The sequence below is a fragment of the Melospiza georgiana genome, chromosome Z (genome assembly GCF_028018845.1).
Source record: "Melospiza georgiana isolate bMelGeo1 chromosome Z, bMelGeo1.pri, whole genome shotgun sequence".
NCBI lineage: Eukaryota > Metazoa > Chordata > Aves > Passeriformes > Passerellidae > Melospiza > Melospiza georgiana.
Genome location: NC_080465.1, coordinates 12,418,411 through 12,562,589, shown reverse-complemented (window position 1 = coordinate 12,562,589; position 144,179 = coordinate 12,418,411). Strand labels below are relative to the sequence as shown.

The 144,179-nt window shown below is 41.5% G+C and overlaps 3 protein-coding genes across 5 annotated transcripts; 1 reads left to right on the top strand and 2 right to left on the bottom strand.

Annotated features, from left to right (window-relative positions):
• Positions 1–25,500: 25,500 nt before the first annotated feature.
• Positions 25,501–43,065, bottom strand: FEM1C (fem-1 homolog C). The gene is made up of 3 exons (XM_058043920.1): positions 42,970–43,065; positions 41,700–42,428; positions 25,501–31,677 (listed from the first exon to the last, which is right to left on the bottom strand). The coding sequence occupies exons 2-3, from the start codon at positions 42,241–42,243 to the stop codon at positions 30,368–30,370; spliced, it is 1,854 nt and encodes a 617-aa protein (XP_057899903.1). The 5' UTR covers positions 42,244–42,428; positions 42,970–43,065; the 3' UTR covers positions 25,501–30,367.
• A 40,237-nt stretch (positions 43,066–83,302) lies between these two features.
• Positions 83,303–99,137, top strand: ALDH7A1 (aldehyde dehydrogenase 7 family member A1). Of its 2 annotated transcripts, XM_058043947.1 has the most exons (18): positions 83,303–83,468; positions 83,572–83,625; positions 84,629–84,694; positions 86,279–86,359; positions 88,665–88,788; positions 89,394–89,526; positions 90,104–90,148; positions 90,481–90,558; positions 91,429–91,526; positions 92,513–92,554; positions 94,086–94,180; positions 95,034–95,118; positions 95,398–95,504; positions 96,199–96,315; positions 96,752–96,849; positions 97,011–97,084; positions 97,831–97,906; positions 98,646–99,137. In XM_058043947.1, the coding sequence occupies exons 1-18, from the start codon at positions 83,361–83,363 to the stop codon at positions 98,698–98,700; spliced, it is 1,536 nt and encodes a 511-aa protein (XP_057899930.1). In that variant the 5' UTR covers positions 83,303–83,360; the 3' UTR covers positions 98,701–99,137. The 2 variants fall into 2 exon arrangements, with proteins under 2 accessions (XP_057899930.1, XP_057899931.1); XM_058043948.1 differs by lacking the exon at positions 92,513–92,554 and having other exon boundaries at positions 83,304–83,468.
• Positions 99,138–112,492: 13,355 nt separating this feature from the next.
• Positions 112,493–142,361, bottom strand: GRAMD2B (GRAM domain containing 2B). 2 transcript variants are annotated; one of them, XM_058044450.1, is made up of 14 exons: positions 142,307–142,361; positions 128,822–128,944; positions 126,698–126,779; positions 126,318–126,384; positions 125,272–125,375; positions 121,767–121,862; positions 121,009–121,080; positions 120,812–120,892; positions 120,068–120,179; positions 118,311–118,433; positions 118,035–118,122; positions 117,434–117,535; positions 115,846–115,939; positions 112,696–112,814 (listed from the first exon to the last, which is right to left on the bottom strand). In XM_058044450.1, the coding sequence occupies exons 2-14, from the start codon at positions 128,860–128,862 to the stop codon at positions 112,773–112,775; spliced, it is 1,104 nt and encodes a 367-aa protein (XP_057900433.1). In that variant the 5' UTR covers positions 128,863–128,944; positions 142,307–142,361; the 3' UTR covers positions 112,696–112,772. The 2 variants fall into 2 exon arrangements, with proteins under 2 accessions (XP_057900435.1, XP_057900433.1); XM_058044452.1 differs by lacking the exons at positions 115,846–115,939; positions 142,307–142,361 and adding an exon at positions 142,193–142,272 and having other exon boundaries at positions 112,493–112,814.
• Positions 142,362–144,179: the final 1,818 nt, after the last annotated feature.

Genomic DNA, 144,179 nt, shown 5'->3' with positions numbered 1-144,179 from the left:
TGGCCTGAAGGGTTTTTTTATTTTTTATTAATGGTCTTTTACCATTGCTTGCCAGGAAGAACCTGCTTCCATGCTATTTTGTGAAATGATAGAGTGAAACATGCTCCTTTCTAAACTTTTTACTTTTTTTTTTGTCTCCTTGCTTACAAGCCCCTTTGTAAAAAATAAAGTCTCCTTCTTGTGGTAAGTCACTCTCTGTGGCAGCTTCCAGCAGCACAACCAACCTTCCTGAGCTGCAGTTCCCAGCACAACTGCTGTTACACACAAAGCGAAATTCACCTTTTTCATGTTCAGTGACTTTCCTGATGCTAAAAGTCATTTTCTTCCACAGTGATGAAGTGCTGCCTCGTACGTGTGCACGCACATCTGTCTGTCTAGATATGTTCTGTGCTATACCCACATGCCCTCAATGTGACTGCACGACAGCTCAGATTTCCCATTCCATACCTCTGAGATGAGAGGCTCGTTCAGACCACGATCAGAAAAGAGACACTGCATGCACCCAGGACGCTGCACCCCGCGGGTGACACAAACCAAAGCCACCCTATGGATTCCACACCTTGTCTGTCCCCTGGGCAGCAAAACAGAGGGGACAATCAGTCTCCTCTCCCCGCAAAAACTGCTGAAATGCATACAATATAAATTGGCTTCAGGTGATGAGGAACCAGAGGAAAAATCAACTATAAGGCAACAACAGGTATAAAAATGTCCCTAGCTAGTCCCTAGTGGGAGAACAGGGAGGAAACAATACACTTCCAGACTTGCATCCCTTGCTTTAGAAGTTAGAGTTTAAAAGGGAAAAGAGGATTTGTAAATGGCTTTCTTGGGCAGAGGATGGTGTGGCAACATCACTGACTATGGCTGGAGGAAGTTTAGATCTTCACACAAGGCCCAGACTGTCCTCGGTGGCAGGGAACAACCAGCAGCAGCGCTCTGAAGGTGACAGTGCTGTCACAGAAACACACCACCACTCCAGCTGTAGCCCAGGGGCAATATCCCTTGGGACCACTCTTGCTAGTGCCTGTTGCACCACAACAAATACACAAAAGTATGGCACTTTGAAGGAATGACACCCTCAAGCTGGCGTTTTATCTCTGGTTAGTTTAAAGAGATTCTCTTTTGAGTTTCAACAGTCTCTAAGAGAGGAACAGTGGATAGGGGAGAGTTAAGTTAATCAAAACATAACAAATCCCAGCAGTACTGCTGGAATAGCTCTTGCATGTGTGTGTATCAACTGTACTTGATCCCCTCCCTGCAAGTATAATCATGCTAGTTATGAAATTATACATGAGGGTCAATAACAGATGCAATTCTATGCTCAGGAGTATTTTGAATACTACACAGATTATTAACATCTCATGGACAGGCAGGTGAGGAATGACATTTTTCCTTTTCTTTTTATCCAAAGTGTAATTGACGTTTAGGTAGGAAAAATTCTCCCTTAGGTAGGAACAGCACTTGGGAGATGGCCCTGATGAAGCTGTTGACCTTCCACTTCGAGAAAGTTTCAATTTGGATAAGAACTAGCCTGCTTTAAGCACTACCAACATCAAATTTCACTCTGAACTTAAACACAGATGTACTGTTTGCAAAGGAATAGTACAGGCATGCCACTTGAAGTGCATGAAGTAACTCTAGGGCAGAAAAATGCCAGTCACAAAGGTGAGCAATTAGTTCAGTGGAGCTGAGAAGGGTGGCCCAGACAGCACTGTGGGAGGCTCACAAGAAGGCTAGGGTGATTTGCAGGGTTTCTCATGGAGGTAGCTTCACTAGGGGCCTTGTTAGAGTAGATTTTACACCGAGCACATCTCTCTGAAAACTGCTGAATTAAAATTATGGTAATTTCAATGAGAGAGATGGGGAAAATGCAAGCTTTTAATATACAGGAGAGTCAACATGACATTGCTTACTTGTTTATTTATTTAGAGGCAACTGTATTTGTGATGTCAAGAGCACTCAAGAGGCTCATTCTGGGATCTGGCAATATGTTTACTTGATAACTGTGAGATATTTTTAAGCACAGCAGAAGAAACTGTGCAGTGACCTTGCCTCACAAAGGCACCACATTTACAGAAGGTTAGAGAATTATTTTCACCCCTGGTAATATACATGCATATTTTAGCCATTAGTTCCTATATTATAAATCATCTTTTCCTGTAGAAGGGCTTTGAAGAAATAAAAAGCAGAAATATTATCTTTTGGTCAAGCTTGGTTTACAGCACACTGCCTAAGACCCCAAGAGACCCCAAGCCTCCTTTCTCCCTCTGCTACAAGTTTCCTGTGTTGTCTTATCTTGTGGACTGTTTCTTTGCCTAGTAATAACATGAAAGTGCATCTCTTGGGAGTGTTTTGTGGCTTAATTTATTTGCCCTAGGCCCTAGGATGACAGGTTCCATAAAAGATCAGTTATAAATACAATCAAGATTCCAATTTAATTCAAGTCTTCCAATTATTTAGGGAAGAAAAAATATAAAGCAGAAACTCCCAGATGTTCTTTGCAGTCTTTTTGAAATTTCTCTGTCAATAAATTATCAAGATTTTGTGCTACTGAGATGTTTTTTCAGCTCTCAATCTCCTCTTACATCCCCTTGTGGAAAGAAATCCATAATAGCTGTATTTAACAGCTGTGTGAATTATTTTCTTCAGACCTGTGGCTTTATAAAAAAGATATTGACACAAACCAAAAAAGCCACCAAACTTACTGATGTTTACTCTGGAATATATATCACCATTCACTTGTTATTCAGCCTATGGAAAGATGCATTTTAAACACCTCCTTTGAAATACAATCTAGGCATGGAGAAGAGGGTGCGTCATAGGGACAGAAGGGAAAAACACAGAATCACAGAATGGTTTGGGTTGGAAGGCACCTTAGAGCTCTCCTCGTTGCAGTCCTCCTGCCGTGGGCAGGGACACCTTCCACTAGACCAGGCTGCTCAGATCTCCCTCCATCCTGGCCTTGGACACTTCCAGTGGTGGAGCATCTATAGCACCTCTGGGCAACCTGCTCCAGTGCTCTACTCGCAGCAAAGAATTCTAGTATCCAATCTAAATATTTCCTCTTTCAGTTTAAAGCCATCATCCCTTGTCCTATCACTACATGCCCTGATAAAAAGGCCTTCTCCATCTCTCTTGTAGGTCCACTTTAAGTACTGATGGAATCATCTCTCCCTGGAGCCTTCTCCTCTTCAGGCTGAACAATTCCCAACTCTTTCAGCTTGTTTTCCTAGGGGAGGTGCTCCATCCTCTATGGTCCTCCTCCCAACTTGCTCCAACAAATCCATGTGTTTCTTGTGATGGAGACCACAGGACTGGATGCAGAACTGTTGTGCCCCTCACTAGAGCAGAGGGGAACAAAAGCCTCACTCAGCATGCTGGCCACACTGCTTTTGATTTTAGAAGATATTACACCCAAGTTGTAAAGATTAAAATAACTGCCTTGAATATAGTTCTGTGCTCAGTATTATATATATGGTCCTAAATGTGTTTTACAGTGTGACTTTCTCTAGAATTATAACTGAGAAGACTGTGATAAGGTGCAGCACTGGTCTCAGTTCAGGGCAAAGCTGTGTCCACACATCCTGTGATGCACCTTTTACACATTGCACTGGCACTACTAGTGCGGGGACAAGGAGTGGCTTTTGGCTCATGGCAAATCCATGCCACCGCGACTCATCTGGCATTTATTGGCTTCACATCTGACTTGATGAAAAATGAGAAAAAAAGGGTTGAGTTCAGCAGTTGTACCCCCAGACCAACAAGCAGGCCACGCAGCCTGGATCGCCAAGAACAGCTGCTGTGCTCTGCCTGCCTGCTGCTCCTGGGAGATGATTATGTCTGAGATTAGGAAGGAATGGCCAACATTCCCCACAGTGACCTCCCTTCAAAGACAGCCCCATTAAATGCTGGGTTACATAAAAAGAATGGCTGGTTCTTTCCTCAGGAAAGAATGGTTTTTTTCAAGAGTAGCAAAGGCACACAGTGCAGAGACAGCCATGCTTCACTTTGAGAGGTCTTTCTAGTTAACTTAGATGTTATAGATAAGAACCAAGAGGCTGGGAATAGACTAGGGAGCACACAAATCTTTGATTACAAACAATTTTCTGCCTGCTAATGGTAGTTTAATTAATTTTGATGAGGCTATTGGTTTTTGTTTGGGATGTTCTAAATATTTACAGCAGGCCTCTGAAGTGCTCTGAAGTGCATAAACTGCTGGTCCAAGGATGTGTGCAATGTGAGAACAAGGCTCTACCCACACCAGAAGCTGTTGATTTCAAGCTTAGAAACACAGATAGTAGTAGAGTTTCTTTCCTCTTGAAATCAACTGGTGTCAATGTGTTCATCACATTGTTACATGCTACATAAAACCCTTCCATATTCACACACATCACCCTGTTATTTTTCAGTTTTCGTACATTCATATCTTTTACAGCAACTAACCTTCTAGCAGGACTCTACATCATTCAGGTTTCACATGTGGAGACAGTCCCATCACTCTAAATCACTTCTGGTCTGCAGAGTCCTATAACCTACTAATTCACTTCACAAAATCAATCAACGTCTTCAACTGCAAAGCTCCTAAGGGATTAAGACACGGTGTACTGCTTGGGCCACAGCTCATCTCTTCATAGCAGCCCTTGCCAGCCACAATTCACACTAAACATCCACATCTAAGTTTCTGTTCTCAAAGGCTGGAGAAGAAACACCTGAGAACAGAACTCAAATTTTGCATTTCCTTTCAAGGAGATGTGCTTATGTCCCAGTGTGACTGCCATCATGTCAAAATGCATCAAATGCCAAGTGATACAAAGAAAAACCCACGCATGCATTACTAAGGGGAGCACATTAAACCCCCTCTATTTCCCCACAGATACCTCCTTCATGATTACCAGTGGTACATGAGTTGGCAGAGAAAAACACTTTGAAGTGGGGGGCAGGGGAGAACTTCTTAATTGTTACCAGTAGAGGATGACTTCCTCCTGTACTTTTACAGTCAAATTTTTAAAGGCAGGCATAGTCCCTGCATGTATCAACTTGAAATTTCACACACATGGTTCAGATACATCAATTTCCAAACGTTTACCCATTAACTTGCTTGCTCTGAAAAAGTACAGCTGAAGGTGACCCCACACAGGTCACCATAATTTTCTTTTCTTACTGCCTAGTAGCTCTTACACTGAATTTTATCAGTACCGACTAAGTCAATACACATAATCTAAGTAGGTCATTCTGAATTTAGTTACTGACCTCCTTCTGTACAAGCCCAACCTTGTTAAGTGTCAGTGGCTACAATGAGTGCACTCACCAAGGGAGAACTGCTGTAGGGTCTAAACCTTCCCCCCAAGATCACTGTCAGCCCAAGGAGGGTGAGATCAATCTCACTGACCTCTCAGCAAGCTACAGCCACTGTCACAAAGGCCTCAACGCAGCCACAAACAGCATGTAAAAGAAAGGTGGTCTGCATTGCACAAAATGAGAAGGAGAGAATGCATCCTTCCCAAGCCTGTGGCTGAGGACAAACAGTACACCAGGTCTGCTCTGGCACTGTATTGCTTTACCATTTATCCGCAAGTATCATCTTCTAACAAAGATTTTGATTTCCCAGCAAATCTCCAGCTGGAAAATTGGTACTTGAAATTTAGTTGCTCCCACTGTGCAGAATTATTGCAGGTCTCTCTCTGGGCTTTTGCAGGCGGTCATAAGTTTGACAGATTAGTTGGTCTGACCTCCTGCTCTGCTGGTGACATGCAACAAATTCATCCCAGCCAAACTGGTGATTACACCACCATTTGTACAGACTCCAGGTGGGACTGAAAATTATATGGCAGGAAGTCTTGAAATACCTGTGTAGATGACGATCAGGAAAATGACAGCCCTGGTGGGGCTGAATGATTTGGAGAGGAAAACCAGACTAGATCTTCATGGAACAGAAGAGTCTGCAGATGTCAGCTTTCTGAGATGCCTTGAAAAGCCTGTGGCCTTCAAATTTTTTTGGTTGCTCTCCCCTCTTAGTAAAAAAATCTTTGAGCTAAATAGTACATAAATTATAAAACCTAAATAAAAATAGAAATTTAAAAAGAATTTTAAAGCAGTAAACACTGCTGTCTCACACACCACCTAGGGTTCGTGCCCCTCCTCTTTGGAGACCACTGCCTGACCAGGATGGGGTGGGGGTTCCACACAGCAAAAGGTGGCAGGCTGAAAGGGAGAGGGACAAAAATAGCACTGTGCAATGAACATCGTGCTCATGTACTGCATGTCTCTGGCTATTCTAGAGCTGAGAAAAGCACAGTTTCTGAAACAAGATCTTCATTAACTGCTCTTCTCAGGCTCATTATCCACAGATGTTATCATCACTTTTCAGTGCCAGCCCAGAGCTGCAAACTGCGCTGCAAGAGGTACAGCAGGAACAAAATGCACAAGCCCAGGAAGGGATTTTGCTGGTCCTGGTTTTACAGAAAGGAATACAGGGTGGAAAAGGCCATTCTTAGGCCCTTAAGCAAGCAGTATGTAGAGTGACACAGGTCAGACCCTCCAGCTCTCCGCTGGCAGGTAGAAGGACACCCAGGTGGCAGAGTCTGGATCCTGGGTGCAAAAGGCAGAGCTGCAGAATGGCAGCCTGCACTCAGCAGTACAAGACAAGATGAAGCAAAACAGGAACAGCTCAGTAGCATGAGATCAGTCTGGTCCCACATTTCAGTCAGACATCAACCAGCATTGATTGCTTACAGCAGGAGCACAATAGAAAAATATAAAGCAGTCCTTCCCCTACCAAGCAATCTGGAAAATCAACAGATTTCCCCCACCTAGTTGAGGAGTTCAGGTGCATGCAGGCATGTGTTTCTTTGAAATGCCAGTTTAACAATCTAATCCCTTTCTACACCTACTGGTACTTTTAGTCACTTCTGTCCTGTGGCAAAGTTGCAGGGAAAAGTGCAAACTGCAGGCAAAATAGCCCAGCTAGGCAGCAGCCAGCGCTGGTACTGGTGCAGTGAGACCTCACTGGTCTCCTCCTAGGGATGGTGCAGCTCCAGCCACAGCTTCACATCCCCCTTCCCTGACAGTGCTCCAGTTTGATCTGACTTTCAGCAAGTGCATTCTGCTCTTCAATACAGCAGAAGCATGCACTTTCCTGGCAGGTTTCCAACACTCAGCTCTTCTGAAATGGGTACTTTTTTCACACCGAACCAGTGTACATAAACAAACATCTTTCAATAATGTAGCCCTCAGTCTCAATTCAATTTGTTTATTCTGAGACTCCTAAACACATTAATTGCTTAATTTAGTTGAGGTAATTCTTTTGGGTTACTGTAAATTGATGTTAAATAGTAAAGCAAAGAATATTCCAACTAACAGTTTCTTTGAGAGTTCTTGGTTAGATTGTTTAGATTGTTGGTTTGTTTTCTTTTTCAGCAAGATGTTAAATTAATTTCTAAAAGCTGACTAAGCAGTGCCATACTTGGTAGTACTGTGTGCTGAGCTGCTGTTATTTCACTATCCAGTAGCTGTACTCTAAATCTTCATTGGTAGAAATGTAACAACAACTCTTAGCAATATTTCCTCTGTTTTTATATATCAGTTAACTTCTGTGCCTGGCCTAAAATCAAGAGTCTGCTACCAAAGCCACCTTCCTTTGTGTTAAAACCACTTGTTTCCACCTTCAAAGAGAGTGAGAAATTTCAACCTGAAAAACAAAACCTTTAGTTTCTATAAGATTACACCTTGCTGTAAGATCCTTTTTGGCTTAAAGTTCAAGAAATGTTAGGAGTTAGGAAAGGTTTTTACAATGCTGTATTTTATCCACTTAAACAAGAAATTAGATAATTCCCTGGTATACTTCTTTAGGAAAAGTAATTGAGCTCCTCTGGAATGAATTTGCAGGGGCAAAAACCTCTACATTGCAAAGTAATAGTAGTACAGAGAAAACAGGACTGACCTCCAGATATGCACTATGCACAGTTCCTTCTGGTTTACTTTCAGAATTTTTTTCTGTAGCAACCTTGAACACACAGTACACAAGAGCAGTAACTAGATTTTCTTTCTGTCAAGACACCACGCTCAAGGCAACTGGAACCCAACAGTCAGAATTATATTAGTATTTCCCTCCGTCAAAAGCTCAGCCCCTGCTTTGGGGGGCTGCCATGGATCCCCACATTCTAACAGCTGCTCCTGTTCTGCCCTGCCAGGTGCTGCCATCCCACTCCTTGCCCTCCCTGGCACACCTTACACAGAGCAGGTGCTTCTTCATTTGAGACTCCGGAGCTGATTTGAGACACCCAACAACCCAGGAGCAGCCTCCTGGGGATCTCAGGGGCTGCAGCTGGTCCCTAAAGCGACGCCAGGGGTGCAGTGAGGCCTCACTCACATCCCCCAGGGCCAGGGCCAGGTGAGGTCTGGCTGCTGCTGCCCCCGGCAGAGCAGAGCACGCAGGGGAGTGAGGGATGGGGCAAGGCCACCAACCCTCCCACAGCAGCACCCACCTCGCACAAGCAGGAGGAGGCACAGGCTTGAAAACTCTGGGGATCTGCAGCAGTTGAGTATTTTGCTGTATTTTGCCTGAGTGTAGCAATCCACACAGTTCAGCACCTGCTACAAATAGGTAATAGCGGTTCTACATAAACTATTAAAGCCACACAGCTATAGGTATGCTCCTAAGCCCTTGTAATATTTCACTAACTAATCTTTGCTCCTTTGCTGCGCTTAGAAGAAAACCAAATGTGCTTTAATGGTGGGATTTTTCCTTTAGAGGGAAACTTATATATGTTGAAGGTAATAAAATGTTTTCTCATTTGGTTGTAAGCATTATTCCTTGCAAGAAAATCTCATGAACACTTCTATTAAAGAAATGCAAACAGGTGTGCAAGGAACTGTGAAGAAAAGATCATGTCAAATTTTAAAAATACTGTTTTGATTCCTTCAGCAAATGAACCTTGACTCACATTTATTTTAAAAGTCAGCAATTTTATTTCTGTTTATGAAGAACGATGACACCAAGGATTATTGACCCTTAGCACTATTAATCAAAGAATAGCATCAAGAGTAAGAAAAGTGAACATTAGAATTTTTTTAACCAATAATATCTTTGAGTTTTTTCAAGGCATCAACTCAGTTTATCATTCTCAAGGATTTCTTTTTTTCCTTTGCCCAGCCTGCAATGTCTGAGACCCTCCTTCCACAGCTGATGAACAACCTGAGATCCCACTGCCGCCTCCTGAGAGCTTCACTTTTCCAACCTGGGGATGCAGAAACTGAAACATTAAAAATAACTCGATGAATTTGAAACTAATAGACTTGAGTAACTTCTTAGAAGCTGATGGATCGCGGTGCTAGCAAGAGAGCCACTTTGCCTCTCAGGTATTGCAGTAAAGATAAACATACTTTCAGAAGGTGGGTGGTCCCCTCCCGGGGCTCAGACTCCAGGTCATATAAATCAGCTCAGACTGCAGCCCTCTGAGAAGCGTCCAGGAGGGCAGCTGGGACCACCTTTGCCTCTAGAGGCGAGAGACCATGAATTGCACAAGTGCTGCCAGCATCCATTTGCACATTGCTCAGCCAAATCCTCACAGCTGAGCTGCTGCTGCTACTATGGAGCATCCCTCTTCATCCCTCTTTATTATCAGGTGGTGAAGGAGCCCTGACATCTCCCCAGCCACTTCAGCAGGCACCAGAGGGGACACACATGTGGTGCTCCTGCTGCCACTTGGCATGTCCCTCTACAGCTCAGTTGCCAGAGGAGCACACCAGCAGTTTTTTCCACCAACATCTCCCCAAAGTAAACAATCTCCCTCAAAATAGCCCCAGCTGAGCAGCCTGGTCCACTAGACCTGTCTGCTGAGCAGGTGGCAGGCAAGAGGCATCCAGAACTCTCATCAAGTCACTTCAGTCACTGCTGCTGCTCAGCCAGCAGTCTGTAGTGCTAGAAAGCCTGGGACATAAGTTTCCTTTACACATCATGTTATAAGCAGCGTGTTCCTGTCCCAGAGCAAAAGGGGGGGCTCTGCTTCCTCCCTACCCATGGTGAGTCCTCATTCCCAAACCCTTTTAAAGGAAATTCAGAAAGGGGAGAGATACAGGGAAAAGAGAAGGGGACAAAGAGAAAACCTCTTGTGTTCTGTATTTGTTGCAGTTAGTTGCATTTCTCTTCTCCTGAGGATGAGTACCAGTCATGACCAGACAAATGATCAGCAGCACAACCCATGGGATTAGAATCAAGTGGGCTGTTGGCAATATTAAGATATTTGGTATTAACAAATAAACCAGAGAGCTCATATAAATGTAATCATGGTAGAAGGGAGAGGCAGGTGACATAATCAAGGAGCTGCACTGTCATAAGAAGTTATTTGATCTAATAATCTTTGATCCCTTGTATCATCCCAAAAATGTTAGTCTTTCTCATGAAGTTGTCACTGTGATGCTAGGAGACAATGTGAGCAGTAAGAAATACATTTTAGGAACTGGTCTTAAAACAATATTGAAATGCAGTGAATGCAAGATAAACAGCTGTCTAACAAATTCATCCTTCTGGAGTCTTCTTATAAAACACCAGAGTCATTCCAGTTAATAATTGATTTTAACCTCCTTTTAAAATGAAACATTTCTTTGGAAATGAAACTGGTATTGCTTCCTCACAAGCCTTTGGACAGGATTAGCATCACACTCATTTCACATCAGTTTAAACACTTCACAGGGGGCTCATGTCCTGCCATTGTCCAAAGGGACCAGAGAGCATCAAGTAAATCTTTCCCCTTTAAATGTCTCAATGCTTGTGCAAATTCCATTTTAGTACATGCAGACAGCAACACTGAAATGGTGACATAGAGGAAGTAAAATAGTAAATTCAGCATGAGTGATTACATACAGGCCACTCCTCCTGTTACAAAAGATAATCATGAGGCCATGACTGGGCATACCATCAGTCCCAACACACAGGTTTCCCACTCATGCCAGTTCATTTTCCTGTGTAAGTGCTATTTACTCGCTGTGTAATGCTTTGTCACCTGGCTTCCCAGGATAATTTTCAGTGTTATGGTTCACTCCCTCCCTCCATCTCTCATGCAGCTTTGAACAAGATCGGACCCTGAGGCAGCTCACTCTCATGAGCAAAGGAGAGCTAGAAATTTGTATTACACACACCTCACACTTCTCACTACTTTGCTTTTTAGAAGCATTGACTGGTTTTGTATCAACAAAAGTAAGGGCATGCCCCAGTCTGCATTACAGCTGCCAGGGCGCTCTGTAGCTGCTGGTTTCCCACAAAGGTGGCTCCTCTATGGACAGCAAAGAGCTCCCATGTCTCCTCCTGTGGTCTGGCACTAAGCCGTGCTACAGATTAGCTAGCGACAAGTTTCACTGATCATAAAGGTGTTGGTGAGATATAGGCAAGCTGTAACTATATCCTCTGTCCCAATTTACAGACAGCCCTCTCTAATGTCTAGGGCAGTGGCTTTGGAGATTTTTATTTTAGGGGACAGGCCACACAAGAAATTGAAAAAAGATGTCCATTTTCAATGACAATAACCCACTTGTTTGCTTCTCTAAACGAAATTTCATGTGACTGACTGCCATGGTTAGGTATGACAGGTGAGGATGACGAGTCTTCTAGGGAACAACTGGGTGGGGCCATCTAATTTGTCTGGGTTTCAGTCACAGAAGTATGCACTACTGTATTTCACATACACCCAGCCTCTAAAAGATTTTGTCCCTTTTTCCCTCTCCAACACTCTTTCAGCCTATTTAGTTGCCACCAATTTTTCCAACAAAAATTTGTGCTTTGACAGTGTTCAGATAAGAGTAATCTTTATGCTCAAAGCATCACATTTGATTATGGAATTTGTAACTATTAATCCACTTTTATACCACCTAGAAGAACTGGCAATACTGTATAATATTTAAACACCAACCACTACTTTACTCTAAGCAGCATACCTGCTTTTTAATTTGTACTTGAAATCACTGGCGTAGCTGGGTGTCTGCCCCCAGTATTTTGCTGTGGACAAGGCCCTGCAGCTACTGTCAGTGCTAATTCATGGTATGGTGATCCAACGCCAAAGATGCCAACTGTGCTGAGAAGCACTGCTGAGATTGTGTTTTCTTGGCGCAGTGCACGTTGCTTAGTGACCTGCCACCAAAACAAACGCATTCACTTGTGTATTTAAAGAGCAGCCTTTCCTGAAGGGTCCAGCATTTTGTGGGGACACCTGTTTCTTGCATGCTTGAGATTTCTGTCCTGAAATGACAGGCTTGATGTTGTACTCCAGCTGGTTAACGCTTTTTTGTAAGGAAGTCGTGCAACATATGTGTAATCCTCTCTGACTCATCTCACACTGGTTAAATCACACTTCAGCGTACAAGCCGTCAGACTGACTGCAGAAGCAGGAGTCAATAAAAAAGCGCTGCCTTTCCCAGAAACGCGGCAGCTGATACATTTGTTTCTTATTCATCCATCCCTGCCGAAAGCTGAATGTATATCGCAGGCTTCCTATCAAAATACACCACCCAGCTGCATGTGCACCAGGACACGGGGCAGTGTCAGAGCGAGGATGCTCCCCACAGCAAGCTGCCCTGCACTGTCAGACCAGCCCAGAGAGCCACAGCAGGGCTGGGCACGGAGCCCTGCTTGCACAGAGGAAGGGCTCTGGCCTGGAAAGGTGGTGCTTCCCACTCTGAGGCTGGCTCTGGCCTGGAAAGGTCGTGCTTCCTACTCTGAGGCTGGCTCTGGCCTGGAAAGGTCGTGCTTCCCACTCTGAGGCTGGCTCTGGCCTGGAAAGGTCGTGCTTCCCACTCTGAGGCTGACTCTGGCCTGGAAAGGTCGTGCTTCCCACTCTGAGGCTGGCTCTGGCCTGGAAAGGTGGTGCTTCCCACTCTGAGGCTGGCTCTGGCCTGGAAACGTCGTGCTTCCCACTGTGAGGCTGGCTCTGGCCTGGAAAGGTCGTGCTTCCCACTCTGAGGCTGCAGCTTACGTGGGGCACTCAAGGGCTCTGTGTGAGGATGGGGGTCTGTGGCAGACAGTGGGCTAGACAAAGGGTCCAAGTATACTGGCTTATTTCTCCTTACACTCAACTCCAAAATTAGCTGAAGTGTTAGTAAATACTAAATGAGTAATAGATTTATGTAATAAGGCTTCAAGTCTATGTAATAACAGAGTGAGTGACACCATAAAGATGGAAACTCAAGAGTCAACGATATCCATGGTCATATCTGGTCCTCACCTCAGCTTGTCACTCACAAATGTAAAAAGCCCCAAGCCTAACAAAATGAAAATTAATAGAGAACCTATAATTTGCATTAGCATGCCTATCATATCTGATTGTGGTCTTTTAATTTAGAGCTTGAGAAACATTTCTAATGCTGTCTTAAACTAGCTGTGAAGCACTTTCTTTTAAGCTTTTAATTTTGTATCTGAAATGTGAGGAAGATGATTTTTTGAGAATACAGAAAATTTTTAACAGAAAATATATTTCTTTATACCTTAAAAGGAAATCTTTCCTATTTACTTCTATTATATCTGTGAAGAGAGAGAGAGTTTCCAACAGCAGGTATCAAGCAGGTAAGCACCTGGAAAGTGTGAAATGCCTGCTGTCACTGCCTTTGAAAATTCAGGTAGAAGTCACTTGCTTTGCATCACCAAAATCCTGGACCAGAGTCATCCAAGTGGCCAGGGCAGGGGTCGGTCTCCTTAAACATACAGCTATCCATTTGCTTTTCCTACAATTGGGAAAATTGTAGGAAATTGTTGGGCCCTTTTGGTACAAATCAGCTGCTGCAACAGAAAACAGCTTCCTTCAATGCACAGCCCTGACTCACACCCAGAAACACATCCTGTCCAAAGAACAAGGAAGGGTTTTGGGAATAAAATAACTTGATCATATAATTGCCAGCATCTTGATCAGCCATGTGCATGTGGGCATAGAGAATGAGACTGCTGCCAGTCCTTACTGTATTTTTAATTATTTGACTTTGTCACCGTATTTTTCTGTTAACTTTGCTCTTCTGCATAATTATATACACCCTTGTCTATCCACATGGAAAAATTACACAGAAGTTTAGAAACAGGGACTAGAAGATGCTGGGAGAAGTGTAGAATCAGAGAGGTGAGGACAAGGGTACCTGGAATACAGCTACTGGCAGAAAAATAATAATCAACAGGGAAGCATAAAAAAGAAATGAGACCACCATGGACAATTTGAAAATGTGGAGGAAGGAAACCTGCAGTTTGGTGATCTATTAAATTAATATTAGGAGAACAAAAGGCACAAATCCAAACAGATGATGTGGCCTGGACAACATGATCTAGGGGTGGCATCCCTGCCCACGGCAGGGAGTCTGGAACTAGATGATCTTTAAGGTCCCTTCCAGTCCAACCCATTCTGTTCCATGATTCTATTCTCTCAAACAATGCATACAATTTAGAAATTATATGTTCATGGAGCTTACTTTCCAGAGGCTGCAGTGAGCTAGCCAAGACAAAAAGAAGAAATACCCCATACACTGGTCTGACTTGTAAACAGAATTCTTTTTCTGCAAACAAGCAACAGAGAAGCTAGATGATTCTATGAGAAACACCATTGAGATTTTCAAAACCTGACTGGATAAAGTACTTTGGTAACTTGACTTGGATTCATAATTGGCCATGCTTTCAGAGGAGGTTGGATAAGAGACATCCTGAGCTGTGAAAGACTAACAGCACCAGCACCTAAAAAAATGCAGTGTCTTATGCATGCTTAGCATTTGGCTGACAGTCACTGATGAAGCACATCACAAATCTCCTTGACAGTAGTGAAGCTACTCACAGGAAAAAGTTGAGCAGGAACTCATGCTTAGATATCTGTCTGGTTTGATGGGCTGTGATTCTCTAAAATACACTGTTCCAAAACCACTCTGATTTGTGAGCTTCCAACAGTTTACCAATAATGAAAGTTGGCTGAAAAGCATGAGACTATCAAACCAGGTATTTGCCAAAGCACATTGCAAATACATTTTTGAAAGATTTTGAAACATAACATATATGTTTGAAAACACAACTACTGTTAGCTTAATCAGAAGTCCTGTGCACCCCTTGAAATTTTTTTGTAATATTAAATGGCTTAACATATCTGGCAAAATTTCAGTTTGCAGAGCTGTGTACACAGTGAACTCCTGTATCTGTATAAACAGTTTAATCCTATTTCAACATATTGTAGCTTGATAAGATCAGACCCTAGTAGACTTAAAACCTTTCCAGGAATAAGAAAGGAGCAAAGTATTCACATGGCCTCACCCCTGTGCACTTTACAAAAACACCTTTGGGGCTGAGAAGAGGAAGACTCCTGTAGAAATATTTCCCCCTCTTCCCATGTCCATGGTGATGCTATTACTCCATTATACACTTCATACAGAAGGTGCAATATAATCAGAAAAAAAAAAGCCAATTCAGCTGCTTTCCACCCATTTTGACTTGGGAAATTTTTAACTTTCCAGGGGACCTGTGCCAAACAGCTGCCCCAAAGGTCCCTCTCTGATTTATGAAGCCTAAATCCCATTGATGGAAGACAGAGACATTCCCTTCAGCTAAGGCACTGCATCTCTTCCGTCCTCCGCCCTTCAGCAGTTAGGCTATGTCATTACAGTTTTGAATGCTGTCCGTATTCCATTTGGGGCAAAACCTATTGAATTTGATTCCAGAGTGCCCTGTAATATTAAGGCACATTTACATTAATTCCTGAAGGACAAGGAGAGACCCAGCAGCCTGCCATTGTAGTGCTTTGCTGGCCTGAGTGTTTTGATGGCAGAAACTTCCTGTGCTGGCAAGCCCTTGACAAAACTTAGACTTCTTCCCAGAGAAGTCCCTTAGCCTCAAAGGGCAGCAATATGCCTATTTTAGCTGGATAAACACATTGACACCAGCAAACCAGTGACTTCTGTACCAGAAGGGAAGAAGAAGGCAGCCCAGGTATCCTTCCACAGGAGGTGTTACCCCTCCAAGGGAGATGTTACCCTCACAGCTCATCTTTAACTCTGCAAGGTGAAGGAAGTCTGAAGAAATACTGTAGAGGGATTGCATGTGAGCCAAGTGCAGACTGCTGTGGCAGCTGCATAGGGCGTGCACACAGCACCAGGACGGAGGCAGCAGGAGACAGGAAAAACTAGGAATGTGATGGCAACCTCTTAAGTGTCACTAAGTCTTGGGAGTCAGTGTAACACTATTAATAATCTTGACATTTCTTTGTCTATCGTAAAAGCTTTAGCTGGTATTTGCACAACTAATAATGCTGTGTATCATTGTGAGTTTTCACCATCATCATCTTGGAGAGAAGGCTGGAAAACAACTTGCTTCCAAATGTCAAAGCTTCAGGCTGTCTGCAAACATGAGAACTCTACCATTGGTTCACTCCTTAATATTAGCATCACAGCCACAAACAAAACACTTCTTTCAATTTTAAAACACACAGGTCAGGAGTTAGGGAGCAAAAGGTAGAGCTGTTACTTCTGCAAACTGCTGCCTCTGTTCTTTCCTGCTGTTGATAATTCACACTTGCAATTTGCACTGTTTCAGAGGTGCCTCTTCCCAGTACATGTTCTGCAGCACAAAACAGCAGGGACATATTTTGGCAATAGCAATTACATACTGAGATAAATGCCAACTGAATGATGGTCTCTCTATTGCAGCATCTCTAGGGGTATGATGAAGAATTTCTGTTCTTCAACCTCTCTCAGACACTGCAGGCAAGACAAAAATATTTCTAATCTTCATTTCTGTGTAGACCAGACACAGAACCAGACAAGTTCCTAATTAAGCAGTTTTGCAAGTGAGATACTTAAGCAAACAGCATAGGTTTCCCCTTTGCAGATAGTACGACCGTTTTGAAGTAAAACATAGTTGTTTTATTGCAGGTCTCTTTTACATGCAGTAATTCCATTTGGAGGAAAAAAACAACAACCAGTGAAAGATTGCAAGAAAAAAAAATCCTACAGAACTTTAGTCTGTAGGACTCTTAAAAACATCTTAGGGAAAACACCACTCTTCCTTCTTCCATTCAATAAACTGCCACAATGGAAATGCTCTGTGAATACCTGCCAGATTTAATCCAAGAGACACCTGCTCAGGTATCAGTGCAAAAGTTTATGTGGAAGCTTGCAATTGATTGTAAAATGCTCACAGCACAAAAGGAAATCGAGGCAGTTTTTCCCTTCTACACCAGGTTGACACACATTTTTCTAACCACGCCAAACCAGAAAAAAAAAAGTGTCTCCTTATCCATATAAGCAGTTGAATCATATGCCATTAAGTACACAAAATATCGTAACATCTACAAAAATGAGTGTTCTGCTCAGTGCTTCCAACAAGTGCATGTTCATCCCAAAGTGATGAACATCAAACCACACAAGCCATAAATCAACGCTTGTTAACACTTCTGGTTTTCTTAATGCCTCAGTGTTGCTATTCATTACCTCTGCACTGGCCTCAAGACCAAGTCTCACTGCTTTGTCTTTGCCCCTTTGGTCAAATGAAGGCACATGTTAAAAGCACAATTAATGGTTAAAGAAGGTCCACAGGTCTCTGTCTGTAATTATGTGCATCCTGAGAACTCAGTGTCTGGAGTTCATAACATGCACGTGCATATTTATGCCATGACCTACACACAGACACGCTGACACAATGCAGGCATGCTTGCTGGGCCTTGCCTGGTTAACAAGAATGGAATGTCTGACCCTCTCTCACAGTGTTGTTCACCTCACAGGTGCTCAACCTCAGGTGCTAAGTCGTCTGGCAGTTTCAAGACACCTTTCAGCAGTGCGCGTGGGTCAAGTACTCTGCAGAAACAGGGACTAAAAATTGTGGGGAATTGTTTGATTTGTAAGTCTTTCTGATACTCTTGATTAAAAATCCAACTTCTGTATAAAAGCAAATGATTTCACTGATTTGAAAAAAAGCAAATTCTTCTTGAAAGAAGCATCATCAGCCATCTTCCAGAGAACATATAATAATATCTATACAACATTACTTAACCTCTTTCTTTTAGAGGTCTTTATCCAACTTTTAAAGATAAAACAAAGTTTTAGCTGTGAATAGACAGATGTCCTAGATGAAAGAAAATTTCTTATATTTCTACCTACCTTCTGAAATTTCTCTTTTGAACAAGAATTTATTTAGGACTGAGGGACTTAGGTTTTGAATGCTTTTAACAATGCTTAGAACATTTGTGTCTCTGTATCTCAAAGAGTATTTCCACCATTTAAAAAGTGTGTTTTCAGCTGAGCAGATTGCTGAAGAGTTGACTATGTAGACAACTTTGCCTAGAAGGTAAAGCACTCATTGCTGAGAAATCCTTTACAGAAGACACTGTATGATGCTGCAGTCACTTTGCATCATTCACAGTGCAAACTTAAGGAATTTTTAGAATCATGTCAGAGAATGGTTCTATGACTACACACAAAATCTGAACTGCTTAGAAAAGACATAAAGCTACATTTCTACTTATGCTTCTTTTTCTGGGATCAACCCTTACTAAAATTACTGAGCTGATATTTCAGATTTCAAGACTGACGGTTTACAATATGTGAGCACAGACCCTGTTCTCTCTGTAGTGCTCTATGTCTAGTGCTTTGCACTATTAGTACAGTAACCGTACTTCAGTTTCTCACTGAGTGTTCCAGCACCTTCTTATCCCCCAAATAAAATTTACTATTGCCTGCTAAATCAGGCTGGCTTTGCAGTAGTTGCACATCCCTCTTTCACTTTTCTTCTTGGCAGTTCTCTGCCAGTATCAGATCGATGTCACATGGCCAAAGACTGAAGAAGGGTATGAGGATTTATTAGGAAAGAGTGGTACTGCCCCAGCTTTTCTTCATGCTGCTTTTAGAGCAGTATGTTCAGACACCTTGACTGGCAAAGTTATCCAGCTTCAGATCACAGCACAATTCAAAGAAGGGGGCTGCCTGGATCAACTCCTTCACTTCTCCCTATTCTGGAGAACAGAGGGACAGTTGCTGTGTTTAGTGAACTTGTCAGTGAAAGGGACTTCTAGCAGCAGCCATTGCCATCCCTGTTGCACCATTGCTGGCTGCCAAAGAGAAGGATGTGCATTCTTCAGCCTCATCCCTCACACTTGCTGCAACAGGAACAAGCTCAGACCTTCAACCATCACGCACGATGGAGAGCAAAGACATGGCAATGAGGAACTGGTAATGCAGGGGTTGACAGACATCCCTCTGCAGTATCATTAAGTTACATAAAGCCTGGTAAAGTCCAACTGGCCACTACATCTTCCTCCTTCTGTAAGACCCTTCCTGGCCTTTCTTCCTCTTCTGCTGCAAAAGACAATCCCCTGGCAGTGCAAGATTAAATTTTCTTTTTCCTACTTTGCCAAGAAGCCTTCAGCCAGGTCTGTGCATTTAACATTATTTCCTCTAAGTACAGGAAGGTCTCGTTATCAGTATCCTTGTTGCAAACAGGGCCAGAAGTGAATTCGCTTGCTTCTCCAGTTCCACCTTGGTTTTTCATTTACTAGAAGTATGTCTAGCTTCCTTTTATTTTCTCCTTTTTGGATTTAAGAAAAAAGTTCCATATTCAATTCAAAAACATGAAAAAACATGTTCAAACATGTTTCTACAATAGGAATTTATAAATTTTCATTATCACCAATTAAATTTTTTTTTAGTCTTCTAGAATTTATCCTCTCAAGTAAATGCCTTGTAATGGCAAGACAGAACCAGACAGAGCACCCTGTAAGAGGCAATTTTAATGTGCTTTCCCCTTGTGCAGTCAATAAGCACCTTCAGAAGAAACACATGAAATGTCACATTCCTAATACTACCACGTATTTCTATGGCAGAGAAGGGCAAAAGAGTCAGTGCAGGAACCGGGTGGGCAAAATAGTGGGAAAAGACACTGAGAGAATGACACTTTTTAAAGGCAGATTTTCAAGAGCAAAAAGTCAGCAAGTTAGGAAATAGAACAGGGGTTAAACAGGTGCAAAGCTTTTCAAGTACCTTCTGCATGTGAGGAAATCCAGTTACTACTGATTCCAGGATGAGATGGAATCTACTTATGGAATCTTCAGCAGTTTACACCAGCAGTACCTGCAGAGTATATCTCTAACATCATGTGAAACAAAACCCACTGTGCAGTGTGATTAACAGAGCCCACATTTCACATTAATGAGGAGGTATGCTGGTTTCAGCTGGGGTACAGTTTTCTTCAGTGGCTAGTACAGGTATGTGTTTTGAATTTATGCTGAACACACGGCTGATAAAATACAGAGTTGTGTTTAGTATTGCTGAGCAGGGCTTACATAGAGCCAAGGCCTTTTCTGCTGTTTGTACTGCCACTCTGGTGAGGGAGTTGGTGGTGCATGAGAGGTTGGGAAGTAACAGGTGGGACAGGAGACCCAAACTGACCAAAGGGATATTCCAAATGACTAGTACATAAAGCTGGGCAGAAGGAGGAAGAGGGTGGACATTAGGTGTAATGGTGTTTGTCCTCCCAAGTCACCACGGCATGTGATGAGGCCCTGCTGTCCTGGGGATGGCTAAACACGTGCCTGCCCATGGGAAGAAGTGAATTAATTCCCTGTTTTGTTTTGCTTTGCTTTCCCTATTAACCTGTCTTTATTTCAACCCATGCGCTTTCTGGCTTTTACCCTTCAATTTTCTCCCTGATCCCACTGGTGGGGAGTGAGTGAACAGCTGCCTGCGTTCTGGCTGCTGGCTGGGGTAAAACCATGACAGGAGGCTCAGCAACCTTGCCAGAAATATGAAGAAAGGACAAGCTAGCTGAATCCTGCATTTCTTCCAGCCTTTCCTCTTCCCAACTGACACAGCTTAGAAACAGCACAAGCTGCCTAAGGCACAGCAGCGCCAAAAGCTCCCCAAGCATTTCCCATTTAGTGCAGGCTTGACTCAGCGACACCGGCAGCAGGGGACCAATGGGAGGTAAAAAGCTCAGTGGAGCAACCGGGAACAACAAGATGTGATGATGGTAAGAACCAATGGGCACATTTAGAAAGGGTCACAAAGGATGGAGGGAAATCTCAGCATTTAGTTTTACTTTTTATTTTTAAATAGCTGCCATGGCATATCACCTGCACTGGGCTTTCCCAGACATCACTGTCAGAGAAGGGATGACGAGTTCAGCAGCTGGCTCTCAGTGGCAGCCCAGGCCAAGGGCAGTCACCGGGCACTGCAGCTTTCAGAGGGGCAGGAGGGCAAGGCACCACAGCTGGAGAAACACTGCTGCACAAAGAATTCATGAGAGCCAAAAAATTAGGACAAGGCATGCACAGAAGCAGGGATATCAGGAAAAATTCCACTGGAGGCTCAGCAGAGAGTGGACATCATCAGACAAAAGTCCCAGATCTGTTTTTCCACAGAACAGTTCTTCACCAGATACATGTTTCTTACAGATTTCATGTCACTTTGGGCTTTCTAATACAACAGTTTCCAGACTTGAGAACTGAAATGAAGGCTATTGAAAAAGGAAGATCATAGTCTGGTCTTACTCATTACTTGTACCAAGGTCAATAAAAATCATGATGCCAACAAGGTCAGAATTCTTATAGATTAACTGGGAGTCATGGTTTCCCCCAACCTGCTGAAAAGGCAATAATAACTACTCAACAGAATTAACTTCAAACCATTTTGGCATGTACAGTAATATAGTCAGTACACAGCCATAGAAAGTCCTAGAGTTTTTAACTTTTGTGTAGCTTGGCCAATTTTCATTTACATTCTCTGGCATCACAGCAAACTTAGGACACTGAGTGCCTAATGAGGGAGATTTGACTAAACAAACCAGGATAATCTGATGCTCAGATGCTACGACCTTGATGAACAGATGCACTGACTGCATATGATGTAATGCAAGTATGGCACATTCTGAACAGTGACCAGATCTGCTGCTTTCTAGTAAAGCCTGGGCTGTGATCAAAGACCTTTTCATGGTCCTAAGTATTTTAATTCCTGTGTGGTTTCTCTTGTGCCTGAGTCAAGCTCCTGCCAAATCTTCTCCTTCAGTAGGAACTGTTAGTATGGACTCTGCCATCTGCTCACTCTGGTGTTCTCAAGCAAGTTACAGACACACATAGGCTGCTCTGTTTCTGCTGAGTTTATTAAACTGGCCTAGTATGTTGAAAAACTAGGGAGAGGAATGATAGACACATACATTAAAACTGTGTAATAAGATTAGCCCTGATTTCCCCAAGAAATTCTTGGGGGTTTTTTTTTGTTTTTTGGGGGGGTTTTTTTGGGGGGGTTTTTGTTTGTTTGTTTTTGGTTTTTTGGTTTTTTTTTTTATATAGAGTCTTCATTTATGAAATTACCAATGTCAAACCTACCTGGAGCAAATAATCTCAAAATTAAAGTCCCTGGAGCCAGATGATCTGAACTCTGTTTCTTGCTACAGTCCATACTTCCTGTGGTCATTTTAAGAGGTCACTGAGTCTGTGCCTTAGTTTCTGCCCTTGTAAAATGGAGCAAATATTTCTTTACAATACATCAACAGCACTTTGTACTAAGGTCAGTCATGCTATCAGGAGGAAGTATTAGCATTGCATGTGGCACAGCTGACTCATTTCTCAACAGTTAATGATGTGGTAGATCCACCTTTAGCAATCAAGTACATTATCTCATTTTCATGACCCAGCTCAACGCAGAACATGGGTTACACAATGCTACACACAATAGGCAGTAACCACCTACAAGCAAGAGGAAAAACAAGCCAGTGTATGTGTCAACTTATGTTTAACATCAGGAGAGAAACTGAAAACTACAGTTACACTTGTATTAGAAAGGAGATCTGTAGAATGGAGGAGTTGATGCCAAGGATCAAAAGTCTGTGACACTCCGTGGGAGTAGAAGAGGAATGGGAGAAAATATAAGGGTTATTTCAGAACAACTTAAAATGTGCTCCCATGAACTGGACAGCCATTAGTGGTCAAAGCCTGCTCAGTGAGCTTTCAGAATACTTTTTAAAGCTCAGGTGCATTCAAAATTAACACAAGTTGTGCATTGAGGCAATTCAGTGACACAAAGCCAAACAAGCAAAGGACGGTCAATGGGGAGACTCACGTGAAAAGCACACCTTGATCAGCAGGGCTGCGGTGGGAGCAGCCTTCCCACAGAACTATCTGGCCCCAAGGTTACCACCAGGTGGGACTGGAAGTAAGCAATCCACACTCCTCATAGTAGCCCACAGGGCATGTGCCTCACACTGCATATTTTGCTAATTTACAGGAGGTTCTGTTTTCTGGTTTGGTTTTGAGGGTTTTGTTGGCAATTTTTTATTTGTTGGTTTTTAGTTGTTTGGGCTTTTTTTCGGTTGGGTTTTTGCTGGGTTTTCTTTTAGGGTTTTTTTTTGCTCATTTCTTCTGGTTTTTAACTCCCTGAAGTTTCCATTTCATGCATTATGGGAAAACAAAGCACGATAAAGCGGGAGATGATGTGCTCCCCTAAGCCAGAAAACCAGAAAGAGCACAGTCATCTCAGGAGGACCCCCACCTTACAGACTAACCAATAAAAAGTACAGGCTGGCCAATAAAATGCCTTTTTGCCACACATGCAAAAAGAAAGGAGAAAAAGGCAAGTTCACTATTTTGAAACTATGGGATGAAAACAAAAACTAATCCAAGTCTGGCTCATTCACTGAACATTTTGCCTCACATTCCATTTAGGATAATGGCGTGTGTGAATGGAACAAAGCAACATCCAGGCACCTAAAATATTAGAAGAGGACAATACAAGCTGCAGAATCTGAAACGAAAGCAATCAGCTGTTTACTGTAAAAAAAAATCCCTACCATTGTAAAAAGGAACAAATTTGCAATTTAAATTGCAGGTTCAGCAGCAAAAAGTGTTTAGTGAAGCAGTGGATTCTGGGGTTTTTGGGGAGCGTGCAATCAAGAGAGGGGAAAAGGGAAAACCGAACCATCCTGTGAGCTTACTAAACTTTGGATTATTCTGGTTTTTGCTCATTCTTACAGCTTGTGTGTTCTTTTGGTTGGCTGATTTAGCCTAACCACATAAAGGCTGAGAGAGAACAACTCTCTCTCTGAAGGACGGACAAGAACTGAAACTATGAGAACATCACACATACAAAGCTGGGAAAACATGTATTTCAAATGGGAATTAGGTTTCTAATTACTGATAGATGGGAATTCCAAATAATCTTCTAAGGAGAATTTTTGGTAAGGAACTTATGACTTGATAAATCTTCAGGAGATATGATAGAAGCAACCCTTTGAACTTCAGAGAGGAACCCGGATCATGTGTCATGATCATGTTTTATGATCTGATATGTGGTTGCCATTTTCATAATTTACATCGCCTCACACTCACTGGCTTCTGACAGACAGATAAATCAGAATGCAATTCTTTTTTTCCCCTGTGTGCATAGTTCAAAACTGTTGTCCGTAACTTCTGAGTATAACGTCTTCTCAATTTTTCTGAATACTGGAGATCAACTGCAAGGTAAGCCTTTGGAGAGGGGAGAAGGGCCTTCTGCTGTTCACTGTGGATGGCATTTGGCCCTCTGGATATTATGAGCAAAACAAACAAAAGTATTGCCCATGCCAGAGCAACACACCTCACACTTGGTCTCTTTTCCCTAATCCTGCACTATTTTGTATGATGAGTTTTGGTCTTCAAGCATCAGCCAGCACTTGCTACTGCCAAGAAGCCATTTTTGGATGGTTACACACCTTAGGTAACAGCAGACATCTTTCAGCTGCAGAAGGATGAATAATGATGTAAATGATCCTTTCCAGTTTTTCCCTTTCTTAATTAAGAGAATCTACATTCGGTTCACTAAAGCCATCCGTGTGACAATTATTCTACTGCAAAGTTCTGGAGCAGATTTCCTCATCCAGAGTCTCATCTTTTTTGATCCTATTGTTACTGATCAGCCCTAATGTAAAGTTCCAGCTCTCTGAAATATACCCTTCCTTACAGGATAGGATTGGGACTACTGTGCCTAACTATAAAGGTATTTTGAAATTACAATGGCAATATTCTTCAAATCTCCAGCTGCCTCTAATAAGGATCTTCTGCTTCTCTCACCCTTGAGATGTTCTATTCCTCTATTTTTTACATTGTTAATGCAATATGGAAGATCCTTCAAAAGGATGAAGAAGAAAATTAATTTGTACAGCTTTCTTGAAAACTGTCTGCTGCTTACTTTGTACAAAGCATTGCTATTTACTATTAGGTTACAAACTGGAGATACTGTTTCCCCTGGTTAACAGTATGACTAAATGCTTTTTCTAGAAAGTGGGAAAATAGTTTCTCCTGTATCATTCAGTTTAAGCCTTTTCTTTACTACTACCCACCAGTGAAATTTAAAGGCTTTGCCAGATCATAATTTCACAGAAAGAAAGAGCATGAGATATGACTTTTTAGCTTAAGGCACAATTCTTAGTGACAGGAAGGTTGGAGCTGCAGCATTTACATTTAGCTACTCAACAAGAAAAGTAGTTTACCAACCAGTACTGCAATACGCTAGAGAAAACACATATATACACTCGGACAGGTGTTTTCCAAAACATATTTTTAATGTAATCTGCATTTGGAGCCTAAAGAGAGTAGGAGCAGAGAAATATGCTTGTTATTCCTTTTTTACATTACTGTTAAAGCTAAATTACTTCACGTAAAAAAGAAACTGCAATATTTCCATACATGGAGCTAGCCCTGCATAGGAAGTCTTTGCAATAGAATGGAACACAAATACAACATTATTTAAAACCAAACCAACAACAGCTTTTCACACTGCCCTCACTGAGGGCTCAACAGTTACTTTTACACTCAAAAGCAAGAAATATGAGCAGTCTAGTATGTCTCTCATCAAAATTACCAAAATTACTTTGAAGCGTTAAATACCAGTTGGCGTCATTTTATTCACAGAAAGTAAAATTAGTGTTTAGTCAACTTTTTCATGCTTCTCAACATTTTAGAGTATAACAGTCATTCCACTCTATATTTCAAAGCATTTCAAAGCTATTTCAAGAGCAGCCATATCCCTCCACTGTCACCTTGCAGCTGATACAAAACTGACGCAAGGCACACTTTTCTTCAAAAGGTTTTTATCTAATTACAAATCCTCCTTTAAGGATTTTGCTATAGCACTGCATTACTTTCTTTAAAGTAGTGTTTGTAAAAATAGAAAGAGGTTAATTTTAACCAGTTGCAAAACAGTTGTTAAAAGACAGCTCTTTGTGAACTTAGGAACAACACAAGACTACTTCCTATCCAGGGAGTGTTGTGAAGTATGTATGGAAAAATAACCACAATGTTGCCTTGCATTTCAGAAAATGTCTTTACACTGCACCTAACAAAGAGAGCAGAGACACTGCAGACAGCTGGAATCTTGTCACCAGCCTAAGTGATACAAAAATAGGAACATAATTTTAATTTTTTAAATTAGAATATTTTTCATCTTCCTTGTTGAAGTACTTCAGTTGAAACCCACAACTATCAGAAGAAAAGCTGCTCTGTGCATTTATCCCCTTCCCCAAAAAATGCAGCTTAGAGGTCTCAACTGATACCAAGCAAGGAGGTATCAGTTCCTTTGTCTCTAGGGGGAATACCTGTAAGCTGCTTAATCAATTTAAAACTTGCTTCATCTCTGCAGGGCATATAATTATTTCTGCAGTGTTCTCAGCATTTTTCTGTGTCAGTAGCTCAGAAGCAGTGTGTTCATCAGAAAAAAAGGCCAAATAGGGAGATAAATGGTAAAAGAATGAGTTAAAAATATTACAAAATTAAAATTAAGATAAATAAAACAAAGTAGTGTAAACACATAGGTCTAAATGCAAAGTGGCCAAAAATGCATTAATTCATCTGCCAGGTCACCTAAGTCTAAGTAATCTGGCAAGATAAGCTCTCTTCAGCAGAGAGCTTCATCACCATGAAAAATTAAATTCAGCATGGAGGTGATAAATCCTTCGGACTGATGCACATCAGTATATATTTACACAGAAATTCGTGCAATAAATCAGCATTTATAATAGCCTGGTTTGTTTCTAAAGAGCAGCTAACACAGTAAGCCTTTCTTGTAGCAATATTCACTAGATTTACATAGAACTAATAGTGATATGCTTTCACTTTTGGGAATGCTTTCCATTTAAAAAATTGCTAACATTAAAAAATTTTACATTATATTTCTGAACTAATAATCATAAATCATAGAATGATTTGGGTTGGAAGGGACTTTAAAGACAACCTAGTTCCAACCTCTCTGTCATGTGCAGAGACGCCTTGCACTGGACCAGAGCCCCAGGCAGTCTTGCCTTGAACACTTCCAGTAACGGGGCATCCACAACTCCTCTGGACAACCTTTGCCAGTGCCTCACCATGTTCAGAGTAAACAATTTCTTCCTTATATCAAAGCTAAATCTCACCCTTCTCCGTTTAAAGCCATTCTCCCTTGTCCTTCCACCCCAGGACTTCGTAAAAAGTCTCTCTCCAGCTCTTCTGTAGCCTCCTTTAGGTACTGGAAGGTCCTATACAAGGTCTCCCTGCAGCCTTCTCTTCCTCAGGCTGAACAACCAACCAACGAATCTTAAACAGGCTAAATGTCAGTTATAAAGACAGGAATTAAAACTAAAACCACCAAAGAGCAGGACATTCCAAAGTAAAAAACTCTAAAAATCCTTTTCTCTGAGACCTATACAAAAATAATTATTTTTATGACTTGATGTATAATTCTAGTATGGTATCATTTGCTGATTATCCCCATCTAAAGAGCAGCAGAAAAGCATTAAAATGTATAAATTCAAAAACCAAACTACACGTCCTCACAAATAAAAAGCTGAGTGGCACGTGTCCTAAGCATTGCAAATCACAGCAATTCAGTCAATTGACCAGAGTTTAGTCTTGTGTGATGCCAGAAAAACCTGCATCTGGCCAGTATCAGCAATAACGTGGCCAGCAGGACCAGGGCAGTGATTGTCCCCTGTACAGTGAAGCCATGCCTCAAGTGCTGTGTTCAGTTTTGGGTCCCTCATTACATCAAAGATACCAAGGTGCCAGAGCATGTCCAGGGAAGGGCAGTGGAGCTGGGGAAGGGTTTGGATCACAAGTCCAATGAGGAGTAGCCAATGGAGCTGGGGTTGCTCAGCCTGGAGAGAAGGAGGTTCAGTGGAGAACTTACAACTCTCTACAATTACTTCACAAGGCAGGGGTTGGCCTCTTCTCCCAAGTAACAAGCAATACAAGGAGAAATGGCCTCAAGCTGAATTAGGGGAGATACAGATTGGATACTAGGAAAAACTCCTTAGTGGAAAGAGTGGTTAACCAATGTAACAGGCTGCCCAAAGGAAGCAGCTGAGTCACCATGGCTGGAGGTATTTGAAACACGTGTAGATGTGGCACTTAAGGACATGGTTTAGTGCTGGACTTGGCAGTGCTGGGTTAAGGGTTGGACTCAATGATCTTAAGGATCTTTTCCAACCTAAATGATTCTATGATTCTTGTAATAGTATACAACATAGACACAGCAAGGGACAAACCAGAGAAAATTGCTTCAAAACAGCAAGTCTGGTAGTGACAACACACAAACAGCAATGCTTTCAACACATCTTTGCTTAAAAACATCCCCATAATTTTTGCAAAAATGGCTAAGCTAGTAGGCACCTGTACACTGCCATACGCTGGCAGGAATGCCAAAACAGAACAAGAACAAGGAAGGGCTGTTCTTATGTGCTCCCAAGACATGTTCTTCCTCAAGTTCAACCACAAATAACAAAAGTGTTCTAACATCAACTTAAAAATTAAAGTATTACAAAGACCCTCCTAACCTAACCAATTTGGATTCTAAACATCTCTTATCTCTGACAAAGGCATAAAACCAGTTGTTAGATTTCTGGAGCAAGAACCCCATAGGTACACTTACTGCCCACAACTGAGATGAAACATTAAGCCAAAAATACCCAAAATGCTAGACGACTAAATTTGCAAGTAAACTGTATCCTATCCAACAGAAATTAATTTCACTTTAAGACATTTTAGGGCTAATGTGCCATAATAAATCCTACTATTAATCAACAGTAAAGTGCTGAATTATATTAATTACCTGAATCGCACTCGCATTTATGATCTTCATTTATAGACTTCTTATCAAGTCAAAAGAGCCCTTTCTGTTGCAAAAGCTAAGCTGTTGTGCAAATATTATAAAAAATAGGTACTTTAATAGGAGCTATATACACAACAGAACTTCTGCTTTTGTTAAGTACAACTAACATAGCAGAGATGAAAAATCCATGCAAGTATTTATAAAGATACTTAAAATGAAGAAAAAAAAAGGACACTGCTATAGAACTTTCAATACCCTGGCAGACAGCCACTTACTATACTATATGATGTCTACATCTGGACTGATAAACATCATGCCATCAACATGCTTTAGTTTTCTTTTGTAAGCTAAAGCTGATTTGCAGATTTTAAAGCAGAGCATATATTTGATCTATGTCTCATAGAAGTGTATCATTAAGGTTTGAGGTTAAACTTTGAGCAAACTTCACATCTAGTCACATAACTGGCACAAGCAAGACAGTGCAGAGGGGAAGGTGTCAGTTGTACACCATGAGGACTCTTCCCCCAGCTGCACGATGCAACAGAACAATTTTCAGATTTAAAGTTCAAGTGGACTACAATCAGAAAAAGCAAGATTTTCTTCTCCCCACTTTACGAAAAAATTCCAGAGGATCAAAATGAAAGCAACCTCAGTTAAAGCAGTCAAAAAAGTCAAACCCAAGTTTGGAGAGCTGATAAATAACTCCAAAATTCATCATGCTATGAAGACAGCATTCTCAAGAGAGCTTTAAACAAACTGCAAAACAAGATTGGCATTTAAGTTGAAATTGGCCAAGTGATGCATAGAAATATGCTCACACACAACAGTCATGTTTAAGCCAGTGCATAGAGAAGATAAAAGCACTTATGGTAGTTGCAAATGTTAACAAGTCCATACAACTTGCACAGTTTAGCAATGAGTCCATAGAAAAAGAAGAGAGTAGGAGTAGAAACGCTCAAGCAAAACCAAAAAAAGATGACCTTCCAACTGTATAAAATCCACATAACGGTTATAGTAAAAAGACATCAGTGGAAAATACTCAACTCAGTCCCAAACACCCAACAGGCAAATAAGACCAGAAAAGACAAGCCTTTGGCAGACAATTTAAAGTCTAAATATGGCATTACATTTCTAAATAATCCACAAAATATATTATATGGCATATTCATATTAAATACTGGGTAACCAACTCTGCAAATCTGATGCTAACAACACTAGGCAACGAGAGCAAAATGGAGCAAGCTAAAGGAACGCTGGTGTATCACAACGGTGCTCAAGGAAAATATCACCATGTCGTGCTTCAAGAACAGTACTCTGGAACGCCACACTATCATCTATGGAGCAAAACAAAGTTCTCTAGTTTTTCAGGGATATGCCCCGCATAGGATATGTTATGATTCACTATAACACGAGCAGCAAGACACTGCAAAGTAGTATGATTTATGGGCTGGATTAAATTCTTTGCTATTTCCTTCTCATCCAGCAAATCACTAGCTGTTTGTTTACATGAGTTTGTGGCATCGAAATGTGAACCTGACTTGATAAGAAGATTCATGATGTCTGGATGGTTGTTCAGTGCAGCAATGTGTAATGGACTGTTGTTATCAGAGTCTCTAACATTTACATCAGCACCACATTCCACCAGGATAGCAGTAACTTGTAGAGAGGGGAATTTACAAACTGGGTAGCGACCGACACATGTAGTATTATTGTCAACAGCAAGGTGAAGTGGACTGAAGTTATTCTTTCCTCTAGGCTGAAGCTTAAGAAACTTGTAAATAGTTTGTTTCTTAAAATGTTCCTGTTCTGAGCTGCAAGGTACTTTCTCCAACAAGCAAATTAAATGCAAAATGATGGAAAGAGCTTTGTTCAGCTGTACTGGATCAGGAAGACATTGGGTTTGTTTCATGGCCCGTTCTATTTCAAGAACGCTTTTGCACAGTATACCCATCAGATCATCAAAAGTGACAGTAGTGCCTAGCAGGCCTTTTGCCCTATCCTGAAGCATGAAGGAGAAAAGTTCAGCAAATGATAGCAAACTGCTGGCTGTCATAGGGCTTAGAGGATCAAGATTGCTCTGCTGCATGTCCAAAGCATACTTCCATAAATTAATGCAACGCTTGAAGTTTCCAGAGTCTGCATACACAGCACCTCTGTATCTAATATAGTAGGATGTGTCTGGGTGTGAAGGGCCAAGAATACGTTCTCTAATTAATAATGCTTGCATTCTCATTTCATCTGGGTCTGCAATAAGATTTTCTAGCTCTTCTGAGCTGTTTACCTCTTTAGCATAATCATAAGCCATAATTAGTGTTTGTGGCACAGGTTTGCTGAGGATATTAGTCCTATCACTGTATCTCATTTCCATAGCTCTTTTCCAGTATTTCAAAGCACCAAGCAGATCTCTCTTTTTGTCCACAAATGTTGCTCCTAGAAGTTCCAGAGCATTTATGCGCTCAGCCTTACTGGTCTGTACATGCTGGGTCAGAAAGTCCACTATATTTGTGTGGCCTGTCACACTGGCAGACAGAAGGGGAGTCATTCCATAACCATCCTTTTCCATTTTAGCACAATATTTGAGAAGCATCTTCATGATCTCCAAACTTCCAGATTCTGCACAGTCATGTAGTGCTGTATTTCCTGAAAGAGAAGAAACACAATTACACAAATCATATCAAATTACAGTCCAAATCCCACCATGCTAATAGTTAAAAAAAAAGTTTAAAACCCCCAAATATTAATGGCTTTAAAATAGCTATTTTTTTCTCCATTTGTGTACCATGAAAACAAGGCTGCCACACAGTTATAAAAATCAAAATATTTGCTATTTTTATCTGAAAAAATTAAACAGGTTTAAGAAAAAAACCCACACCAGAATTAAAAGGGAATTATTCGCTACATAAAAGCACAGTAATTGGCTATTCCATTGCATCCAAAGTCAAGCAAATAGGACAGGAGACCAGTTTGACTGGACAGAGAACTCCTCTTGGGGCTCAGGAGGAAAAATAAATGGTATGCTGTCTGGAAACAAGGTTAGGCTTTGCAGGAATTTGACAGAGCTGTGGTTCATGTATGAAGGGGACAAGATGCAAAAGGCCAAAGCTCAACTGGAGTTGAAACTGACTGGTATTGTGTCAGACAACAAGAAGGGTTTTCAAAGTACACTAGTAGCAAGAGGAGGTCTAAAGAAAATACAATTCTGATACTTAGTGAAGATGGTCATCTGACTATTAAGGGTGAAGAAGTGTAGAGACACTGAATGCTTCCCTTTGCCTCAGTCTTTAATAATAGAGATAAACTGCCTTCTGCCCTGGATTTAGAGGATGACTTCAGGAAAAGTGACTTCCCATTTGTTTAGACTCTTCTCAGGGACTAGATGTAGCAGTTCACAAGTCCATGAGATCTCATGGGATTTACCTGAGTACTGAAGAAGTTGATGTTTGTGAGGACACCACTCCTCTCCACCAGCTACCAAATGTCTTGGGAGTATGGGGAGGTCCCTACTGAATAGAAGCTAACCAATGTTATTTCATTTTATAAGAAGGTAAAGAGGGATTACCCAGGAACCTAAAGACCTGTTAGTCTCACCTCAACACTCAGAAAAATTATGGAGAAGATTGTACTGAATGCTACTGTAAGGCATTTAAAGAACAATGCAATCATTAGGTACTATCAACTTGGGTTGACAAGGAAAAAGTCCTGTTTTAACTAATTTGATATGCTTCTAGAATAAGGTCACCCATCCATCAGATGAAGGAAAGATAGTGGCTGTGGGATTTTTGCCTTTTAGTGAGTTTTGCCTTTTTTGGCTTTTATATTGTCCCCACAACATCCTTCTGGACAAGTTATCCAAGTGTGGGATGAGTAGGGTCATCGTGCACTGGGTGCAGAACTGTCTGAAGGACACAGCTCAAAGGATTGCAGTGAATGGGGCTATCAAATTTAGCTGACACGCTAATCAAATTCATATAAAACATGAGTAAAAAGTTACTTTCTAAAGCTTATGACTCAGGTTTTTGCAATTATACCAGAGGTACGAAAATAATTCGTCCCCTGAATCATATTTTAAGAGCAAAATTCAAACATTTTAAGGAAAAAAACCATTAAAAATACCAGATTGCTTCATTTATTGACAGTGAACTTAACTTTCAAAACTGTCTTTTCCTGAAACATTTCTGAATAATGGCCAGTGATTCTACAATCATTTACTAACAAGTAAACTGAGGACGACATCTCAACACAAAGTGGCACATGAAACTACCTGCTAGATCAAGATTCATAAAGTTAAACCCAGTTCTTAAAAAGGGAAGTGATTTTCCACCTTTCTAATACCTCACGCAATTTTTAACATTAATAGCACTAAGTAAGTTACAGGTTTGGCCACACTACAATCTCTGCCTAGACTAACAAATTTTCAGTTGCAGGAGCAGAGGTGGATTGAAAGTTGGCGAATTTGGCATACATAGCTTATCAGCTAAAATTCTCTCCGTCTTTAGAAAAATGTCAATATGCCATCTGAGAAAGGACAAGACCTTGATATTCCTAAGAGTGGAAGATGTCAAACACAGACCTATATACACACTTACCAATACACATACACTTATTCTTCTTGCTATGCTGCTGGAAGTCTAGTTAAAATGAAACTACAGCAGTTAATTCAAAACTAAAGAATGGCTTGTCCCTCAGACCATCTTCAGTTCTGTATCTATTGATAAAGGCAAAACCAGATGCACATGGGCTTTGGCTGAGCCAGTAGTTAACACAGTTAATGTTTCAGGGTGTACTCAACTGCATACACTATCCTTCATGGCAGAGCTCTGCACCTGGCAGCTGTCTCTACCTTCAAATGAACATTTTTAATATATTTTAAAAATAGTAACATAAAAGCATATTAAAGACAAATAAGCCAAAAGATATCAGTAACATCCAAATTCTTACTATTGTTTCACAGCTATTAATATACATTTTGCTACTTTTGACAACCACAACAGTGCCAGCTATGCATATTACATACTGCTGATCCATAACCACGAAATGCTGCTTTTGACACTATTTTATCAATCAGCAGGCATACACACTGTGACTAATAAAAATCCACACAAAATAAGCTTGGCCATTGTCCATGTAAACTAAATCCAGCAGTCTGTGTGCCATTAATTTACAATGCAGCTATGTAGAACACGTGGAAATATGCTTAAGACTCCAAGGAATTTCACTGCTCTTTCCAACTGGATGATTTAAATTTAAAACAATTTAAGTTTTTTTATTGGTATTACAAATACTGATTTCAGTTTAACAGCTTATCAGAAGTAGTGTAATTTTCCAGTTGTTTATACTGCAGTAGCCCTTAGAATGAAAATAACCACAGCTTAAATTATGTCATGTATCAACTAATAATGTGAGGCCATCACTACTAATTTTTATGCAGCAGCTGCACCTCACTGAAGTTTGATTGGATGGTACAGATACTGCAGTGGGAAGAATACTTTGTAAGAAACACAAGTTTCCATTGAAAAGTGCCTAGGAGTAAAAAGATAGTTGAGAGTTGTCAACTTTAAAAAAAACCCAAACATAAACCCCAGCCTTAAGAATTTGAAACAAAACATGAGAGGGGCCTTAGTGTGCAAATCAAAGGCTATACATTCACCACAAACTGACCAGGAACTGAACAGTTCAAATAAACACAGCAGATCAACCACTATTCTGTGAATTAACTCATCCATTTCAAAACATTACACTGTCTATAGTGTCTATAGTGACCATATCATCTATAGTGATAAATAGTGGCTGAAAACAATTCAGAAATTAATTCAATTTTTGTAACATTATCTATTCAGTAACAAACTAGAAGACAATGTTATATCTATTGCTGTATTAAGAAGGAAAAATACCAAAAAAAGAGCAAAAGTAATTTGAAAGTCATTTCCTTTGACAAGTAATTTTCGAAGAGACATATATGATGGGTTTGGTCAGATGGGAATGATTATTGTAAAGTAGGTTTAATCTATTTTTAAAAGTCAATTGTAAAATGACCGGCAGGAATTCAATCACACATCACAGATAGCTCTTGTTACCATAACATAAAAGGCTCCTCCTTGCATGGAGAAAAGACTGGACTGCAGATTATTCTGGTAGTTCGGATACTTCTCTGCTAAATATTAAGTGTCACTCTATTGTATTGCTACAATAGTGCTCACAAATAGCTTTTATCCGGATAAAACTTTACCATTCATATTACCTAGTAACTTCTCCATAACCCCAACTCCAGTCCTTCTAAATCTTGCAGATACAAAGTACAGAAAAAGATATGGCTAGTTGGCATTGTATCTTCACACTTTACTCTTTTGTTAACAGGACGCCTTTAAAAGGAGTTATGAACATTTCAGAAACATTTCATGTGTCACAAAACTAACTACCCAGTGCTTCCAAAAGCTTACTGGAGTGGGGGTGGGTATTCAAATTCATAAGGAGGGCAGGCTTTTCTATGTCAAAAGCAAGTAATTCCCAAAATAGACTGATAGCTTGTGACAAGGGAATGGAAGAAAATGAAGCCATGACACAGAAAGTGATTTGACTTGATTTGCAACCAATTAAGTGCATCCACTTCCTAATACTTCCAAAATGCTTTATCAAATTTACACGTTGTAAAACTTACATTAAAACTTATCACCAATCTGAATTTCTATCCAAGATCCTTGAAAACAAAAGAAATAAAAGTATTTAATTTAAATGACTGACTAGTGTGTACATTAACCACCTGTATATATTTTTGCAGCCTTACAAATGAAGTGATCACTTATAAAGTGAAATTTTTCATGTAACATTCATTTCTTTTTCTACCACAGCACTTGAAGTAATTCAGTCTTCCAAGAGTCTTTACTGATTTAAAAGTATTGCCAGATAGATCCAAACATGGACAATGCATAAGAAAACTGTTACACATCCTAACTCTCAGTGTGCATAGTGAATAAAAACTAAATGTCTTTCCTTCAAGAAACTAACTAACAAATGCAAAGAACTGCTAATCTCAACAATTTATTTTAATGGAATTTTCATACGATGTAAGGGAGTAATTCCTGTCTTGCTCACTGAAATACTTCAAGAGAACTTGTGTTATGAACATTACATTATGATGTAATTTAAACAAAAACTTTTTAGTTAGAATTAAACTTAAATTGTATCTTTATCTTCCTTATTTAACTTCGACATTCCTCCTGAAGTTCAGTTTCCACACACAGTCACAAACAAAACATCTATGAGTTTCAGAGCCCTGGTACCATGTAATACCTACCAAAAAAGGGAAAAAAGCAAACCACCGCCCCCCCCCCCCCCCCCCAAAAAAAAAGACACAGCACACTTTTAGAGCAAGTGTTTATTCATTGGGAGAATTTTAAAAAATAAGCAAAAAAGCAACAACAACAAGCAGAAAAAAAACCCAAAGACCTTTGCTTGGGGATTTTTTTATCCCTTCCCTGCTCCCTCAGTGATACTATGAACCTTGCCAAGCAGAGAAAACAAACACCTTCAGTAGAAAACAAACCTGTCAAGACCCCTTAATGTTTATAGCACAATAAAATTAATTATTTTTAACACATACTAGACCACACTTGTCATAAAGGAAATAGCATGATTCTCCATAATTCCCCTACTTCTGGGTCTGCTATGTCTGTAAAATATTTTTTCCCTTACGAGCAGGTTTGAGGTCACATCTTTCAGTATCCCTTACTAACAACAATACTGAACTAGCACTAGCCCTTGATACAATACCCACAGAGGCAGAAGTCTGCATTCTTCTATACTTCCCAAAATGAGGAAACAAAGTCCAAAGTCAACAAACCTTGTTTACCATATTATTTTACAAAAATATTAAATACTGAGACAGTAGATTTGAAGAATCACAGTATTCCTTTTTTTTTTTTAATGCAAATAAACACTCCTGTGCATATCTCAAGAGAAAAGTAAGAGAATGCCTTGGCCAGCAGTTCTTAGAAACAAAATTCTGATCTTCTAATACTCTGGACGAGAAAAACCAGTCTTAAGGCTAGCTGATGAGTCTTTTAACTACAAAAGGCAGGCAGAGTTGGTGAAAACCACTAACAAAACCACAGAAAGCAGTTTGAAGAGAGAGACCGCAGACCAGGCCACTGAGCAATGGAAAGACTTACCAGCTATCTTCAGGTAAAACAGCTGCCTCTTAAGCACGTATTTTGAAAGAAGGTAACAATTCCCTTGCATTTGACCCATCCTGGCTACCAGCACATGCATATTTTATCCATGATCTAACTCACTAATTGCTGCAATAATGGATTTTTTTCCCTTCCTTTCTGCAAATCTGGCAGAGGAGAATAAAGTATAAACACAAGCTATTAAAATGTGCACTGCAAATTTTCAAAATGCACAATCTTAACTGTCCTGTCTGGAACTGAAGCAGAAGTATAAGATTTCTTTACAATCAGTCTGAATGAAAAATATTTCAATGGGGAACTTACATGAAATATTGTACCTTTAATAAAAAAAAAAAAAAATCAAAAAAGATAGCCTCAAAGAGCCCAAATCTGGAATCTGGAATCCTTAAAGTGACGGACACTTGTACTAAGAGAGTAAACATTTCCCTGCCTACACGTCACCAAATGAACACCGTGCACATCAGCGAAACACTGTCTTTGAGAATGCAGTGGTTCTGAAGGTAATAGTGAGGTGGCACCACCCTGACAACAAATCACTGGCAGGCTTCATAGTGCAGCAAACAGAAAGCGGCATGCAGCTGACACAGAACATGCTCCTCATCTGGCACAGAGACAAACCTGTGCTGCATTTGAGGTTTTACTTCTAGGATTCCACCTTCTGAAAAAAGTTGTGTTTCTGCTACTCTAACATTACCCACACTCTTCCTACTTTTAGGAACAGCATAAAAACTTGCCATCTGAGAGATCATTAACTACAAGTGAAACTCATTAAACTTTATTTTTAATTTGCAGCTTCTTAGATGAGGAGTTGTTCCGCTGGTTTCAGCTGGGGTAGAATTCATTTTCTGCACAGTGGCTGGCATGGGGCTGTGTTTTGGATTTGTGCTGAGCACAGGGTTGATAACACAGAGATGTTTTTGTTGTTGCTCAGCAGGGCTTACACAGAGCCAAGGCCTTTTCTGCTGTTTGTGCTGCCACTGGTGAGAAGTTGGGGGTTCATGAGAGGCTGGGAGGAGACAGCTGGGACAGGTGACCCAAACTGACCAAAGGGATTTGCAGACCCTGTGACATCATGCTCAGGACATAAAGCTGGGGGGAAGAAAGAGAAAAGGTGGACCATTTGGAGTGATGGTGTTTGTCTTCTGAGCTAAGTGTTACACATGATGGAGACCTGCTCTTGTGGAGCAGGACTACCCATGGGAAGTGGTGAATTCCTCATTTTGCTTTGCTTGTGTGCTCTGCTTTTGTTTTCCTTATTAAGCTGTCCTTATCTCAAGCCACGAATGTTCTGCTCCTGGTCTCACTGGTGGGGAAGTGAGCAAGCAGCTGTCTGGGGCTTGGCTGCTGGCTGGCATTAAACCATGACAGCAGAACAGTGGTGAAAGCTATGAATCAGAGACAGTGGTAAATTAATTCACTTTGTGAAGTATTGCTTAGGCTGCTTCCTATCTGTAGATATCTTTGCTGTTTTCCACCATTACAAAATAATAAAACCCACCCACCAGTTTGTCCCCATCACTTACACTGTTCGTGTAAACTAAAATACTTTTTTAAATATCCTTTGTTTACAGTTCTGCTGCCTAAATCCTACATAGAAGCTCAGGGAAACTGTGAGAAAGTTCAGATCTGCAAAACAGCGGAAACAAATACCATCAAAGGCTCGTACTTTAAATTCAGAACTACTGGCCATCTTTCACAGTTGAGGATTCATTTACCCAAACATCCCTCTTCAGCACCACCCACCAGGTGACACTTCCAGACTTACACTTCACCTCATTCACCTCAGTGCAGCATCTTACCTGACACACTCTGAACATCTTAATTTCCTGGCTGTACTTCCATACTTTCGCAACTTTCTCAAGAACCTCTGACCTCTGAATTTGCATAGTCCAAAACACAGCTGTGGGATTCTGCATTTTAGAAGCAAGATTTCACCACAGGTTTTCACCTACTCTTTCATACATTTAGATGCATGTGAATGTACCTATTTTTTCCTATCAAAGTATTCAGATTTCTCTCTGGAACTGTCAACACTCTGAAACATTTTCATATCTATATATTCAGGAAGTTTAATATACATATTACGTGATATATTTTTTGCAATATGAAAATTCAGTGGAAAACCACAAGACATAGGTCAAGTAATTCTGCCCCTCACGCTCACACAAGCTCTAAGGATGTGAAAAAGGATCTACAGAAATCTCCCACAGCAGCAACTCAACTGAATAGTTCTGCTCTTTTAAGGAGTATGCAATTTTAAATGCAACAATTTATTTTTTTTACATTTTTCAGGAAAGAACAGGCTTCTCTATACAAGGCCCAGGAAGGCACCTGTCTAAACAGAACTGACATAAAAGGGCAGCAACTCTTACACTACTGGGGAGCAGAACACTCAGACGCTCTGTTATCTTCCTGCTACAAGCACAGGACAATCTGTCAGCTATTTAGGACACAGCAGGGAGGAGTAGAAACTGAAAGTAATACACAAGATTCTTTGAGGGGGAGGGTGACAATGCAGAATGAAGATTGTTTGACTAATTTTAAAATCAATAGCATTTTTGCAAAACAAAACTGAGGAGGTTATCTGCTGAATCTCAGCCACTGTTACAACACTTACAGCTACCAATCGTCCTCAGTTCTTCTGCCTTTCTGCAAATGACGTTCAGGGTTTATAGTACTTTCCTGCTGGCTTGCTTTACCTCAACACTGCTTATTCAGTAACTTCAGAGATAAAACTTCTTAAAGATACCAAAAATATGCTCCTGTCTTACCAGAGGGGACTTCCACACATTACCAACAGACAGCTATTACGTACACACATCCAGTTGTACACATGACAGTTTCAAGTGTAAAATGAGTTTTAACGAACTGAACCATATCCAATCCAACTTTTTAAATTAAGGATCATTTATCCACTTTGAGAACCTTTGCTTGTCTGCCTAGATGCAAGTCACACAGAAACTAAAGGAAATAGAAAGGAATTAAGATAATCGACACCACTGAGAAAATCCCCAGTCATTTAAACAAACACAAATAATGCTAATTCACTAATAAAGGGAATAAAAAGGATGAGTAAGGTAAAGCCTACTCCACCAACACAAAATGAGGGAGAAAAAGAGCTGCAGAATTACATCTTTTTCCCAATTAAATCAAGTATTTAAGAGCATTGCTTGGTTCACACCTATCATATAAATGGATAGCTTTAAAACTAAACCCCAAGTTTTCCATTGCTTACACACTTTATATTTAGCTTGCTATTCCCAGAACGTTATTTAGAAAAATGACATTTTTATCCTACCACAAGTCCATGATGATTCATGAGCAACCTCAAACCCTTACAAAGGAAGATTTATTTTGCTCTGCCCACCTCCATGACAAATCTGTAGTTTATCTTTCTTTACGCTAAACCCACATATTTGCATGATTTGCTGAGAAAAGGCATATTTAACCATATTTAAGGCATATTAGCAGCTTTTCTAAAGATTACTCTCACATTTGGTATTTACCAGTATCATACAACAATTAAAACACAAAGGATATTTTAACACCAATAACTGAAAGGTACAGTATACAGTTACAAATGTAATTAACCTGAAAAAGGCAGCAGAAGTATTATGCTACAAAACAACTGCTAGCAGATTAGTTTTTTATATGTATTTATATATATTAAAAAACCCAAAATCTGATGAAACATAATCCTGGCTCAGTGAGATAAAAAATCAGCTGTAAATTGAGGCAACTGGTGTGCTTTCCAGGCTAATATCACAACTAAATACAAGTCTGATATGTGATAGAAAATTTGTATGTTCAACTAATGATGATCACAGGAAAAAAGGCCAGAAATCTTTAATTTGTGTGGTAACACCAGAGCAATTGTAAACAGGGGCAAAAGGGTTTGAGATCTGTGAGCCACTGGAAGCCCTTCTGCTGAGATCACAGTCACCTGCATCTTCATTTCTTCAATCCTAATGTATATTTTTGCTTACTAACACTGAAAAAGGTATAAAATTACTCAGTAATTTGGAGAGAGTGAGTGAAGAGGAAAGTGGTTATTAATTTTTGAATGCAGAAAGTAATTCTTCTCCTTTATGCGTATTTCCTTAGATCAGCCTTACTGGCATGGATCAGTTTTATATACAGCACACTTGGTTTCTTAAGAATTACTATGAAAACCAAGAACACATGCTCATGTTTTTGAGTATGCTGCTAGACCAACCTACTACAAAGAGTGGTTTTCAGCAACTTTATTAGCTTTTAACACATGCATAAATGTGACACTTCATACGACTAAGTCTTTTAAGAATTAGGGATTTAAGATTAAAACCCAGTAAATTAAAAAGTAAAAACATAGTTATAAACGCTTAATATATTATGCTTTATGAGAACAGAAGAATTTTTTTTATGTCAGGCTCTTTATGAAGTAAATTAGTAACTTTACCTCTATTTACCACAATGAAAGTGAAAAAACTAACTTACCTTTAACACTTTTTCTGTTCACATCCGCTCCTTTTTCAAGTAAATACTGAGCTATTTCTTTGTGGCCTTTGTAACATGAGATCATCAAGCACGTATGCCCGTGACGGTTTGATACTTCCAGGTCTGCTTTGTGCTCCACAAGGTACTTCACTATTTCCAGGTGACCATCAAAACAGGCAGCTCTAAGAGGCGTTGAATTTGTCAGCGTTGTGTTGTTGACAGACGCACCATGATCCAACAGACACTGGACAACCTTCAAGTGGCCGGCGGCCGATGCTGCCCACAGCGGCGGAGCTCCCTCGATGGTCTCACCATCAAAATTCACCGAGCCACCAACCTCTATCGAGGCAGAGCAATGGTCCAACAAGTATTCCACCATGTCGAGGTGACCATAGCGGGCAGCCATGAGAAGTGGCGTGGCACCATTGGTTTTTTCTGACATCAGTTGGGCCACCTCTTCCCTTGTTTTGCTTGCCAGTAGCTTGGAAAGGAGCCGCAGCTTGCCATCACGAGCAGCGTTGAAGACTGCTGTCTTTAGATCCATTTAGCCTTTACCTCTCTTGCTTCCCGATGGATACACACCTGAATTTTTCAGCCAAGAGTTTACTGGAAGTGCTTAGCCCAAACAGAATGTCCCCACCTTCTTCTCAGATCAGTTTCATCCAGATAGGACAACATGGAGACTCCAAACAGGGTCCTGACGAAGCGCAGGCTGTGCTTATCACAAATCTGAAAAAGGAGAATTCTCGATGTTTTCACCTCCTACTTCGCAAACAAGCAACCGCATTGTATTTTCCCACAGCTACACCCAAACAAGTCGCTGCCGTGGCGCGCCGGTGTCCAGCTGCATTCCTTGGGGCTCTCCCGGGCCGCGCGGTGGCCCCTGAGGAAAGCTACGGGGAGGAGGGGGCTGATCCCACCAGCGCGTTATCCACGCCGGACACAGAACGATCCTCTTCTCCCGAGCGCCTCCGTCAGCTGCACCCCCGACTCCTTTCGGGGCGTATCCCGAGTACAGAGCCCCCGGTTCCCGCCGGAACACCCGCAGACACGCACCTCCAAGGCAGCCGGGCGGGGAAGGCGACGGCCGCATTCCGGCCAAGCCCCGGACGCCGGGGAGAGCCCAAGCCCTCCGCTCGCCTCACCGCCGGACCCGCTGCGCCCAGAGCCCCGCAGCCCCATCCCCCTCTCTCCTTTCCCGCACGGCACCCAACCCCCGCGGCCGCCGTGCTCGGAGCCGGCCGACAAGGCCCGCCAGGCCGCGCGCTACCTTCCCGGGGCGGTCCGGGCCGTCTCCCGCCGCCGCCGCCGCCGCCGCCGCCCTCAGAGGGACGCGCCCGCCGCCGCTGCCCGCGCTCCGTCCGGCGCCTCCATGACAGCCGGGCCCCGCCGCCAGGGCCGGCCCTGCGCAGGGGGCGGGGCGGCCCCGCCGCGGCCAATCAGAGCCACGCCCCGCGCGCCCGGGGGCGGGACTACGCCGCCGCTGGAGGGCGCGGTGCGGGCACAGGCGGCCGCTAGGGGGCGCCGGGAGGAGAAGCGCGGGGCCCGGGTGTGCGGGGGGCGCGAGGGTCCCACAGGGTCCAACAGGATCCCACAGAGGTACTTCGGGAATGCTCTTCAGAGACACGCCGTGGGCTTTGTACGGACACATCTCTGCTGTACCGGCACTGCTGGGTCCCGTCCTGTGCTCCGCAGCGCAAGGAAGACCAGGAGTTGCGGGAGCGGGGGGCAGAGACCACATGGATCCTCTGGGATCAGGAGCATCTCCCGTACGAGGAGGGACTGCGGGAACTGGGCTAGTGTAGTTCGGAGGAGGCTGAGAGGAGGTCTCATTAATGCGTACAAATATCTCAAAGTTGGGTGCCAAAAGGATGCTGCCAGATTCTTTTCAGTAGTGCCTAGCAGTAGTACGAGGAGTAATAGACATAAACTACAACACAAGAAATTCCACCTCAGCCTGAGGAAGAACTTTCCGCTGAGGGTGGCACTGGAACAGGCTGCTCAGGGGGATTGTGGAGTCTCCTGCTCTGGGGGCATTCCAAACCCACCTGGATGCATCCCTGTGTAACCTGCTGGAGTTGACCCTGCTTTGGTGGAGGGATTGAAGTCCGTGGTCTCCAGAGATCACTTCCGTACCTATTTTATGATTCTGTGATTCTGTGCATATGTGCTTCATGAATTTAAAAAAATTAGATTAAAAGTCCAATTTTTGCAGCACAGACGAGGATCTGGTTCTGGACGATGTTGCTGTCTGAGGCAAAATTTGCCTTTCTCGATTGAGATTGCACATGGCTTGCTACAGGCTTAGAATGTGGCATTTATTGTGTTCCTATGATAATAGAGAGAAAACTCCTAAAAAACTCCTAAATTCTGTCACACCTGAGTATGTTACTTGGAAGCCTCAGACAGGAGCCACATGCAGGAAAAAAAAAATCAGAGAAGGCTTGTAAGCACTTCAAAAAAAAAAAAAAAAAAAGGAAAAGAAAAGGAGGGAGAGAGATAACAGTTCAATTTGTAATTGGAATGTAACAGAGTCTGGGTGGCCCTTTGTCCCTTTGTACCTAGAGCGGGCAATATGATGCACAGGCTGCTGCATGTTTGGTCCACAAGAGTCAGAAGAAGAAAGACCATAAGAAACTGATGGGAAATTAGAATAAAGACATCAACATTTTAGAGAAAGTGGTGGTATTGATTTGTGGAGATGCATTAAAAGACCTAACTGTGTGAAAATGCCCAATTAAAAGGAAGTGGGGGAAAGAAGAAAAGAGAACATTTTCAAGAAATTTCAGTAGAACAGAGGATTTATTTGAAGAGAGTTGCCAGGTGTAGTCAACAGCAATTGAAAACAAAATTAACAGATGAAAGGGCGTCCTTAGCATCAAAAGTAATATGCTGGTAGGGAGGCTCTGCCAAGCCAGAAAAATAATTTGAAAGTTGTGGGAGCTAATTGATAATCATGGTGGGCTGTGTAAATCACAGCACATGTAAATAAGGTGTTATAGGGAACAGTTCTGTGCTGGAGGGCACATGGAGATGATAACCAGACTGACCTCCCCCCTTCAGTCGCTGGAGTTCCAGGGCAGGCAGTGCACTCAGCACTGATGGGCTTGCAAACTACAGGGCAGGGGGTGCACTAATGCCTCTGTGGGTGTCAAACACAGCCTGTTCTCAGCTCTGAATTAGGCCAAGGTCCTGGGACAGGGTCCAGGGGGGGAATATTGGTCAAGTAGGCCAGAAGGGAACAGGAGTGGCTTCTGCAGAGATGTAATGCCTGGAGCATGGCAGAAGATAAACCCTTGCATACAACCACAAGGCACATTGATGGAGATTGTAGACACTGCCTGTCAGACCACCAGGCTTCTTTATATAAAAATATCTTACTCCTGTGGCAAATAATAAGTCTGCCTTGATATTTCCAAAATCTACCTTAGAGTAACGAGGGGTAGTCATCTATGAATTAAGCAGAGAAATTAATTATTTTACAGGAATTACACTTCTCTAAGTGCCCTGATGCCACTTTTCTCTTTCCTATCTCATTATACATATATCTTCAAGAATTATTTCTATTTTAAGAAGGCCATTCTTATGATGTAATGGACTTAAGGAGGTCTGACTATGTGGCTGCCTGCTGACTGCTGTTGTATGAACGTCACACTTTCATACTGCCTTGTAGAGAAAGCACTTGCTGGGCAGTACTGGCTCTGGGGGCACTGACAGCCAGCATGGCATGGCCCCAGCCTGCTCTTCCCTACTGCAATTATTGTCTGGCTCCTAGAACGAACCTAAGCCAAACTTCCCAGAGGTAAAAAGCAAATATTTTGAACCAGTGCACTAGAAGCACCATGAAAAATAAGAGATACCAATCCATACTTTAAGGTTTCAGCTTCAATCATTCATACCTAGTCAATCTGTCACGGGCACACTGCCAGCAACCATTTAATTTGTCTTACCTCCCCCTCTCTTTGGCCCCATACCAGATGTAGGAAAAGTTGCCCCATGCCCATGGGGAAGAGGGGTCACGATCTCAGGCTGGGATCTTTGATGGTGCCACAAACACAATGATATCACTGAAAAGAGTAAGTCAGTCTTGATGCTTGTTCAGTTTTGCAGTTTCCCTCCTCAAAACACTCTGGTTTTGAAAGCTGTGAGTGGAGAATGGTGTTAAGTGAAATAATAGTGTTGCAATTACTTAGTTCTCACCTCAGGGTGTTCTTGTCCTCACAGCTGTTCACAGTAGACAGCAGCAGGGATTTGTCACATACACAAGGGACTAAGGTGCTACCCACCTTGCAGACACCTCTGGTTTTGTGTGGAGCAGTTATCCCCTCAGTGTCTGGGTCACAGCTCTGTAGCACTGTCTCATACACCCGTGCTTTACTGTTGCATTCACATCACTCATTCTAGATTGAAGAATTTATATTAATTTTGTGTACAAATGGTAATACCATAAGGAAAAGCCCAGAGGTCACTAGATAGTTCTTGACAGTGCTTGGTATGAACTAGCTGAAGGGTTTTCAAAATTGCCATTGATAATATTTTGGAAGTCAGATTCTGACTTCTGCTAGAGATGCACTTGTAAAGTGCTGTATTCAGTTTCAGCCCTTCACTTCCTTATCCCTGTGACACAAGGTGTAGAGGTTTCTTCATCTTCAAGGCAGACTATGCTCAGCAACACAGCAAAGAGAAACCTAATCTAATCCACATCTCAGTTGTTAGCTTTGGCACTAGAAGACATATGTATTCATTAATACAGTGATCTCTTCAAATTCTTTATCTCACTTTTGTTCATACAAGATTTGGTATCCCTGGCATAAGGATACTTCTTCTGTCAAGCCCCAAGCTAACTCAGAAAAATCTGTGTTACATTTTGCAAGGTGGACAAGCACTCCAGCTGCTCTGTGTTGTTACGTCTGCAGTCTGTGTCTTCCCTAAACTGGCACCCAGCTGCCTACACAGACCTGGCTGAGAGTCAGGTCAGGAAGCCAGTATAGGATATTATATCAAGTAGGCTTCCAAAAAGGGGAGCTAGAGCAAATGGCAAGCTGAGCAGACAGATGCGTAAAGCATTTATGCAACTGCCTGCATGTGAGCTAAGGCTAAATTTTGCAATAAATTGAAACACCTGTTTAAGGATAGCCTGAATCCTAGGTCTTCCCTGAGGTACATTGACTACTGGGCAACAAGGGAGGGATGGCAAACTGCTGTCAACTGCTGCCAAGCTTACCTTAGAAAAGCTCCTTCCTGGTTGCCAGTACTTGCCCACATCTCTGGCAGCCCCAGTGGTATCACAGATACCACCACTGATGCTACATGCAATCACTGAAACTTACTCTTGACCATGAATATTTATGTACTTTCATATGAAGCAGAAGAGCTTTGGGAGGGCAGAGACACCTGTGCTAGAAATGTCTGTTGCCAGGGGCTCAGACACTGGGAGGAGACTCCTGCACTGGCTGGATGGGGATGCAAACCTGCCCCCCTTGGCCAGGATGAAGGCTTAAGGAACCTTCTCACCTTGGCTAAGCCTGAGCAGAGTCTGTGTATGCTGCATCAGAAAATACCCCTCTCTCCCTCAGGAGAGCAAGCACCATGTGCCTTAGACACACCCTGAGGTTGGGGAGATTGTACACATGAGGTAGTTGCATATATAGGCTTAGTCTCCTAAACTGTGTTTGCTCACATTAGGTGACATCAATGACCTCGATGTTCAGCTTCTGGTCTAAAACCCCAGCCCTTCATATGGAAGTGTGCTCTGGACAAGCCAGATGACAAAGTTTCTTCCTTTAACTGGAAATTCTTCTTTCTATCATCCTCACAATAATATTCTGGGAGCTGAATCATTAGTTGTTATCCAAGCAAACAGACTTGTGCACATTGTGTTAAAATCATGGGAAATTATGAGATGGCTGGAGATGTGAGTCAGCAGGATCTGAAAAGTTTTGGCTTGTTTGCTGACCCCTGCAAGCTGTGAGCTTTCCTTGTCCCTTGGTGTTTAACTCACAGCAGAAACTGTCTGCAGTCTGCCTGTGCACACAGGCTGAGACAGACAAATCTGGTCTCAGGAGGTGCTTCTTTTCTTATGAGGAAATAAGCATTTCTGCCTATTCAACCGGGGGTGCAAGGATGACATTCTGTTTCCAGGGTTTTGTCCCAACTATCCATACTAATATTTGGCTAATTTTTTCTGTATTATGAAAACAGGGAAATAAGAAGATAATGATCTAAGTTTGTTTACAGATAATATTAATGATTATTAAAGTTTTACAGATAATATTAATTTTATAGCTATTAAATTATACATTTGTGTAGCTGTATGCCTGTATGCATATTTTTTCATATAATAGAAACAATTTATAGATTAATTTCCCTCAAATACATGCAGTAGTTTAGTAATGGAAATATGCTACAGGACACAGATGCTATTCTACATGATACAAGGATTCTAATAGGCATAAATAAGTCAATTTTAAAGGAATTCAGAGGTTTCATACATTCTAATTAACCTGCAGCTTTCCACATTATTTTGGTATTTGATGTACAAGTTGCAAATTTCCTTTCCTCTCTCCGTTGCCCTGGTGTTATTTCAAGAGGTTGAACGTACATTGACAGAGGTCGCAATTTTCAGATGTTCAACATTTATATTTTTAAAATCAGCGGCAGTGGTGCACCTAGCTTTTAAGACAGTATTTGCCAAGCTTGTGAAGCTGAATTTCTCTTCCAGAAAACAAAATCTTCTCCCTCTCCTGGCAATCCCTGACATGCATTCCCAGCACATCTGAATTCAGATACCCGAAGACATTCCTGCTAGCAAGTGCATAACCATACATTGCCACTTCAGTATGGCATTCTGGTAGAAACTGTCCTAGCCTACACAGCAGATCTGGAGCAGTAAGACTTGTAAATTTTCAAGGTAGGATTTAAATGTAGCAAAATCAACTACCAGAGTAAATTTCACTACCAAAGCAACATTTGCAAAATACAAGATAGTCTCAGATTCACAAGAACAGTGGTTTAAAGCTGACAATTATCTAAGACAGAGATTTTAAAAAAGGCACAAAACAATACCTTAGCTTTACAAATTAGCTGGTTTAGCTCATGGTGCTTTAACTGTGCCATTATTTGGTAAAGCCAGGTATGTTCATTTTGCTAGTCATGCTGGGATTGAACAATTCTCTGCCATGGTGTGATCTATCAGAGACCTGTTGGGAATGTACTGTGATTTAGTTTGCAGTTGATTGGTTTGACTAATACTTATGCTCTGTTAAACTTCAGGTAATGCCCTTCTGACACCAGAAGCCTCCGGCATCCCTCAGTCTATACCCATTCTGCTGTATTATAGATATGAAGCTTTCAGAACAGGCTGCTCACAGTCTCCCTTGCTGGCCTTTTTTAAAACCACACAAATTATTCCACTGTTAGTTTTGTTTCCCAGGCCAAGGAAAAGATGGGCCCAACAGTGTTGATAAACAGAATTTTAGCAATTGAATTCATAAGATTTCCACAGTGGGTGGAATAAAAAATACATTACATCCTCTGCTTTCTAAGTATAGAACAGATATTTCACCTACAATGAAACCTACTAGGCTAATCATGATACTTGGGAGTATGCATATTCAACTCCCAGGCATTTGCACATTAATCTGCTAATTAATTGCAGAGAAAAACAACAGAGCTGATCAGCTAGTGAGCACTCTGGGTGAACAGAATGTTCTAAAGGCTCCAGGGAGTTCAAAAAAGTTGGAAGTAAACATCCATGTGGTAAAGCTACTTTTCCTCAAATAGATGGCAGTAGAAAGGGGTGCCCAGGGGTAATTGGATGAATACTCCATTTATCTTAAGCTCCAGCTAGCACAATCAGAGAGGGCAAACAAAACAGAGTATGAGTGCTAGGCAACGGTCTGGACTGCAGCGCGCCGCATGCTGCAGCTCTCACAGAAGCTGCGGAGTGGCTGGGAGCAGGCGGGTAGTATTTCAGTCCTTGGCTTCAGATGCAAGTGCTGTAAGCATCCCTACATTCCACTCAGCTGCAGCTGTAACTGTCACTGGAAGTCTGCAGAGGCATAGAGCTGTTCAGGCTAGCCATGACCTTTTATACTGCCATATATATCCTGAAACCATTCTGTCTTTCAGAAAGAATCCCATTCCCAGTGGTTTCTGGCCACATGGGTATGTCTGTGAGTATGCATGCACACTGTCACATGCTTACATGCTTTGGAAAGTTCTGCTCTCATTTTCTGCCTTCTAACCATTTCCATAAGCAGCTGGTCAGAGTCGAGCATGTGGCCTTTTAGTGAAGAGTTCTCTGGAGGCAGCTTCCTACTAAATCATGACTAGGGACTCTTTCGTTTGTCTGTCTCTGGTTGATGGCTCTAGCTTGACCCTGAAGAAAGACAGGGCATGGACCAACAGAAAAACTATTTCCAAATCTGGCTTAAGTCTACATTAGGAGGCAGGGGGTTGGTGTTTTTTTTTAATGACATAGGTTTCAGCTACTGAGTTTCTCAGTTCCCTTGTGCAGAGGTGTCTCTCTGCCTGTCTGGTGATTTTCTAATAAGACTAGTCTCATTTCAGCAGTAGCTCTTCTCTTTGTGGAGCTGCTGTTGATCCCAGCTATCCCCTTGGCATTGTGCCACATCCTCCTGTCCAGACAACCAGCCTGCTTCAGGAAAGTCCACAAACTCTTAGCACTTGCCTTTGACAATGGGTTTCACATTTCTGCGTTAGCCTACAAGAGACACTCACATAACCAATTCCTTCCTTATCTAGGCTGCCAGTTCCACTGCTGCAGGGTATAAGCATCTGTTCCATTTTCTTCTGCAAGCTGGGTGCATTTTACTGGGGCTTCTTGCAAGCATGCTTCACAAGATTCAGTCAGAGCAGAGTAGGGAAGTTTGCTTAGCTTTTAATGCTAACTGTGCTGACCTCATTAAAGTTGTTCTCCACAGATTGCCTTAGCTTATTTAAGAATAGTAAAACTCTGGAATATATGCCACTAGTTCCTTGGGTACCCAGATACTGTCCTTGGTACCTTGGGTACCTCTGAACTCTGGCTGTCAGCCAGGGAGTGCAGGCAGACCATCCCCAGCACTGAAATCTGAGGAGAAGCTGCCTTATCTGTGCTTTGGGTTTTGTTTTTTTTGCTCCCATTTATTGGTTACACCAAATTAGATTAATGGTTTTCTGAGATGGAAGAGTGGCTGCTTTTACCTTGCCCTTTCTCTAAGGAATAAATACAACGTGGGGCAAGGTGACAGCTGCAAGAATTCCCATTTTCCACACATCAGGTTGATAGAGAAACATGTAAAATGAATGCCAGAAATTTTGCGATAGGATTGTACTTTTTTTAAGAGAAAAAAAATCCCAGAAAATGGGTTATTCTAGTTGGTATGTCTCAGCGCTTTTGCAGAAATCCGTATAGGCCTTCAGGCAGAACAAAGAAAAATTTAAAATCACAAATGTTCATCTACAAAGAAAGCCAAATAAACCTTTATGCATATGGAGTGTGTTAGCTCTGCTTTACATTGTAGAATGCCTACAAGACTTTTAAACAAAATATGTGTAGCCTTCTATGACACAAAGATCATTGTCTTAATTTAAAAGCTGAGCATGGCAAAGCAGGGAGACATTTCTGAACACCTAAGCTGCTGGGGAGAGGGGGCTGAAGCTGATGCCAGAGGGCATTTTTCCAGTGTGTGATGTTGCTTGCCCAGCCTTTTTGGCCTCACCACTACCTTTCCTCATCTGTTTGGGCACTTTGGATTTACAGCCATTAATAAAGCACCTGCTTCAAACACTGGTGTTAAACCAGGTGGCCCCCATGCCTTGCCTGTGCCACCCAGGCCAGTATCCTTTCACTCAAGTCCACTCAGCATCCCCAAGGTCTCTCCCCATCTCTGACCCTTTGTTCACTCCCAACAAGACACAAAGGGCACAGGTGTTATCAAGGTAGAATTTGGAGCCTCCAGAGAGAGGAGACAATACAGGGGCTGCTGGTTGTAGAGTACTCTGAGATGTGGGAAAGAGTCTCCTTTGCAAATGCAATAGTCATGGCAACGGTTTTCTTCAGCTTTTCCTGCAGAGCAGTTATTCAGCTTTAGACATAATTCCATATATTTGATTTGTAGTCAAACCCTGAAACTCCTTTTCTTTTACCATTCCAAACGCAAGGGTTGCTTAGCTTGCTTTTCCAGCTCTAGCATCAATGACTGCAAGAGCAGGATCAGGTCACAGCTGAATGAAATGCTCGTTTCTTAGACTTCTCTCTTAGAAGGATACAAATTTCCACCCTTTGCCAGAGTATCCCTGCATACCCTTTTGAGTGCTGCATTCTGCTGCAGTGCTCAGGAACCTCTGCACGTAGCATGAAGGCAGCTGCCTGGGAGAGGTACAGCAGAGCTGCAGTCTGCAGTGAGTACAGCCTCAGACAAGTAACAGCAGCTTCATTTGGCTGGAGTTGCAGCAGTAGTCAGCCAGCAGGTCAGCACACTAAGCGTCCTGGTAAGTGTGGCAAGCAGATGGGCAGTGGTAAATAATGACCAGAATCACACCTCAGCATTGAACTGAGACAGTAATTTTTATTTGCAGGCTCTTAGTATTCAAGATAGCTGTCTGTGTCATTCTTGAAGGATCTATGCAGCAATATGAGCAGACAGCAACACTTGTGGGGACGCTTTTTTCTGAACTAGCTATTGAAAGAGAATAACATTGAAGTGTAAATGACCAGAGGACTTCAACTGTAAAAGATTGGCTGAGGACTACACAGTAGGATACTACCTGCAAGTATGGACCTCTCACCAGAAAAGCAACTGGTACCTTCTGGAATCACACAGAAGGAATGATTTTGTAGAGGTGGAAGAAATCACTAGCAACAACAGTGCAACAGGTCAGGAGCCCAAGAACAGGAGTCTCTGGGTTGCTGAGGTTTGGTCCAAGCCTGTTTTTTCCTTTTCTAAACGTTTGTCTGCATGAGATTTCAGGACGGGCCTCATCTACCCCTATTTCTCTTAGACATATTCCCATTTTCTTTTCCTTGTTTTCTTTGCATAATCCTCCTATTAGTGTAATTTATAGACTCTATGCTACAGACATGTTTTCTTTTATCCACCATTTTAAATATCACAGGAAAAAAAGTACATTTACACTGCGGGGAAAAAATTAAAAAAGGTTATAAATACTGTAGACAGAATTTCAATGAATCAGCACTGGCAGAGGAATGCCAAAAGCCTCCCACAGCTGAAACTCTTCGCCCCTGCTCATAGTGCTTGTGGCTCTCCTCAAGGAGCTTAGGTGGCTCTGGCCACCCCACTGTGGCAAAGGGAGCAGAGAGGAGCAAAGAGCAGAGAAGAGCAGGGCTCCAGACCCACCCTGCTTGCAGTGACCCTGAACTGCTGCAGGCAGCTTGCCTGTTGTTGACAGATGCCACTCACAGCCCTGGAGACTCTGGGGGTGATTACCTGAGAAACCCTCTCACTCTGCTCAGCTCTTTCTGCCATCCCAGGCACCAAGAGTGGCTGCACTGAGGGTGCTTTGCAAGGGCTGTGGACACCCAGCAGCCCCTTGACTCGCAAACTTACTTTCCTGCAGCACAAGGGCACAGCCTGCACGTTGCTGAAGCACATGGTATGTCCATAAATGATTCTTGGCCTAAATTCTCGAGACAGAGATACACAGCTGTCATTTTCCTCATTTGCAGAAAAAGGAACAGTCAGAGCACAAAGCATTGTATGGGAAATCACAGCACATGCAAGAACTGTCCCAGCTAGCACACCAGGTACCTCCTACAAGCATGATGCTGACCAACATAAGCAACATTATAGATGCTGATCCAGACACTAAAGCCCCTCTTACTGCCTTCTCAGCAAGGAACTAATTGTTGCTCAGAGCTAACTGTCCTTAAATTTGGAACAGTCCATTTTCAGTATTCAGAAATAATAAATAATCATGTTTAATTTAACTGCTACCAGAAAAAGCAAAGGTTTCCAGTGCTGTTTTGCATTTGTATTTCATATAACCAATACAAAACTATGGTGATACCCAATGCAGGCTGGCTTACGGACTTACTGCTCGCACTCCTATCAAGTACACAAGGAGAAAAAAACACTGAAGAACTGTCTTAAATCTGTTCAAATATGCTTGAGAACTAGCATACTCTCCAGGGCAGCCTCTTTGGTTCTTGATTTTTTTACTTTTTGACAAATCAGGCACCCGTGTACTTCTTGTCTTGCTAATTCATAAATTCCTTTGCACCCGAAAAGTTTCAAAAATTGTTCTGCCAGGGCCTGTGCCCCTCAATGTGTTCATTGGTATAATTTTCTCAAAATTCTTCTGGTAAAACTTCTGGAAACCAATTATTTTCAGTCAGGTAACTTTTACTTACTTTCTTTTAATTTTCTTCTGATTTTCTCATAGCATTTGATCTCTTTTTGGGAGAGCTGAGGAGGATCATCAGAGGTTTCTTCCTTTTCAATTTCTGGGGTACTTACCAGCATCAATGCTGCGGTTTTGACTTTCTGGTCTGCTAAGCTGCTCCCCCTGGTCCGGAACTGAATTCCTGCCTGGTGTCTCTTCACATGGACCACTGCAATTTTCTCTAGCCCTCTTAGAGCTTCTAAAATTTGCTGGATTAGCTCCCTGTGCATCAGTCCCTTTCCTCTCGTGTTGATCAGTTCTTTTCTTTTCAAATTTTCCCAAACGTGTGAACTACTCTAAAGGCATACTTTGAATCTGTAAAAATCATCCCCTTTTTCCTTTCTAGTCTTTTCAATGCCTTCAAAACTGTGTACAGTTCGCATGCTTGTGCGGACTAGCTCGCATTCAGGCGACCTGCTTCAATAATTTTTCCCGTTCTCCCATCCATGACTGCATAGCTTGATTTTCTTTTTTTTTTTTAATCACTCTGCTTGACTCATCTACAAACTACTTCTTTCCTTCATCCAATTCTTCTTCTTCCAAATCCTCCCTGATCTTGGTCTGCAACTCAACCACTTCTACGCAGTTATGAACTAACTCCGCTGCAGCTTCTCTAAACAGAAACTGCGCAGGATTTTGCACAGTCATAGTCCTCAATTCTAAGTCCTGCGAGTGAATCAAAATGTTTTCATACTTCAGCAGCCTTGCATCTGTGAACCATTTGTCCGCTTTCTGCTGTAGTATGCCCTGCATGTTGTGTGGTGCGAATACTACCGGAGGTGCTTCGAAGGTGACCTTCTTTGCTTCCTCTACTAGCAAAGCCACAGCCACACTTGCCTGCAAGCACGTGGGCCAACCCCTGCTGACTGGGTCCAAAAGCTGGGACAAGTAACCCACAGGTTTCCTGACCCCTGCCCAGTCTTGCGTCAACACCCAGAGTGCCATGTGATTGCTAGCATCCACAAACAACTGAAAGGGTTTTCTCATGTCAGGGAGACTCAGCACTGTGGCTGCCGTGAGTGCCTTCTTGACTTTCTTGAATTCTTCTTCTTTTTGTGTCCATTTGATCCGGTCTGTGGTGAGTTTCCCATAGAGAAATTTCACCTTTTTACTGTAGCTTTCAATCTACTGCTGGCAATATCCTAACAACCCCAAAATCTGCCAGACCTCCCTTTTTGTCTGTGGGGATGGCAAGGCAATAATCCCTGACATCCTTTCTGCGTCCAGTTTCTTTTGCCCTTGGTTAACCAAAATCCCAAGTACCTGACCTCAGGCTCTGTGAACTGCAACTTTGACTTTGAAACCTTCAACCCCTTTTCTCTCAAAAAGTTCAAAAGATCAATTGTGCTTGCCCTTACCGCCACCTCCTCCTGACCTGCAACTAATAAATCATCTACATACTGTAGAAGCTTTGTCCCTCTGATGGGTACAAAATCACTTAAAACTTGTTCAACTGCCTGTCCAAATAAGTTTGGAGAATCCAAGAAGCCCTGAGGCAACGAAGTCCACCTGAGTTGCTCCTTTCTGTTCGTCTCTGGGTCTTCCCACTGAAATGCGAAATAATCCCGGCTGTCCTCAGCAAAAGGGCAGGTCCAGAAAGCGTCTTTTAAGTCAATTACACTGTACCAAGTGTCTTCAGGAGAGAGATTGTTCAACAGTGTGTAATGGTTTGAAACTGTGGGGAACAAAGTCTTAGTTCTCTGGTTCACAGCCCACAAGTCCTGCACCAGCCTAAAGGTGCTGTCTGCTTTTTCACCGCCAGAATTGAGGTGTTATGCCTTCACATACACGGCTCCAGTGTGTCTTTCTTTATTAATTCATCAATCACTGGTTTCAAAGCCCTCCTCCCTTCCATGGAGAGGGGATATTTTTTGATCCGTATTGGGTCTTCTGGTCTTTCAATTTCAACCCAAATTGGTTCTATGTACAGCCTCCCAACTTCCCCTGGAACATGCCACACCCTCGGGTCTATTTTTTTCTTGTCTGGAACAGTGAGGCTATAAAGTCTCACCTTGAGCTGAGGTTTTTCTACCGCCAACCCAATCCCCAGGGCAACCATCATGTCCCGCCCCAGCAAATTGAAGTCTGCGTCCTTGGCCTATAAAATATTTCCGCTGCGCTATTTCCTGTGTCTAATTCTACATTTTTTATGATTGGAACTTTGAAAGGATCTCCTGTTGCTCCAGTCACCATCATAGAGTCATTGCTCAGAGAGCACCCCTTTGGTAACTGTAGCACCGTTGTCCATTCTGCCCCCGAATCTACCATAAACCATGTTTCTTCCTTGTGGCATCTCACTCTTAGTTTTATCAAGGGCTCCCTCAGTGTTCCGGACCCCAAACTGAAAACCCCCTGACATCTCTAATCCTCCTGAAACATTGCCTGGTCCTTGGCTTTGTTGGGACAATTCTGTCAGATGTGCCCCTTCTGTTTGCAGTAAAAGCATTCAAAATTTTGCCTCTGTTAGCCCGAGCCCTTCCCCTGTGACAGACCTGATTTCTTCACCAGCGCCTTTTTTGCCATGTCTTTCTCTTGCTCCTGCTTCTGCGCCTCCCTTACTGCTGCCACCAGAACCTTGGCTTGAATCTTTTGTTTTTCCTCATCCTGTCTCATGTACACTTTCTGGGCTTCCCGCAGCAATTCTTGCAAACCTGCTCTTGCCACCCATCTATTTTCTCTAGCTTTTTCCAAATGTCTTCCCAAGATTTCGCCACAAACTGTGTTTTTAACAACACCATTCCCACCAGGGAATCAGGGTCTGTTCCTGAGTACATTCTCAGACCCTTCTGGAGCCTTTCCAGCCACTCCGTGGGGGTTTCATCTTTCCCTTGATATTCTCTGAGCACTTTGATCATGTTATAACCACCTGCCGGATACCTTGAATGACCATATTTCTTAAATTTATCATCTTTTGCCTCCCCTCCTCCGTCTGGGCTTCCCAAGATGGCTTCTGGTTTGGCCACCGCTCCTCCCTGGCCCTCCCATTCGGGTTCCGTTTTTCTCAATCCTTGATCGCAGCTAACCAGATCATGTTTCTCTCCTCGTTGTTAAACAGCGATCTGAAGATCTCTTGGAGATCCTCACAGGTGTATATGCTGGTTCCCAAAAACTCATCTAACCTCTCCGCCACTCCCAAAGGATCATCCATTAATTTTCCCATTTCCTTTTTGAACGCCCTCACATCACTGGTGTCAATCGGGGTGTGCACGTGTCCAATCACCCCCGGAGCTGTCGGCATCTCCCGTAAGGGATAGATGCCGAGTTTTTCCTCCTCATCCCCACTGTCCCCCACTGTCGCCTTCCTTGTTCACCATCTCATTCATGGTGCCGGGGGAGAGACGTCCCTAGAGACATCTACCTTTCTTTTCTCGATTTTCAGAGACACCTGTGGCTGTGGCTGCGCCGCTGCCGCGTGGCCATGTGGGAAAGTGGATGCCGCCACCTGCTTCGGTGGCGGCGGCGGTGCAGTTGCCTGAGCTTGTGGAGCCCCTGCTTTGGGAAGCATCCCTGGTGCCACTTGTGCCTGCACAGGATAGGGCTGCTGCAGGAACACAAGGTAAGGGGGTGGAAGATTTTCCAACGGTTCCCATTCCTTCCCTGCTTTTGCCGCATGCCAGAGAGCTCGTACCAGATATAGACCCAAACAAGCATGTCTCCACATGTCGGCATCCTCAGGATCCCGCGGGCTGCAACTGGCCACGTGGTCAAACAAAGATTCAAAAGTCCAGGTTTCAAATGTGCCAAATATTGGCCAGACCACATATTTTCTAATCTCCCTCCCTCCCCATTTTTCCATACATAAATGGATTGTTTTCTCCTTGGACTTTCTCACCCTCCGCGGGTTTTTGTCCCAGTGTTCCAGCATCCACCCCAGGGAACTATCTCTGGGGATTTACGGTAGAATTCTTCCAGGGACCTGGGAAGGTTTTTCCTGAGCTTTTCTCTGATGTCTGCTCTTTCCCAACCCCATTTTCTAAAGGAATGTTATGATTTTTCTTACCTTCTCTCGTTTCGCCAGGATGTCCATCGTGGGTCCATCTTTCTCTCTGATGTCGGGTTTTCCGGCTCACCAAAAGCTGCCAGCCTGACCCAGTTGAACAGCGAACTGCTCTGCCGACTTTTTGGGCTGTTTTTCTTACCTGTTTCCTCCGGTTTCAGAAGGTGGACAGGTTCCTGGAATTTTCCAGGCTTGTCTCTCCCCTCCTGATCCCAACCGTGACCCGTCTTTCCCCCTAGACTACCCCCGAGCCCCGGGTCTCCTATGTTCGAAAAGGCCTTGCATTTCCCCCTTGACTGATCAAGTCCCTCGTGGGATGGTGAAACTGTGATCTTGGGGTCCACACTTGCCTCGTGACAAAGTCACGTCTCCCACGCACGTCTGATCTCGCTCCACCCAACCACACGATACTAACGGTTCTTTTTCCCGTGTGGATTTCTTCATGCACGTTAAATTTTACGAGTGAAAAAAACCTTGGGTCTCAGAGATCTCTCTAGATCTTTCCGAGCTTTGCTGAGAAGTGGGCCCTTTATCTTCCTTGGCTGTGGTTCTGGTTTCGGCTCATGACTCCGGTTATGGTTCGTGGCTCCGGTTGCGGCTCTTTGTGAATGTGATTGGTTTTTCGGAATCCAATCCCGCTCAGGCCGCTGAAATCAGTGGGGCACCCCCCGGATTTCCGGAGTCCCGAACCCCAGTGTCAAATCACGTCGGGGTCACCAAATTGTTATAAATGATCAAATCGGAAGCTAAATTTATAAGAAAATTTAGCAAAGATTTATTAGATCGTCAGCAAAATAAAATTTCAAAAAACAACCACTACAGCTAAGGCAGTGTCAACCCCAGGATCAGTGCTGGGTGAACCTGGATCAGACTGACAGTGTCAGGGTTTCCACTGTGGTTCAGCCCAACAGCTTCTCGCAGCGAGCTTATGTACAGTTTATTCTGCCTGAGGCAGAAATGACTGAATGTTCCTTTGTGTCCCTTCACATGCAGAACCGGGGCCATACATGTGCAGGGGTAGACACAAGTCCCGTTCCAGGTGTCCAGATGATGTCAGAGCACTCAGGAGAAGTCAGTATTCACATATAAAGGGTGGCACTGGTAATAGATGCAATCTCTGATGAGCAGATCACTCTTGAGTAGCCCGGATATTTCAGGGAAGTCAGTGATCATGGCCCAGGAAGGTTCCATTCATACATTAACAGGCTTGATATTATCTTAAGGTTGTCCAGGAACTAATTGAACAAAAATAAGGCTGTGCTCCCAGCTGGGGTGGTCAGAGACATAGCTTGGATTTGACAATATTTTATACATAAATAGCATGAATTATTTTTACTAAATACTACAAAATGGATGTTGTTTCTGTTGTTTTCCTTTTCTGGCCTCAGATCAAAACACTTGCATTGCAGACGAATACAGTCTCTCTCACTATTTTCTGCAACTTAATTGTTGTCTAATATTTTCCTGTAAAGAATGTGCCAAAGAAGGTTTAGTCAGAATGATTCCAGAAAATGTTTCTCAATATAAGAAAACACATCAGCAAATGCTTTTTTATAGGAAAAAACCCTTCAAATATAACAAAACCAAAATATCCTTGAAAGGCCTATTCTCAAAGCAGAAGATACTTCATAGAATGCCTTTTATAATGCATTGATTTCATTCTGATGACAAGAGTTCCTCTTCTGTTAATGTTTTTCAGTTTCAGCTACAAGATGTGAAAAGCTGTACATTGTTAATGGAAAACAGTAATGCCTGCCAGAGCTCACAAGATAAAGCTGAACATAGCTAAGGTTTCAGTTTGGCAGCAACTTGTGCCTCTTAGCAGACACAGTGACAGGCGTGCCTATGTAAATGGCAAGCATTCAGCAGTACTTAATTAATAAGCCTTAATCAAACTTTATCATTAGTTTTGTCAAGGGTTTACATAATGAATAGCAATGAATTTCACTTCTGCTTTATTCTAAACATGGTCTGCTTTAACAGTTTTCCACCATGACAAATGCTATAGTTTCTGTTTCATCTTTCCTCCCTCTGTATCTATCACTGTTGCCTGTATGTAGTCATGGAAAATTTTCTCCCCTTGTTTTGCAAGGTCAGGGCTATCCTCTTACAGTACATTAACAGCCTGCAAAACAAAAATGTTTCTGGGTAAGCAGGCTGCTTAATGGCCTCAGAAGAGTTATAATTTATACGGTTAAAAGCATTGACAAGGGAGGTAAAGGACTTAAACCATAACAGGATTAATTCAGAAAATTTTGTTGATAGCATAATAGTCCATGCTGAGCCATTCACAATATTACCTAAGTTTTCCAAGACAGGTTCATTACAAGGTGGCACTGCAAAGATTATTCCAGATTTAGCACAAAATTTACTCTGCAGCACTTTCTGAATGTTGATGGCTCCATCTGCATCATTGCCAGCATACAGAATCCCAAACTTAGAGCAAACACCCATAGTCTTATTACTGCTGCAAACTTCTGAAATGCTGAGGGTCTGTAATCTCAGCAAAAAAGCCCCATAGTTTGTTAATTGGCTTGGAGTCTCCCAGACCTGTGCTGAAGTCATTAGCCTTCTGCTGCTCTCTGCTGAGAGTGTCATATCTGGACTTACTACTGCCCATTACAGAAAGGACACACACATAATCCCACTCTGCTCTTCGCTGGAGTGGCCTCACCTTGCATAGTATGTGTGGTTTTGGTCACTGCAATAAAAGACATTGAGCTGTTAGAGAATGTCCAAAGGAGGCCATGAGGATAGTGAAGGACCTTGAGAGGAAGTCATGTGAGGAGTGGCTGAGGTCACTTGGTCTGTTCAGCCTGGTGGAGACTGAGGGGAGGCCTCACTGCAGTTATAGCTTCCTTGTGAGGGGAAGAGGAGGGGCAGGCACTGCCCTGTGGTGACAGTGACAGGAGCTGGGGAAATGGCCTGAATTTGTATTAGGGAAGGTTTAGGTTGGATGTCAGGAAAAGTTCTTCACCCAGAGAGTGGTTGCGCGCTGGAACAGGCTCCCCAGGGAAGTGGGCACAGCACCAGCCTGACGGAGGTCAAGAGGCATTGGACAACACTCTCAGGCACATGATGTCATTCTTGGGAATGGTATTATGCAGGGCCAGGAGTTGAATTTGATGATCCTTGTGGGTCCCTTCCAAATCAGCATATTCCGCAATTCTGTAATTCTGTGATAAAAATGTTTTTGTGGAAACAGGAATTCTTTGCTTTTCTTTAAACAACCAGCTTGTTTGACTGGATAAAAGACATGCAGAAATGAAAGAAAGCAGAAATGCTGAAAGAAAAACTGATATTCATATTTCCCAGACTGTTTCACTGGTGAACTCAGTGCTGAGCTCTCTGGCCTGCAAGAGGGACAAGAACTTACCACAAAGACCCATCAGCCACCACCAGCAGGAAAGTCCAGGGGGGCAGAGCTGTTCTTGTAGTTTGTGTGATGTAAAGGGAGGTATTGCATTGAAGATGTTGGCATAGAGATGGCAGGGTGTCGTGGGTTGACAGCCTTTATCCCAATATCGTGTGTTGTGTCTGGCAGCTGTGCCTTTTCTCTCTTCCCACCCCCCGGCCGTCTTGCTGCGGTGGGGTGGGGAAGAGAGGGGGGGAGTGTTTGACCAGGCCTTTTTGGCTTTTGGCTTTTTGCTGCTTGGCTTGGCTAGCCGCTTTGCTTGCTTGCTTTCTGCTTTTTGCGCTGTTTTTTTTCTTTTCTTTTGTTCCCTCTTTCTTACCCTCCCCTGAAGATACTGGACCGGCTCCGGACCTGACCTGAGACGTCCAGGACACCTGGAGCTTGCAAGAGAAGCCTGGCGCCCTCACCACACACAGTCTGTTTCTTTCCTTTTCTTGTGTTGGGGAGTGTTCTTTTGTTACTTGTAAATAAATAGGTTTTGTTTTCCACTTTGCTCCTCCGAGAAATTCCTTCCCGAACCCGGTGTTGGGGGAGGGGTGGTTGGAGGTTTGTTTTGTTTGGGGGGCTCCCTTTTGGAGATTTCCCCTAATTTGTCCTAAACCAGGACAATATACTTTTTGGTGCATTGGCCGGGAAAGGGAGGCCAAAAAAAAAAAACAGTGGAAAAAAAACCTATAACAATAATATTTTGGTTTTGGCTATTTTGGTGGGCATATTGTTGATTCATAATGTCATTTGGAGTGGAAGCTTGCCGATATTTCTGGTCCCTAGGGGTTTTTGAAGTTTTAATACTTTTGTGGTCCCTGGGGTTATTTCCTTACCCAAAAATAGCTCTGATGTTGTCCCTAATAAGTAGCTTTTGTAAGCGGGGGGCACTAACCAGAATAGTCATTATGCTGGTCTTATGTGTGATGATGTGTCGGATAAAAATGCTGGACTTTATTTCAGGAATGTATGGATTGTTGTTATGGCTGTTTACTCAGTTTGTTTGGGGAGAAGAAGGGGAAGGGGCTTTTCAGCTTTTGTCTTCCTTCTTCTCCTCCAAATTGTTGACATCTCTATTAGAAAATACTGAATTTCCCCTAAGTTTGAAAGAAACCATCTTTCTGGCATTTAATTTATTAAGCCTTTTCTATACTGTCTGGAGTGTGTATAAAATGAAGACTGAGATTTCTAGAGGGGTTAGAGACACTCCTGACTTAGGAGTAAGACAAAGCAGGAAAAATCTTGACTGGAGTGGGAAATGGGAGGACATGGGCCAGACTTTAAAGGAATTTTCCGATCCTATAGACTGGGACTTTCCATCTGATCAAATTCAGGATCCAGTCGAGGTGGCAAAGTATTTGAGGGAGAAGTGCCATGGTAATACTAAGGAGGAAAGGGTTACTGCAGTGAGCTGGGCCTTGGCGTTTGTTTACCGTACTCTGCTAGATACTATGGAGCAGCAGATAGCAGAAAGGGAACAGGGAGATAAGTTAGTTACTATCCCAGTGACCCAGGCTGCAGCTAACATCCCAGGCTCCAGGCTAGCAGCTGAATCAGACAATAGGCCCCAAACCATGGCTGTTGCAGCTAATACAAGAGGTGGAAAGTGTAAAGGCAAGACTGATCGAAAGGTGGAGGATGATGATGATGATGCAGGAGAAGGACCCTCACCAAAATCAGAGGCCACATCAAGGGGCACAGAATCTGGAGCTAATATTGACTCCTTTTCTCTGAAGGACCTCAGAGGCCTAAGAAAGGATTACAGACGACAACCTGACGAATCTATAATTAGTTGGTTAGTCCGCCTTTGGGATGCTGCAGGGGAGGTTACGATTTTGGATGGTACCAAAGCGAGGCATTTGGGATCCCTGTCACATGATCCTGTCATCGATCAAGGTATGATGAGAGGGGCTAACCCTCACAGCCTCTGGGAACGGGTCCTAAGAAGCATAGCAGAACGATACCTGTGTACGGATGATCTCTATATGCAGCAGACACGGTGGAAGACCATAGAACAGAGGATCCAACGCCTGAGAGAGATGGTGGTGGCAGAGCTCATTTTCTCAGATGATACAACAACTAGGAATCTGGACCTGGTACCATGCACACCTGTAATGTGGAGGAAACTTGTGCGACTTGGGCCACCTGAATACGCTTCTGCCCTAGCAATAATGAAGCGGGATGATACATATGAGACTGTGCTCGATATGGCAAAGAAGCTTCGAGCGTATGCAGATGCTGTGCATGGCCCAACTCATGCCAGAATTGCAGCAGTGGAAACCCGACTGCAGAAACTAGAGGACAAAATAGAGGAGAATCATAAGAAACTCCGGGAAGAGATTAAGGAGGACCTTATTCAAATCTCAGCTGTACAAATTAGAGGCCCTGGTGTCCAACGCTGGCACTCCTTTGATGGGGAGAGAAGGTACATCCCACGGGCTGAGTTATGGGCTTTTCTGCGTGAGTCTGGAGAAGACATGAGGAGATGGGATGGAAAACCCACCGCTGCTTTGGCACAACGGGTGCGTGATTTGAAGAAAAGAGAAAGTATCACCAAAAGGATAGCAGCTCCGGTCGCTCGTAGCCGAGATGTTAAGTATGCTGATGACGATGACATGTCCGATCCCCTTGAAGGAACTTCTAAGGCATATGCCCAAGGAAAGAAGGACAACCTGGCTTAGAGGGGCCCTGCCTCCAGCCAGGAAGAGGCACGGGAGAACCGGGTTTTCTGGAAGGTGTGGATCAGATGGCCTGGCACATCAGAGCCACAAGACTATGAAGCATTGGTTGACACTGGATCACAGTGTACCTTAATGCCATCGGAACACGTGGGGACAGAACCTGTTTCCATTGCTGGAGTGACAGGGGGATCACAACAGTTGACTTTGTTGGAAGCTGAGGTGAGCTTGACTGGGAAGGAGTGGCAGGAACATCCGATTGTGACTGGTTCAGAGGCTCCATGTATTTTGGGCATAGACTTCCTCCGGAATGGCTATTACAAAGATCCTAAGGGATTCAGGTGGGCTTTTGGAATAGCTGCAGTGGAGATAGAGGGTATTAAACAATTGAATACCTTGTGTGGACTATCAGAGAACCCATCTGCAGTAGGACTCTTGAAGGTAGAGGAGCAACGAGTGCCAATTGCCACCTCAACAGTGCACCGCAGGCAGTACCGGACGAATCGAGATGCCGTGATCCCCATCCACAAAATGATCCGAGAGCTGGAGAGCCAAGGGGTGGTCAGTAAAACCCACTCACCCTTCAACAGCCCTATCTGGCCTGTGCGAAAATCTGACGGAGAATGGAGACTGACTGTGGACTATCGTGCCTTGAATGAAGTGACTCCACCACTGAGTGCGGCTGTACTGGACATACTGGAACTGCAGTACGAGCTGGAGTCCAAGGCAGCAAAGTGGTACACAACCATCGATATTGCTAATGCGTTTTTCTCCATCCCTCTGGCAGCAGAATGCAGGCCCCAGTTTGCTTTTACATGGAGGGGAGTGCAGTATACCTGGAACCGACTGGCCCAGGGGTGGAAGCACAGTCCTACCATCTGTCATGGACTGATCCAGGCTGCACTAGAAGAGGGTGAGGCTCCAGAACATTTACAATATATTGATGATATCATTGTTTGGGGGAACACGGCAATAGAAGTGTTCGAGAAAGGAGAGAAGATAATTCATATTCTCTTGGAAGCCGGATTTGCCATTAAGAAGAGCAAAGTCAAGGGACCTGCCCGAGAAATTCAGTTTTTGGGGGTGAAGTGGCAAGACGGACGGCGTCAGATTCCTGCGGATGTTATTAACAAAATCACTGCTATGTCCCCACCAACTGATAAGAAGGAAACACAAGCTTTCTTAGGTGCTATAGGTTTCTGGAGGATGCACATCCCTGAGTATAGTCAGATTGTGAGACCCCTTTATCTGGTTACCCGCAAGAAGAACAACTTCCATTGGGGCCCTGAGCAGCAGCAAGCTTTCATCCAGATCAAGCAGGAGATAGCTCATGCTGTAGCCCTTGGTCCAGTCAGGACGGGACCAGATGTGAAGAACGTGCTCTACTCTGCAGCCGGGAGCCATGGTCTGTCCTGGAGCCTTTGGCAGAAGGTGCCTGGCGAGACCCGAGGCCGGCCATTGGGATTTTGGAGTCGGAGCTACAGGGGGTCTGAAGATAACTATACCCCAACAGAAAAGGAAATCTTGGCCGCCTATGAAGGAGTCCAAGCCGCCTCGGAGGTGATTGGTACAGAGGCACAACTCCTTCTGGCACCCCGACTACCGGTGCTGGGATGGATGTTCAGAGGAAAGGTTCCCTCTACCCACCATGCCACCAATGCTACTTGGAGTAAGTAGATTGCCCTCATTTCGCAGCGCGCTCGAATTGGGAAGTTAAATCGCCCTGGGATCCTGGAAATAATTACAAATTGGCCGGAAGGTGAAAGCTTTAGTGTCGCGGATGAGGAACAAGAGCCAGTGACCCGGGTTGAGGAAGCTCCGCCATACAATCAGTTACCAGCAGAAGAAACGCGTTACGCTCTATTCACCGATGGTTCTTGTCGCGTGATAGGGATGAAACGGAGGTGGAAAGTAGCTGTATGGAGTCCCACTCGACGAGTTGCAGAGGCTACTGAAGGAGAAGGCGAATCCAGTCAATTTGCTGAAATCAAAGCTATTCAACTGGCCCTAGGTATTGCAGAGAGAGAGAAGTGGCCAAGGCTCTATTTATATACCGATTCTTGGATGGTAGCCTATGCTCTATGGGGATGGCTGAAGAGATGGAAAGAGGCAAACTGGCAGCGAAGAGGAAAACCAATTTGGGCTGCGGAAGAGTGGAAAGATATCGCTACTCGGTTAGAGAAGTTACCTGTGAAGGTTCGTCATGTAGATGCCCATGTCCCCAGAAGTAGAGCTAATGAAGAGCAGCAAAACAACCAGCAAGTACATCAGGCTGCAAAGATAGGGGAGTTGAAGATAGATCTCGACTGGGAGCATAAGGGAGAGTTATTCTTAGCACGATGGGCCCATGATGCCTCAGGCCACCAGGGTAGAGATGCCACCTATAAGTGGGCACGAGACCGAGGGGTGGATCTAACCATGGACAGTATCTCTCAGGTTATTCGTGACTGTGAGACGTGCGCTGCCATTAAGCAGGCCAAGCGGGTGAAGCCCCTCTGGTATGGGGGGCGGTGGTCTAAGTACAAATACGGGGAGGCCTGGCAGATTGATTACATCACACTGCCTCAAACTCGCCAGGGCAAGCGCTATGTACTAACCATGGTAGAAGCCACCACGGGATGGTTGGAAACCTACCCTGTGTCTCATGCCACAGCCCGTAACACTATCTTGGGCCTTGAAAAGCAGGTCCTTTGGAGGCACGGTACTCCCGAGAGAATTGAGTCGGATAATGGGACTCATTTTAAAAACAATCTTATTAATACTTGGGCTAGGGAACATGGCATCGAGTGGATATACCATATCCCCTATCATGCACCAGCTGCAAGGAAGGTGGAAAGGTATAATGGATTGTTAAAAACCACCTTAAAAGCATTGGGTGGGGGGTCTTTAAAAAACTGGGAGCAGCATTTGGCAAAGGCTACCTGGTTAGTTAACACTCGAGGTTCCACCAACCGAGCAGGTCCTGCTCAGTCTGAGCTCCTTAATATAGTAGATGGGGATAAAGCCCCAGTGGCCCATGTCAGAGGTTTGTTGGGAAAGAAAGTATGGATCAACCCTGCCTCGAGTACAGACAAACCCATCCGTGGGATTGTCTTTGCTCAAGGACCAGGTTATACATGGTGGATAATGCAGAAAGATGGAACAACACAGTGTGTACCTCAGGGAGACCTGATTGTGGGATGAGACTCATGTATGAATGTCATTGTTTGTTGAATGTGAGACAGAAGGAAACTGTAAGTGTCAAAGGTCTGAGCAAGTAAGATGAGAGGAATGCGTAAGTGTCAAAGGTGTGAGTAAGTGAAATGAAAGTTTTTATTGTATATTCACGATATGGGATAAGGAGTGGAGTGTCGTGGGTTGACAGCCTTTATCCCAATATCGTGTGTTGTGTCTGGCAGCTGTGCCTTTTCTCTCTTCCCACCCCCCGGCCGTCTTGCTGCGGCGGGGCGGGGAAGAGAGGGGGGGAGTGTTTGACCAGGCCTTTTTGGCTTTGGGCTTTTTGCTGCTTGGCTTGGCTAGCCGCTTTGCTTGCTTGCTTTCTGCTTTTTGCGCTGTTTTTTTTCTTTTCTTTTGTTCCCTCTTTCTTACCCTCCCCTGAAGATACTGGACCGGCTCCGGACCTGACCTGAGACGTCCAGGACACCTGGAGCTTGCAAGAGAAGCCTGGCGCCCTCACCACACACAGTCTGTTTCTTTCCTTTTCTTGTGTTGGGGAGTGTTCTTTTGTTACTTGTAAATAAATAGGTTTTGTTTTCCACTTTGCTCCTCCGAGAAATTCCTTCCCGAACCCGGTGTTGGGGGAGGGGTGGTTGGAGGTTTGTTTTGTTTGGGGGGCTCCCTTTTGGAGATTTCCCCTAATTTGTCCTAAACCAGGACACAGGGTGTAAGCTTATCCATCCCCAGTATGATCTGTGCTCTCACTCGACTGAAATCAGTGACACTTAGACAGAGGGTCAGTTCAACTGCTGACAATATTAAGAAGTCAATGCTCAGCTCACAGGGGTTTGATACAAGGTGCACCACCTGCAGAAACCAAATTGCCAGCCTTTCTATCACTATCTTGTTCCTGTTTATTTCTTTAATCATTGTTTGCACAGTTCAAGGGGAACTTACAGTAGTCTGCTCCCTTTCTGCAAAGATATTGGAGGAGCTGCAGTTTTTAATTCTGCTAAGGCTGCTTGCAGACCTGAGCAAACCCCATAGGGGAGAGTGGAGCAGACGGGGCTCTGCCACTTTCATCAGCTGCCAAACCAATTTAGCTGTAGGATGAAAGTGCAGCCAAGGCTCACACCCTCCAGGGAATTTATACAACTGAAATGGCCTTTAAATTAATCTGGATTCCAGTGTCTTGCACAGGTTACAGAGGACAAGAAAGGCAGAATCAGGTCATGTACGTATGGGTGGTGGCACCTACAGAGGGAAGAGTATTTGCCTGCCATAACACTACCACTCCCATTCCCTGTCCTTCCCCTCCTCTCCTTCAATCTCTTTCCCCTTAAAATGCAGGTTCATGCACAATATCCTGGCTGAGGAGAAATCAGCAGGGTCACTGGTGGGAATCATTGTTTTTCCCCTTCACCAGCCAGAGAAATTTCTGACAGGAGGCCTTCTGGGTCTGGAATTGTCTGCATACCTTTCTGTGGGGTTGATGCTCTCTCAGCACCTCCTGCTCTGAGAAGCCTGCCAAGGTCTTCCAAACTAGGTCTTGGTCTGACCCAAGGCTTTTCTTTTTTCGTACACAAGGTTAAGCTGGCATTAATGTGTTCAAATCTAAGTACAGAACAAGTGGCAGGATTCATCCACTACTTTGTGTTTTCCCACAACTCTAGCCTTGTGCTAGAGCAGTGTGCTCTAGTTCTTAGTTTCATTTTATCAGTAGAACTTCAGGTGTTTTCTAATTAATGGGTAAAGAGCCAGCAATGATGTTTGACCTTAGAAAAGCAGAACCTCAAAAAGCAACAGCAGCTTGTCCTGCAGTAACACAAAGCCCACATGGACCTTCCCTTTCTACCTCAATTTTACTTGTCAGGCCATTACATTTTTCTCATTAAGTGAAAATCTGCTGAGAATGTTACATTTTAATGTAATCTCAAAAATATGGCAGTAGAACTAACTGCCTCCAGAGACAGGGTCAAAGCACTGCAGGTCAAAGCTCTGCAGGCCCTTTTGGGGTAAAAATAATTACCTGTATTGAAACAAATCAGGTTACTTTATTTTTTAATAAAGCAGGTTCAGCCCAGATCAGTTCAATAAATACCATTATAAGCATGTCCTTAAGGCTATGTGGTGATCTGTTTGTGTAGCAATACACATGAAGGAGTTGGCTCTGAATATTGAAAGAATGATGGACTTGAAAGAAAGTGCTGCCTGTTGGAGATCAAAACCTGTGTCATGTGTAATGAGGCCTGAGTAGGCAGCTGACAGCATGAACAATGATATGTATTACACATGGAAACAAAGATATAGTGTAGCTGTACATTTTGTTACACACATGTAGTCCTCTGCAAAACCATGAAAAGGCAGATATGGGATTCATGCCTTCTACACAGCATTCCCTGAGCAGTGTGTGCTGTTTGTCCAGCCATGCTCTCCATGGCACAGGATTTATTTTCAGATGTTTCACAGAAGTTTGGGCTTATTTATTTTATTTGAAAGAAAACAGAGAGAAAAAAAATGAAATTCAGAGGTTTGCAGTAAAAGCGAAATAACAGCAGGTTAAGTGCAGCTGGCAGTAATTATAGTAAGGCACAGATCTCCCGTCCCAATGATTCCTTATATTCCCATGTGACCTAATATAGGGCCAGGCATGCAGTTTCTGTGCTTGTTTGCTGCCCTCTCTTGGCAACGTAACCAGCCTCCGGGAGAGAAAACTGAAGCTTCTGTCGAGGAGAGCAAAGTATCAAAGCAAGCTCATTCAGAGAAATGAGAGTCTTGTGCCAAAGAATAAGAAAACATTTGCATCTTTTTACACATTGGAGAAAGAATTATTTGTATCTAAGAAATCAGAAAGGACTCAATGAACCATAGAACTGGGGAGAAGGAAAACTGATTTGGGTGATGTTACCAAGAAACATCACCCTTTCCTATACATTATTGTGAGCATCTACCAGCTATCTGTCCCTTCTCCCTCCACAAAAGGAAGTTTCTATAGAGGAATGATTTTTCCTTTTCAGTCCCTAGCACAATATTTGAGCAGACTTCAAAGACCTCAATTGCTTCTCTGTAGATTTCCATCTGCAGTACACATATATCTATATTTTGTTATCAGTGTCAAAAAGGCTAAAAGAAACTGGATCCTGTGAATAGCAGTAATCCTTTATAGCAAATATGAAATCTGCTTTTCATGACAAGTCTTTTCCCAGCTCTAGTTTCAAGAAGAGGAATCCATATCATTCAGGATCCTCTTTGCAGATAAAGAAATGCAAGGCACATAACAGTGCTTAGATCCCTACATCACTCCCACTTAGGGGTCACACCTCCTACGTCACCAGACGTGATGTAGCGCTTGTGTGGCACTTGCTGATTGGCTCATTCGAATGAACGAACTCACCAATAATGTGACGGAGGAGGTGTGACACGTAAGTGGAAGTGACATAGGGATCTGATGTCACCAGACGTGACGTAGCGCTTGCGTGGCACTCGCTGATTGGCTCATTTGAATGAATTAATTCATCAATGAAAATCATTACAAATGATTTTTCAGATCTCTTTGTCACTGATCGGCTCATTCATCACTTCCACTTCTGGGTCACATCTCCTACATCACTGGATGTGACGTAGCACTCGAGTGGTGCTCACTGATTGGCTCATTCGAATGAACAAGTACATTACTTATGAACTTACCAATGAAAATCATTACAAATGATTTTCAGATCCTTACGTCACTGAAAAGTAGCACTGAGAGCGCTACTTCACATCCGGTGACGTAGGAGGTGTGACCTGGAAGCAGAAGTGATGTAGGGATCTGACGTCACGCTGATTGGCTTGTTCAAATGAACGAACTCACCAATTTGAATGTGCCAATGAAAAACTCGTATTTCCGAGTCATGAATGACTGAACTCCCCAATGAAAAACTCAAAGGACATGGAGACTTTCCCTTTTCATTGGTGAGTTTGTTCATTCGAACGAGCCAATCGGTGAGCGCCACCCGAGTACTAGGTTGCATCCTGTGATGTCAGAGCTCTACGCCACTTCCGCTTCCGGGTCACACCTCCTACGTTACCAGAAGTGATGTAGTGCTTGCGTGGCACTCGCTGATTGGCTCATTCAAATGAATGAACTCACCAAGTCTCCATGTGCTTTGAGTTGAGTCGAATCTCTATGCTCACATATCTTGCTTTGATCCCATGTGTTCACAGACTGTGCATGCAGGTCATTCATATTCTAGAAGGCTGCAAACATCCAGTTTCTGACTACCTAGTGAGGAATACTTTTCTACATGCAAATCTTTTGTGTCTGGTATGTTCAAAATCTCACTTATGCATAAGAAAGCACATTTTGCCTTTTCAGATAATGAAGGTTTTCCCACGGAGGAAACATTCCTCATATTTGTTCTGGATAGTAGCAGTTTCAACCTTAAGAACATTCTTCTGCCAACAAGATCATGTTGACACAAATTCTTGACCAAGGAGCACAAACAGTATCCTCCAGTCAGCTTCCTTCCTCCAGGTCATCCTTCCTCAAGCATGCAGAAAGACCACCATTTGAAATAACACTGTCAAAGAGGCTTGCCAACAGCTCCTGTTAGTTTGATTCCCCAGGAAAAGAATATGTATCATATTTTTCACTGAACAATTCTGAAAAATTAAGAAGATGGAGAATTAGTGGTGCATAACTTTTAAGACTTCTCAGAAGGATGTTTTTAAATTCCCCTTATGAAAGCCATCCAGTAGTCTCAGAGTATGAGAAATATTATTATCCATAAAATATTTCAAAGCTGTGTTTAAGATTAAAGTAAGAATAAAACACAAGGAAAATTCAATTTTCTATATTTGAAGGATGTATTCCTTCTATTTTCAGCTTGTAGTTCGGATGATATTGCTCAGGAAGCCAACACTGACTCTTCTCCCAAGACAGAATCAAGATCTATCTGGACTTAATCCTTTACAGTGTGCTTGAAGATGACCCAGTTTCAGCAAGGAGGCTGGAGCTGCTAACCCACCATGGTCTCTTCCAATCTAACCCATGGCGTGACTCTGTGAGATACATAGGAGGATATAGTTCTGCCTCTCCTTGCACCTGCTTTCAGCTGTATATGTGTGGCTCCTGGACTCAGTTCCCTCTTATTTATTTAGGGATGTGTTTTCATGTTAATTTGCTGGTGGTTTTCACTCACTAGAGCTTTCATGATTTGGGTCTTACACCCCATTTCCATGTTCTTGTGGTTCAGGTTGAGAGCATGGACACTTGAGCATGAGCCAGGAGGAAGCTCATGTACAACCAGTGTCTCCAGAAGAGGGAAGAGCAAACTGTCCACGTCTTCATGAGGACTCCATGGCCCAGACCTCCACAGAATCCTTGCCTGTGTCCCAGGGGTGGGCCCACTGTGCAAAGAGCTCTTTACCTCCAGTCATCAGTGTATGCACTCTCACAAGTCGGCATCAGTGCTGAAGGAAAATCTTTGCTTTATTGCAGACATTTACAAAGCACACAAGTAGGCCTGGAGGTGGGAGCCAGGCCAAAGGACTAATAAAAGGGAGCCTGGGATTTTCAAAGGCTCCTGGCAGTACAGACGTGGATCTGTGATATCATCCTGCTGATATCACTTGAGAGGTATTCCATACAAACTGAATCTGTGCTAGAGCTGGCAAGTGTATGCTCACCAATGCTCATCACAAGTGGTCTGGGCCATCAAAAGCAGGCTACAAAGCTCCTACGTATGATGATTTTCCCTTCTGAATTGAAAAGAAATAAGTCTGGAGGCTAAAGAGATCTTTCTGGGGTTTTTTCCTCCACAGAACTGGGTAAGGAAGAAGCCGTAGAACTCCTCTCCCACAATCCACACAGACCAGTCCCACCTCATCCCACCCCAAAAATTCCTTGGGCTGAGGAAGAGCCTTCCCCTTTGGAAGCAGGTGTCTGCTTCCCCTGAGCTATCACGTCATTTGGAATTCCTCACTATAAAGTGTTTTTGCCCAATGGCAGCTTTCTGTGGGGAGAGCACGGAGGATCTTTGCTCTTGTAGTCTGCTGAGCAGCAGCCACAGCACTGGCAGTGCCCCAGCTGTTAGCACTGGGACCTGCAGTTCTTAGCCACCCTATGCTCTCCTTGGCTCACTCGGCACCAGATGTGACACCACTCGTCCCTGCTGCTTCACAACACAAACATGTATTACACAGCAGGGGGACACCACAACCATTGCCAGTGAGACCTTGTACCTGATGTCCCTTCTCTGAGAAGGACATCCCCCCAGAGCAAATCTCAGATCCCTGTGGAGATGTGAGTGCTGAATCTTACCCCATCCCTCCCCATGGCAAGGCCAGCAGCAGCACCATGGAGTGCCTTACAGAGGGGAACCTGGGAACATGCTGGGAGCAGGAGGCCATGGACTGGGGAGGAGGCCCTCTCACTCTCATGGAAGGGACAGTACCTCTGAGGAAGGAAGGCAGCAGAAGAGTCATGCCTTTAAGTTCGGGGTTTGGGGAGGGGAGGGGTCTTCTTTCCCTTTCCCTTTCCCTTTCCCTTTCCCTTTCCCTTTCCCTTTCCCTTTCCCTTTCCCTTTCCCTTTCCCTTTCCCTTTCCCTTTCCCTTTCCCTTTCCCTTTCCCTCTCTCCTCCTTCCTTCTTCTTTGAATTTTTTTTCACATAGCCTACAGTAGCTACAGTGTTTGAGTAATACATCTGGTGAGCTTTTCTGTTTTCATTTCAAGTGCCACCACAGGCATGCAAAAAACATGCAAGAGATGCAGGCGGGCAAACAATGGTCTCTGCAGGGGTTGGGTGGTTCTGTGCTGCCGTGAATCTTCTGAAAACCATTTTGCAGTTGCTACAAGCACACTGGTTATGTTCCTTCGGGACAGCGAGTGTTGGTGACAGACATCTTTCCCCGTGATGGCAGATACCACCAGATGGCAAAATACCCATCAACTGCGCTCGCAAGCCTGCCCACCAGCACCACTGGCTGGAGATTAGGCTGCAGGAGAGTGATGCCTGAAAGATAGGCTGGAAATAAATCCCCACAGACTGGTGTCTATAGAGCAAGTATTTGTTTATTGCAGCACTGGTGGTGAGGAGAGATCTCCACCTAGATCACCCACCTTTGTCAAGTGCTGGGGTATATTTATAGAGTAAGTATTGATTCGTGTCACTATGTCACTGCAACATCATCACATAAATGCCAGAGCTAATTTACATGGTATGATCTCATGGTTATAAAAAGCTCTTCTGCACTGCACTTGTGCCTCCCCAGTTTGGGGGTCATCAGGGGTCTTTGATGAAGGCTTCCAAAGTCTTCTTTGCATTTGAACTTTTCAGTTCTGTCTTTGGAGTATGCACAGTTATGGTGTTCCTTGGTCCTAACCTGCCTGAATTCTTTGTTTTCTGGCTAAGTGGCTTTACATTTGCCAATTTCTCATTAGTACTACACTTATCTGTTTCTGAAGCTATCCACCTGGTGTGTTTTTGTCTTCTTTTTTGTCTATTCAGCATTAAGCAGCTAGTTAAACATATACTAGCCTTCACATTTTACAGAAAGTTATTTTTTACCAGGTTATATAGGTATAAAAAAGTTATGATTCAGTTTATATAGATATAAAAGGCTATGATTCAGGTAACTTAATATAGAAAGTTATGATTCAAATTGTACTGATATCAGGTTATATAGATTAATCAGGTTATATTGATGTCCTATAACTCAAGCTATAGAAGCACCTTGTAACTAAAGACCTAAGTTATATAGGCATCAAGAGGAGAAAGTGGTGGTCCAAGACATAGCATGCAACTGCTCCCATCAGGTATGAAACACTCCAAAATATCTCTGGTGGTCACTGGGCCTCACCCTCAAGTCTGATTTCTCACAGATCTAATTGATTTTGGCGGTCTGTTTCACAGGTCTCCCTAGGAAGCTAAGGTTTCTCAACCCTCATATAATTTAAGCACTGATCCATTAAGACTGCCTCCTGACTTCGTCAGAATTCCAAATGGCAGGTGTGTTACAGTTGCAGTAGTTGGAATTGAACAAACTGACACTATGTATAAAACTGAGTTGCAGACAGTTCCTACTAAGTTGACTTCATTATACAGTAACCAATAATGTGGAATGCATTGATGAAAGTAATGTTATATTTACAATGTGTTTGAGTGGTCCCTGGGTGTTTTCAGTTCCATGCTTGCAGCAGTTTTAAGGTATTTCAGAGTTGCCATGAAATTTTAGTTAGTCCTGGATGTCTTGCTGGGCATCAGCATGAAAATGACTTTGACTGATATAACTGTACAGAAGTGGATATTTTCTTTTTGAGGGTATGTATATTAGAAGAAGAAAATATTGCACAACTGAACAGCTTCAAAAATTAGGGTTATATAATTTCCCTCCATTTTGGAAAAAGAGTTGAGTCCTGGCAATACTTTTCTCAGCCTAGAAAGATCAGTAACCACTGTACTTATATATGGGACTAGGCTTTCCAGGTCCTTTTGGTCTAAGGATGCTGGCTGGATCAAATACAACTCTTCACCTCTCTAACAAGACAGGAAGGGTTTTTTTCTAGATTGGAATTAAGAATTAACACTGAACTATTCCATACCAATAGGCCTCTATCCCTCCCAGACATGGCCCATTCTGCCCCAAATCGATAATATTCATGGGAATGTTATCCAGAAGGAGGGATGCTGCTGAGCCATGTTTCCTGGGAAGGTGATCTTTGCCCTTCAAAACCTTTGGAGCTTCACATGGAATTTGAGCTCTTGAATTCCTTTCTCTTTTGATCTTGTGCCAAGTCTCCAGAGGTTGTAGGCTTTGATTGAACTGGATATTGAAGCATAAATAAATGCTTTTTTTTTTTTTTCCTGCTATCTGTACATATTCCTGGGCTTGAACTTAAATATGTATCTCAAACATATGAAAAGATATAATGCCTTTATAACAGACAGGTAATGAACAAATATCTGCTAATTTCATTCATGTCAATTCTCTTCCCTAACTCTCTCACCCCTGTTATTGTAATATGCAAGTTGTCATAACGAAATCCAGATTCATGTTCGCTAACATTTGGATGATTCCTTTTTTTGGTTTTGTATTTTTTAATGTCCTTATAGCCATTTTCTACATGTATCACAGAGAACTCTGCCTAATGCTTGTATCAGCTGCACAGCCAACCTTTCTCATCATGCAATGCTACTGAAAGACCAAGAAATGCAAATCTGCAAAGCACTGAATAATTACATTCCCAGAGGGGAGCTGCTATTTTCACAGCAACTTTACCACCCGCATAGGCATTGAGCTGCTAAGTTACACTTGAGAGAAACCTTTGCAAAATTGTTATGATGGCTTCACAAATTTCTTTAATTTCTTTACACAATTTAATTTCTTCACACAATTTCTTTAACTCCTTCATAGTCAGGGTTCTATCATAAACACTACAGGGGAAGAGACACAAGTTATCAGCATGGGAAAAAATGTTGAATGTGACTGGCCTGTTGCTTCCTATCCTCAAACGCTAATCAACAGGTAGATGTAATGTACAGCTCATGGCCCCAGCCCTATTAGGAGCACAAAAGTCCTCGCTGGCTGTTTAAACTTCCGGGTAAGCCCCTTTAAACAGACAGGGTTTTTTCTGTTGTTTTTTAAGTTCCACCTTTCCAACTAATTTATGATCTGGTGTAGTCGGATTTTTTGGGGGATTTTTTTTGTTTTGTTTGTTTGTTTGTTTGTTTGTTTGTTGTTTGTTTGTTTGGGGGTTTTTGTTGGTTGGCTTGTTTTTTGCTTTTTTAGGGTTTTTGATTGTTTTTTTTTTTTTTTTTTTTGTTTGGTTTTTCAGGGGGATTTTCAGGGGCAATTTTGGGGGTTTTTTTGTGGGGTTTCTTGTGATGGTGTTCACAGGGGTCTCAGGTTGAGGGAAGAGACGAGGATTTGACTCTATGTTTCAGAAGGCTTGATTTATTATTTTATTATATATATTACATTAAAACTATACTAAAAGTATAGAAGAAAAGATTTCTTCAGAAGGCTAGCTAAGAATAGAATAGGAAAGAATGATAAGAAAGGCAGCTGTCTCGAACCCTCTGTCTGAGCCAGCTGACTGTGATTGGCCATTAATTAGAAATCAACAACATGGGCCAATCACAGATGCACCTGTTGCATTCCACAACAGCAAATAACCATTGTTTACATTTTGTTCCTGAGGCTTCTCAGCTTCTCAGGAGAAAAAATCCTAAGGAAAGGATTTTTCATAAAAGATGTCTGCGAGAGTTTCTCATTGTGATTTTGTTTGTTTGTTTGTTTGTTTTGTTTTGTTTTTTCATTTGGTTTGGTTTGGTTTGGTTTTTTCATGTGGTAACATGAAAATTGACGATTAAACTCTTTCTAGGATGCCTCCTTTATATGGACAGTCTTGCCCTGTGTGAATAACAAAGTTGTTCAAAGATCCACATGTATATATTAAACACTGCCCTTTTTTCCCCCTCCCATGTGGTCTAGTTCTCAGCATTATTCAAAATATATGTCAAATCCATCAGAATTTTTCAAATATGTTCCAAATTCTTTTGCACCTCTCCTTGTCGTTCTCTCCATTGCTCATATATTCAACTCTAGAATTACACACCCCACATATGCCAGAGAATCATGGAAGGGGCTTCTTTGGAAAATCATTAAGTCCTTTTGTGTGAAAGGGAACCTAAAAGAGATTACTTAGCACCTCATCTAATTGCACCTTGAAAGCCACCAGCAATGGGAACTCTACCAAGTCCCTAGGGATTGTTCTTATTGTAAGAAATGTCTTTCTTATCTTAAGATGATCCCTCACCCAGTGCAACTTGTATCACTGCCCTTTGTCCTCTACATGCAGGTCTTTGTGAAGAGAGCCTCCATCATCTTCGCAGATGCCCCAGAAGTACTCAAATAATGTGATTAGGTCCCCTCCGAGCCTTCTCTTCTCCCTGAAGAAGAGACCTAACTCCTTCAGTCTTTCTTCATGGGGCAGGTTCTCTAGCCTTTCGCCACTGCCGCGGCTGCAGTGCACTGCTGAGTCATGTCTGGCTTGCTGTCCATCAGGACTCTCTGATCCCTTTCAGCAAGACTTTTCCCCCACCACACAGATCCTAGCCTGTCTTGGGTTCTTTGATTATCTCCTCAATGCAGGACTTCACACTTGTCTTCACCCTGTTCCTTCCTGCCCACTCCTTCAGTCTGTCAGGGTTTCTCTCTAAGATGGCTCTCCCTTCTGATGGATTCACCTCATTACCCAATTTGGCATCAGCAGTGAAGTTAGAGAAGGTGCTTTCAATCCCATCATCAGACAGTTTGGAGATGTTGAACAGTGTGGAACCCAGTATCAATCCCTGGCAGAGCCCACCTGGAGACAGGCTGCTAGCCTGACTAAAATACATCATTGATCGCCGTTTATTCCACCCGTCAGTGTCAGATATACACGACTCCCATGTGTGTGCCCAAGGGTTTGCCAAGTGTGTGCAAGGTGGGCTTGCTAGTCGTTTTTACATTACTAAGAGCCTGTTATTTGCAAAGAAGAAAGTGCTTCTAGTACAGTTGAGGTCTATATGAGAACTCTAGAGCTGTAACACAACAAGACACTGATAATTATACAGTAGCAAGGCCTGAGGGCTAAATACCAGATTAAAACTTAAGTCCAAAGGGATTTCCCTCATTAGTGTGTGAAGCAACTTCTCTGGATTTCCATTCCTTAGAGATGAAATGGTTCTAATGATGGTTATTTACTGCCTTCTGCAGGTGGAAAAGGCTACATAAAAGGTAGAGGAACTTGTTTTGGTATAGGTCATCAAGCTGCATCCAAGGATGCTTTCATTTTAAATGGAATGACTGCAACTCACTGGTTACCAGTGCATGGACAACATGGAAAGAGGACAAGCCAGAGTGCAGAGGTTGTTGCTGAACCAACTTCCTTTTCAGCCTCAGATCCCACTGAAGTGAACTTCTGATCACTTCTTGCATTGAACATTGCTGATTGTTGCCAGATAAGATAACGTTGCCCATGGCACTGTAACTTGGAGCTAAATATGCAAAATTTGTTTTTGAGCATGCTAAGTTCCTTGTTGCATTGTGCACATGACAAGATACCTTGTTGGGCTTGTTGTTGTTTCCTAAAACCTCAAACCATTTTGTCTTTATGGGATATACAACATATATGCCTATTTCTTAGGATTGAAGTGATTTCTAGCAGTTATCACTTTCAGTGCAGTGTAAATAGGAAACTTCAAAATATGAGTGACTGACAAACTACAAAAGTGAAAAGCACTGATTTGAAATATCTCAGGTCAAGAGAGACATTTTGTTGTATGCTTTCCCCCCCTGCAGATTTGACTATTTTGAGAGCATGAATCACTATAGTTCTTTGAATTTCTTATGTACTACCACTGAGAAAAATACACAGTTCCTTCTGAAAATGAACTGCAATCACAGTCATGTGAACAGGGCAGAGGAGCCTGCTGCTCTGAGGCAAGGCTCTGTCCTGCTGTAAAAATATGTGAAAGGAAGTAAAATTTTAAGTATGTTTTGGAAGCTTTCCTCCTTTTCCTCTCCACTCCTCTTGTTTGAATTGCTTGTACTGTGTTGAAGCTGTGTTGAAGTTGTTCTATATCCCCAAAAGTGTAAAGGCTCTGGGACCTCCTGAACATGGACATTTGGCCTCCACCCTCTTTGTGTCCAAGTACTGCTCCTTGAATATTGCTTTAAAGATGCAAGGAACTTGAACCTTTTCCTACAGATGACAAAATAAGCAAAGAGGAAAGAAGAATTACATCTGAAGAGCCCTGTAGTCAATCCAGAATCCAAGAGTACAGTTTCATGGGATTCAAAGTCTGTCTCTTGGGATACTGCTGAACTGCCTCCCTTTCCAAGCCCCTTTGACTACGTTTCTTACCCTAAACTGAGCCAAAAACTCCTGCAGCAACGCTCAGCTGATCAGATCTGGAAAGAAGGAAACTTTGATAGACAAGATGAAAACATATTTCTACCAACTTTCACAAGCATCACTGAACTTAATCTTTTCATAATGCTTGAACGTTTTGTTTGAAGTGAAAATTTTAGCAAACTTAATTATAACCTTATGGCAGAATAATATTTCATGATCAGTTTTAAAAAATATCACAGATTTCAAGATGTGCTCTCAGTGGTGGATACAATACATCTAAGCAAGGGAGAATGCAAATTGTCATGTTAGCATGATCACAAAGCAAAGTAAATTTAACATAGACAGATAATTTCTCTCTAAAACTCTGACTAATAAAGATTAAAAATATCAAGGTCAGGATGCCCATGTAGAACAAATAGAAAAAAACCAACATTCAGTAATGTGATGCGGGGCTTCTCCTCCCACTCCCACCTCCATGTATGTTGCTGTTGCACAATGTTTTTATATCCTGCAAACTCCCCTGTGATTAGCCTTGCTCTGCAGTTGTGGGACAGAGCACACATTGTGTATGTTCTTTATTTCAGACACTGCCCTGAATTCACACCCCATTGTGTATGCAACTTCTGAAGACATACCTAGGTTTAGATGTGGACCTGGACTGGACACAGCAGGAAGAAAAAGAGCTTGGGCCCCTCACTAAGGTTGAATGCAGACCTGAGCACACGTTCATGCAGTGGCTGGTTAACTCCCATGTGAGCTGCACAGTTAGCCTTAGCCTGTGTCATCATTACTGGCTGCTTGCAGACAAGCTGGCCCCAGGTCCCTCCAGGAAGAACTTTGGCACCACCTGTGACAGTGATATTTTCATCTGCTTGGATGCTTTACAGCAAAAAATATGAACAGAGCCAAGTCAGGCACAGTGCCAGGGTTTCAGATTTTCTCTGTGGCTCAACCAGTAGCTACAGCACCAATAGCTGTGTGCAGCTGTTGCTAGAGAACTGCCTGCTTATGGTGAGAAGAGACTGTGGAACTGAAACTCAGCTCCCATGCCCCAGCTGCTGCCCTGAGACCCACTTTCCTGCTAGAACACAATGCATGGGTTGCAGCTATGTGGTTGTGAAACACCTGTTTGATTATGTAAAGGTATATAAGGCCAAAAAAGGTGAAGGTCTGCAGAAAGAAAACATTGCCACCTTTTTGATACAAGTTTTATAATGTCCAAATACATTTTACAAGTAAAAGAGACAATTTGATTTAGCACGCAGCAAATACAAAGGCAAAGCCAGCTCTTGAACCTTGCCAAGATTATTTTTTTACTCCTAAGTTCTTTACATCATCCAAAAATATTTTTCACTTGAAAGATTTACTTGAACAACCATTTCTTAAAGAGAAAATTACTATTTATGCTTAATGCAATTCACATCAAGGAAAAGTGTTTAGCTGTGGAAAACCAAAAAGTAAACAATGGCATTTTTAAGAGCAGTGGCATTTCTTTTCTATCCTATGAGTATGTTCTATCCTATAAGCTGAGACATTTCAATCTTAGTATTGAGGTTTATTCCTCATAGGTTTGGTCATTCAGAAAATATTGGATCCCTGAAAATGAGCAATATTTCATTATCACGAGTCATTTAAATTTTCAAAGCCACTGAAGTGTAATTACAGTAAAAATATGGGACAGAAACCACTTCCAGTTTTGCATGGTGAGTGCATATCAAGTAAGGGTGTTGGTCCTGCATATGGGGAAAAAAAATGTAATTTCACAAACTGGCGTGTAGATAAAGTGGCTGGCTCAGAAACCAAAGACACTGAGATTTTTAACTGCCATTCAAGCATGGTATTGGAGAGCAGAAAGAATTATGCATACTCCCACATACTACTATTGTTGCGTAAGGACTGCTACATGTTTTTTCCCTTGTTTTGATGCCCCTTCTTCTTATTTTCTGCAGCAATTAGAAACACCTGTCTTGGGGATGTCTCTGCCCCTGCCGCTCTGGAAGGGCATATGGAATCACACAGAATCACAGAATGGATAGCATTGGAAGGGAGCACAGTGGGTCATCTGGTCCAACCTGACTGTTTAAGTGGGGTCATCCCAGGGCATGTGGCTCAGATTTGCCTCCAGATGGTTATTGAGTATCTCTAGTGAGAGAGACTCCAACTCCCCCTGGGCAATCTGTTCCAGGATTTAGCCCCCTGCACAGAAAATTCTTCCTCATGATCAAGTGGAACTTCTCCATCACCAGTTTCTACCTGTTGACTCTCATCCTGTTGCTTGCCACCACTGACCAGAGCCTGGCTCTGTCCTCTTGCCACCCTCCATTCAGAAACTCATAGACGTTGATGAGGTCCCATCTCAGTCGTCCCTTCTTGAAAAGCAGCAGAGTGTGGGCGGATTTCGGACAGCATACGGGCTGAGCTGTGCTGCCAGTGCGGGGAAGGGGAGGCCCGGTCACGGACACTCGGTCAGGCCGGGTCAGGGGGGCCGGCTCAGGGGGGCTCGGTCAGGCCCGGTCAGGGGGGCTCGGTCAGGGGGGGCCGGCTCAGGGGGGCTCGGTCAGGGGGGGCCGGCTCAGGGGGGCTCGGTCAGAGGGGCCGGGTCAGGGGTCCCGGCAAGGGGGGCCGGGTCAGGGAGGCCGGGTCAGGGGAGGCCCGGTCAGGGAGGCTCGGTCAGGCCGGGTCAGGGGTCCCGGCCAGGGGGGCCGGGTCAGGGAGGCCGGGTCAGGGGAGGCCCGGTCAGGGAGGCTCGGTTAGGCCGGGTCAGGGGTCCCGGCCAGGGGGGCCGGGTCAGGGGAGGCCCGGTCAGGGAGGCTCGGTCAGGCCGGGTCAGGGGTCCCGGCCAGGGGGGCCGGGTCAGGGAGGCCGGGTCAGGGGAGGCCCGGTCAGGGAGGCTCGGTCAGGCCGGGTCAGGGGTCCCGGCCAGGGGGCCCGGCGCGGCCAGACCAGCGGGGCCGGGGCCAGGCGGGGCGGGGCGGGGGGCGCGAGCACGGCGCCGCCAATGGCCGCGGGCGGGCGGGGCGCGGCCGCCATTGCCCCGTCCCCTCGCGCTGGCGGCCGCCGGCCATGCTGGGGCTTCGTCGCGCCCTCGTTGCGCTGCTGCCGCTGCCGCTGCCGAAGGCAGGGTCGCCGCCGGCCGCCGCTATGTCCACGCTGCTGATCAACCAGGAGCGCTACGCGTGGCTGCGGGAGCTGGGGCTGCAGGAGGAGAACCCGGGCGTGTACAACGGGCGCTGGGGCGGCCGCGGGCAGGTGCGGGGCGGCCGCGGGGGTGGGGGGCGGCGGGGCTTCGGGGGTCGCGCCCCGTGCCCCGGGGGAAGGGGCCCTGCCGCTCACCGCTCTCGTCCTGCTCTAGGTGGTGACCACGTACTGCCCCGCCAACAACGAGCCCATCGCCAGCGTCCGGCAGGTGAGCGCGGCCGGGGGCAGCGCCGGCGCGGCGGGAGCTGCCCGCGGGCCCTGTCACCGGAACGGGGCGTTCTGGGGCCTTGGTTTGGGCGCTGCCCCTGCCTGCCACCCGGATAGCAAAGGGCACGAAACTCCCGATTCCACATCAGGGTCCGTGGGGTGTTGAGTCCAGGGCGGCCGCTGGTGCTCGTCGCAGCCAGGGCCTACTGCTGGCAATATGCCTGCGGCTTTCCTGGGAAGAAAAACAGTCTGTTTGCCCTTTTTTTTTTTTTTTTTTTTTTTTTTTTTTTTTTTTTAACTTGTCCTCCAGCCCTCCGCCTCGCACTCTTGCAAGTGTTGTTGGGAAGAGCCAGGGCTCCTCCCTTCCCTTTTCGTTTGTCCTGAGGGAAGTTGCAGAATAGGGGCAGATTGTGCCTATTTAGTAGGGATGAGAGGCCTGGGAGCAAGTAGTCAGGAGACCAACGTGACATTCAAGTAGTAAATTTGTTAATGTTTTTACTGTAAGAATAGCACTATTCTTACAGTAAAAGAATAGTAATCTACTCCTTTTGTGTATTAGGACTCAGCTAACTCTTGATGTCCAGTGATGCTGATGGAGTAGGACATATTTATATATGTGTGTATGTATGTCTAGATACAAACATATATAAAACCGTTATTCTATATTGAGCTTCCTCAAACACCTGAATGAAAATTTCTGCTTGTGGTTTTTTTTTCTTTTTTTTCTTTTTTTTTTTGTTTGTTTTTGTTTTGGGTGGTGGGTTTTTTTTGTTTTTTTTTTTTTTTTTTAATTTAGGTAGCACATGTGCTTTTCATTGACAGTGGCTTCAGACAATTTGTAATATTGGATCCAAATTGTGTCAAGTTACAGGCATCCTATAAAAGTCGCATCCTGTAGTGCAAGTACTCTCTATAAAAATGTCTTGAGTTGGATGCAGAAGCTTTTTTGTGGCATTTCTTTTGGGGATTTGATTTTCCTTACTTTGATGTGCTTCTTCATGTAGGGTAATTTGGAGGATTATGAAGAAACAGTAAAGAAGGCTAAAGAGGCATGGAAGGTCTGGGCTGATGTAAGTTAATGGAGATTTCTCTTTTATTACTGATCTCTGGCAGAGACAGGCTATTAATTGCCCCATAAAGTGAAGGTGTAAAAATGTGTTTATACTGTGTGTGGTGCATTAGCGCAAAAATCTGCAATGGGGACCTCAAAGAAACAAACCCAGATAGTTTGTGTGTGTGATGCCATTGAGGTACAAAGATGAGGACATTGACTTGTGGGATATGTTTGTTTTGAAAACCCTGGCAGATTTACCAAGGCTTGTGCCCGTGTGCTGTTGCCAACAGGTCTGGTGAAGTTCAGAAACCGTGTAGCAAGTAAACTGTCCCTGTGCATGTTTCACTTCCTGTCACCCCCTCTTCTGTGAGGGAGAGATCTGTGGAGTATTTGGAGGAGTAACTTCTGTTCATCTTCTTGTTCCCTGGTGTGGGAAAAACTGCTGGTTATAAGCATGGGGGGTTTTGTTTCACCTGCTGTGTTGGTATTTCGCAGAACGGCTGTGTGGTTCAAAAGCATTAGTGTTACGTTGTATATAATAGCTAAGCTGTTTTTCCTTAGCGAGCTGTAGTTCCCCGCGCAGACCTACCAGCTGTGTCCAGCCAGCACCCATTCTGTTGATGGCTGTGCCAGGCTTGGTTCTTACAGCTACCTGTTGTTTCTTTGGATTTCAAAAGGCAATGTGCACTCTGTGTTTTAGCCAGCAAAGTAGTTTACCTCATCTGAAGACAACAAAGTTTAGGATAAACAAAACAGCTTTCTCAGGATATGTTAGTGTTTTTTTGTTACAATTTGTGAGTATAATGTTGGTAACTCTTAACACGTTCGGCAATAACCTGAAAGCAATCCAACAGATAAAGAATCAACACATCAAATGTTTCTTGAAGGCTTTTCCTCAAAGCTATTTGTTATTAATTTGTGAACTTTGCTGTTTGTAATGAGCTTATTTGAAAAGATATTGTCTGTAAAGAGATATGCTTGCATGGTTTATGCATTTTTCCTCGGTCTTGTTTCTATAGAGAACTGCTTGCATATAGTTTGCAAATTGATCTTGGCTATGGATTATTATTTACCATACTGGTACCACATTAAAAAAATATATTAAGAGTAGGTGCATGAGCTTAATATTTTCATGATTGAGTTTTTTGTGTGTCTTAATTTCTGCTAACAAGGTAAATGTCACACTAAAAGGAAGTTTGAAAGTGTGTTATTAAGTACACTTCAAGGCTCAGAAACCATTAAGTGCACTTTTATGAAAAATGCTTATTTCTTGAGATGCAGCTGATTGGTTGCATTGGGGCTGATGTAGTTGAACAGAAGTAACAGAAGTAATCTGAATGCTTTTGGCAATATTTAGTGAAACTGAAGTTTTGAACAGACAAAATGTTTGTACTGCTATCAGTCCCTGAGGCAGAAAACAGCTTCTTGTAAAGCAGGGCACATGATAAAAATGAACAAGTAATAGTGTCTTCAGAAGATAAGCAAAAAAGCACAGCAATCAGTGCTTGCTTACTACAAGGACAGAAAACTAGAAATACATATACAGCAGTAGTTACAGATTTTCAATCTCAAATAGATTCTTCTGTTTTCTTTTGACTAGATCCCTGCACCTAAACGTGGAGAAATAGTGCGACAGATTGGTGATGCCCTGAGACAAAAAATCAAAGTTCTAGGAAGCTTGGTAAGGTATTTTCAGAAGTAGCCCACATTTTTTGGGAGGTGGAATGGGGAATGAGGGTGAGCGGTATTTCAAAACTGTTTTTTATCAGTAATACTAAGTTTTCTCTGCAATACTAACCTTAGTAATTGTTAAGTAATTGCTGTTAGTTCCATTAGCTTGCCTAATTACCTTTTAATTTTAAAAAGAAGAAAAAAAATTATTATGGCATAGAAATGTCATGAAGCTGTGTCAGCTGAGAGTTTGGTTACTTGTTTAGAAAAGGCTCTTCACCCAGAGGACGTTTGGGCACTGAGCAAAGTGGTCACAGCACCAAGCCTGACAGAATTCAAGAGGCATTTGGGCAATGCTCTCAGGCACATGGTGTGATTCCTGGAGAGAGTGCTTGGCCAGGAGCTGGACTTGATCCCTGTGGGTCCCTTTGAGCTCAGGGTATTCTGTGATTCTGTGAATTGACAATTTGTAATAGGAAAAGAAAATTTATTGTGGGCTTCTCTGGGATGAGTGGTGCAACTGTTGCCCTGCTATTTTCCCTCCTGTCTGTCAGATAGGGCACTTTCTCACACTAAAAGTATCTTGAAAAAGACCTTCCCTTAATACAGAGCTTTTAGCTTTGAGCTCTTTCTGATGATCTGTAGGACTTTGCCAAGTGACATGTGGAAACATGAGGCTTCAGAAGTTGAGATGGTCTTAATGAGATGATCTTGCAGTGCCGTGCAGGACATAAAGGCTGAAGGACCACTCCTTTAAAACTCTTGCTTTACTCTTTTCTTGCTAGGGAAGAAAAGGAGTCAAGTGGGGAACTTCCACTTTCTTTTTGCAGGGCTTGCCTGTCTGTGCTGCTGTTCAGAAACAGCTGTCAGTGAATAACTCCATGTGTAGTCAAGCCCATATTGTTAACCTTCAAAACCTTGTTCTGCTCTTTCCCTTCATGTTGTCTCCTCAGCACAGTTTCTGTTGTGGAATTAGAGTGCTAACATACTTCTGAATTCAAAAACAGTAGAGCTTCCCTGATGAGTGTGGACCTACAGAAGTTTGTTCTCTATTCTTGACCAAAACTTATGGCTTCTTGCCATATTTTCTTAGTTTTCCCAAACAGATAATATGTGTGTTCAGCTCTGCTAGGATTGGGGATGAATTTCAGGGTGAAAGAAGTGCAGTAGGTATTCAGGTTTTAGGACTTTGCCTGGCTTTAGGATATGTAAAAAGGAGCTGTATAGAAACTCATCTTTCACAAACACTGTAGGAAATTTCCAGCCTCACCTTGCCATGCATGCCCTGGTGAAGTATCCAGGTGTTTCTACTGCACCTACAGAGCCACTGCTGTGTTTCTTAGTAGATATGTCGGATGCTGCTCTGTTTTTGGTCACAGATAAGGACTGTTCCTTCTGTCTTGAGATAGCCACAGGCATCAGAGAAGTACGGTTAGTCGTCTTTGTGTTAACTTTCACATGGAGAGAAAAATCCTGTGGAAATCCTTTGAACCTCATCCGTCATTTAACAGCCTTTTTAAAGTACAGTCATCACTGTTAAGTGGCAGGTGTTATCTGCCTGAAGTCCACATCTAGCTGTCAGAGCATGACCACAAAACTGCATGGAGATAAGTAGGTGATTTTTCAGCTCCCAAATTGTGAGATTTTCCCATTTCTGGATGGCGATATCTTCAAATACCAGATTATTCTCACTGATATATTTCAATGAAGTAAGTCTAACATAATTTTAAGAGAAGGATGTAGTTTAAGGTCAACTTCAGGAAAAAAAAAATCAATAAATTGATCCTAAATATCCCAGGTTACTAAAATACTAAACATGTAAAAGCATTTTCAGCAGTGTCTGCAAATGAAATCTTTCAAATTTGCTTTGAAATATTGTAAAATGAGTAGTTTGTATATGAAAAATGTAAGTGGCTGTTTTCTTTTGCTAGAGCAGAGTAATCTCTCTTTTTCAACTTGTTCCTTGTCTGGCCCACCATGTAGGCAAGCCTGCGGATGTAAATCCAGGGTATTGTTGATCAAAACATATCCTTAGTATTGGATCTTCCTTTCAATAGTTTATTAAAAATTTTTCTCCATAATTTTCCTTTTCTAATTTCTTCCTGTTGTATTGGGATATGACCCTTGTCCAGTTGTCTAGTGTGTTGTTTCTTTAAGTTCTGAATAACTGGGGAAGAGGTGAATCTCCTAATGAAAAAGTGTATGTTAAAATCTTACTTGGTCAGTAGACACGCCTGACATTAAGTGGAGACAAAATATATTAGGGATCCACGGGAATTTTGTAAAAAAGTTTGTCTTACTCTGAATTTTTTCAGGTCTCTTTAGAAATGGGAAAGATTTTTGTCGAGGGTGTTGGGGAAGTGCAGGAGTATGTTGATGTCTGTGACTATGCTGTTGGTTTGTCCCGAATGATTGGTGGACCTATTTTGCCTTCAGAAAGTAAGTATGTGGTTTTTTTTGTTTTGTTTGTGGAGTTTTTTGTTTTTTGTGTTTGGTGTTTTTTTCTTTAAAGAAATTAAGATATAGAGGTGTTACTTAAATATATGGTCTTGTAGTACATCAAGATCTCTGTTCTGTGTGTTATTTAGGGAGCTTTAGGAATAGATGTGGTGGGCAGTAGTGCCAGCTATTGAAGTACCTAATGAAGTGACAGATAAGCAAGTCAGTCCATCCACTTTCTCTGTTCTTTGAAACATTAGATTCTCTTTGGTTTTTTAATTGATGAAAGGTGGTAGAGAAAAGTATGTAAAAAGTTTTGAAGTGTACTTAGAAAGGAGAGACCTCCTTGTCGGTTATTGATTACCACAAGTCATCATTATGTTTAAAATAAAACTTTATGTTGTCAGATCATTAGCTTTTTGCACAATCTAGCTAACCTTGATCCAGGTAAGCTGCAGAACACAAATAACACAGCTCTTTGCAAGCTAAGGCTGTGGTGGACTGAAGAGTGATGCTAGGTTTCTTGCTTACATATTTTCCCTTTTTAGAAAAACCCCAGACATTAAATGGATGAAAACTGTATTATGTTGTGGCTTTGCTTTCAGGACCTGGCCATGCCCTTATAGAGCAGTGGAATCCTGTTGGGCTGGTGGGAGTCATCACGGCCTTCAACTTCCCCGTGGCAGTTTATGGGTGGAACAGCGCGATTGCAATGATCTGTGGAAATGCTTGCCTCTGGTAAGAGCTAGCTGTCCACCTTGCTAACAGTTTTCATAAATTGGAAAGCTGTTAACTCAGGCATGAAATTGCTATTGAGTGTCAAGTGTTTCTGGCTATTTGATTCTATCTAGGGTAGGTGTAAATTATTTTTAGTCAGAGCTTTTTTTAATTTTGTGGTAACCTCTTTTTTGAGGTGCTGTGGTGCAGATCCATCCAGGACTTAGCCAAATGGCCTGTGAATAAACAACCCACAGTGAGGGTTTGCAGCAGTGGTAGTTAATATATTCCAAGTTGGTACAGCTAAGATTAAAAATATAAATAAGTAGCCTTACTTTCTCTCCCATCTCCTACTTTGCTTTCATCTACCTCCTTCATTCTAAAGTCTGACCTAGCCATTGTCTACATGGATTTCAGTAGAAGTTCTGAATGCTCAGCTGCAGAAGAAAATTCTTGAGTTTCTGTCCTAATTTGTACCTGAAATCCAGCCTAACCAAAGTGTGCTGTAGATCAGAGACCCTAAAATTGCTTATTTGAATTATTTCTTATTCTTAAAGAATTAAATAAGAAGATAATGTAATTTTTTTTCACTTTCTAGGAAGGGTGCTCCTACAACATCCCTTGTTAGTGTTGCTGTTACAAAGTGAGTTCTGGTTTCTTTGATCTTCATCTTAATATAAAGGAGAACTTCTCCAAAGAATGAATTTCATAGCAATACTTCCTTTAGGTTTATTGTTACTTTATATCAACATTTTAAATACTTACTGTGCATTACCCATAACATTTATTTTAAAATGCTAAATAAAAGTAGGCCCCTTAAAATAGGTAATTACTAAGTCTTGTAGATCTAATATTAACTCCTGAGAACAATTACCCCAAACCACTACTACCCCAAAACCCTCCGACAGTTCTAATGGTTCATTCCCCATTTGCACTTGTCAGAAATCTCTAACATTTTTACATCTTTGATTCCAGGATAATTGCAAAAGTCTTGGAGGATAACAAGTTGCCTGGAGCAATCTGCTCTCTGGTTTGTGGTGGAGCAGACATTGGGTAGGTAATATTTCTCGTGTTTTGTGAACGTTTATAAAAGGAAAAAATATTCTTTGAGGTACTTGTGAAGTTATTCTAGTCTCTAGGAATGCACATGTTGCCATGATTTTTATCAGCTGATCTGAAACTCTGGCTCTAGTCCTCCATTAAATATAATACATATGTCTACTTGCTGTTGTGAGATCAGCTGCAAACAAAGAACTTGTCAGATATTTAATGAAGAGGCATGACTAAGTTTATATTCCACTTCTGCATATGCTTACACCCAAAGAGTACAGCTAATATTAGGTTCCCTTACCATGTTCTTGAGAGTTTTCAATGTATAGTGACTTTTAGATTAGTTGTGGAGGAGAATAATTCCCCTTTTCCATGTTTGTGCAGAACTCTGCACTTGCTCATAGATGTATATCTGTGTACATCTATTGTACAGCTTGGAAGCTGTACAATCTAAATCACTTTGCTTGATTTTTACCATGAGGAAATCCCCAGTACAAATGTATATTCAGATATATCTTTTGAGTATTTTAAGAGAAGGCAAAGCATATGGCAAACATTTTAAAAAGTCATAGATTTGCATGTTTTCTTGTGGTTCATAACAATTGGAACTAATCTCACAATATACTTTAGACTGAATGTCAGTGTTACTGCAGGTGATGCTTTTTTGGCCTGAAAAGGTGCATGGAAACAGCCTTGTCCTTTTTTTCTGGCTAAGGGGAAGCTTTCCTGCCATTAGCTCAGTTGCCTGATGTTTCAAAGAAACTCTGGCTTTAAAGCTCTCCCTGATTGAAGCTGATGTATGTGGAAGGTGCAAGCTGCTTTTCTGTCTGCATTTCTTTTGTTGAGCACAGTGCTTTGTGTCCCATTGTGCAGGACAGCAATGGCTAGAGATGAGAGAATGGACCTCTTGTCCTTCACTGGCAGCACAAAAGTGGGCAAACAAGTAGCACTTATGGTTCAGGAGAGATTTGGTGAGTGTGTGGGTTCCTCTCTATTTATTTCCATGTTTGGTGAAGGCAGCAGTGCCCCATAAGATTTTAAAATAACAGTAACACAGTTTTCAGCTGTGTTACTTTTTTTTATTTGTCTTGGATAAATGGGGATTTCAAACTGCTTGTAGATACATATGGCATTTTCAGTTAGTTCTGTTACAATTCAGATTTTTTTTTTTCAGTTTTTCTGCAAATCCATAGTCTTACAATTAATGTGAGGAGAGGTGTAGTGGTGTCCATTAGTATTTAGTTGTATGAAGATTTTTAGGGTGAACAACCGGGGCTTATGGTCTTTTGCCAATGTGAATAGAATACATGAACACAGTGCCTCTCACCTTTTACTCCTGATAAATACAATGATGATTTTGGAGGTGCTGTTTTTGTTGCAAATATTTAAAAGTGTACAGGCAAGAATCTCAGCTGCTAGATTCTTACTTCTTAGTTTATGAGCAGCACCTTGTAAACATATTTTTTTTGTTTTATACATTTGAAGTGCATGTAAGTGTAAAAAAGCCCCCCAGAAACCAGAACAGATAGCAAATATTCACCCAGATGCAGGTTGTTATTTTTTGTCTCAGATTGTAGATAAACAGTTGCCAGGGAAATAAATGAGCTTAGTTAAATTTTATGTGCATTTTGATCTTTGTAGGACCTTGTAGTATCTATGTCATACCATTTATGCCGCAACTTTTTCCTGTTTCAATTTTTTTTTCTTTCCAGTGCTATTTTTTTGCCTATCTTTTTAAACTTCATTGTGCCATAACTGCTGTGCATGTATCTTCATGACATGTGATAGATGTAGTATTTGTTGTAATTTTCTGCTTTGTGTAGACTGTGATCTCTAAAATGTTTTGTTTATCCTTAAAAATATGTTTCATGAAGCTTAGCTCTAGTTAGAGGTAGTCTCATTGAGGTACAGGGAATACTTGTGGCTATGGTATAACTTATTTTGTGTTTTTCATTAGGTCGAAGCCTGCTGGAATTGGGAGGAAACAATGCCATTATTGGTAATATGTGCTGTAGAAATTTAGTCCCATAGATTATATTTGGAAGCTAGTATGCAAATATTCATAGCTAATTGTCACTTTTTTTCTGTTTCTTTTATTTGTTCCCCCCCAGCCCCAGGCTTTTAAAAGTACATCTAGTTTGTGTAGAATAATAGAATGTGGGATTTTTCTGTCTTTGGTATTGTGGAGGGAGCAGTGTTTTAAGACAAAGAGTAAAATTCCAAGGTCTCATAAGTAATCAGTGTTGAAGAGGAGAATGGAATGAGAGAAGCAGTAAGCTCCAATAATGGGTTGTGGACAATGTTAAACTAAGCGAGTTTGATTATAGGATACTTTTAGTTGTAGAATCATTAAGGTTGGGAAAGACCTTTAAGATTGACTTTAGCTATTAACCCAGCAACAGCATATTCATCAGTAAACCATGTCCCCATGTGCCTCATACCTTCTGGATGCTTCCATCCATAACAACTCCACCATTTTCCTGGGAAGTGCTGGTCTGCACTTTATATATAATCTTGTGAACACTACACTTTAAGCATTTTAGAGCATAAATATATATATATATATATATATATATATATATATATATATATATATATATATATGTAAAGTATAAGATCCTTATGATACTTGAAAGAAAAGCATAAAGGTATTTATTTCAGTAGCACATTTTTCAGGTTTTGTGCTGTTGCCTTTTGTTTCACTTTTCTCATATTCTGGACAAATGTGCTTATTTACATATATATACTCTTTTGAAGTACAAACATGATGCTACATCATCTACTCTTTTGAAAATCACATTTGAGCAGGTCCTTCTTTTTTTCTATGCTGCTTTGTAGCCAGCAGTATAAACTTGTTTTATGCTTTGAAAATTGTTTATTTTTTAATGTTGAAGTCCTGCTTTTTTTGGAATTGACTTTGAATGATCACATATTCGTTGTTTGGCTGGTCTTCATCCCAACCTTCCTAAAGATTTTGGATGCTTAAGAGACTTTTTTTGGGACTGGTTAAGCCAAGTGATATTTTGGGGATCATTTGAGCTTTATAAAACATCTCAATGTCTTCTAGCCAGATGTATTTGTTCAACTCATTGTACATTTTATATTACTGTACACCAGTGTGTTTTAGCTGTGCTTTTTGCAAGGCCATGTGGATACACTTTATGATTGTTACTTTATGCTGATAAACTTCTTAGTGAGAGATTTGAGAAATGGCAAGAAATTGCTTGTGGTTTCCTGGATTAAAAGGAAGCTAGAATTATTTGCAAACTTTATTGCAAAAGGCTCCCTTCAGTAGTTCAAACCTACAGTTATGTTCCAATTGCGTGTGACTGATTCCAGCTGCAGAGAAATAGTAGGAGTTTCAAGGTGTTTCTTTGTATCTTACCATGCTGTGCAACTGTTCCAACTTGTGCAGCTATTCCTAAAGATTCATGACCAACCTGTCAGTTTCTAATATTGTTTAGCATCTTAAGTCTTGTGAACTGCCTGTTTAATCCAGTAACATGCTCATATTTTAATTTTTTTTTAAGTGTTTGAAGACGCAGATCTGAACCTAGTCATTCCGTCTGCTCTATTTGCTGCTGTGGGAACAGCAGGTCAGCGGTGCACAACTGCTAGAAGGCTGGTGAGTAAATGTGTTGTCGTCTCATTTGGGTAGCTCTGAATTTTAACTTAATTCCAGATTGGCTGACAAAATGACTAACAATTCCTAATATTGTGGAGAGCAACAAATAATATTTGAAACACACTTTTATTTTGTCAAAAAAAGTATGTTAGGAAAATAAGAACATAGTTTCATTCCAGTGTAATTCTAGCTCTAAACAGTTTCTTTGTATGTATTTCTAAATGTGCTTTAAGTCAGAAAAATAGTACTTGGCAAAGTTCTGTATTTCTGTTTTTATTGCCAGAGCTTTGCTTGTGACTACTACAAATTTTGGTTCAGTGTTTAAATTGCAGCAAAGCAAGAGTGTGTGTGTTACCTGCTTTGTTATTAATTCTTAACCAATCATTTTCACCAAGTTCAACAGTGTTGTAGTGTCAGTGTCCATCTTGTCACTGTTAGGTTAATTCAGTAAATATTAGGTAAAATGGATGTGGGTAAGTTGATTCAGGTGTATTGGATGGGCAGTGATTCCTCAAACTGGAGCAATAAAATTTCTGGAGCGTTTGTTCTAGAACACTAAACTGAAATGTTTACAGCGCACATTGAAGGTACTGATCTGAGATGGGGTAAAATTAAAACAGATTTTTGTTACTTGGCTTGTTTTAAATTTTTATGATGAAGGTTTTACATCTTCATTTTCTGCTGTTAGTGCTGTTTCAGATGCCTTGGCCTCTGTCTCTTTTTAATTTTGGGATTTGCTGAATATGAACAACAGTGTTTCCATTCTTTCATTCAGCCCCCTTCAAAGTGCAGTAGTACCTCAGGAGTAGTTACATAGGCTGCCCTGTCTTACAACTTTCTTACCATGTTTTAGTTTCTCCATGAAAGCATCCATGACGAGGTGGTGGCAAAGCTTGCCAAGGCCTATGCCCAGGTCCGCATCGGTGATCCATGGGATTGTAAGTAGCTATTTCCATCTCATGGGTTTAGGAAACAAGTTGCTGTTGGTTTCTTTCTGTTTAAATTCTGAAGTGATTATAGATCCAAATTATCTAAGTTTAGCAATATACCAGGGGGTGGAAATTGCTGGTTTCAGTTAGAATACAGACTCAGAAAGGAAAATGAAGAATCTGGGTAATACTGCTCATCCTGGACAGATTAAACAGTTAATTCTAAGATAAGAATATTTGCAAACATACACAGTTTTGATGAAAGTATGCTTCTGAATCTTTTTTCAGCTGACACTCTGTATGGGCCTCTTCATACCAAAGAAGCAGTGAAAATGTTCCTTGATGCAGTAGAACAAGCAAAACAACAAGGTGGCTCTGTGGTCTGTGGCGGAAAGGTGACTTAACTTTTATTTTCCCTGCTACAGTTTGTGCTCTAGGAAAAAAAACCAGTAACATGATGGCTTAGGCCAAACTTGTACTTCAGCTTGTCCTGTCAGCCACTACAGGATGTTAGGTTAGTCAGATTGAGAACTGTTTGAATTGGAATCCTGTCTTCAGGGTAAAGGCATTTCTGCTTGGAAGCTGTTCTTACACCACTCCCCAATTGCAAGTGATAGTGAAAATAAAAAAAAAGCCCATGTAAATGGTGAATGTCAAACATGTAACTAAGGAAAATTGCAGTTCTGTCCCTCACAATATCTAGCTTGAGGAAATACTGGAGATACAAGACAACCACTTGTACATCTTCATCATATAGGATGTTTAATTCTCATTGACTTATTGTTCTGGGGCTTCTTGTCTTTCATTGGCAACTTCTATATACTTTAAAATTCTGAGTAGCTTACAAGCAGGAGAAAGGAAGTTTCAGCTGCTAGACATTACAACTTGATTATATCTTTAGTGGACATAAGTTGTGCTTCTATATTTTAAATACTTAAATAAGTAAAATTTAAGTTATTTATCCTATCTGGCCTTCTGTTTCTGATTTCTCATCTGTAGTGGTCAGACCATGAAAGATTCCTTTCCTACACTAATATTAAGCTGGATTCTGATTGGAACTTACTTGGTTATTTTTTATTTATTTTGAAGGTTATAAATCGCCCTGGGAACTATGTTGAACCAACCATTGTGACTGGCCTTCCTCATGATGCGCCCATTGTCCACACTGAGACGTTTGCCCCCATATTGTATGTGCTGAAATTTAAGGTAAAATAACACTGGTGAAACAAGTGTCAAGGATGGTAACAGCACAGTCACAAGAGAGAAATCAGAGATGTGTTACATCTATACAGTTGTCCCAGCCCCTCAAGAAGTGGTTGCTTTTGTTCTGCGCTGTGAGAGAGCCACTGTTCCACTCAATGTGTGGCTCCATTTCTGTGAAGAGCACTGGAGCTGCAATGCGATACAGGAACAGGTTGCTGTTGTTAATGTTCATGGTTGATACTGTTCACATCTGTTCAAAAGCAGACTGTGTTCTGCAGCAGTGCAGGTATTGCTGACATGGCACATGTGTATTTGCCCAGTGCCCTTCTGTACATTTACATTATGGCTGTGAATTGTTGGGTTTTTTCTCACAGAGCTGCTTTGTAACTGCTTTGCTTTGGATGGTCATGGCTTAACCGTTGACACGTGCTTCTTCTAGGAGGAAGAGGAGGTTTTTGCCTGGAATAATGAAGTAAAACAAGGTCTTTCCAGCAGTATCTTTACCAAGGATTTGGGAAGGATTTTCCGCTGGCTAGGGTATAATTTAAATTATTTTTTTACTTTCCTGAGGTACATAAGATTAGTCTTTCATGTCTTTTGTAGACATCTACATAATGCTAGTTGAGCATTTTACAGCCCTCATTTTAGGGAGGGAACCTTTCCTGATCCTAAGGAGGAATTGTACCTTATCTTTGTAGGCCAAAGGGATCTGACTGTGGCATTGTGAATGTTAACATCCCAACCAGTGGAGCTGAGATTGGAGGTGCTTTTGGTATGTTACTTGTCCTTTGTCAAGGTTTTAATCAGTCAATTTAAATGACTAAATGTGATGAAATCAAAGTTAATTTTGAATCGTACTGCTTTAGCAGAAAACAGATATTGACTAGCAGTAGTTAGATTTAAACTTTTAAAAATAGCTGTACTAGGTTTTTAAAAATTCCATGTGTTATTTCCTTGTCCTCCTCTCCATCAAAGGAATGTTACTCAGATATATATTCTGGAGGTATTTAAAGATATGGCCAGGTGGAAAACTTTATAAAAGTTTTAATTAAAACAATCATGGGCAATTCTGTGTACATTGGTAAGTTTATATAAGATGTATGGCATGTAGCATTTTTGTGAGAAAATCTTATAATAAAAAATTTTGCCTTTTTTTCTCTTTTTTTATATACTTAGGGAACTATGAGGGTGGAAGAAGCATTAACCTTATCATTTAAGCAGTACAAGAACCAGCACATTCTTGTACTCTTGTCTTGTGTTAAGAGAAATGTTTTTAAAACAAGGTCCTCTAGTGCCACCATGATGGGATTTTGAACTCCAGGGAGATATTTTTTTTACATCAAGCATGAGGAGAGAGCTACTGTGTGTGTTGTGTGGGATGGTAATTTAATTCACATATAGGACAAGGAAAAGGAATAGTTTTTCCCATGTTTTTTTATGAAAATGTCTTACCTCCTGGAATTAGTCCAGATCGCCATATCCAAAAATAGGTTTTAATTTAAAATGTTTTTGCTACAGGTGGTGAAAAGCACACTGGTGGGGGAAGAGAATCTGGAAGTGATTCATGGAAACTTTATATGAGACGATCTACTTGGTAAGACAGACAAATAAATTTAAATTACAGATGAACTTCCCAAAGTGCAAAACATATAAATCTTTGACTACAAGGCAACTATCTTTACTGAATGTGAGATAACCATCTATAAGTGTAATTGCCTTTTCTTCACATTCATAGCCAAAGAAGATTTGGAGGGTTTTTATAAAGACATTTTTTTTTAACTTTTCAAAGGAAAAAAATTAGGTGGTTTTGGGGTTCCCCCCACTATTGGTTGATTTTAAATTCATCTGAAAAATGCCTGAAACTTGTCAGGAAATACTCTGAGTTGCAACCACAGTGAGGGGCCACCACTGGTAGGTGATTCAGCTATATGTTGGTTATCTATCCACAAATCTCCTGACAGCCAATAGTGGATGAGCATTAGTGTTCTCTGCTGACTTCCATAGCTCTTACCTGTGCTATCTTTTTTTTCCCCATGCAAAGAGTTATGAATGTGAGAAATCCCACCTTGATTTTTCTATCTGGACATTCTCCTAGTAAGAGATTAAATACATAAAGAGAAGTAAGATCCTCCATAAAGGAGGAGAAAATGGCAAATGTTGTCTTTTCCTGTACATGGTTACTATATTGAAAACTGGAGTAAAGTTAGTTCATAATTTTAAGTAGGCAAACTGCTTTAGAGAAGTTTAGATATAACAGCTTTTACATATCAAGTGGACTGCACAGTCTGTCTCAGTGATTAAGTCTGGTCTATAAATTGTCGTTTCTCTTTCAGTACAATCAACTACAGCAAAGATTTGCCCTTGGCTCAAGGAATCAAGTTTCAGTAACAACCTTATGAATGGCTGTGCTATGAACCATCCTAGAATTTCTGCATCAAGCAGCTCCTAAGCATCATGGGGATAAAAATTAATTATATGAAACCAATTCTGTCAGAAAATCAGCTGCTCTTTAGTTGCTTCACTTTCTATGAATGTATTTACTAATTTCGTCTTCAGATGAGAAGTCTGTGGTCCTTGGGAGGAAGGGAGGGTGACTAAAACTAACCACCTTGGGTCCAGGTGGCCTGGATAACCTGTTGCCTTAACACTGTATTTCAGTACTAACACTGCCTCTATCCCGTCCCCACCTTTTGCTGGTATTTCCAGCTACATCTGTGTTTCAAGCTGTGTGCCAGGTTTCCTGCAGTACCTGTTACTGGGGGATATTTGGGCTGCAGTACAGGACTATTTTTCAATGAATAAATAAAGGTACATTTTGTGAAATATCTTGGGCTTCTCATTTGTTTTATTCGCTGGTTTTGAGAAGGAATATTCAGAGGACTATTCATTTTCACACACTAAGTTGCTAGCTGGGAAAAGAATCATTGGGCTAAAAGTTCTGCTTTAGTTTTCCTGCCTCTCCTTCAGGAGACTTTCAGCATATGTTGGGAGATGGAGGTCCACTGTAGTGTCTTGGAATCTCATTTAACACTTGAAGGGGTTACAGCCAATTCAGGTTGTCCATATCAGGGTGTGATACCCTACAAGCAGACTGGCTGGAGATGAGACCTGGAGATGCAGTCAGAGGAAATACTTTCCTAGGGAAAGACATATTGTTTACTTGTGTTTCACCTCAAATGAGAGTTTCTTTTGGCCACTGGAGACTACAGGCAACAACAGTTCATTTAGGAACCTTGCTCAGGACTCAGGATGAGAAAAGGCACAGTGCTATTAGATTGATTTTAGCTTTCCACAGAGCTGAGGATCTTAATGTATTTTTTGTGGGGATTTCTTTTCTTCTCAATGTCATATAGCAAATTTCCACTATCTCTGAATGTGACAGAACTGTTAATTATGGGCTCAGATTCTAGGAATCTGATTTGACTTGATTTATTTTGATGTTCTTTTGATGACAATGCCTTTTGAACTGGATTGAAGGTGCCCCATACCACAATGCTAGTTGGTCTCCTTTCAGCTTTGTGTTTAATTTTAAAGTGCATAGTGTTTTAAATTTTACATCTGTGTTATACACAGATGTAATATAAGGTATTTTGGTGTTCTGTAAATCAGACATTAGGTAGCCAAAGCTTTTTTTCTTACTGAATCTCTTACTACCAGGAGTATTCTCTCCTCTACTTCTTTGCGTCTGAACATTTCATTAAAGAATGTTGTACCTTAGCACACAGAATGAAATGGTGTACCCTAAACAGGCAGATAATCACTAGCAGATATGACAGAGAAGCAATTCAATTCCCAAATATAATTGCTTAGCAAATACCACCAATTTATAAAAATTGTACTCTTTAATGTTATTCTGTGGTACTGAATGTTACTATGAAACTCTTAACAATGGGAAATTAGTTCAAGAATTCTCTTTTCTTGCTGCTTATAATAGTTTTTGGATAGCCTCATGTTGCATCTGATTTTTTTCTTGAAAATAGAAGCTCTTTTTAGGGTAAAACTATCTCACAAGTCCAGTTGTTTAATTTACAGAAATAAGGTTGATTCTGCCACCTGGCTTTAGGTATGGGAATTCAGCTCATGAAAAGAACAAAACTGGTATGGTGAGTCTGGTGTTTGACTGGTCTTCAAATCTTCATGTGCAAACTAATATGAATGGAATAAACGTACAAATGTGATCAAGAGGTGGCTGCATAGCAAACACACTAAACTTCTGAAGGCTAACTTGACATCTTGATACATAATTCCTCCTTCAATGCAAGCTTTTGTAAGGGTAGCCTTACAGGGACTCAGCGTGAAGTGCTTGTGTAACTGCTTCTGTGTGTCAGGAGTAAGTGGGTTAGATCCATGCTATATCGGCAGAGAATGAGCTCTCTGTAAGTAGGTTACAAACTCAGCCCCACTTTTGCAAAGTATGGGAATTACTATTCCAAAGATGTGTTATCTGTGCTGACACTGGACTGCAAATGTGGCATCAGAGCAGGTAATCATAGTGCTGCTTCTCTTTCCAGACAGCTTTGAATTCCTTACATGTGGTGATGAACAATCCAACTAGAATTGGCTTGCTGAATGACTTCCTGTGAAGTGGCTCTGGGAAGAGCATCTTTTAAAGGCTGCAGCAGACTGTAATATGCTTTGGCAAGCATGCAGGTGCCTACAAATAGTTATTGTTATGATGAAGTAATGAACTAAGGAGGTTTAAAGATACTATAAGAACACAGTTTCTCAATTTCTGCTTTAATTTGGAAAGTCCACTCAGGAGATTGTGAACTGCATTAGCTGTCAGTGGATTATCTCACCCAGGGAAAGCAATTTTGAGAATTCATAAAATGTGTCTTGGAGCTACTGGTATGTTCAACATAATGGACTTGCAATTTTAATACAAATTCTATCAGCGTCTTCCACTGTTGCATAAACTTAATTACCACTGAGTGTGTAACACCAGTGAATAACAAGTGTTAAATGACACGTGATCAATAATTCATTTGTTAGCACAGTATTGCTTACTGTGAAATGACCTTGATGGGAACAGTCTTACAAGTAACTTCCTTTCTTTTTGCCATATTATTACCTGAAGAAAGATGAAAATTCTATTAATATTTTTGCTGATAAACAGAGAAATTGATTTTTAATGAAATGTGAGAATGGGAGATGTAGGCGGCTTTTCTTCTATCCTGTTGTGTCCTATCACAGCTTCTTGCAGAGGTGATGATTTTCAGAAACCAAGAACACTACTTGCCGGTAGTGGGTCCCAGCTTGGGACTTTGCAAAAGGTGGTCCTGCAGTGTTGAATTTAAATCAACAGGGAAAGTGTTCACCATTTTCTTTCAGCAGTAATACACCAGCCCATTCATGTTACATCATGTTATTTTCATCTGGTGTTTTCATCATTCTGTGTTGTTGCTGGATGAGTTCAAAACCACATAGCTGCCAGAACTTTTGATTTGTGACATCTATATTTCTGTATGAGAAATCATGTGTTTAGGTGCTGCATTCAAGACTCATTACGTGTACTAACCCGTTCGTGTCTCTGCATTGATTTCATTAGTAACTATGTGAAAAAGTGTAAATTACACGAGAGTAAGGAGACTTTGCCTGGGTTTTCTTTTGAATTGCTGTCATTCTTGGTCCTGCACTAATGTGTAGGCTATGTATTGCACAAGTGTGTCCTCTTATTTCCCTAGGTGGAAGCAGAAAAATAATTAAGGCTTATAATATAGGGGTAAAATGACTTAATCACACAGAATCAAATTCTTGAGTACCAAACTGTGACTTAGTAAGGATTTTTTTTAGTATCTTCTCTTTGGTGTTCCTTAATCAGCAACCATGCTGTCATGTGGTGCATGCTTGGTGTTTGAAAACTAATGGAAACTAATTGCTTTCAGTGTGCAAACATCTGCTGCCACTGAAGTGTTGCTTGAAGTAAGTGTCTTGGCTCACATTTTGAACATGGTTGCCCTATGGATAGCTGGTACAAAGGTAAATACTGGTTAACAGTCTTTCATTTCTACTAAATTATTAGCATTGATTTTCCATACAGCTGATTACTTTCCTCCAAATAATAAGAAAATGCATATGCATTTTGGATATAAAGAGCCTTTTTAAAAACCTTTGTGTTCCTCCCGGTGTCGCTGTTGGCCAGGCTAAGGCCTGCCCAAGGGCAGCCTTTGCATTTGCTAGCCAGCTGTGTAGAACACAGACCTCTTTGTCTGAATGCTTTTTATGTTCCAGTACATCTGGGACTGCTGCCTCTGAGCTAGTAATTAAATACACTCTATTCTGCAAAAGTCTCAGTTGATTAGTGCAATTGTTATATAAAACATTAACTCCAAAAGCCAAAGGTTAAAAATAATAGTGTTTCAGCCAGGAAGAACGAATGGTTTAATGCCTCCTTTACTCAGTAGTATGCTGGTGTTCTCTGGCATTACAGCTGTTTTCCTGCAGCCTGATTTCAAGATGGACTTACAAGAAACAAACAGCTCAAGTTAGATCTCTGAATTTCAGAGAAAGGCACATCCTTTCATTACTTTAGGGTCTGAAAAGCTGTCAGTGTGTGGCAATTGTGTTTCACGCTTCCCTGACACCCTCCTTACAGGTGTCCAAACCTCCTTAGCTGTGACAGCGAAGCCAACTAACATCACCTGCCTGCTTGCTGAGCAGCCTCACAGAGAGAATGAAATGGCAGCAGGTGAGTTTAAAAATGGGAGATTCAGAAGGAACAGGATAAATATAAGCTCTCTTGCTTCTAAGGATTTTTGGTTAATCCACAAACTGTTACTAAGTGGTATTGCCTCCTGTCTTCTGTGGATTTATAAGGCTACTCAGTCACTAGCCTGATTAAACTGAGCTATAATAAAATGGCTCAGTCCAATGTGGCAGCTGGACGAGAAACAAGTCTAAAAAGTGTAGCACATGCCTCTCCTTGAGTTGTAGTTCATCTAACTAAATTTTTTACCACAACTGCTGATACTTTGTTTAACACATGTACCACAAGAAGTGTTCAGGATTCCTGTAGAATCTGAGAATATAAACCTCTTCCTAGCTCCTATTTGTCTGTATTCACGTACAACTGTATGTGCTTGTGATTATGTGTGGGAGAGATGGGGGCTATCTGTTTGCCACATTCCTCTTCTCAGTTTGACTTGGATGACAGTTGATTTATGGTGTTGCTTTAAAGCAGAGCAAATAGCAGAATAAAGTTATGGTGATGTTTCATGAAACAGTGTAAGTCGAACTATGCTCTGAAGATTTGCTGTTGTTGTGAGTCCTTGTAGGTTAAAAATCCAGCATGAGGACTTTAGTTTGGCGTAACCAACACTGGCTGCTGTGACTCTGTTTTGACGGCTTATTTTCTTCTCATATTTTTTAGTTAGCTGTGTTACTGATTTATTTATTTTTCCCTGCCTGATATGCTGAAGTGACTCCCTGCAAAGTCTGAAAACCACCTTAATTTTGCTGGAGAATATGTTGGAAGATACCAACTCATTATTAGCTGCAGAAAATGAAAGGGCCTTTAAAGTGAGGATGAGGAATTCAAAATCCCCAGAAAAGATTATGAGATGCTGGTGATGGGGAAGCCAATGAGAAAGGCACAAGCAGGATTCTAGGTAGAATTTGAACTGCTGGATAATGCATTTGGAATGCTGAGAAATATCAGACTATTTTAAGTGGGAGATGGGGCAGAGTGCACAAACAAGGATAAATTGAAAGAGTGTGGTTTTGAATATATGAAAGGATAAGAGGATTACTGTGTGAGGAATATGCAGGGAAAGGAGCCAGATGTAGTTTAAGCTAACACATATGGCAGATGAGACATAGATAGACACATTCACCAAGGTACAGTATCACCCCAAACTTCCAAATCTGTTCAGAATTCATTGACTGAAGCATGAATCTAACAGGCTGTCAAAACTATGTCTTGCAATTAAGGAAAAAACCCAGCAAGAAGACAAAGAAAGCCATTTCAGAACAGAAGAAACATTATTTTGATGGTTGTATTCCTCTTAATATGTTCTTTGCTGTAAAAATTGTCCCATTGTCATGAAGCATGCTTTGTGGGGAAAAAACCCAAGCCAAAAAAACACATCAGTCTCTTTGTTCCTTGTTTTCAAAAGTCATCTCTGATGTTGCAAACCCTGCATTTCAAATCTCTGTGAGATTTATGACATCCATTGTTTGTCTAAGTATTCTGGCTTGCGTGCTGATCATATCATTTTCTCTTCCGGCTGTTCACTGCCTTCTTCTTCATGAACAAATACTGAAAGTTCACAGAAAGGGTAACTCTTCCTTGTACTTAGCCTGTGTTATTCCATGCTGTGTTATTCCTATGGGAAACAGTAAATTTGAAGAATACTTTGCACAATTATTTTTTGAGTTCTTCACACCACAAATTTCCTAATTAAGTGAGAAGATTGTAATTCCTCAGAGTCTTAGCTTGTTTCTTTGGGATTATTTTGAAACTGGGATAAGACATTGGTATTTTGGGGCCTGCTGAATATGCAAAAGATGAATGATTTTCTTGGTTTTCAATAACTTTCAGCTACTCAGAAGACATATTTTGAATCCTGTATTTAAGCTGCTAAGAAAACTTCTTCTGCAGTGTGGGTTAAAAGGTGGAAGCCATGGTCTTTCACCATTTGCCTGCTGTAAATGGCACCAAGTTCTGTTGCAGAAATATAGCAGATATTATCCAAGTCAAAACAGTTAATTTTCCCCCTTAATACCTGTAGACTGACATAATAGTCTCTATAGCATCTCCACAAACTTGCTATTAAAAAAACCTATCTGTTTCGTCATTCAGTAGCTTCTCATTCCTTGGTACTGAGGGATTAATTAACTTTTGTTATGGTTCAGTAAATCATGAGAGCAGAGCCAAAATATTTGTGCTCTTTCTTCTTCTGAATTTGTACTGTTTCTGTTTGCATAATTCTGTCTAATTACTCTAGATTTGTATTTTCTGGGGATGGAGAATCTGGATCTACCAGGCCACTTAACTGAAACTCAACATATAAATTTTTTGTCTCTTCCACCCGGACAAGATGAGTGCAAGCCAACAGACAAAAATCTGGTTCTTCCCGATCTGTTCTGAACATTTTCTTTTCAGCTTTTTCCCAGGAGAGTGGCTGCAAAAAGCTGTATTTTTCTCCAACATACTTATCTGCTGTCCTGCTTGTTCAAGAAAAAAGCTTTCCTGCTGCCTTTCCCTGTGGACGACTACATCCACCCAGCTGGGGTTCCCTCCCAATTTCTCATCAGCAGGGCTGACTGCCAGGGGTCAGAGTCACCGAGAAAGGCCTCACACTGCGTGAGCCTCAAATGTGATGGTTTGGCTGCAGCAATCCTGACTGCTGGGCGAGAGCAATCCAGGAGCATCTTGGGCTGAGTGGGGTCTGCTCCTGCCTACAAGATTTCCAGAGGAATCATTATTGCTCCACAGCCACACAGTGCAGTGACAGATTTCTGTATGAAGAGAGTTCCTTTACAGAGATGTGGTCAGAGCATTGCAGAAGAAGATTTTGGCTTGTGCGTTGAATCAGGGGCTGACCAGGATCTTGTTACCCTGTTGCCTCATCCTGCTGTTTTCCACACAGGGCATGTGCTCCCCTCTGAATCAATGCTGTTCTCTCTGTGGCCCACCAAAAAGACGGCACCTTTTGCTGTCCCAAAGCATTTGTCAGCCTAATTTGGTAAGTTTTCTTTGTGCTAGGACAGGGAATCTAACAAAATTTTGCTGCAACTGTTTTCTTTTTTGTCTAGGGATGTGTATGATGGTCCTACTCAACCTCGGCCTCGGCATAGGAAAGTGCTGCTAAAAGGGAAATAGACACCTAAAGCAGCATCTTCCCCATCTACCCATAAGATATGAAAGTATTATTCTCATAATTTCTAGTTCCACGTTCCTCCACCAAACTGATTACTCAGATGTTCTAATTTGTTTAGCAAAGCTGATGCAGCAAAGGTGATGCAACATGCCCTTGCGATATGAACTTTGCACAAAATAACTCCAGGTGATTTTCCAGGAAGAAAATAAGGGACACTGCACCACAGGTGTACCAGTAGGGACTGCTGATTTTTTTACAATAATTTTTAATCTCAGGAAAGACACCAGAGTTGTGTAGAAGCCTAACTTATTGCTGCTGACAGATCTGGCCCATTGTCTGTGGCCGTAGCTCTCTGGTGAAGCACACAGGTAGAGGACAGGTCAGCAGAGAACTCACCTCAGAATATTCTTGCCAATATTCTTGCCAAGTTTCCAGTGTTGCTCCATATTACATCGAATACAATTAGAGAAACAATAGAGGAAAAAAAGTTGCAATGTCAGCAAAGCTCCTAAAGCACTATTTTATACATTGCCCAACATGCCTGCATTTGATACTAGGCTCTTTTACAGACCCTTATCCATATCTCTGGTGGAAAATTAACTGGTTTTGGATGGGTTACTATTAAGAAGATCACCTTTTGGATCCAACATATGGTAGAACAACATGGGAAATGGAGGCAGAGGATGGCCTATAAACAGAAGAAGGGAGCAGCTAAATACTACAACTCTCAGTATTCAGCTACAAGCAGTCTCATATCCTTAGCCCTACACCTAACACAAATCTTGTACTTTCTTAGTTCAATTAGACCCCAACCCACAAACTGTTTTTGTGGTAGCATTTACTGTGATGGTCAAAGAGTGATTGCAGAATCAGAAATCCATAAAGAGACTTGGAAAAGAAGTGTGGAAGATGTGTTCATACAATCACAAACTTGGTCTTTCACACAGCATTCCTACAGCCATTACTATTGATCAGAGTCTTTAGAAGTGTGACCATTTTCAAGTCAGCTAATGTAGATTATATTGTTTTCTTCATGTGTGTTGTCATTGGCATCGCTTAAACAGTTTCTGTAAAAAACATAGAAGGACATCTCTTCATGTAAGTATCATAAGCCAGTGCTGAGGCATTTAAGTTTCATGATCCATTTGTGAGAGGTCTGTGGATCTTTATGTGTGTAGTGGAAACAGCTGTTAGTACAAGCTGATTTTCCTCCCACTTTGCCTTTGCCCTGGAATGAGCCCATGTGTGCACACTGCCAGGATAGCAAGCTTGAAGTGCAGGAAGAATTCAGAGCTAGTTTTTGTCCTGCATGCCAGATCCAGCATGTAAGGTTATAATTTAGTTACTCATTACCTTTTCTTCTTGGAGGGAGCCTTTATCCATCTACCTGTAGATAGTGTGAAGAGCTGATTTTTAATTTAGTACTTGACAGCACATTGCAATGACTTTCCTGTAATCTCCTGCTAAAATGCCTAGTCAGTGGAAAATTACCTTATCAATACCATTAAGTGAGAACAGAAGTTGAAGGAGCCTTTATTGTACAGTCCAAAGGACCTGCATTGCCAAAGACTATAAAATCCTTTTTATAAAGCTTAATGTAGAACGTCACACCTCCAGAACATGATGTAGCTACTACATCATCATGACATGATCTTGCTGTTTATGTAAAGCAATATGTAAAGCAAATTTTAAAAGATACCTTTCCCTAAAGGTATCTTTAAATAATGAACATTTAAGCAGTTTCCTAATGGATTTAGTACAGAAAGTGGAAAAATAAAAAAGTCACACAGACAGTAAAATACATCAGTAGAAGTGCTACCCACAGTGGACAAATTTAAAAAACAATCAGGTGGAAGAGCTATCCAGACTGAACTCATGGAGGCTGGCAGGGCAGGACAATCTTTTCTACAACAACTCTCTTCAAGAACTTGAACTAATTTCCAAGGTCATTAGCACAGGTATTTACTTAGTGAACAGACATCCAACTCAGGGTCAACTTTTTGGCACAAATACTGTCCAATGTGGGGAAAATAGATAAAGTGATTCAAGCAAAGTATTTGTCACTTCAGTAGGGGATAACTGGAATACTCTTGTCCATTTTGTATGTGAAACACAGTCTTGGGAAAGGCTTCACTGACATACCTTGAATTCTTGCTCAAAGTCTATTTGCTAAGGGGCTGCATCCTGACCCCTCGTTTGTAAATTATAATAGATAAGAAACTAGCCACAGGAGAAAAGAACCTGCTTCTGATTATCATACTAACCCTGCTAGTATCCTCTCATAGCACACTTCTAATCAGTTCCTTCTTGGGATCATCCCTTTGAGGGTACTACAAATAGCCAAGTGTAATCACGGTCTTGTAGACGCTAAATCTAGGCTTTGTCACCCAAATAATTTGAGATTTAATCCAAGACGAGTAGGCATAGTCTCACTTGCCAGTTTGACTAAATGGAAACTTGAGGGTAAGTAGGTGCCACCAGGAAGAAGACCAGAAGGTCTGAAACAACAGTATAACTGAAATGCCTATATTTTGGACAGGATTAGTGACAGGCATGACAACATTCTATGAAGCTCAGGGAATAAACTCTCACACGTAGAGAGTGTGAGAGATTCTGTAGATTCTGTATTGCTTTAGATTCTTCTGTAGATTCTACATTGCTTTATTGTTTGTATTTGACTGATTTTTTGTTAAAATCCAGACTGGCTTGTGATAAACAGGGAGTAACTTTAGATGCATTTAAATGAAATTTACTGACATACATTTTTGTGGCTGTTCAGTGAAAAACAGGATATTATGAAGCTCTACATTCATAAAATGATACTACACCAATTTTAAAACCCAAGAAGGCAAAAACCCATCCCTTTTGTAAAGTCTCATTACATGCAACCATGTTTAGCAGAACAGTCCACTGGGTTCAAACCATAAACCTAGAAGCGTCAAATGAGATGAGTCAATTTTCCCTCTTGAGCAAATTTGCCTGTCAGACTCAGATAGTCTCACCAGGGAAACTGAAAAGCAGGTGCTGGTAAAATCCTTTCAAATGACATTATTCCTCTGTTGTTTATAGAAGCATACACACAGGCACTGAACACAAAAAGAACTGTTTGCTCAGTGTCACTGTTTGCTCAGTTTTCTGTCTAAACAGCCAGCTTTTTCTGATCATTACTGCATGTCACACCTGCTCTGTAAATGCAAAATCTCCTATGTATTTGGGAATAACACCTCACTTGCAATAGCCTGAACCAGCTGAGCAATAGCCTGCAAAGGCCTGGGTATCAGCAACCTGGATATTTCTTTATCATTTGTCAACTGACTATGAGGTGGAAACATGGAAATGAAAGTGCAGATGTAGCAGGAAGCAGAAAGCATTACCACACACCTGTACAAAGGTTCACATGCAAGAAGTTAATAATATTAAATTCAGACATACTCAGACAAAAACACAGGCAAAACTGTTTGTCTTTCCTGCAAATGCTAATGGAACCTATTACTGTTGAGATGGGAGGCTTTCAGATCATAGAGTGCCAGCTGCATCCTTCACACCAACAGCACCATAAACTTCATACCTTGATACCTTGACAGAAAACTAATTCAACAACCCCTCAATCCAAATAGCCATTACAAATCCTCATTACGTTTTTCACTAACCAACTAGAGAAAACACAAGTGATGTGTCCCTCTGGTCTTCCATCTTCAACTCAAAGCATCTTCCCAGAACCTGGCACTAGCAATCACTAGTCCTGCATGGCTAGTAGAACCCAGCTGTTTTTCTTGTTTGTCTTCTTTGTTTTCAGCCTCTGTGCTGAGGTAGACAAAGGTAGACAAAGCTGGAGAAACAAACACACAAGAAATTTTAAAACTGTCTTTTAAAAGCAGATTTCTATGCAGTCTATGCAGCAAATTATGAATAATTGCTACTAAGAGTGTGTGCTAAGAATTTTGTCTGCATTTTTGACTTCACTATAGTCACACCTTTCCCATCTACTACTGCAAACTCGCACTTTTGCCAAAAGGCAAAGCCCCTCCTCGTTGCCTTTGTATGCACTACCTGCCACAGAAACTGGAACAAGTCTCCTTGCTCTTTAACAGACTCCCAGCCTTGGGGGAAGCAGCTTTTCCTTGCTTATCCCTGCTGCTAGTACTTCCCTCCCAAACACTGGGGCCAACCCCCTCCATCCCAAGCCCAAAAGCCTAAATCACAGGATTTAAATGACTCCACTCCCTTCTAAGCTTCCTCCACACGGGGCTCCCTGGGGTGCCTGAACACTGCAGGCTGCCCACCCCTGCCCTGGTGCCCCAAGAGTGTGACATCCTGAGCCCTCCTCCTGCTCCCTCTAGGGAAAGGGGGAGTGAGGGCAGCACAGGGGCCAGGGCAGGGGTCACACAGAACTGCGCCACTGCACTCATGTGGCTGCTGTGACTCAATTGTCACAACGCAATCCTTTCTCTGGAGCACAGCTCACCTTCCTGCGTTAGGAGGACGCTGTTACACCTTTGTGCAGACTCGCCTCCCCCGGCATGCTGCTGCTGCAGGCTAAAGGGCACACACCCACCTCTGATTGCTGATTCCATACAGTAATTATTGTGTTCCATATGGCTAATGATAAGGCCTTAGCCTGCCTGATTCACTTAAGGCACCTATCAAACACTATCTCTCTCCCTGTTCTCCTGTAAAAAAGCACAGACTTGACAATGTAAGGTAAGTAAAAGGCTAACTCAGTTCAGCTGCTGGAAAAAACCAAGTCTTCTTGTAGTTCCTTTGATAAAAGTGACTCATGGCATCAATTTTTCAACCACAGAGCTAGAGATTTCTGATAGAGAATTAAAGGGAGGGAACAAGAGAAGGTAGAGGACGAGGTGAGAGTCCAAAACATTACATAAGCCGTGCAACTGTAGTGGAAAGTAGGGGGAAAAATGGAAAAAAACCAAATTTTTTTAAACATTTTTCTTGTGAAGCTGAGTTTTCCAATAAAGTCACAATAGCTGAGGAAGCAAAAGCAGGTATTTCAATAGGGAGAACAGTCAAATCTCAATAATTTCTTACATACTGTACTCATGAGGAATCTTGAGCCAGGCAGGCATGTTAGAGCCCTCAGAGCCCTCAAAGCTGCCTCGGCATTCTGATACCCATCCAGTATCCTCCAAGGAGGAAACTTGAGAAACCTGAGGAACTTGAGAAAACCATTAACATGTCCCCAAAACTCTGGGGGCCGAATCTGCTCTTACTGTTGTCATTGAGATCCAGAAAGAAGTCACACACAATGGAGTCAGAGGAAGGACTGAAGCAGGATGCAGTTCCTAACCCCTTGTGTTGAGTGCTGGGTTTTGCATAAACTGTACCACGAGCTATAAGCCTCATGAACATCACATTTGACTAAAACTGATGGATGGACTTGGGTTCATCCAAATTATAGTACTGAGTCACTGGTTTTAAAAAAGTTTATTTAAACAAAGTAGGTACATTTCACAGAAATGGTTATAAAATGCATAGCATATTATAAACAATACTGTTACTTCACAGATAGTAGTTATTATCCTAAATATTGCTTTTTAAAAACTAATGAGCCTGCTTGGTGAATCAGAAAGCTAAAAATCCCCATCTTAGGCACTCTGGAAAAAACCAGTATGTGATACAATGAAGCAGGTGTCCACTTTTTCATTCACTCTACTGATTGTTTGTATTGCTGCACCATTAATTTGCCTGTTCTCATTACGTGGAAATATCCAGTCCCTGGAGTCACATGCCAAGACCAGATTTCCATTTACTGCACTACAAATTGCACTTGCTCAGCCAACCAAAACCCCATGAACTCCAAGGAAAGCTGACTGAGGATCTTCACACTGATTAACTTAAAGGACAGAGACCACATGAGTGGACAGAAAACAAGCAGTTTTTCCAAGTTGTGCAGGTGTGTCACACCCATATTGCTATTCATAAACAACTTGATTGCAAATTGGCAAGTCCATACAGATTTCAGGCATGACTTCAATGGAACCTGAATGCCCAGCAGAAACAGACCTTATCCTCAGTGGTGATATGGTGTCACAAAAAGCAGACTTGAGCCTTTTTATAGCGCTGGAGAACTGAGCAGACCTCAAACATTCCCGACAGCAAACCCAAACACAGAGGCATCTGTTTTCATCAAGGTGCAGAGAAGTAAGTAAAAATGAAGAGCACAGCACCAATCCATTATCATAGCTAAAACAGATACCTGCTCATTCACACAACACTTCAGTACATGAATCATGGCTGACATTGTTCATGTATATACTTGTATGACAATAGGCATAAAGTAAATGTTGAGGTAAAAGGATATGCACAAGATTTGCACTGGTGAAAGCAACTCTAAAATCAAGCAAGCTATAAAATCCATTAATTCACACACAACAGAGAAAGAAAAATCCCCACATTTTTAAAACATAGATACATGTAGACCAAACCATATGTTTGCAAAATATATAGATACATGCTGAAGAATCAACTGAGTTTTTTGCATTATGACATGAGCTTTACAGTAGTTTAAGCTTGGCTTGGACTGAAAATAAAGAAGCTTGAACTCTGGCCAGCAGAGCTCCTTTGGAACAGTTTGTCAAGACAGAAGAATGAGGTCTGAAGCAGTCCAAGAACACTGATGTTTCATTCACCATCTTCAAGTAGTTTTTGTAAGTTGCTCTGTATCTTAGAAAAAGAGAGGGAAAGAGTTGTGAGGCAAGAAGTGTTACACTGCATTTTAAATTAAAAAAAATATCAAGACATACTCTTCAATATACTCTGTCTGCATGTTAATTCTGTCACACCTTTTCATACCTCTGGTATTCCTGTTAAATGCTTCCCTTATTGTAAGTGTAATAAAAGTGCATCAAATGTAACACCTAGACAATCAACCAGCAAGTTTCATATAATGAATATCCTCTGAAATTTTCTCCTATAGATTGCCTCCACCATTAGTCATAAGACAGAAATAAAAATCAGAACTAGAAAGCAATGGGACAAGAAAATGAATTATTTTCACCTTGATCAAAATCCAGTAAAAGCCTCAAACTTCCAAGTCATAGCTCTATGGCTAAATGGATAATTAAAATAGTTTTTTAACAGCTTCAGCCATGATACATGCACAGTAAAGTACAGTCTTGTAACCATTAGCAGACATGTCCCATTTACCAGATTCAGTGAACTGATTGTGGACTATCTTCCTTTAGCTGCAATGAAAGTATTCTCAGCCAGTTGCATCCTCCAGAATAATTTGAACAGATCTATTTTTACACAGCCTATTTACCCACTTTTCATCTCCTTGTCCTTAAAAGCAGAGAGGAGGGAATAGAGTGGGTCACATCCCCAGACACACATATTCTCAGTATCTCAGCATCTTAGTAACTCGCTGGCACTGGTAACAGATTTAGTCACAGCTACTTTCAGGCTTTAATTTGAGGAGCCACTGTACTTCCTGTTCAAAGATACCACTTTTCAGTCCTACATCATGATTTCCATCCCAGATGCACACCTTTCTCAAGAAGATGTTTTGAGGAAAGGGAAACACTAAGAAGCATCTAATTTTATGAGAGTTGCTTAACATGTAAACAAGAATTTCCTTTTAGCTTGGTAAGTTAGTGTAAGGGAATGAGTAATATTAGGCCACATTTTCCCTCCCACAATTTAATGCTTTATCCTTTGACAGACATGCTGCATTTTAACAAGCTGCTAAATGCAATTAAAAGCCAAGTTAGCAGAATTCTGCTAAACAATGGCAGTTCCTTGACTCCAAGTATGAAGCAGAACTTGTAAAAATCACAAGGTCGCACAGAAAGAATCATTGCTACATATTTGTGCATTAACCAATTTTTAACTGCAGAGTAATTTTTAGGTTTTTAATCTAGATAATCTCAGTGCTCCAGTTTACAGTGCTGTGGTCACAGGGAAAGTAAGGGAAGACATGACAAGTTATACTAGAACATGTATGCTACCTTTGCAGCTGCAGCCACTTTTCACTAAGGCATATGAAACTGGTAAACAACTGCAGCAACTTTGCTCAGAGAACAAAAAGCTGTCAGATTTCTAACCACTGCTCATCTAGATTAGAACAGGATGTGGCAATATGCAGCTACAGGCAATTCTGATTTAGCTTGTATGCAGAGCACTTCATCACCCTGAATATCTGGCAGATAAAGGTAAGTCTTTAAGGCTCCAGTCCTGTAGACATGAAATAAAGAAAGCAAGACACTAAACAAAAAATGCACACCACTTAAGACTTAGTTCAGGACAGAAGGTCACTTCTCTGGGAACAGCTGAATGACCTAACCATCCAGCTGTCCATTACTGTCTCCAAGCAGAGACTATATAAGGGAGTGGGACAGTGCCTAGCCTTGTTGCAGAGGGCTGGCTGGCTGGCTTCCCACTGAAATGAGGTCTCCTATGAACCATCTTGCCAGCCTGTCCCAGACAGCCAGAAAGCAGTAACCTCTTAAATGACCTAATTTGGCAGAAGACTGTTTCTGGTAACCATCTGGTAACCATCTGGTTACCAGAGCATTTTTCCTTTGTATTCACACTGTTATTGTCCAGAAAATACAGAGGGGTTAAGCCAGCATTACTCTATATTTTCATAGCCAAGAGAGCGACGATGTGGGGGAAGAAACCCATTTTTGGCACTATTTCTAAAACCTATACCATACATGTAAACAGTGATATTTTATATTCTTAGCTTTATGCTATTTGAAAAATTTGGTTTGGAGGAAAAAAGGCACTGAAAGACTTTGGCACAGACTCAGTTTTAGAAACAGAGGCAAAAATATCCCATGTGACTTAAGCACAAAGGAATTCAAGTAACTTTTGGTTTCGTTCCACTAGTGCTTTTGTCATGTTCTGCCTGTGTATGTGTACCCAACACACAGCATTTCACCCACCTGTACTGGGTGCATTTGTCAAGGTTTGGGGGCAGGTGGGGCAAGGTCTGCAGGGGCAGCAGCAGTGTGCCAGGGCCAGGGGCTGCCCTGTGCTGGGCACAACCATTCCAACAGCATCCAGCAGACCCATGCCAGGGCACAGCCACAAGAGCAGTGGAGTCTCTGGTAAAGTGTTTTAGAAAGGCGAAAAACACCAAATAAGGAAATAAGGTCTGCACACCCACTTGTTTTGCATAGGCTTCCAATTTAAGTCACCAAATATGTTTAGTTTTCCAATTAGAGAATGGTAAAAAGCAAGAGTCAGGTACAGGGAACTGCACAACAGGTGTAGCAGCATTGGTGTTACTGGAATAAAACAAGCAGATCTCAGGCACTCTGTGTGAAGAAGCTGACTGCATATGTAAGCAAGCACCACTTTTCTTAATCAAAACTCCTAACAAGCCCCAAACAGAAAAATTAATCAAATACCAATAAAGGCTGATTTTAAAATCCTTAGCCCTGATGGACTAAAAAAAAAAAGAAAAAAAACCAGTTGAGATGACTACATAATGCAGTAATTACCCTGAAGTGTCTGCCTCAGGGACACTTGGCCTGGTTATAAGCTTCGGTTCAAGGCAAAGCTTTTAACATACCAATGTTTATATTAGGGTTAATTTATAGTCTGAAAACTAGTTCTTTGTCTAGGAAAACATGCCACCTTTTGGTATCAAATTTGGGGTAACTCAACACTTTTCAAGATACAAGATCATAGAAACACAGCAAGAACTTGATGGATCTATCAGCATTTGCATTATATCATACAATGTTACCTTTTCCAATTTTCTAAGATTAGCAGTTAACTCATCACAAAAGGCATCAGCATTAATTTGCAGGTGAGATCCCAAATCTTGGTGCACTTGATGTCTGTCAAATAGAATGAAAAAGTTAAGTGTGACAGACTCAAAAAATGAGGAAAACAGAACTGGACACACATGTAGATGGCAACAGTGCCAAAATTGTAAACTGTACTAGTTTACAGAAATCTCATTCTCCAGAAGTCTGGATAGAACACTTTTGAGCTATTTCCCCTGAAAAGTTCTGTAAGTTCCACATCCTGTGACTTGGAGGAAATTGGAAAGCCCAAGCCCTTGACACTGCCGAAGTGCACATTAGATCTTCCTTCCTGTATCTTGTACTGTTTGGGATCAGAGCAACAAAATCAGGACTGTCTTGTGTTAGTGTTTCTGAAGAGGGATACAGTATCCTGCTAATAAAAATATGCCAGAAGTGAGAAAAAAGGCTTTTGACATTGCTTAATATGTGGGACAGGTTTACCCCACTTCTTGGATTATAAAATGGTAAAATATAAATGCAAGGCTGCATAGATAGAGCATCATTTCCTTCTATCCCTTTTTTAATGAAGAACCTAGCTCTGTCTTCTGACACATGCATACAAATCCTACTGCTTTCCACAGATGATAGCTGAGACCAGTTGGATCATAAACAGCACAGTCATTGTTTGATATGACCACAAGTGCAATGTCAGAGTGACCTGTTTTGTCATGGATGGGTAATCAAAGAAAGCTGAATTTAAAAGCACACTTATCTAAGAGCTTGCTAAATTTGAACCACTTTATAAACAGTTCCACCATGCCTGAGTCAGCTCTGTCTTGAATTTTATTTTTCCCTTCTCTTTTCCACATGGTGCTTTTCCAGCAGTCATCATTTCCACTCATGTTGCATGTGGCTGCAGGTTTTGCACTGAGTTTATAAATGACTTTCAAAGCCATATTTTTCAGAGCAGCTCAGGAAAAAAAATCTGTTCTAAGAAGGGGAGAAGAGTTAATGCAAAATCAATTAACTGATTAGTATTCTTAGCAGTATCCAGTTTAACTTCCAAAGACAAGAGCAGGGAGCCCATACAGCTTATAGATGCAAACTATTCTGGGAAAAAACCACATACCTCTGCACTGCTGCTCCATTTAATGTTTGCATATTCCCATTTATGCAACATGGAGACAAAAAAAAAATCCAAAAAAACTAACTGCAGGGGCAGATGACAGTCATGACTTCAGCTACAGAAAGGAATTATTTATGTAACTATGGTCCCTTTCCCTATTTCCTCTTCAAATATACAGACACCTGTCCCTTGGTGTGTTTGGATTTTGCTTTGGTTTGTTTTTCTATTGTGGGGTTTTTTATTTCAGAAAGACAGGATATCAGTTTCTAAATGGTATATAGACAACACAAAGCTTTATACAAGCAAAACACATGTATTAGCTAAAAGAGCATGAAGTATGATTCTAATATACTATGCAAATGACACTAAGACTGAAGACAGAAGTTACACCTTTTTCATGGAATCACTGCTCTGGTAAAAGATTTAAATCCCCAATATTTTTCCAGAGTTTATCTTACTCCTTAATATGTGAATCAAAGGCTGTCATGGACATAAGGCGTTCCTCCAGGACACTGATTTTATATCTCATGTAGAAGGTAGAAAGTATTAAAACACAAACACTGTAAGAGAGAAAAATAAAGTGTATCAGTTAAGGAAACTCTAGCAGCACCTGACAAATTCGTTGTTAAAAGTCATTTAAATTATTACTTGCACATGTTCAATAATAAAGGTATTGTTCTTAGAAACATTTCAGGAATAGCATCAATGGCATTCAGACAGTTATGAAAATCTCAAACCTGAGTAGGTGTTTGCTAAATGACATGCAAAAGGAACCTCTGCAAGTACTTAAATACTTTTAAAATTTTCTGAATCGAAAGACTCTTTGCTTTTAAAAGTAAATGGCCAGTTAAGTATAAGCCTGATGCAGCAGGCTTATACAGATATATGTACATATGTACGTATGTATATACACATTTCTGGGAAGTATAAAAGCCACAATTCCCAATAATTTCCTTTTCTCAAGTAAAGCTTAGATTATATCAATCATGCTTACATTATATCAATCCTGTAAACATAAGAAAATCCTAGTTTTTGACAATCTTGTTATTGCTAACTTACAGAATTGCATAAAATACAAGTACATGGTTCAGAGATAAGAGCTTCTGGGACTTCACTTTGTGGAGGAACCTGAAGGCTTCAGAGTGGCCTGCAAGGGAAAGAACCAAGTCTTACTTTGAGCAGAGCAGACCACAGAATATAAACAGTGTTTTAAGGAATGCAACAGAGAATGTAAAGGAAGAAGCAAGAAAGAGCTCTTGCATGTTATGTGAACTGATGTACTTTGCAAACTTATCTCAAGTTATTCCAGCTGCAGATCTGTCCTTGAATTCTTACCATTTCGAGGACTGTTTCGGGCTTTTCCATCAGGCCCACGTTTACTATGTGCATCTGAACGAACAGACTTGGCCTCAGGCTTGGAAACTTTCAAATGAGTCTCTGTTTCAACAACGTGATAATCTGTCAAAAGAAAGAATGCTAATAGAGGTGAAATTGTTGATAGCTTATTTTGGTCAAGAAATAGAGAAAGAGGAGAATTTTAAAAGGTGCATTTCTGTACTTTTGGGTAAAAAGTAGAAGTTGGTTTAGTATCCTCGAAACAGTTTACGTACTAGTTCCACATCAACACAAAATAAAAAGAAGCATTTGGGTTGAAAGAAGATAATGTAAATGTATGTTGCATTTCTATTCCAGATCTTTTAAAAGATGGCAACCCATGAAAATCTTGAAAGCTACTATTGAATTTCCAGGCAGAAGATTATAGTCACAAAAGTAATCTCTCAAAAGGCCTGAATTTGCTAGAGTAATGATTCCAAATTACTTTAATAGCAACACCAAATGAGGATAGTGCATTGCTACTTTAAAAAGGACATTAAAACTTCCTGTCTGGACTGTCTTTAAAAATGCCAGTGGTATCTTGAAAGAAATGGAACAGAAAAATCTAATCACACTCAGTTCTATGCTCTACCTGTTTACCTGGACTTGCTATAATAATGCACAAAAAACAACCATGAGTGACAGACGCGCTACCTTTCACCCCTACTTTCAACTCCTTTTCCTAGGGTGGTTTGCTTGGATATTGGTTTTCATTTGTGGAAAAAGAAATGGCTTGAAGTAGTTACTAGCCATCAGGAAGTAAGGCAGCAAGTTAAAAAATTATTTAGAAGCACTCTGTGGCATGTGATGATGCCACAATTTAATGAACAGCAACACACAATTAAATACAGATGCACTGTAAATGTAAAATACCAATGAAAGCAAGTAACTCCAAATTATTTGGCTGAACAAAAACACAGAGCAAAAAGGAGTTAATAAAAAATGACATGACAGAGAACTGCTAAAAAAATGACAGTATCTTTCAGCAGTTTCTTATACAAATTACAGTCAAGATGGAACCCAGAGTACTAACAACATAACAACATATTAATATCTTAATATATATTAATTGTATAAGAGAATACTCTAGGTTTTCACAACAACATTCTGCATGACCTACACAAAACAAGTATTGCTGTACTCATGAAGTTATGAAGTATGAGTTATGAAGAACAGCTGCTAAGTAGGTGAAGAACTTGAGACAAGAGATTACAAAGAGTGTGGTAAAGAAAGAACAACTTTGGTATCTTCAAATATCTTAATAGCAGCAAAGAATAAAATGAATGTTTAAAAAAACCCACCAAAAAAAGCCAAAAATAACCTTGGGGACCAAAAGTGACCATAGTACAAAGTGTTATTTGTATAGATCAGAAGTTGGACTGTGACTTGAACTACTTTAAAATGGGTTTTGATTGTTTGTTTTTCCTTCATGTTTTAAAGCATGAATGGCTCCTACATTCTATCTCTGTTCACATGGCTAAGCAACTGGAACAAGCAGCAACAATTTAGATCTACTGATGACAAAGTCATTGCCTGAGTCTGGATTGCAGAGGGCCATAATAACAGAAATGCAGATACTGGGGCCTTGAGGAAGATCTGAAAATGCACATAATTCTCCAGGACCAAACAAATCTAGATTCCACATCAGAAGGGGATACAGAAGCAAAACTGAGAGCTAGTCCATTCTCCTTCTCTTGGAGCTCCATGATCCCACTCACCTTGGAAGCACTCCAGCTCTGGTGTCTGCGAGCCTGTGCTGCTGGATTCTTCCATCTCTTGTCTTCGCTGCTGCACTATTCCATCCAGATCAGAATAATCTTCAGTGAAATCCTGATGGGTAGAACAAATCACAAAAAGGCTTATCCCTGTTCTAAATCAAAACAATCTAATTTCCTCTAGAATCTGAACCAAAGATCCAAGCTTTAGAACTGTTTAACCAGGAACAATCTCTGACATCAACATGTTGAGATCAAACTAAAAAATAAGCTCCATAAGAGCACCAGAATTCAAGCTTCATCTCCTGCCTTGTCTCTAAGAAAGACTGTTAAGTTAGACAAGCTGTGAAGTCTAGGGCAAGTCCATAGACTTAAGACTCCGGTTATCACATGCAGCTTCAGAGCTCTTGCAGATGAGTAACTGTTTTACAGAGGAAGGTTTGCTACTAGAAACACTGCAAAAACTGTCCATGGCAGACTTTATGTCAGTACAGTGAAATCTGACTGCTAGACAGAGATATGGAGAACATACAGACCTTGAATAAATCCAAAGCGTACGCATGTATATAAACTGCATGTCACAGATAATTATGGTAATTAGTCCAACTGTTTTCCAGCTTAAAGACTCATGGAAATTTTAGAAACAGATGTCGTGATTCTCTGCAGTTTGCTTTCTTCAGGCATTATAAATAGTACTTGCAATGAAAGATGCCATGCCACAAAAGAACAAACTTCTAAGCCATTTACCAGGGGCAGAGTTCTAGGGCGATCAGCCCTGAAGCTGTTTTCTGCAGAAGAGGGATTTGGACTGTTGCCCATGCTTGTATCCTGGAAAAAAGTGGCACTGTCAACAAGCAACACAAGCAGAAAGTACCATTTCACAGCAAGATAGCAGTAATAATGAACACAAACTACATACCATCTTCACTGCCACTACTACTTACGTCAAGATGTATACAGATAGATTTTAATAGCTTGTAGGTGGTATCTCTGGAGAGTAGTGAGACAAACATGTACTGCAAAAAAAAAGTTCCAAGACTGTTTGCAAAACACATACAGTTTTCCTCTTATCTAAATAAAACTTGACAGCTGATTTTGCTGGTGATCAAGTAACAAAGTATGGCAGCAAAAACCTGTGGTTCTTTCTAAGCCTTCAACTTGATGTTTATCACACAAACACAGAACAGGCATATAAAAGTTACCATGTTCTGCTGCGGGAACAAGAGCATAATCCAGATCTGTTCTTGCTTTTAAAATGCTTTTCATGCTATGTTTTACCTAACCCTTAAAAAAACTCCAAACAAACAAAACCCCAAACTTGCTTTTATGTACTGTCTCCTGCACCCACAGAATATTTGTGCAATGAAAATGCATTGCTTCTGAAGCTGCTCATAGCATAATCGTATTTTCTACTGATTGATGCAAGTACAATTCCTGAATACCACTGCAAGCAACAGGTTTTTGTGTGTCTAAAGTACGACTGGTTAGGTAAGAGATACAAGTAAATGGAAGAACACTGACAGAGCTGCTAACAAAGAAGGCAACCCTCTGTGCATGCACTTCCTGACTCAGCTTTTCCAGTTCCTCTGGTGCTATGAGCTCTTGGAAAACAGGGAATGAATGATTACAGAGACCATGTGGCAAACAGAGATTCTATTCTTTATTTTCTCACTGAAATACCTTGTCCTCTACCAGTACTTACCCTATCTGTCACTGTTGCTATGATCAGAGCATTTGGCACAAGAAGGGCAGTTTTGGTTTTCTTCAGAAGTGTCACTGACAGCACAGGTATACTAATCTGAAACAAGGTAAATGTAGTGTTGGAATCCCAATACTCACATACAAATCTGCACCACACTCTCTCCTGAGGGGCCAGCCCTGCTACTGGGATAAGCCATACCTTCAACACTCATCATTTTAAGATGTCTCCACTGCCCTTCTGATTACTAATATTTCATGTAAAATAAGAAATAGTAATTATCTGAAATGACACCTAACTACTTTTACTTCTCCTTTTATAAAATGCTAATCCAGGCATTTGCTTGTGTCTTCCTTTCCTGATCCCTTCTGGCTCTCACAAGACTATGGGCTTAGTGCACTGCAGATCAGCAAAATGAACCAATCTTAAAGCTATGCTTCTTTGTTTAGAAACCAAATATTTCAGAACATATCAGAGAAGAAAAGCTTGTTGAATAATGAGCATAAAAGTCTTCTTACCACTTACAGATCTGCAACAAGCAGGTGAGTAAACAGCTCGTCCTTCAGCAAGGTTGAAAGACCCAATATTGATACACCTGCTGACTTCAACTGATTCCTGTGTGTGCCAAGGAGGCAGCCTACATTTACCCTGAAAAGTTCCCAAATTTCCTTCTTCCCTTATGTTTACATCCAACACCATTAGAGTAACGTCTGCTAAGTTTCAGAGTATTTCGCTTCAGATATTCTGCATAGGTTCTTCCTGTAAATCCCAATTTACAATGGTAAAAAATCTGTTTGAAGACAGTGAGATGAAAAGCCTAGAGATTTAGTGAGTCAGGCAAATATAATAATCCTGGATATGTATATAATATAACAACACCCATGATTAAGAAACAGATCCTGTTAAAAATATTTTTGGCACAGGCTCTCAGATCTACCTGAGAAATTTGGAAGCAAGGTTAAAAGTGTTCTTAATTTGTTCAGTTTGCAATCACAGCACTGATTTAAAATATGCCATGGGGGGAGAATGGATTTACTCTGTGCAGTTTCTTGTTAACTTTTGTTCAGAATAGTAACACAAAATCATGAAATGAAAAATTGTACCAGGTAAAAGAAAAATCTTTTCAAGTAATAGTTTGGTTGCAAGACTGCCAAATATTGCTTGAACACAAATCCTGCTACAAGAAAGCAGCTTACAATTTTTCTAGTTGGTTCAGTTCACAATTCACCTTAAAGAACTTTAAATCAGAGACGTAAACGGCATTCTACTGTGTGTAGTTTAGATGGACATCATCACTGTAATCAAAACTAATGTGTGCATTCAGCACTTGTTTACTGCACTCTCCCACAGCATTACACTGGAAGGGTGGAATCACTGTTTGATCACAAATACTTTTATCTGGAACAGTAATTGTTTCAGAATAAAAGATTTACCTGCAGGCAACATTGAAAGTAATTTAAAAGGGTAAAACAATGTCTAAATCCAAGAAAGACTCAAGGCCAACATATACAGCCAAATGAGTGCTACCTGGAAAAAAAGTTTTCAATGCCTATTCAATCCTGCAGAAGCAATCTTTTACTTTTGAATATACACACTGTTTTTACTGCATACTCAAAACTCCTGAATTGCATAGCTGTTCCTTGCATGAAAGCTTTCAGTAAAAAACCCCAAACCTGCAGGTAGAACTCCTATCAAAAATTAACTGGAATGTGTAGATCTGCTGTTTCTCACAATAAAACACTTTATCCCTAAGCTTATATGGTTTTACAAGTTTTAATCAACAGAAGCTTCGTGTTCTGAAAACTTTGCCAGTGTATCTGACTGCTAAGAATGTTCCTCTTCCTGTCCAGCTTGATTTCCTCCTTCCTTTCCCACGACATAATTTTTTACTGTATCCCTGATTCTCAAGCTTTTTTCTTGATGGTATTCCTAAAAGCAGAATGACGCTGTAAATAAATGATAAGGACTATCTCCTTCACACTTAATTTTCCCCACAATGTTTTCTGAAAATAAGACCCAAAACTGAGTAATTTGCAAAATTGCTATAATTGCATTTCCAGTGTTTATTCCACTCTATCTTGTAAAATGTTTTCACTCTTCAGCGTATGTGTAAGCACGTATATATTCCTGAATTTAAAACCTTGTTAACAAATAATTTCCTAGTACTACATCATCATCATCATTCTGCATATTTTACCAGTTTTTCTACTCAATAAAGTTCTACCATATTCTTGTATACTTTTAGCTTAGTTGGCACTACAAAGCTGTTCCACAGTTTGAAGTAGCTGTAATTGTTCACAGTGAACCAAAGACTGCTAGTACAGCAGCTTAAATGTTAAGAAATTGCAAAGATAGCTGTTACTAATATTGAATGACAGTAGTGAACCAGTTGTTTTTTATTTTGTGTCATACAACTAACATACACAACATCTACATTAACGTACTGACTATGACTAGTAGAATCCATTAACTAGAAATCAACAATAGTCCTGGGCCAAGTGGTGGTAGACAATAACCCATAAGGTCACTATGGACAATGCGCTGTCAATAATATTAAACAATCTTTAAACCTTTTATACTTTATAAAAAGCCCTTTAACCACAGATGGTACACCATCAAAACAGTTGACCCCAGAGAAATGAGATAATCTCAACCCCTAATCAACCCCTAGATCACTGCATCGAACCAGAAGCTTTGTTCAAGGATACACCTGAAAGGAAGAAGCCAAAGAAATCCTTGAATCATTTTGATCTGTTTCCCCAGATGCAGTGAAAACTAAAGCAGTTTATGTAAACAAAGCACACTCCAAAAGCTCCAAATCAACGGACCCAAGTCTTTGATTTTTCTGTATGCACATCATTCACCTCAGGGGTACTAAGCTTTAGGTGGATCACCAAGAAAGACTAATTTATGATCTTCCCAACAGTTCACATATCAGTTCTGATCTGCACACTGGGCTCACAAATAAAAACCTTGCCAATTTGTTTTTCTTTTATCCTGTTCTTTGTTTATGCAAAACAGGACTGCTGGAAGAATCCTTCAGAAAGCTTTGCTACTCAAGTCAGAAACCAGTTTTAATTCTTGCTTTCTAAATCCCTTAATATGCTTAATCCTTCTCTCCAGTGCCCCAGCTACAGCCTTGAAGGCCTTAACATTTTTCAGCCTTCTTTCCTCCAGCTCCTCCTCCTCTTTTACGTACTTAACCCAAGAGAAACATTTTTGCAAATTCTGTTACATGGTTTTTGACAATGCCCTCACTGCTGCTTGTCAGATCCTTTCCTCTCATCTGTTTCTTTCGGACATGAAGTCCTTAAACAAAAGATACAATCTCTAATAATAATAGTGTTCAGTTTTAGACTGTATTTCAAACATAATTTTTAAATAGTGATTGTATTCAATAAAACTTGGAAGTATTACTATCCTAGCTTCTCACAGTAATTTGAACTTGTGGTGATGAACAAGTTTTTAAGAATAGCATTACTGTTCTATATAGAAACATTTTACTAACCTTAGTGTCTTTACCAAAGACCTTGGAATGGAAGCAAATCCAGTTTTCAGAAATGAATAACTTTCCTTGGTACAGAATTTCTTTCTGCAGAGCACATGTAAAGCCTGAAACAAATAGAATTCTATAATCTTGAATGTAAATCACAACCCAAGCCAAGCCAATCTGGCTTCTGTGGTTTGTTTTTTTTTTTTTTTTGTTCTTTTTACAAAGCTATGATATGTTTAAGTTTATGCCTTTTGATTAACATTGTCAAACCTTTAAATTTTCAGTAAGTTTAACTAATACTGACAAGCTCAGATGATGTCACAGGCCTAAGTTTAGACTCAAAGTATTTGAAGGACAACAACTGAAATGAATAAAATGAATGGCAACATGCAAGTAGCCTCCAAAGGTCAAAAAACTTTTCTAAGAGAATGTGACCTATCATCCTATGAACTTTTTACTAACTTGTAGGTAACTGTATTACTAAAATAACTGTATTACAAAAATGTGAAGAATTTTAATGAAAGGTTTTGTCTTTAAACTTCCAGCCCCACAGCTGTTGTCTAAAATGGATGTCCAACACATGTAAAGTAATACTGCTTTTACTTCACAGACATTGAGCAAACCATTTCTTGCTCATGAACCACCTTCCCTGCACTCCTTTCAAGAAACATTTGCTATACATGTCTGTGTACAATTCTCTTCTTTTAAGAACTACATCATTAAAACATCATCAACAGCAAAAACTCAAGCTAATCACCTGATCAATGCTGTCTCAAGTAAAGTCCTTATTAAGAAAGATTCAGTACCAAAAAATACTGCATTAGATTAGGTTACGCTCCAGGAATGGCAAAGTGGGCTACAATTTCCAAATAGACCAAACATGTAGAGATTTAAGTTTTCCAAGACTATAATGCCCATTGCATGTGAATCAAGGCCCTCTAGCTCTAAGTAAGTGGAGTTGAAAGTTTTTAAAATTTAGGTAGCTTCTCTTGTACATCACCACATTGCTTGGCTAACAACATTATCTAGGATCCACAGACAACAACAACAACAATACTTACTTTGTTTCAGCGGCTCATCAATGGGAACATCTAGAAACAGCTTATGAAAGTGTGCATTTGCCTTCAGCTAAAAAACAAAAAGCCCGACAACAAAACCACACACACTTTATTAGACAGTCTGACAACCAAGTGACCTGCTTCACTTCCTGTCCTCCACACACCTTCCCATTCTGCCCACTTGTTTTACAAGAAATCCTTTTTGTTTTCTATGTGGTTATTAATACTATATTGTGCTTTATCCAGACTCAAATACACTGATGACAAAGGAACCTGTGTCCTTATACAATCATGAACTATAGTGTTGCTAAACAAAAGCCCTGTCATAGTAGTTGTGTTTACTTTTACTCTATATAGGCAAACAAATAGAGTCTCTGTCTTACCTGATTTGAGGCACGTTTTTTTCTTTCAATCTTGGAGTCACTCTTGCTTGTCAGGACTGGACTATCTGTGGTGCTCTTGGTCCTGAAGATTTAAAGCATTTGATGTTAGCCTGGCCCCAGTTCATTGGTCTTGGTAAGTTACCAACAGGATGTGCTTTTTCACGGAAAATAATAATCCTTTAGATAACTTATCTCAATCATCAAGGATTATGCAGAGATAAAGAGGAGTGTATCTTTTCTTAAACTGCTGACTATGACAGTCTGATGAAGGTCTCCATTTTATTTAGAAGAGGTATTCTAAATAACCGACTATCTGGTAAGGAAATACAAAAAGTTCAAAACATTTTTCCAGCTTAATGAATTATCACATTGCTTAGCTTCACCTTCGTTTCTGGGCAACATATGAAATACTAATACTAAGCAAGCACACTCCTTACTAATTCAAGATAAAATGATAAAAAGCTTAGTAGTTGAGGTGAAAGGCAGTGTACAAAAAGCTATGACCTTGTAACCCAAGCTACGAGCTCATTTGAAAAGTGCAACAAAGAATAGGTGCACAAGTCAGAGGATGGCTACGAACGGTGTAGTGTAGCATAATGCAATGAAATCATTAAGATAACCAGCAACCCTACAGGAAATGAAATGGAATTCTGAGTGCCAGCTGTACTTGTACAGCTAGCTGTACAAGTAGCTGTACAGGTAGCTGTACTTGTACAGCTCCAGCTATTTATACTGGGAATCCAGACAAAACCTCAAACAACTTTTAAAAAATCAAGTACAGATCAAGTTCTCTGTGGATGGCTGGGAAAATCAGTTTTGCTGTTTTATACAGGAGGAATTAATGGCATGGATTCTTCAGAAAAACAAACAGAGAAGGGGACAACTGTTTCACAAATCAGAAAGAGGAGAGCACTCTCTGAGAGCACTCTCTCTGAGATCTATATGGCACAGAATAAATGCATATTAACATACTATAAAAATCAGGTAGCTCTTTTTCAGAGGTCCTCAGGATGCAAACTGAACAGCAGAAGAAAAAACACATCACATGACTCATACTGAATGAACTGAAAATATGTTGTGCTAAAGATATAGTAGGGAAATAAAGGTGCTACAAAAGTTTCCATTACTGCACCATATGAGTGAGAGGAAGAAAAAACCTTAAGTGCTATGGAGACACAGTAGGAAAGAGATTTTACAGCAATCTGACTTACACACTGACTTAGCAGAGAAACCAGCTGCATATTTCAGGCAGTCCCTCATAGAAGAAAACTCAAAAATATGTGAGTACATGTCTTCATGTGCTTATATAAAGTACAGGTCAAACTGAAACAAATTGCGAACCTGACAAAAATCTTATATTTAGCCTTCACCAAAAGTACTCAATTATAGCATATGAGAGGTAAGACTACAATGTTTGGAGGGAAAAAAAGTGATAACATATTCCTTCAAATACCTTTTCCTCAAAGATGCTTAATGAAATTAAATTACGTTTTTTTTTTAAATATTTGCCTTGTGACCAAAACAACAGTGTCAGGCTGACCACTGACTTTTGCACTGACTGTTCAGTTGACGAAGTGAAAGGGATGCAAAGGTTCAAGCCATCCATGTGGGATTTTAGCTTTTAAAGCACTTAAAATGCATTTCAGTTCTCCAGCAAAAGAAGAATTAATATCTTTGTGGAGACATTAGAAAATCTGATGCAACATATGGCACAGACTCCAAAATTAAAACTTATGTCACAGTTTTACCATGGACAATCAATATTCCAGCATGAATGTGTTCTGGAAACAGGCCAGGACTAAAACTGCAGCTCTGTCTGACTGCCTGTCAAATTGATTACGAAAGGAATGTAACTAGCAGTGGCACCAAACAGTGCAATATATTTTTTCCTAGAACAGGGGAACTAAGCCAGCTCAGAGCCTAAATTCTATTGTGACTGCTTGCAATGGGTAATACAGCAACTAAGGAAGGTGCCTGGATTCCAATTCACGTGCATAGCATATCCTAGGGCAAATTAACCCTAGGATATCTGATAAATATTGCTACCCAGTCTAGCTTTTGAAGTGGGTTGCAGCGATTTTAATTATCTTACTAGAAGAAAACTGACAGTATTTTTGGCATTACCTATCAAGATCAACTTTTTTCCGTTCATCAAAATACTCCATTTCACTGGTAGGGGTCTGAAGTGATGCAGTGGGTGATTTTCCAGCCTTTCTTTTTTCATCAGTTCCATTTTCTCCATCTGAACTGCAGGGGAAAAATAAATAAAAAAATAAACAAAGAACCAAAGAAATAAAAGGACTCACAGTCATGTTGAAAGCCACTGCCACATGTTAACAATACAGCATATATTAAAGAACAAAATTGTTCTTTATAATTGTAACTTATATTTCTTCTGATATCCTGAAAAAATCTGTATCTATTGACTCAACAGTACTATGCACCTGAGCTCCAGTACTGGAATTTCAGCAATGAAAAACAGAGAACTGAAAGACTGCCATGGATATTTCAGCACTCATAAAATCTGTAGCTCTAGCTTCCGTTCTGAAGAGAATGTCTCATTTAGGAAAAATGCATTCCATACTCAGTACTCAGACTCAAATGACTAATGGAAATGAATTTGATTGGCAAACCATGAGAAAAACATCTTGCATGGCAGCACGTGGTGCTTAGCAGATTATTTGTAGCTCAATATTGCAAGAGGAAAATGGGTCCTATTTTGCCTCTCACTTCCCATCTTCTGTGAGTCCACATGCAGGATCTTTGCAATAAAGGTTTCTCTCCAAGTACAAAAAGCATTGGTTTTATTTTAAAAAGCAGCATTGCCACCACAGTGCACTGTTTTTTCACAGCACATGCCGCTGCTTCAGAAATGTGTGTTGTGGACCCAGAGTCTGAAGGCTAAGCGATGTACCATAAGAGCCTTCCCCTGGCTTCCCTTTTCATAACTTTTCAACAAAATGACAACCCAGAAAACTTGGAGAAAAAGACCTGTTATTAATAACAGGTGTGAAGAATGATGATATTCTAAAATGACATGACAAATACATACACACACTTGCCTGCAGAAACCTGAAGCTTCACAAAAACTATAGAATACTCTCAGGATTAAAGAGGAAAGCCTAAGGATGTCACCCACTAATTTAATACCTGGCCTGAATTGTTCCATTTACAGAAGCTTTCCATTATAATATTTAATTTCTGCTATTTTACAGCATTCCTGCTATTTTACAGCAAGACTACAGCCATCATGTGGCACTGTCTTTACTATGAACAGTCTTTTTTTCTTACTAAGGCAAAAGTTTTATTAACAGAAGTTCTCAAACTAATTTAATCTTCTTTTAGGAAGGCCACAAAAAGATCTTTTGCTTTTATTACATTCTGATGAGTAAGATCAGAAGATATACCTCACTTTAATTGAGGTCTAATGAGGTGTTATCCTACCTCATAGATAAACTAGAACTTATGTCACAGGACAAATGCTGGATTCTCAAAGCATCTCATATTCACATAGAGCAATTATTTCCATATGTAAGCCTTCCTCAGCACCCCTAACACTACCCACCACAGGGACACTGAATTCCTACTCCCAAAGTCTCACGTTATTACTGTGATTTTCAATTCTTTCAATTATACACAAAACTGATAAGGAAAAGACCCTATTATTTTCCCATAACTTCACTCTTGGATCAGCTCTCCCTTGACCACACATCACCAGCTTTTATTTTCAGTCAACATAAATGACAACTAAATAGGCAATTCATGAGATTCAAGTGGAACCCAATCTACCTGAAAAAACTGAATAAGCAGCTTTATGCTGTTTAAGATTTTAAACAGACAGACAAATGGACTACCCACTCAAAGTTCTCCCTGCAAGCATAGGGGAGTTTGTATTCCAAATGTGTGCAAATCCTGAAAATGTCTTATTCACAGTCTTGCTTATTTCTATTACCCAGATCCTTGAGCTCCAAGAGGGGCCAGAGAGTACCAGAAATGAGTAAGGGATAAGGAACAGGGTGAGGCAAAACTGCCAGGTTCAAAAAAAGCAGCTTAGCATGGAAACTCCCAAGTGAACAGAACTACGTAACACAGCATTGTTTTTAAGATTAGTTGCTTGAGCCTGAAGCCTGACTGGTGTCCATCATGGCCTTGGTCAGCCTGCTACTGTCACATGGCAATGCTACCAACTGATCAAGGAGGCCAGTCTCAGGCCTCTATAGTACAAATATCTTTTAAAAAAATTTATAACACAGGTTCTACCACTCATATCTGTCAGCATGGTGAGATGCTTTGCTGCTGCTTTTTTTACTTACAATTCATACTCCCTTTTCCTCATCCATTCTTTCCATCTTTTCTACTAACTTCTACTACTCCTGAATCTCTAGCATCTGAACCCATTCCACCCAGCTGCTTTCTGTTGGCAGAGAGCTCAGGCATCCCAATATGCTAATCCTGCTGACAGCTGTGTGTGGAAATGCTGAGCTAACATGTGCCAGCCTGCTCACCTCTCCAGGATACCTCCAGAGAACAGCAGCACAGCTGCGAGGAGACTCGCCCATGTAACACACGACACTGACAGTAGCAATAGGGTGTTTTCCTACTAGCTGATACAGTTTCATCATGTCTATCCTTCACCCTATGTCCTTATGTCTCCTTCACATAATGAAAAGCTACAGATGATTTGTCCTTTTATTTCTGATAATTACAGCTCCACATAGCAGGTGCTTTGAAGAACCTTCCCTTCCCTTCCCTTCCCTTCCCTTCCCTTCCCTTCCCTTCCCTTCCCTTCCCTTCCCTTCCCTTCCCTTCCCTTCCCTTCCCTTCCCTTCCCTTCCCTTCCCTTCCCTTCCCTTCCCTTCCCTTCCCTTCCCTTCCCTTCCCTTCCCTTCCCTTCCCTTCCCTTCCCTTCCCTTCCCTTCCCTTCCCTTCATCACAAGGAAATTAAAACACTCTTCCCATTTTCATGAGTGAGTCAGTACTCATAAATGCTTTATAAAAAGAGCACAAAAGTCAGGAACAAACAACAACAACAAATTAGATAAAGAGCACTTAGAATCACTGTAGTGATTCTCACGACAACTGTTGGGAGTAGATGCACATAAAAAAAGAGCCTGGATTTGCAAACATCAAGGCAAAGCAGAATAACTTTGTGACATTGTGGCCATTGAAATGGAAAAAAACCCCCACAAACCCAAACCTCATATATTTGGTACTACCATCAAGCCTATTAAAATAATAGCTAAAAGAAAAGAAGTTGTCTCTAGTTTCCAAATAAAGAACAGTTGTTATAGGGATTATTTTCAAAGCCAAGACCTGCATTTACAGTGCAATCACACATTGCACCTAAGCTACTTAACATAAACATTAGTTATGTTTAAGGGAAAGTGCTATGAAATACATAAACCAAGGCAGTGGACTAAGTCCCATTCTAATGTAGTTCAGAAACACATTAGTCATCAATAAATTTTAAAAGCTAGAGGAACTTCACCTCTTCTGATCTGAATGGTTTATGGGAAAACAAAAGTTTGTGGCAGGCATATGTCAAGTTCCTTGTATTGCATAAAATTCTTTGAACTTCAAAGTTTCTTGTTTGGCATTAACCTTCACTGGGACCTGAAAAATTCAGACTCCCTGTGTAAGTTACCACATTGCTGTACCACATTAGTGGGAATTTTTCAAGAGAAAAAAGATTAAATACATTAATCTCAAATAGCAACTTCTCATCTATTCCCCTCAAGTATAGTTTGAGTAAGAAGCATCGAACAAAAATAATGAGAGAGAGAAGTGGTAATAGGCCAGAGTTTGGAACGTGAACCTCAAGGAACACCTGCTGTCTTTGACAACCCCAGTACTGAACCAGACACAAACACTTCTCAGGCATACACAAGAGAGACCAAAATTTCAGAACTATATGGTGGCTACTGTCTTCAATTCCCTGCAACCACACAAATCCTTCTACAAAGCTTCCTCAGGACACCCATGCTACTTGATCTGCCTGGTAACTGCTCTAGAAGTTCAGAAACCACAATAAGTTGGACAAAGCAGTCTGCCAGTCCACAAATTGCAGATCAGTTATGTAGGAATAAAAAAGACTTGTTGAATAATCTAAGATGTTAGATCTTCATTTGTTTGCAAAACTGGAGTCAAAACATATTTCCCAAAGGTTTAATGTGATTCAGCATTGGTGCAACATTCCTTCTGGGGATGGAGCATACATATTAGATCACCATGTTACCTTAGAAGCCTTGTTGGTCCAGTTTCACTTGTGTTATACAAAAAGGATTAATTTTGCAACAGCAGTTAGATTGCTGCATTACTGCAAATGATCAACCTAAGAAGTCGGGGAATAATTTCACCCTAAATGTTCACAACCATGCTTGGTACAACCCAAGAGAAAATATCCATCATAAATAAAACTACATTCTGTATCTTTTGGTTCTGTTTGATTTATTGGGTAGCTGTTGGCAGACTGACAGGATTTGACAAAGGAATCAAAGTAGTGTGAACAGTCCTAATGCTAAGAGATAGCTATTTAAGCTATTCTTACTCTCTTCCAAGAGTCTATTCAGGTAAAGAACTGTGTCACTTTTACAGAAATTTAAAGTCAAAGGGAGAGACTCCAAACATTTAAGGATCCCAAATAAAGAGGACAGACTTTGGCAGGTTTTTAAAAGCAGAGAATATGGAGCCGGATCAAGAGATTTATCTAGGCATTATCCAAAAGACATACCAGCAACATGCTTCAAGCAGAGATGACTACAAGAGGGTAAGATGGAATGCACCAATGATTGGAAGGACATTGTTCAGTACGCTGCAGGTCACAGGTCTCCTCCTAAGCACATATTTCCTTGAAATATCATGTGCTAGCAAAGCAATCACCTCCAACTACCTTTTACTAGGACTTAAGTCTTGAAGTTTTCTTTCAGAAGAGATTCCCATCATTCTACTAGATATTTTTTCTATGCTACACCAGTCTGAACAAACCTTTTTGGCATGGGTAATCAGATTCTGGAGTGCTTTATCTGATGAGCTTGCATTCATACTGTACACAGTTCAATTACTTCACCCCTGGACTGAAGCAAACACCTTTCCACTGTAAACTCTCCTGCTGTCCTCTCCATCCTGGAAAAACTAGCAATACTGCTCAAGTTGAGGATTTAGGAGTTGTCTGTACAATCTGGTCACTCAGATGCAAAATGCCTCCTGTAGCTCTACAGCCATGCTCATGTTATGTGGCACACAGCACTGTTTATGTAGGATAACACATCTCTCAGAAACAATTTTTCAGAATGTTGTGATTTAATCTACTTGAAGACCACATACTGTTCTTACCATGCAAATGGACAACCATTCACTATCACTAAGACTCCCAAACTATCAAAACAGGCAGAAAACAAGCTACACCTACTCTAAACACAAAGGGGCAGAAAGCTGCTGAACAACTGCTATAATAGATACTAGATTGACATAATGTATGGATTTAGTATTTGTACAATTCTATATACTTAGTACACAGCTTGTACTTAAGGCTGAAATTGGAAGGTAAGAAAGCAGCTGATTGTGAAATGCACAATTTTGTACATCTTTTTTATAGGTAATCTGCAGCCAGCACATGTATTTATGCCAAATACAGAGAGCAGCAAAGCATTAATGATGGTGTGGAGATGCGACACCCTGCATGACAGAGAAGGTCAGTTTGCCAATATGAATAGGTATGAACCAGACTGAGATTTAACTTCCTCTGGTTGTTCAGGGATCGGGCTAATTCTCTTCTCGTGAGATCAGAGTCAAACACGGCATAATGGAGGCAGAGTTACACAGCTGCACATTAACCGTGAAACATGCATATGGATGGGCACAGTTGCACATACACCATGTGCTTCTCTAGGCATTTCTAGGATGAAACACACATGTAAGCACAGCTGGAACCTTGATGTCAGATGGCACCAAAAGAGAAATGAAACCGATTGTTTAGGACTTCCTCAAAATCTGAAAATAATTTTATGTATCAAGCTAATTAATTGCAGAAATGCTTACTGTGTTCTATAACTAATCTACCTCTTAGAAAACAATTACTCACCTGTGAATAGTTTCATATGTTTGTGGTGCAATGCTTTATTAAAAAAATAAATGAAATTTTGGAGTTAGTACTGAACAGAAAGCCCTCCAACACTGTTAAGGACAGAGAAAGCCAGGTTTTTCTCCTCAACTGAATAGACATTTCACATAATAACTAGATCAAGTTTCACACTGCCTTACCACTTGCACATCAGCAAGATCACTGTGACACCGCAGACGTCATTAGCAAGTATGTAAATTCTCTGCTCTAAATACCATCTATTATTAACTGTCTGTATTCCCTGTCTAATCAAAACCAGACTGCTATCAGGTTCCATAGCAAAAAAAACCCCAATAACCACAGAAGAATTCCCTGTGCTCTGAAACCAGAGACACTATAACAAGATATTTTACTAAGTTAACACTAGAACAGGAACACAAGCCATTTAGCTCTCTTGTCTTCTCAAGAGTTTCCATTTCATATATCCACTTCAAAAAGCAAAAGCCCTTTCATATGTATCTTCACTCAACTCCACAAGATTCCCATCAGGCAGCTTCCATGGGAGTTTCAGTAGGATGACCAACAACTATTTATCTGCACGTAGACATAGTCAAATCTAGCACACAACAGAAATCTTGGACAAACACATTTCTGAGGGAGAAAAAAAAAGAAAATGAAGCAAAATACACTAATTTATCCCTGCTTTAGATAGGAGCATGTGTTTTTCTTATTCTTCAACCTGCTTGCATCCTTTAGGAGAAAATGTTTTCATATCTCCTTAGTTCTAGCCTACCTAATCTTCTAATCCAAAGCAAGACAAAAATAGAATCACAATTCATACCGAAAAGGCAGTGTACAGTCTTAAGTCACATTTTTATATTTAGCTTTCAGGAGTGGCAGGAGAAAGGGAAAAGAAAAAATTCCTGATTTATGACTTGCTCAGGGTGCAAAAAAAGATAAAAAAGGCACTTAAGTGGCAGGTCTACCAATTGTTCAATACCAAATTCAATGAGAAAGAAATTGTATACAGGTGCAGTATTTATGGATGTTCAATGCTACCATATAAACATCTATCAATCAGAGCTTTTCCTTAACTCAGCCAGAAACAATATGCACCTATCTGAAAAAATAAAAGCATCTTTACAAATAAGGCCTGATCACCATAGAATAAGCATAAAGGTTTGGCCTCATTGCCTGAAGCTGGTTTCTGGAAGAACTCCAGAGAAACATAGCTCAGCACAGTGCAAGAATTGGATGCCAGTTTTCCAGCATTAATTGTGCTTTTGAAAAAAATCTAAGTAGTTACCATCAGACTCAAATACTTAAAAACAGAACAAAACAAAAAACCCCAAAACCGCTAAAAAAACCCAAAAACCAAAATGAAAAAAAGAAAACCAGACACCTGCAATTATATTAACAACTGTTACTAAGAATGTAGTTGGAAAGCAGAGGTTTGGGAATAAACTTATAAACACTTTGATTCCATTCTCTGCTGTTTAAATGTGAAACTGCCATGAAACCCTTGACCAGCAGTTTCTCTTCTATGGTAGGTTTAGAAATAATGATGTATTATTATCTCACTATCCTGTAGAAAAAGTGTTTTAATCAATGTACATGAGAAAAAAAATAAATTATTCTTCTGACAGGTTATATACAAAGAGAAGAAGGATTGAATTTTCTAATAAAGCAATGTCTTTGAAAACTGGCATTGATAAAAGATAATCCAAAATTATTGAAAAGATTTTGCTGTTTAAAGAGTGTTAGATTCTGCTGCTAAATATCTTATATACATTTTCTGTGAGGTTCCCCAGCAAGAATAGTGCACAACAAAGCCAAATGAAAAACAATTAGATGAAAATGAAATTCTCATTGCTTCTATCTACTGTGCTTTACCAGGCTTTCCTAGTTTAAAACACATCTAATCAAGGAGACAAAATCAGAAGTTTCAAGAAACACCCGAGTACATTTTTGATGCCTTTCACCAAGGACAGAAGTGAACCATTCACCAAGGATCCGGCAATGCTGAATTTCCCATTATTATCTTTTCAACCTATGACTACTCTTACAGACCTGCTCATGTGTTCATGGAAAAGACCAGAACAATGTGGATAATTGAATACAAAAGCTACTATTTCATACTAGGAAATACTAGCTCCCAACAATGGATCTAACCAACACCAGTCACAACAGTGCTTTTGACTGTGACACCAAATATAAGGAACCGTTTTCCTTCCAGAGTCATGGAGAAAGGTAGTCTTATTAGGATCAGAAGTGACACACGGTTGCCAGACATCTGCTAATGACAATTTTCTAGTTTCACAATTTTTTTTCTATTTTTCTATGTCACCATGACACTGAGTCTGAATGCTCTCAAAGCTTACTTCTTCAGTCTGAGCCTTTCCACTGGCAATAAGCTGTCCTCCATGGCAAAACACACCCATTCTTATGCTGGCCATAGCATGTTAACATATATTTTAAAATTTCTCAAAACCAAATAGGAATATATATAATCCTGTTATTTACTGGACTTTTGTAAGATAAACTTCCTTCCTGTCGAGAAAAAGGCTGAGCAAATCTAAACAGCTCTTCTTGAGCTAGTATAGCATAGATGGCAGCTACAGAAGAACACCAACAGTCTTTTGTGCTCTGTCTTTCACAAACAGACTGAAGCTACAGTCAGAGGGCTAAACTGAGGCATGTGCAGGTCATGCCAGGGTATGTATGTACGTACAGAACTACGGTTTCATAGTCAGATAACTAGGTTTGCCTCTTCTATCCACAGAGGGTGAAGGCTTCAGTCTGCCTCTATGTTCTCTGTTCCGCTGAAATTGTCTGCTGCCTATCTGCAGCCTATTATTCATAACATATTATTTCCTGTCACTCTTTCTGGAGCTTATTAACCTCCCTAACCTTAGTGTGCTATTTTTCAAGGGCAGAGGCAAAGACAGTCAGTGCCAAGTAGAAGCTGAGTTAAAGTAACACAGGTCTGAAAAGATTCATTGGAAAGGATATACGTGGACTTGGCAGCAGCTATGTACAGAGCATTCAGATCATTAGTCTCAGAGTAGCCTCATTAGATAAGCACATAATTTCTAACCACATGACTGCAATAGTTATGGAGATGGAAGTAAGTAAGACAATACTGTGATGGGATGTTTATGCATCACCTGTTAAATACCAACAACAAATCCTGCTGCCCAAAGCTGTAGTTATTAGGTTTTCTAACGAGCACTTCTCACAGATTGCATATAACTAGTAAATACATTAGCCACATGAGGCATCTGGATGGAAAGAAAAAACTCTTCAGATCCATACCATGCATTTACACACAGAAAAATTATTTTAAAAAAATCTGCTTTTATAACTTAAGTATGCACATAGAGTGAACGCCATAGGAATGGCAGGGAGAAGGGAAAAAAATGGAAGTGATCAAAAAACATCATAATGAACAAATGAAGGTTCAAACCTAGACTGGAAAACTCTTGCACACACATAAATTTAAATGTTTCATTTACAAGCCTCTCCTTCTTTGGAGATCATGTGTTACAACTTTTGCTATAAAAGTAAGGAAGAACTACTAGGGAAGAATTAAAAAATACGATACTTAGTATGTGTTAGTAGTTTCATCCCCTGAAAATACATACTTACCCTTTTCCTCTTTGCAAAAAAAAAACAAAAACAAAAACAAAAAACCCCCCCACTTTTGCTGGAAAGGAGTTAAAGTTTTATTTCAGCTTTAATCTAGATTAAGTCGGTAATAAACAATTTCCCCTTTTTTCTCTGCACTTTATGTTTTTCTCAAGTAAGATACTTTAAGAAAAATAAGTGAATTTTGATTAAGCACAAGCCATTCAATTAATTCTGTTTTAATTTATCAACTGATAAACAGTTATTAAGAAACATCTGTTACGGCAGAGTAATATGGTAGACAAACAAACCATAAAAATCACATTCTCCCTGCCCAGAAGTACCCAATTTGCTTGCAAGCATTTTCCACTGCTTGCAGTAGCATATTTTCCCCAGTACCTTTTTCCCCAGCACGCATTTTTGCTAAAAAGAAAAAAAAATAAAAATTGAAAACCTTCCACATATTTTAGATTTTTAAGTCCCAGTCCCTTCATTTCTTTAAGTTACACTCAGTAATTGGACATTACCTGATTCTGTAAATCATAAGGGGATAGAATGTCCCACTTAATGTTAGCAAAATCGTGCCATATGGTAACCCATCACATTACACTTATACAGACAGACTGAATCATATGAGAACAAATATTGCCAGTGGCACCAGAACGTGCTACATGGACTTCATCAGAAGCAAGCATGGGTAAAAGCAGAGGGATGCTAACAAAGCATGAGAACTACTTGCTATTACTCCTCTGCCATTCCTCCTTAATGTGCCTCACTCTTATTTTCAGTGCTCAATTTTCAAACATCTGTTCCACCTACTGTCCCTGAAATAAGGCTGACAGCTTCTACGGGAGGTCCAGCGCCACCACAAAAAACCACACCCCACTCCCCACTCAAAAAAAGAAAAAAAAGAAAAAAAATCTCTAAATACAGTGCAAGGGTTAACTCCTTTTTGGTCTAAGGCCACATCAGGAGGTAATGGTTAGGGAGCTCCACTTGGAAAGTTTTTTTCCATCCACAAATTTTTTATTTGCTTGGAAGCAGCTCCACATAATGACAAACTTTTGGCACATCACTATTTTGGGTTTGCATAATAATAGTGCCCATCTTCCTCATAGTATTATCTTTGGGGTTACAACTCACAGAGCTCTATTAGAAACTTTGCAAATGTGTAAGTAACACTAAATATGCCAGAGTAGGCCATTTTCTGAATCAGTATGAAAGTACTTAACTCTTCTGAATCACTGCTGGATAAATATGAACTCTGAAGTTTCTAATCTTGAAACATTTAAGAAAAACATCCAAGAAAACCCTGAAAAAAACACAAAAAACCAAAACAACCCAAAATACTTTTACAGCTTCAGTCCTTCAGATGCATCTATCCCCCAAGGAGCCTTTATGGCATCAGCAGCATAGTAAGCTATGAAGTTCATCTCTAAATTGAACAACATTGTAAGCATACCTCCAGGAAGTACAGGTACATAAATCTCTTTACACATATGAATCTCTCTTCCCGCTGAGCTTTGGAAAACACTAAAGACTCCCTAAACCTCTATAATCTCGCTAATATTTTTTGCAAATAGAGGTCATCATGAGCTCTGTTAGCTGCATATTGGTCCTTGGAAGTACATGAGGGGAATTAAACTCCACCAAATCCACACACACTTATGTACAACATCTTCTAATACCAAATCTTCAACAATTCAACTTCTAGTAATCTCACTTCTAGCTGAATTAAAGCCATGCTTCTCTTCTTGATCTGAACAATCTCCCCTGTAACTTCACGTTAGTCAAACCAAAGATACATGGCTTGTGAGGTTAACTCCCAATCAAATGAACACAAGAGTTTCTCAGACAAGCTTCTCAGTAAAATGGGGCTGGAAAAGAAATTCCAACTTTGTTTCCAAAGAGCAAATGCTTCAACAATTTTCTAGTTTAAGAAAATCTTTTCAAGTTTTTTTTTTTTTTCTCTCCCAGTCTTTTCACCCTCCTGCTGTCAGGCTACTATTGCTGAACACTGTATCTTAAAGTTTAACAGACCGCCTAGCTCTTCCCTGCACGACATCTACTGAACAGCAAAAATTGATAGCTAAAAAAAGCTAGAGAGTCATAGTGAGTAAGACTTCTCTGTTTATCACACTGGCTAAGACTGACCTTGCTTCTAAAACTGTTAACTGATGAAGGACTGAAAGACTAAACACCATGTTCAATACCTCCGAGATCGAGCTCTCCATATACTACCTAGGACTCCTAGTTCTGGTTTCAAGAGAAAAATCAGATACAGATCTTGCATACCTGAAAAATTTCATTAGGTTCACTGGCATAATTCTATGCAGGGACCAGGATCCAAGGCTTGAAGTCAGAAGACTCTAGTGAAGGTCTGGAACTTATGTTTCATTTGTAGTGTGAAGTCACTGATGTGATTACACCATACAGGATAAAGGACACTTAGAAGACACTCTAATTCCCAGTGCTCTCTAGCAAGCAAGTTATTTCTGGCAACAGATTTCACTACAATATATACTTGAGGAATACACCTGCTTAGACATCATGCATACAACAGCTGGGGGAAAAACCCAAAAACCAATACAGACTTTCTCAGAATTTGTTTCAAGAGAAAGAGCTAGCTGGTGGTAACTTGTTTGCCTTTCTCCTGGAAGCTATTTAAGATAAAATATTTGTGAAGAAAAGTTCTTCAGGAAGAGGAATCATCCCAGTATAGCAGAAAGTTAAATCTTATTAATTTCTTTAGAGGAGAAAGCTCCACATGTTTGAGTTTCTTGTTTCACAGATGCTTAACTTCTCAAAAACTGTCCTTGGGACTGCCAAGACCCATGTGAATTGGGAGCCTGGTATGGAAACAGACAGCTGCTTGATTTCAGCAACATTTTCACGTGATGGTCATTGCCATGGCTCACAAGCACCTAAACAACCTGGGACCTCTGCAGGAAGCAAGACACCAATGCAGGAGCGAACCTTTAACTCTGGACGTTCTCAGTCATCATCAGAGGCTGGGAAGGTCAGCAGGGCCAGGGGAGTTCTCCCACCCCTCTGAGCACTCTGACTTCCCTACTTTCCATCAGCTGGTCCAAGCAGACTGCCCTTACCAGGCAGCAGGGCCTGCTCTTCCTCATGAAGAATATTTCTGACCTCTTCACTTGCTCAGTTTTTACGGTACTTCTCAGGTTAGAAAGCAGAAACGTGAGTAGGGGTATGGCCCCGCGGGGAACCATGCCATGACCAGCAAAGTGCCCACCATCCTTCTCCCGAGAAGGGACATCCTCTGCTTTCTGGGACATCAGAATGAACTCCCATTTTAATGTCTCTTGCCTGTATCAGACTTTGTCAACTTTCGATAAAGTTCTGGCACCCAGAAAGTTATTCCTGGCACCCAGAAGAAAGGATCATAGCTTCCCACAGGAGCCCGTGCACTTTAACATAAGCGACAAAGCACAATTACTGTATTTAAGTCCCACAGCGCAGAAAGATTTTCAGGCTGTTGGGTGAAACTACTACAAGCAGTGTTTGTACTCTTTGCTCCTAAAACTGCAACTTCGGAGTTCAACGCTGAACTCGAGCGCGGGTCTTGCCCGAGCGGGGGTGGGCGTTCGCGCTCACTTAAGCCTGGAGGCGGAGGCCCCTCGGTGACTCTTCCCCGGGCACTTCAGGCCGACGCCCCTGCAGCGCGGCCCCAGCGCTCGGGGCTCCCCCGCCGCCCCGCCCGCAGCTCCCGCGGCCCCGGCGCTGCCCGGCGGGCGGCCCGGGCACAGCCCCGCGTGGAGCCCCCCTCCCGGCAGGGCACTACTCACAGCCGCGGAGCGCCCCTGTTCTCCCGCCGCCCGGCGGCCCGCGCTGCCCTCGGCTCCTCCGCATCGCACCGCGGCTCGGTCATGAGCACCATCGGCACGGGCAGCAGGACTCACCCCGCCGCCACAAGGCACTCCGCCACCCGCGGGCCGGGCCCGCTCCGCCCTCGCCGCCCCGCCCCGGGGCGGACCCGTCGCCGCTCGCGCCGGCAGGAGCCGGAGCCGCCACAAACCGGTTGGGCCCGCCCGGCCGGGCCGGCGCCGCCCGCGGCGCGGAGCTTGTGAGGGATGCGGCGCCTCGCTCCCCGTGAGGCCGATCCCTTACGAGCTTTAAATTATTCAGTCGGGACGCTGTCGCGTGAGACACCGGCTCCCGCCGGCTCCAACAAAAGCCATCCTTAATGTTTTATAGGGCGGTACAGGAGATACGCCGTTTGACACAGACGCAGTCCCGGGGGAAGGTGGTGGTGGTGGCCACGGCCCTGCTTTCTCTCAACGCGCTTCGTGAGTCGTGGAAGTAGGCAGTAGTCCAAATACTGGCCTCAGGACTGTTCTATTAAGGTGAACTTCTGAAATGATTAGCTGGTATTTCCATCTGCGGCTTTACATCTTGAACAGACAAGTAGGCAGTTATGCTTCCTTACTCAAGAGCAGCACCCCGTGCTGCTTTGCACAGAAAAATCATAAACCCACTGAATATGTGGTGTTGGAAGGGTCCAGTGGGTCCAAGCATTCTGGTTCAGGCAGGACTATACGAAAATGTGTGGCACAGGATTGCGTCCACATAGTTCTTGAATATGTCCAGCAAGGGTGACTCCACAACCTCTTTGGGCAACCTGTTCCAGTGTGTGGTCACCTGCAGAGTAAAAAGTTCTTCCTCATGTTCAGGTGGAATTTCCTTTGCATCAGTTTCTGGCCATTGCCTTTCCTATTGCTGGGCACCAGTGAAAAGAGCCTGGCTCTGTCCCCTTGGCATTGATGAGGTCCTTACTCAGTCGTACCTTCTTCAGGCTAAGGTGCCCTTACTCAGGCGAGAGGACTGGAGCTAAGCTCTGGACTCTTGATCAATTTAGTCCTTCCTGCTGGACATCTTCAGGACTTTCTAGTCTTGTATTCAGGAGCCTTGTACTGGACAGAGTACTCCAGGTGACACCTTATCAAGGCCAAATAGAGGAGGAGGAGGAGAATCACATCCTCCACCCTGCTGGCACTGCTCCTCTTAATGCAACCCATGATTCCATCAGCCTGCTTGGCTGCAAGGACTCACTGCTGGCTCTGGAGAGCTTGTTGTCCACCAGGACTCCCAGCTCCTTCTCCACAGAGCTGCTTCCCAGCAGGTCACCCCCAGGCTGTGCTGGTGCCTGGGGTTGTTCCTCCCCAGCTGCAGGACCCTGCACCTGCCTTGGCTGAATTTCAGACGGTTCCTCTGTGCCCATCTCTCCAGGCTGCTGAGGTCCCTCTGAAGGGCTGCACAGCCCTCTGGGCTATCGGCCACTGCTCCCAGCTCTGTGTTGTCAGTGAAATTGCTGAGGAGGCCTCTGCCCTTCATCCAAGTCATTGATGGGTAAATTAAACAAGACTGGGCCCAGTATCGAACCTTGGGAGATACCACCACAGAAAGGCCTCCAACTAGAGCTTGTGCCACTGATTGTGACTCTGGGATCTGCTGTTCAGCCAGTTCTCAGTTCACCTCCCCATCCTCCTCTTCAGTCCACTCTTCCTGGGTTTGCCTGTTAGAGACATTGTCAAAAGCCTTGAAGATCCACTGCTCTCTCCTTGTCCATCCATGCAGTTGTTTCATCGTGGAAGGCAATGAGGTTGGTCAAGCATGATTTGCCTTTAATGAATCCGTGCTGACTGCTCCTGATCACCTTTTTGTCCTCCCTGTGATAGAAGTGGCCTCCAGAATGAGGTGCTCCATCACCTTTCCAGGGACTGAGGTGAGGCTGACTGGCTGGTAGTGCCCTGCATCCTCCTTCTTGCCTTGTTT

What these genes read in the sequence shown, in the direction of transcription:
- ALDH7A1 (XM_058043947.1), top strand. Translation starts at nt 83,361, where the DNA reads ATGTCCACGCTGCTGATCAACCAGGAGCGCTACGCGTGGCTGCGGGAG. An exon ending in TCAAAGTTCTAGGAAGCTTG is followed by an intron (nt 86,360 to 88,664) that starts GTAAGGTATTTT and finishes GAATTTTTTCAG; the next exon opens with GTCTCTTTAGAAATGGGAAA. An exon ending in TGTGGAAATGCTTGCCTCTG is followed by an intron (nt 89,527 to 90,103) that starts GTAAGAGCTAGC and finishes TTCACTTTCTAG; the next exon opens with GAAGGGTGCTCCTACAACAT.
- FEM1C (XM_058043920.1), bottom strand. Translation starts at nt 42,243, where the DNA reads ATGGATCTAAAGACAGCAGTCTTCAACGCTGCTCGTGATGGCAAGCTG. An exon ending in GAACAGAAAAAGTGTTAAAG is followed by an intron (nt 31,678 to 41,699) that starts GTAAGTTAGTTT and finishes CTTCTCTTTCAG; the next exon opens with GAAATACAGCACTACATGAC.
- GRAMD2B (XM_058044452.1), bottom strand. Translation starts at nt 128,862, where the DNA reads ATGGAGTATTTTGATGAACGGAAAAAAGTTGATCTTGATAG. An exon ending in TCTTTGGTAAAGACACTAAG is followed by an intron (nt 121,863 to 125,271) that starts GTTAGTAAAATG and finishes ACCTTGTTTCAG; the next exon opens with ATTAGTATACCTGTGCTGTC. An exon ending in GCCCTAGAACTCTGCCCCTG is followed by an intron (nt 120,180 to 120,811) that starts GTAAATGGCTTA and finishes TCTACCCATCAG; the next exon opens with GATTTCACTGAAGATTATTC.